This window comes from Phyllostomus hastatus, unplaced genomic scaffold (genome assembly GCF_019186645.2).
Source record: "Phyllostomus hastatus isolate PE091 unplaced genomic scaffold, TTU_PhHast_1.1 phas_scaffold_501, whole genome shotgun sequence".
Classification (NCBI taxonomy): Eukaryota; Metazoa; Chordata; class Mammalia; order Chiroptera; family Phyllostomidae; genus Phyllostomus; species Phyllostomus hastatus.
Genome location: NW_025334033.1, coordinates 1,049,251 through 1,191,460, shown reverse-complemented (window position 1 = coordinate 1,191,460; position 142,210 = coordinate 1,049,251). Strand labels below are relative to the sequence as shown.

General features: G+C 42.0%; 6 protein-coding genes and 2 non-coding genes across 19 annotated transcripts; 1 reads left to right on the top strand and 7 right to left on the bottom strand.

Annotated features, from left to right (window-relative positions):
• Positions 1-4,169: 4,169 nt before the first annotated feature.
• On the bottom strand, positions 4,170-19,506 carry TTC5 (tetratricopeptide repeat domain 5). Of its 2 annotated transcripts, none has more exons than XM_045822884.1 (10): positions 19,430-19,506; positions 15,805-15,937; positions 14,725-14,936; positions 14,234-14,384; positions 12,907-12,998; positions 9,762-9,818; positions 9,095-9,241; positions 8,572-8,786; positions 7,377-7,521; positions 4,170-4,766 (listed from the first exon to the last, which is right to left on the bottom strand). In XM_045822884.1, exons 1-10 carry the CDS (start codon positions 19,478-19,480, stop codon positions 4,647-4,649), a joined length of 1,323 nt encoding a protein of 440 aa, XP_045678840.1. In that variant the 5' UTR covers positions 19,481-19,506; the 3' UTR covers positions 4,170-4,646. The 2 variants fall into 2 exon arrangements, with proteins under 2 accessions (XP_045678840.1, XP_045678841.1); XM_045822885.1 differs by having other exon boundaries at positions 7,377-7,504.
• A 5,715-nt stretch (positions 19,507-25,221) lies between these two features.
• CCNB1IP1 (cyclin B1 interacting protein 1) lies at positions 25,222-50,323 on the bottom strand. Of its 5 annotated transcripts, XM_045821982.1 has the most exons (8): positions 50,265-50,323; positions 41,711-41,791; positions 40,322-40,448; positions 38,674-38,782; positions 34,434-34,601; positions 32,079-32,410; positions 27,652-27,985; positions 25,222-26,119 (listed from the first exon to the last, which is right to left on the bottom strand). In XM_045821982.1, exons 6-8 carry the CDS (start codon positions 32,373-32,375, stop codon positions 25,920-25,922), a joined length of 831 nt encoding a protein of 276 aa, XP_045677938.1. In that variant the 5' UTR covers positions 32,376-32,410; positions 34,434-34,601; positions 38,674-38,782; positions 40,322-40,448; positions 41,711-41,791; positions 50,265-50,323; the 3' UTR covers positions 25,222-25,919. The 5 variants fall into 5 exon arrangements, with proteins under 5 accessions (XP_045677938.1, XP_045677939.1, XP_045677940.1 ...); XM_045821983.1 differs by lacking the exon at positions 34,434-34,601; XM_045821984.1 differs by lacking the exon at positions 38,674-38,782.
• On the bottom strand, positions 39,284-39,430 carry LOC123809060. The gene has a single exon (XR_006783935.1). It is a non-coding gene; the product is annotated as a small nucleolar RNA SNORA79 (small nucleolar RNA).
• Positions 41,447-41,523, bottom strand: LOC123809061. Its single transcript, XR_006783936.1, has one exon. It is a non-coding gene; the product is annotated as a small nucleolar RNA SNORD126 (small nucleolar RNA).
• A 6,341-nt stretch (positions 50,324-56,664) lies between the features above and the next one.
• PARP2 (poly(ADP-ribose) polymerase 2) lies at positions 56,665-69,716 on the top strand. The gene is made up of 16 exons (XM_045822931.1): positions 56,665-56,817; positions 58,270-58,407; positions 58,696-58,766; positions 59,621-59,671; positions 63,970-64,066; positions 64,479-64,554; positions 65,093-65,195; positions 66,261-66,423; positions 66,675-66,813; positions 67,612-67,675; positions 67,756-67,890; positions 68,161-68,288; positions 68,439-68,538; positions 68,890-68,988; positions 69,211-69,335; positions 69,452-69,716. The coding sequence occupies exons 1-16, from the start codon at positions 56,772-56,774 to the stop codon at positions 69,609-69,611; spliced, it is 1,695 nt and encodes a 564-aa protein (XP_045678887.1). The 5' UTR covers positions 56,665-56,771; the 3' UTR covers positions 69,612-69,716.
• An 8,186-nt stretch (positions 69,717-77,902) lies between these two features.
• On the bottom strand, positions 77,903-116,398 carry TEP1 (telomerase associated protein 1). Of its 5 annotated transcripts, XM_045822575.1 has the most exons (56): positions 116,255-116,398; positions 114,351-114,386; positions 113,707-114,260; positions 112,241-112,408; positions 111,840-111,974; positions 110,965-111,126; positions 110,394-110,555; positions 110,006-110,083; positions 108,288-108,412; positions 107,915-108,072; positions 105,171-105,280; positions 104,560-104,650; positions 104,159-104,345; positions 101,832-102,000; positions 101,186-101,344; positions 100,967-101,044; positions 100,058-100,188; positions 99,675-99,734; positions 96,508-96,666; positions 95,667-95,843; positions 95,321-95,441; positions 94,616-94,740; positions 94,228-94,341; positions 94,025-94,142; positions 93,678-93,872; positions 93,374-93,549; positions 93,117-93,273; positions 92,827-93,006; positions 92,274-92,366; positions 91,832-91,964; positions 91,522-91,672; positions 91,144-91,277; positions 90,843-90,931; positions 90,456-90,570; positions 89,774-90,014; positions 89,460-89,583; positions 88,468-88,592; positions 88,245-88,344; positions 87,879-88,034; positions 87,533-87,745; positions 87,133-87,286; positions 86,825-87,037; positions 86,096-86,256; positions 85,745-85,858; positions 84,678-84,785; positions 84,188-84,320; positions 84,019-84,095; positions 83,784-83,916; positions 83,507-83,643; positions 83,227-83,351; positions 81,745-81,894; positions 79,582-79,678; positions 78,858-78,963; positions 78,558-78,751; positions 78,345-78,449; positions 77,903-78,136 (listed from the first exon to the last, which is right to left on the bottom strand). In XM_045822575.1, exons 2-56 carry the CDS (start codon positions 114,361-114,363, stop codon positions 78,014-78,016), a joined length of 7,866 nt encoding a protein of 2,621 aa, XP_045678531.1. In that variant the 5' UTR covers positions 114,364-114,386; positions 116,255-116,398; the 3' UTR covers positions 77,903-78,013. The 5 variants fall into 5 exon arrangements, with proteins under 5 accessions (XP_045678531.1, XP_045678527.1, XP_045678530.1 ...); XM_045822571.1 differs by having other exon boundaries at positions 113,707-114,386; XM_045822574.1 differs by having other exon boundaries at positions 81,745-81,888; positions 113,707-114,386.
• An 8,573-nt stretch (positions 116,399-124,971) lies between these two features.
• LOC123808634 (thymosin beta-4-like) lies at positions 124,972-125,094 on the bottom strand. Its single transcript, XM_045823403.1, has one exon. It carries the CDS (start codon positions 125,083-125,085, stop codon positions 124,972-124,974), a length of 114 nt encoding a protein of 37 aa, XP_045679359.1. The 5' UTR covers positions 125,086-125,094.
• A 529-nt stretch (positions 125,095-125,623) lies between these two features.
• Positions 125,624-134,373, bottom strand: KLHL33 (kelch like family member 33). 3 transcript variants are annotated; one of them, XM_045823217.1, is made up of 5 exons: positions 134,265-134,373; positions 133,164-133,938; positions 128,617-129,541; positions 128,329-128,496; positions 125,624-128,219 (listed from the first exon to the last, which is right to left on the bottom strand). In XM_045823217.1, the coding sequence occupies exons 2-5, from the start codon at positions 133,915-133,917 to the stop codon at positions 127,676-127,678; spliced, it is 2,391 nt and encodes a 796-aa protein (XP_045679173.1). In that variant the 5' UTR covers positions 133,918-133,938; positions 134,265-134,373; the 3' UTR covers positions 125,624-127,675. The 3 variants fall into 3 exon arrangements, with proteins under 3 accessions (XP_045679173.1, XP_045679172.1, XP_045679174.1); XM_045823216.1 differs by lacking the exon at positions 134,265-134,373 and adding an exon at positions 134,085-134,257; XM_045823218.1 differs by lacking the exon at positions 134,265-134,373 and having other exon boundaries at positions 133,132-133,256.
• Positions 134,374-142,210: the final 7,837 nt, after the last annotated feature.

Genomic DNA, 142,210 nt, shown 5'->3' with positions numbered 1-142,210 from the left:
GAAGAAATAAACATTCAACCAGAACAGAAAGAAGAAACAAGAATTCAAAAAAAAAGGATAGTATGAGAAGACTCTGGGACAACTCCTAAAGTGCCAACATCTGAATCATAGGGATACCAGAAGGATAAGAGGGAAGAGCAAAAAATGTGAAAACTTTATCTGCCCTTCCACTCTAAATGATAGCTTTCCTGGATAGAGTAATCTTGGATGTAGATCCTTGCCTTTCATGACTTGGAATACTTCTTTCCAGGCCCTTCTTGCCTGTAAGGTCTCTTTTGAGAAATCAGCTGAAAGTCTTATAGGCACTCCTTTGTAGGTAACTGTCTCCTTTCCTCTTGTTGCTTTTAAGACTCTCTCTTTATCTCTAATCTTGGGTAACTTAATGATGACGTGCCTTGGTATGTTCCTCTGAGTCCAAATTCTTTGGGACTCTCTAATAAGGTCAAGCTAAAGGAGTTCATCATCACCAAACCATTATTACATAAAATGTTAAAGGGACTTATCTAAAAAAAAAGATAAAAAATATGAACAGTCAAATGACAACAAACTCACAACTATCAACAAATGAACCTAAAAACAGAAAAGCAATGAAAACAGAAACTAAGCAAATAACTAGAGCAGGAACAGAATCAGAGAAATGGACATTACATGGAGGGTTTTCAGTGGAGAGGGGAAAGGGAGGAATGGGAAAAGGTGCAGGGAAGAAGCGTCATTGGCAGGCATAAAATATACAGGGAGAGGTAAAAAATGGTATAGGAAACAGAGAACTCAAAGAACTTATATGTACAACCCATGGACATGAACTACGGTGGGGGGAATGCTGAAGGGCTGGGGGTGGAGGGGGGATAAAGGGGGGGAAACTGGGAAAACTGTAATAGCATAACCAATAAAATATACTTAATAAAAAAAAAGAAATGTGAAAACTTATTTGAAAAAGTAACGAAAGAAAACTTCCGTAATTTGGCAAAGGAAGTAGAAATACAAGTCCAGGAAGCACAGAGTCCCAAACAAATTGAACCCAAAGAGGACCATACTAAGACACATCATATTTAAAATACCAAAGGTTAAAGATAAAGACAGAATCTTAAAAACAGCAAGAGAAACACAGAGTTACCTACAAAAGAGTTCCCATAAGACTATCAGCTGAGTTATTTATAATAGCCAAGTGCTAGAAACAGCCTAAGTACCCATCAGTAAATGAGTGGATCAAAAATCTGTGGTACATTTACACAATGGAATACTACGCAGCAGAAGAAAGAACTCCTACCCTTCACAATGGCATGGATGAAACTGGAGAGTATTATGCTAAGTGAAATAAGCCAGGAGGTAAAAGACAAATACCATATGATCTCACCTATAAGTAGAACCTAATCAACAAAACAAATGAGTAAAATAGAACCAGAGACATTGATATAAAGAACAAACTGACAGTGGCCAGAGGGGTAGGAGGAGAGGGATAACAGGGGAAGGGGCAAGCCAAGGAACATAGATAGAGGACTCATGGACACACACAATTGGGGGGGATGGACTGTGGGAGTTGCAGGGGACAGGGCAAGGTAGAACAATGGGAGAAAGGTGGGACAACTGTAAGTGAACAAAAATTTAAAAAAAGACTATCAGCTGATTTCTCAAAAGAAACTTTGCAGGCAAGAAGGGACTAGCAAGAAGTATTCAAAGGCATGAAAAGAAAGGACCTACAACCTAGATTACTCTATCCAGCAAAGCTATCACTTAGAATGGAAGAGTAGACAAAGTGTTTCCCAGACAAGGTAAAGCCTAAAGGAGTTCATCAGCACCAAGCCATTATTACATGAAATGTCAAAGGTAGTTATTTATGAAAAAGATCAGAATTATGAACATTAAAATGACAACTCACAACTATCAACAACTGAATCTTTATAAAAAAATAACAAAACTAAGCAAACAACCAGAACAGATATAGAATCATAGATATGGAGATCATTTGGAAGTTTATCTGGTAGGAGGGGGAAAAGGGAAAATGGCAGAAAGGTACAGGCATTCAGAAGCATAATTGGTAGGTATAAAAATAGACAAGGGGATGTTAAGAATAGTATAGGAAATGGAGAAGCCGAAGAACTTACATGTATCACCCCAGGACATGATCTAAGGGAGTGATTGCTAGAGGGAGTATATATCCCTCTAGAGGGATATCAGGAGCAGGGCAAAGGGGGAAATATTAGGACAACTGTAATAGCATAATCAATAAAATATACTTTTAAAAATAACAAAAGATTAGTATACAGGGATACATAAATAAGTTCTATAAATCAATTGGAATTCCAGCCAGAATGGACAAAAGCACAAAGAATCATTTTTACCATGAGAAAATATTAGTGGCTTGTAAATATATGAAAAGATCCTCTAGCCCATATAAGCAAGAGTAACATAAATTAAGATCATAGGAGGGAGGTATCATTCTAACCTCCTGTATTTGCAACCCCTTAAAAGTAAGACAACATCCAATACAGAGGAGGATGAGGAGCATTGGGAAGACTCATCCACAGGTAAGAGACATAAATTGGTGCAGCCATTTCGGAAATGTTTGGTATTTCTCAATAAAGTTGAGCACCTGTATACTTTATAACCCTGCAATCCCATACTTGTGCCAATATTCTTAAACAATGGTTCTCACATATTAGTGTGCATCGGAATCACTGGGAGGGTTTGTTAAACACAGATTGCTGGACTCTTCCTTAGACTTTCTAATTCAGGGATTGGGGCCTAAAAACCTGCATTTCTAGGAAGTTCCAGGTAATGCTAATGCTCTGAAAATATGCTATAAAGGTAACTCTTGTACTTACACATCAGGACATGTACAAAATATTAATAATGTATTCCCTTGTTAGAAAAATGAAAAACAAAACCCAAATATCCTTTTAACAGTAGGATGCGCATACTGGCATAATCATACACTGAGATATTTTACAGCTATGAAAACAAAGGAGATCATGAAGAGGCAAAGAGGGCTTCCAAGATACCAGGGATGTTCTAGTTTTTAAGCTAGATACACATTTTCACAGGTATTTTAAGTTGTTAAAAAAGAAAACTGTATGTACATATTTTACATGTTCATATATTTCATCACGAAATCATTTAAGTTGTGCTTCTATACCACCTACTGGCCATTTTTCTATAGCCTGGCCCAACACAGACCATGTCATCCCAGGACTTGAGTAAAAAGGGAATAGTTACTGGATCTCATCTCTCTCCTGACCCTAATGGCATACATCCCCCTGCCACACATGCCAGTTGCCTTAAACTACTTCTCAAGATATTGCACCCCCCCCCCCCAAGTTCCTCATCACTCTTGACTGCAGGCCTCGAAATCAACAACCAGAACTGAATACAAGGCTCTGTGATCTGACAGGCAATGTATTAAAAACTACCTCTGGCTACCAGATTCACAGTGTAATCTACATAAAAAGTGTGTTTTTGCAATGGTATCACACTGGTTACTCACACTGACTTTAGCATATCTACTGAAACTTCTAGTGCTTTTTGATATATGTTAAAGATATACCTCATAAAGATGGCTTTTGGACCAAAAGAATGGACTTAATTTTATCCTAGATTCAGCCCTTCTGCCTTCTTTAGATAGGTATGTGCTTATTCTGTCATCCATTATGAGGAGTCCTCTGCATTTTACACTTTATAAACTGAATGAGCCATCAATGATACACAAATCACTTACCAAGAATTGAACAAGATTAAGTTAAAGTCTTCCAAGTTGATCTATATCTAATAATGCACCATTTAGTTATCTATTCTCTCACATATTCCCATTTTCCCACAAATATTAAAAGAAACTATTATAAAGTCTATCACCAGCATCTTAAAAAAAAAGACAAAAACAAGTATCTAGCTCTCTCTGGTCTTTCAGTCTAGCACCACTATTAGAAGAGACATCTTGGACCATGATGACGACCACCCCTAGGGTTGAGAGAATGGGGATGGAAGGAAGCTGGTTCCCAGCAACTTTGTGGAGCTGCCACTCTGCCCTGGGCTGCCTACTGCCAAACTGGATGAGAAATAAACTAGTTTGTATAAAGGGGAAAAAGGCGGTGGGGTACTACTCTAATCAACTAAAGTGATCCTAAAAACCAAGAATCCAAGCCTGGAGAGAATGAAGCAGGCCAGACAACAAGGTATTATTATTTTCCAAACATATTTAATTCTGTTCCAGCCCCAAAGAAGGGGATAAACCTAAATTTTAAAAATAAAAATAAAAGTTGCTCAAAAACCAAGCCATTATAAAATTAAGCCCCCTCCCTTAGCAATAAATACTGAAATGATATATACACATGAGGCTCAGGAAGGAGGCGAGAACAGGAACCCTGGGGACTCAGTCCCATGGCAAGATCCCAACACTTTGACTAGTTCCATGCTCTTTGCCTAACACATAGAAGAGCAATGAAAAACAGGAGTATGTGGCCCCGGAGAGAGCTAGAACCTGTTAAGAGGAAAGAAAAGACACACAGCATCTTTCAGGGCAGAGGAAGAAAAGGTCGTTATCTAACAGTCCCCCATTCCAGGTGAGTCACTGGATGTGGCTGGTCCAGCTGACGAGTGCCCTAGAGCTTATCTTCATGCCTCCACTCCCTCATTCACATGCAGGGTAAGTAAGGTCATTCACACTGTGGCCGTGAGGCCACTGTAGCAGCAGCCTGGCTGCTGGAGCCCTGAGGCTTCCCATTCACCACCAGCAGGAGGGGAGTCTCCACACGAACACTGGCAAAGGAATAGTCCTAGAAAAGACAAACATAAAGAGGTTCATCATATCATAGACCCTAAGATGGAACAACTCCCACATGGGGGTACACCATCTGTGGCTTTCTCCTCCTCTCCCCCGCACCAGCCTTACCTCCATCTCACATTCAACAAAGCTGAGCTAAGAAAGAGGATATACTTTTCCCAAAGTTTTCAATCTTCAGAAGGAAAATCTGGGGCAGATAGAGTGCCCGTAATGTCACTATGAGACAATTCTCGGATTCAAAAAAGACAAGCTCCTGGCACTGCCTAACAAAAGGGTGCTGCCAGCTCTCACAGAACCTGCCCTTCTCACAGTGTTGGTTGACAATTATAACTAGATGCACATAGCAACCAGCCAAGGGGAAATTCTGCAAAACTTTTTTTTAATTAGCTGTTTTTTCTCATTTTCTTTTCACATTTTTTATTTTTTATTATTTTATTTTTTTAGAATTTATTTAATTTTTAGAGAGAGAAGGGAGGGAGAAAGAGAGAGAGAGAGAAACATCAATGTGCGGTTGCTGGGGGCTGTGGCCTGCAACCCAGTCATGTTCCCTGACTGGGAATTGAACCTGCAATGCTTTGGTTCGCAGCCCATGCTCAATCCACTGAGCTATACCAACCACAGCTAAATTCTGCAAAACTCTTAGCCCAAGTGTTTGTAAGGGCCTAAATTAACTTGCCAGCTATAAATTAAAGTTACTTCTCCCCTTATATCAGAGGAAGAAACAGAATGTGTGGTTTAGACATTCTCCTCATAACAGAAAACATCAGCTCCCTTCATCAGTTCAAATATACTTTAAGGTATAAAAGGTGTTTTTAAAAGGTCTTATCCAAAAAGTATTGTCCCACTAGGACTGTGAAAGAGGCTCATTTAAGTCACATCAAAGAGGTAAATTAAAGAGTTCTCATAAATCAATCTTTTAAAATATCCTAACAGTAATATAAGCAAATGATAAAAAAATGGCAATTTATAAAACGAATATAAATAGTTCATAAACATATGATAAAATGTTCAACCTCACCAGTAATCAAGAAACCAAAGTCAAACAACAGTGATACTATATTTTTCATATAAAATCAGCAAATAACATTTCAAAGGTTCCTACACTAAGTTGAGCAGAAATCTACAAGGAAATAATTACTCACATCCACTTTTGGTAATAACTGGTACAACCTTCCACAAAGTTATCTGGCAATATGCATCGAAAAAAATCTCAGAATTCTGCATATCCTTTAGAGCTAGGATTCTACCTCAGAAATTCATTAAGGATGTGATGAATATAAGCAGATATAAAAATATCTATTGTGGTGCTTTTAATAAGAGTAAAAAAAAATAGGAATAAGCCAGGTCAGGGGTCAGCAAATTTGTTCTGTATAGGGCGAAATAATAAGTATTTTAGGCTTTGTGGGTCATATGTTCTGTCACAGAGCCACTCAACTCTGACACTGCTGCAAAAGCAACCACAGACGACAGTAAACAAATGAATGCAACCTTGTTTCAAAACAATTTACTTATAAACACTGACACTTGAATTTCCTGTAATTTTCATGTATCACAAATTATTCTTTTTCTGATTTAAAAGTATAGAAGTCATTCTTATCTTACAGGCTACGCAAAATAGGCAGTTAGCCAGATACGGTCAACGGGCTATACTTTGTCCACTCCTGACCTAAATGGTTAACAAGTGGTTAAATATCTACTCTCAGAGAGTTTTTAGGAGGATTAACTGAGCCAGTGCAGGAAGTAAAACTTAGTGTCTAGCAGTCAGTTAAGTGTCCAAGAAATCTGAATATCATAATTTTCATCAATGTTCGAATTCAGAACAATGTTGTAAAATCCTTAAAAATACATAAAATGTTTACAAATGTCTGCATATACTACTCTATTCATGATTTAAACTATACATACAAATGTGTGTATATGTATTTATGAAAAGGAAAAAGACTGGAGGTATACATATCAAACTGTGACCACTAATAACATCTCAGTAACAATATTTTAGTCCATTTTTTAAATTTATTTTTATTGAGATAATTGACTTATAACATTGTGTAAGTGTAAGGTATACATGTTGATAATTCACATACCGTAATATGATTACCACCTGGTTTTAGCTAACACACACCTCATCACGTCACATAATTATCCTTTCTATTTGTGGTGGGAACAATTAAGATCTAGTCTCTTAGCAACTTTGAAGTTTGTAATACCATTTGGTCTATAATCAATCACTGTGCTGTGCATTAGATCTCTGGGACGTACTTATCTACTACTTGTAAGTCTGCACCCTTAAACAATGCCCCCCCAGTTCCTCCACCCCACACCAACCCCCATTTTATTCTCTGTTTTCTACAAAGTTCGGCTTTTTTAGATTCCACATATAAGTGACATCATGTGGTATTTCCTTATCTGTTAAGTCCATTTTTTTCATCCCTTCTCTTTACCAGTAGTTTCCCTATTTAGTAAAAATTACATATATGTGTGTTTATATATACGCTACCATATACAGACACATAAATGCACTTCTTCACATATTTTTTAAGAGATAAACTTGCACCTATTTCCAGCACCTATAAGTTGAGAGAGAATCCTAGCCACCACTCACCTTTCCTTTGTGCTGAATCCGGTGAAGCCGAAGGCTGGGCTCAGGGATGGCCACAGAGTCTCCAATGAGCACTCCCCAGCTCTGCACCATATTGTACACCATCACTGCATAGCAAGGTCCATCTGAATCTACCAGGCCAAAGGTACTGCCAGGTTAAAATACATTAAGAAAAGAGGAGAAAAAAAAAGGAAAATGGGCAAGAAAGAACAAAAACAGTGGTTTTAAAACACCAGTAAAATAAGTTAAGTGCTTTCTTAGTAACTCATTTTGAAAACCTATGACAGGTACTATTGCCTGCCATGAACATCTGAGTCTTGATTGTTTAGGACATACACACACTGAGACCATTCAACAATTATTAAAAATGAACTAGCTCAAAATGCTGCAACTGAAACATTATTCCTGGTCTGTCAATTTACCTATCACAACCTCCATCAAACTCTCTAACCATAACTTGCAATTTTGTTTAATTCCACAAACTTTTGCTGAACTTTATATGTCAAGCATTGTGAGAACCAATCCAGCTATGAATGAGGTAACAGTCTAGCCGGAGTCAGACAGCTAACCCAACACTTTATACAATACAACTGTGACAGGTGCTAGACCAACTTTTCTCTTGTGCCAAATTCAGTAAAGCAAAGGCTGGGCATGGGAGAAATATCCAAATCAAAAAGCAGGAAAGATTTCCTTGAAAAGAATAAATCTTAAAGGAATAAAAAATAGCTGGGTCAAAACAGGAAAACTAATCTTCAATGTGGGGACAAGAACAGGGACTGGCTGCAAAGGAGAGAGAACTTTCTGGAAGTAAGTGAAGGACTAAGGAATGATGGCACTGATAAAACCCTAATTTTTCAAGAGTTAAAAATTTTCTAAGTGATTATTCCTAATTCATTTCCTCTGCTAGACTAGAAGCACCCTTTACTTGAGTCCTTTACATTTCTCTCTCCCTTTTTTTTTAACTCCCTACAATACATATAGCTGATGCTTCATAAATATTTTTTGAAACAGGGAAAAATGGGTGGTAACAGAATCTACAGAAATTGTTAGACATCACCTGCTCATGAGACAGTCACAGAAGGGAAGCAGAACTCACTAATCTGTGACCACTAATTATGTCTTCAATTGTCAGGGAAAGGCCAGGAAGAGAGAGCAGTAGTTCAAAAAGATAAGAGGAAATTCAGCAAGAGAAACTCACAAGGGGACTTTCTCCTCTGTGGTAAGGCTGAACACTACCTTCCCCAGGACAACTGCACCACTGTTCACACCAGGCTGCAGTGTACTCAGCGGCTTGAGCTCTAGGGTCACCTTCTGCCCAGAGGCTGACTGGTAGCACCCATCACCACAAGGACCTAGATGGGCTGGGCGCAAGTTTCCCAGCATGCTCTGCAACTTTTTGGTCTTCACCTTTCCCTGCAAAGGAAGGGGATAGATATAGATAAGAAGCCAGGAACTAGTCACTCCCCTTGAGAGTGTAGTCCTTCCCTCCCACCTACCCACTTCTTAGGGTCCCTACTGCCAAAGCCTATTCTAATTTGATTGATGTACAGCAGCATAAGACACATGGGGGTGGGGGGGAGGTGGGAGGGGGGGAGGGCTGGGGGGTAGGCTGGGATGGGGGAGAAGGCAGGAAACTGTTCTTGAACAATTTTTGAAAATGTGAAAAAAGTTAATTAATTTTTTAAAAAAGGAAGCAGGATTCAGCCTTTAGACATCTTTACCTTGCTCTCAAGGAGGCTGGTTAATCTATTCAGGAATTCCAGGAGTTGTTGCTCTCGTTGTCGGGGCTCTGGCCAGGCAGGGTCCAGTGCTGCTGCCCGAGAGAAGCCCTCCAGGGCCTCCCCATAATTCTCTTCATATTTATGTAACTGCACAAGAAGTCACCAAAAACCTCCCAATTACAAGTGTATTTAACACAAACTGTGCCGGGGGGGAAGTAAAGGCACAATGGATTAGGACAGTTCTTTTCCTGTCCTACAGTGAACATCCCAAAGAGGTCGTAAATACCTCAGCATCCTGGCCATGGCAATCACAACCCCCAAAATGGAGTCATTTCAAAGAAGCTAATTTCCCAACTCTCAAATAGTTCAGTTGCATATATCAGGTCATTCTACTTTTATATTTACAATGAGAATTTCAGAAAGTCTTCTAAACTGTCCCACCCTGGCCCCCACATACATTCCCTCACCCTCAACCCCTTCTCCTCTCCCTCTAATGGCCCCACCAGATACTGAAGTTAAACTGAGCTAGTTCTTCTTAGAAGTAACTCTACATTTTTCTTGCAGTCTGTACCCCGCCTTTGCCCCTATGAATATTCAGCTATCCTCACAGGCTAAGACCTAGATGTATCAGACTTGCAGACAACCCCCCTCCCCCGACAGGTCTTACCGTGGCCCTGTTCAGATGAAGATCAGGATTGCTGGAAGCGGTCCTGTCAACCTTCTCCTACAGCGGGACAAAAAGATCGCCAATGCATCCTGTCTCAGCCTTAAGGATGGCCATGGCCAGCGTGTCCTAAGCCTCCTCTCCCTGAAAACACTCAAGCTTCTTCCTTGTGAAAACATAACCTATGCCCACAGTAGTTGTTTGTGTGGTATATTACACAGTCCCTGAAAACTCAAGGATGCTAAGGATTTTGTATGTGCATGAAACTTCAACATATCATTATGCTTTATCCATTCAATAGTACAAAGAGAGAAGAAATATGTGAAAGCATTCTTATTTTAAAAAATATTTTAATAAGGAGATGATGGTGTATACATTACAAAAGACTAAGGACAAAATGATGTCTTTATGTGGAACAACAGAAGGCCCCACATAGCAACAGCGATACTGAGAAAGAACAAAGTTGGAGAAATCACTCCACCTAATATCAAACTACACTACAAGGCCATAGTAATTTAAACAGCATGGTGCTGGCATAAAAACAGACACACAGATCAATAGAACAGAATAGAGAGCCCCAAAATAAACCCACACTTTTATAGTCAATTAATATTTGACAGAGGAAGCAAGCGCATACAATGGGATAAAGATAGTTTATTCAATAAATGGTATTGGGAAAATTGGACATATATGTGAAGAAAAATGAAATTATACTGCCTTCTTACACCACACACAAGAATAAATTCCAAATGGATTAAAGACTTAAATATTAGACTCTAAATCATAAAAATCCTAGAAGAAAACATAGGCGATAGAATCTTGGACACTGCTCCTAGCAATATTCTATCTGATATATCTCCCCAGGCAAGGGAAACAAAAGAAAAAATAAACAAATGGGACTACATCAAACTAAAAAGATTTTGCACAGCAAAGGAGACCATCAAAAAAATAAAAAAACAACCACAGAATGGGAGAACATATTCACCAATAAATCTGATACAGAGTTAATATCCAAAATATATAAAGAAGTTACATAATTCAACATCAAAACAAAAAATCCAATTAAAAAATGTGCAAAGGACCTGAACAGACACTTCTCTAAAGAGGATATACACATGGCCAATAGACACATGGAAAGATGTTCGATGTCACTAATCATCAGAGAAATGCAAATTAAACAGCAATGAGGTACCATTTCACACCTGTCAGAATGGCTACCATCTATAAATCAACATGCAAGCGTTGGCAAGGTTGCAAAGAAAAGTGAACGCATTGTTGGTAGGAAAGCAAACTGTGGTGCAACCACTGTGGAAAGCAGTAAGGAGATACCTCAAAAAGTAAAAATGGATCTGCCTCTTGACCCAGAGATCCCACTTCTGGGAATATATCTGAAGGAACCCCAAAACACTGCTTTGAAAGAACATATGCACCCCTTTGTTCATTGCAGCGTTATTTACAATAGCCAAGATATGGGAGCAGCCCAAGTGTCCATCACTAGATGAGTGAATAAAATAACTATGGGACATTTACATAATGAAACACTACTCGGTCATAAAAGAGAAGAAAATTATCCCCTTTGCGACAGCATGAATGGACCTGGAGAATGTTATGTTAAGTGAAATAAGCCAGTCAGAGAAAGACAAATACCATATGGTTTCACTTATATGTGGAATCTAATGAAAAAAACGGAATTAACAAGCAAAACAGAGAAAGACTCATAGATAGCAGCATGACAGGTGTTGGGGGATCTAGGGGGTGGAGGGATTGAGCTAAAAGGAAAAAGGACTCATGGACATGGACAACGGTGTGGTGACTGCAGTGGAGGTGGGGGGAGGAAGGGTATAAGGGGTAAAGCTTAAATGGTAATGGCACAAGCACAATTAAAAAAATTTTTTAAAAGAAAGGAAAAAGAACAGAAATAATGCTGACTTAATGCTTTTCCTCTGGAGCCCAGCTCCACACAGGCAGAATCATGTCTGTACACGCAAGCCCCCTTAACACACACATGGAAAGCCCAGTTCCGATTCTCTAATTTAAAGAGGTGGCCAGAATCCACATGATAGTGCGGACCAATGTGCTATGAAGAAACCGCTGGTGACGTTTATAGCTTATGTTTGTTTTATTTTTTTAAACTCTATTTATTGTTTGGCACACAGCAAAAACACAAACGACATGAACGAATACTGTTTAAATGCTTGGCTCAAATATGTTTTAAAATGCAAGTTTGGGTGAAGAAATTCAGGGTTAAATTTTAGAAGCCAAATACAAAATTTTAAAGGAAGTACAACATACTATTCTTTAAAGTATAAACACTAATCAAATTAAGAAATTAGAGTAAAATATAATCCCTCTGCCTATAAGCTCCCTGACTGAAAAAAGGACAGTTCCTAACCTGCAAATATGAATATAAGGTAACTACATTCTTTATTCTGCCACACAGAGCAAAATGAATAAAAGTAAGTTAAAAAGCAATTCTGTGTCAAGAGAAGCAAGAAAGCAAACGAAGGAAGGTGAATATAAAGCCTAAATAAAAAGTGCTCAGAAGGCCAATGAAAATCTTTTAATAATGAGTAACCAGGCACTCACGGCCTGAAGGAACCCCATGCAAGTGGTTACTGACACAAAAATGGCCTGAAAACCTAAGCAAAGCTTGAGGTCCAGTGAAATAATTCCTAGAAAGTGATGCAGAATGAGTTATATGCTATTTTCTATTCTAGCCTGTGGGAAATCCAGAGCCATAGTATGTAATGATTAATCTGGGGATAGCACCTAATTTATAAGTATTAGTTTTCATTTCTTTTAAAATATGCACACAAATATTAATAAGCATTACTTAGTACAGACTTTTTCCCATTTAAAAAGATGAACATGTTGGCACAGGCTCTGTGATTCGGATACGTGCCTGTAACAGAATCTACACAGCTCAAGTTGCTATCTAGCACTGAGGCACCGCACTGCAAGGGGTTGCTAATACTCGAGTGATAAGAAGTAAGTTACCTCTGTAGACATAGCTTTGCAAAACCACACACATTAGACGCCAGCAAACACTACCATCCTGCTTGCTCAAGAGCCACAAGGAAGACGGAATGGCAATCCTGCTTCTGTTGTTGCCTCTACTCATCTGGCCAGGGCGACCATAAATACTTACTGCTTGGGCATAGGCACTGAGGGCTTGCTGGGAGATCTTAGGGTTCTGGCCAGTATTGAAGTACAGAGAAAGGTAAGCATTCCCCAGAATATCTAAAAGAGAAACACAGGGTTTACATTATGCACATAAGGAGCCTGGAAGTCACCATGCCATCCTAATAAGTAAAGAGCAGAAGTGACTAGAAAAATCACAATTCTTCTTGGATCAGTTACAGAGGGGACGACAGTGGGCAAACCACTGCCCCCAAAACTGGAGGGACAGGCAGGTAAAAATACAGCTTCTCAGAACAGAAACGCACTAGCTGCCACAGGAAACAGTGCTGGGGCATGAAAACCTGAACTGTAATTGATGAATTACTAGAGGCTCAGCATGGACAAGTCTGAGAGTTAAAAACTGCAGGAGTCCCAGTCATAAGGAGGCCCCCACAATATTATGAGATCAACCTCCAGAAGATCAACCAGATCCCCACAGCAAATATCGAAGAGAAAAAAATTCCCTTGTTATTCCAGCAGAAGGATTAAAAATAGGAACATTCTGAAATATGCTCAGGCACTCTGTTCTTAACAAAAGTGAACAAGACCGCCCTCAGGGAACTAGTAAACCAGGACCTAACCATAAAGAAGGGAACTAACCAACTCCACTCCACTCTAGCCATCCTGTCCCACCTACGAGAGGAGAAAAAACCGAAGTAGCGGTGGATTATCTCAGGGCCCAAGTTCAAGAAATGACCTGTTCTGGTCACCCTGAAAAGTCTATTAGAAGGCCTGACACAAACTAGTAATGACACTATATTCAGTGCACGGCACATTCCACTGGGATAAAGAGGCAACCATGGACCTGAAGGAGAAAGCTGAACAGACTATACACAAAAGCCCTACCTTGCTTGTGTGGAACATAAGCCTCCTCTCCTGGATGAAAAGACCCAAGAGTTCCTAGAACAGTGGTTCAACAAAATACCTTTTGGGCTTCTTCAAAACAAAGATGCCTTGCCCTGACCAGTGTGGCTCAGTCGGTTGGGTGTCACCTCACAAAGAAAAAAGTTGCAGGTTTCATTCCTGGTCAGAGCACATGCCTGGGTTGTGTGTTTGGTCCCCAGTTGGGGCACATAGAAGAGGCAATAGATCAATGTTTCTCATAGTGGTGTTTCTTTCCCCTTTTCTCCTTCCCTTCCCTAAAAATAAATACGTAAAAATCTTAAAAAAATGCCTGGCTTTAGAGGCAGACTCTAGTTGGGCTCCAGATGACTCTGGTGTGTAGCTAAAAAGATAATGGCCATAGTCATTAAATGAGCTCTAAGAATGGATTAGAGATTTTTGAGAGCACTCACACCAGGAGCGGCCATCATGGATATCCATCTGCACAGCCAACTTAGCCTGCCGAACACTGTCCATGACATGGCGGGAATGCTCATCGCCAGAGTCAGTCCGCAGCTGGCGAAGCACCATTGACAGATTCTGAAGGGAGACTTTGTTCTTGCACTGCAAATGGAAAAGACATATATACTCAACCTTGCTGGTTCAAGTTCCCCTTTCTAGATCTATTCTATCCCCACCTTCTTCTAAATCCAATTATCACTTTAGTTCTTACTGCCATGTGTATCTTAAACCCACATCTACAAGCACCAACTCGGTGGCTAACTTTTCTTCACTTTTCATTGCCCCTGAACCCGATCCTATCATCTTCCTTCCTCAGTCCCTGACCTTGTTTTCCTCATTCAGTTCTGTTCCCCACCCTTCTTCCCTTCTGATTCTTTTCACCTAGTCCCAACACAGAGCTACCGTGATATTCATATCCCAAAGGGGATAGTGGGAAGCTCACATGGGTGAGGGCTCCTGAGAAGCAGGTATGGGCAGCTGCAACATCCCCTTTCTTCCAGTACACCTCCCCCAGCTGGTTCCAGGCTTCCACCAGCTTGGGCTCCAGCTTCACAGCTTTTGACAGAAGCTCCTCAGCCTTAGGACTATAGTCAGGAGTCACATTCAGTGCCTTTCCAGTCAGCATCAGAACCTGGGCCTTGCCCTGAACAGAACCTAGGAGAATGGGGAAAAGATACAGGAAAGTGAAATAACCCAGGCAGTCTTCCCGATAAGACCAGGACACTTTTTTCTCACAAAAAAAACCCCTGTCAGATCTAGAAATGAAATACTTGAGGAAAATCTTTATGGCCAAACCACTTATTGAAAGCCTACCATAGGCAGAGAACTATGTTAAGAAATGGGGTAACAAAGAAAGCATTACCCCTACCTTTAAGGGGCTTACAATCTAGTGGAGAAGACAAAGCATACATAGAAAATTAGAACAGTGAAAGAGACCATATGCATCTAGCCATGAATGGGCTTTAAAAAGCACAAAAGAAAAAAAGACAAGACCCTCCAAGTAGGAAAATGATGTAAACAAAGATGAAGGCAGAAAACATGTGGCATGTTCATGGGAGAATGCATGATCCACAGAAAATGGAGACCTGAATACTAGGTTAAGGGGTTTGTACTGTAACCACTCAACAGTAGCAATCTTTGACGATACTTGAGCAAAAAGGCAGACAAAAGGATAAAATTAAATGCTTGAAGTAATGATTAAGGAAGATAATGGCCACAGTCATTAAATAAGTTGATTTGGAAATAAAAGAAATTAGAGGCAGAAAGGTCACTTAAGATGATCATTGTAATAGTTCAAGCAACAAGTATGCTCTTTTATCTCATGGCATTTGCTATACTCAAACTTTAGAAAAACTGTTTAGAGGACTGACAGGCTGCCATCCTGCAGAGGGGTCCTGAGAAGAAATACTCTGTTGTACTGTGCTATAGCAGCCACAAAGGGGACAAAAGAGGATACAGAGAGAGAAAAGCTATCACATTTCAGTGATGGGCAGGGGGTTGCACGCTCCGTTGGAACTCGTACCCACTACTTCCTTCATCTGCTGCAGGGTCTTCTCCATCTCCTCCCGCACATCCTGTTGCTTCCTCCCAGCATCCTCGACACTGTGTGTCTCGAAATAGCACTCTCGAAATGAATAGAGCTGATCCACCAGTTCCTAGGAAGCATAAGGATGGTACCATTATGTGGACAGAACACCAGACAAGAAAATCTGAGACTGGCTAGCTATACCAGATCTTTGCCTAAAAATATTGATTCTCTATCTCAACTAGGAATAACACAAGAGGCAGATAGACAGTTCTATCAAAATGCCACAGATCATAAGGGACAATAGCCAGTATCCCAGGCCCACTCTCCCATTGTCCCATGAGAGTCTCTGCACCATGATGATAGTTCTCTCCCTCCCAAACCCAGCAGGGCTTCTAATATAGCTAAGCAATTCACATACCACAGTCAAAAAGTGGGAAACACTTTGCAACTTGAGGTAAGATAAAAGTTATTATGTTAATCCTATCTGATACTGGTTCCCAAAGTATAAAAGTTTTAAATTTACCTTAAAACTGGACTTCTAACAAAAACAATCTTACCCCTGATACTTCCTATGCTACCATCTGTAAATACATGACCTCTGTGACCTTGATAAACACACGAGAGTGGTTTGTTCCCCATGACAGACCAATTTAAGCTTGATAACCTTGGTATTTTTGCAGGATTTTGTTTTGTTAAGTATTTGTGTTTTTAATTTGTTTTGCTTTGTTTTTGTCAAGTCGCCTTCTGGCTCCCTTACATTCTTTCCAAGTAAATGTTCTCTCTTAAATACTTCTCTCTCTGGGTCTCCCTGTGACACCAAAGGTTTCCCATTATCTAGTCTTTCCTGAAATTAGATTTATATATTTCAGGAAATATTCCTGTAACAGAAATATATACCGTATTTTGCCATGTATAATGTGCACCCACATTTTTGTGCCCATTACACACGGGATTATTATACCCATTATCATACCCATGGTATGTGTTCATTATACCCATGCATAATGCGTATCCTTATTTTTCCCTAAGAAATTTGGGCAAAAAAGTGCTTATTATACATGGAAAAATATGGTAATACTATTCCATCAAGTCTTAACTACCTCTACAGCACATCCTAAATCCGTCTACCTGTTTCCATCCCACTGTGACCATCCTGGTCTAAACCATAATCATTACTTGCCTGGACTAATGCAATAACTTCTTCTTACCTGGTCATTCTTCTTCTACTCTCTCCCATTGTCCTCACTGTAGTAAGAGTTAACCCTATAAAAATGCATTTCATATCACAAACCTTCATATAGTTTCCCGCTGTAGACAGAAGATAGAATAAAATCTACCTCCCTGCTATGGCTGAGAATATTGTATGACCTGACCTCCCACTACTCACCCTGCCACAAACTTCACTTTTTACCACTCTCCCTCCTACAAAACTCAAGCTGCATGGGCTTTTATTCAGTTCCTCAAATCCACCAAGCTCAATCCTGCTTTGGGTCTTTACACATGCTGCTCCCTGTGCCTGGACATTCTTTCCCCAGATCTTTGCAGGGCACATTCGTCATCATCATTTAGATCTCAGTTCATATATCAACATCTCAGAGAGGCTTTCCCTGACTACCCAAACTAAAGGACCCCTTTCTCCTGTGTCCACTGTTAAATCATGCTCCTATTTTTCTTCACAGTACTTATCATTTGAAATCCTGTGGCCTATCGTTAACTGTCTATAATCTGTCACCACCACTGGAATGTAAACTCCATGATGGGAGGGACTTAATCTGTTTCGTTGTACCTGAGCACTACAACAGGACTTAGGCCATGACAGGCTTTCATTAAATATGTTAACTGAATGAATTAATGAATCATCCCTGTCCCTACCAAATATTTATGTCCTACATTTGATTTGAAACCCTACCCAAAATGAAGAGAATGGATTAGCACCCTATGCAGTAGTGCTTTTCAAATTTTATTGTGTGTATTTCCAGGACCTGGCCTGCAGAGATTCTCATTTTAGTAGTTTTAGCAAAACTCAAAATCCTGCACTTTAACGGGCACTCTAGATGACTGTAATAAAAATGATCTATAAAATACACTTTGAGAAATATACTTTCATACATCACTTGTACCCTAAGATGTCTATAAGAATGAAATCACAGCTTGCCACCATTCCCATGGATAGCAACATCACTATCCTCTCCTTCTCTATTCCATTCCTGCACCTTCCCACCCACTCTGAGATACTCCAAGCATCCTCTACCTAGCTGCTTAGTGCATCTACCACAAGTGAGCCCAGGAAAACACCATTCTCAGCAAAAATTATAACCACTTTCTTTTTCCCTACAATGAGCATAGATGCAAATTAGGAATTTTAGAGAGGGTCTTATTGTTTATTTTCTTGTTGTATTTGTTAAAGCAAACATACAAGACACTGCTTGGTTTTGTTGTTTTGCTGGAATGAAGATTTTAGTAACTTTTGTCTCATGGCTATATATCTATAGATACTATATAGATATATAGTTAAATTTAAGTAGGTACATGTAAAATTACAAATTAAAAAAAAAAAACCTCACCACCCCCAACCACCTCAGGGATAACCACTATTTAGTATACATTTTCAGGTTTTCATATATATGTGAAATATTATTAGTGTGTATATACATATACACACACACACTAATACACATATATAAATATATACACACTAATATTGCTATATTTCAGCCAGTCACACTAGAAAAATAATTAAGTTAATCCAAGTCTACTGGAAGTGAAATAAAGCTTACATTCTAAAAAGTGTTATTTTAATCTGCTCAAAAAAACAACAAAGTCTCATTAATGTTTAACTTCTGCATTAAAAGTCTTAAGAAGTTACAAGTCTGTCCCAGGTCTAATGTTTAAATTTCAGGCTGTCTTAGAAAACAAAGAACTGAGTTTCTGAGATTTAAGAAAAATCTTGTGTCATTAAAAGAAAGATAAAGAGCCGAGCCAAGGAGTTAGCTCCTACCTACATTGTACAAAACACTAGTCCTAGCCAAAACGGCAGTCAACTGTGGAATGGGTGGAATCTGGTCTCCCCTGCATCAGACCCCAAACTGGGATGCTCAGTATGCAAATCAATCAATTAACTAATTAATTTTTAAAAACTGTTAAGTCCTAAAGGGAATAACTAGGACACATGCGGTGCAAGCCATTACTGTGACTGTTGCCAATTTAAAAGCAGGAGTAAAGAAGAAACGGCCTTTGCGGGTATCAAAACAACCTGTAGTAACAGCTTCTGGAGATCTGCCATAAACATGTGTATGCAATTTGTTATGGGTGAATCGAAGGGGAAGAACTTCATAAGAATGTGCAGGAGTAAAGTTAGGAACAACAAATCCTCCAGCATACAGGGCTGAAATTAGGTCAGGTCCGCAGCAGGAGGTCCCAACACACTGAGGGGCTGCGCCCCTGCCGGGGAGGCTGCCGGGGCAGGCTGCAGCTGCACCTTCTGAAGTTGTTATAGTAACCGCACGGACAAACGCAGGGTCCCTCAGGTGCCAAGGAACTCGCAGATACTGCATAAAGTGGGTTCCCTGCTTCTCCCCGATAACAAAAGAACACACAGGCTTTAACCTATGGCCCCCACCTGCAATTTTAGCAAGATCCGCTCGACGTCTTCCTCTTCATCAGCCATCATTTCCCGGCCACTCTCGCTACTCCGCCCCCAACTTCATAACCAGAGAGTCTCATCCCTACCCTCATCATGGAGCTACAGCGACATCTAGGGCGCCGGAGGCTTACCTGCACCTGAGTAAAGCTGGTTTCCGTGAAAGGGTATTGCTCCAAACCAGCTCAACCCAGTGACTAAAGATCAAAGGAGATGCTCTATAATAATTTGAGTTCATAAAGATGTTTATTTCCCAAATCCTGGAAACAAGATGTTCTCAGTTCAATTGTATGTATATTTTTGTCTCATATTTCCCTACTTACTTATATCAGGATTATAATATTCCCCCAAAAGAAGACAGCTTAAGACAGTGGATGCCTGTGCTACAAGTTTAAAATTTGAAGGAAATGTAGTACAATGGTAAGGAAACTTGTCTGAATATTTTCCAAACTTTACAGTGATTCTCTATGTAACAGGAATTTTATCATTTTGAACACACTATCCTAATAAATCTACTACACTTGGAGCGGTATTATGAAAGCCATCACTAATCCACTAATAGTATATTAAGTACACTAGTAATACTTATTGACAGGAAGTATATATGCAGGTTACATAAGAAACAATGAAAGTCTCTGGAGAGGGAAACAGGGGGACTGAGAGTTGCTGGTGGGCAAAGAAAATTTCACTGGGAACACTTTTGAATGTATATGTATTATGTATATGTATTCGCTACTCAAAAATAAGCATAGCCCTTGTTACAGGGTGCAGCCTAGAGGGGGGACCCCAAATGGGCATTTGAAATGGGGTCCAGAACTTAAGGTGTCCAGGAGATTTTAAGATGTCTCCATCCCCCCAACCCAGGGTGTGGGTTGGGGGAAGGGACAAATGGAGCAGGGCCATGGAGAGCTGTTTTGCATAGCAACAGCCTTGCAGCTACCCTCTGGCGTGGTCATTTAACATATCTATAGCCTTTGGCTGGTTGTATGGATATGTTAAATAGCTGTGATCATCTCTGAGCCAGGGGAATGGAAGTAACTTCCCCATCAACACGTGACTGGGGCAGATCCCCCAAGCTACAGCGCCTGCGTGGGAGCTCGGAGAAGATTGGCTCCAGGACATGGGGCCACACCTGCCCAGACTCAAGATGGCAGCCCAGTAAGGCTAGAAGGATATGAATTCTGGCATGTGAAGCCGAGTGTGGGAGGAGTCGGAAATGAGGTTGCAGAGGAAGATTGGCCGCGGGGATTTAAAACCCAGACTTGGTGGCCATTAGAGAGAGAACCATGCGGCTTTAGCAGAATAGGGAGGACTTCAGCCATTGAGGGAGAACCATGCTGCTTTAGGAAGGAGAGCCATGCGCAGCCCTGAGGAGGTGAACCATGCGCAGCCCAGAGAGAGGAAAACCATGCGGCTTTAGTAGAATAGGGAGGACCTCAGCCATTGAGAGAGGGAGAAGTGTGCTGCTTTAGGAGAGAGAACCACGCGGCTTTGGCAGAGTGGGGACTCTCCCCTTCCCGCAGCCCTGAGAGGGAGAACCACGAGGCCTGGACAAAGTGGGGACCCCCACAGCTTTAGAAGGGGAACCACCACCTGGTTTTAGCAGAGATCCCAGCGACTCAGCCGAGGGTGCAGGGAACCCAGGGAGGTCTCCCAGTCGAGATGGAGGACTAACTAAGAACCAGAGGACTGTATGAGCCATGGACTTCATTTTCCTTTCCTGAGATACGGTACTCTGGACTGGGCAAAGGGAAAAGGAAGGAAGGACTGTGACTGTGTTTGTGGGTGTTTTAAGGGACTTTGGGATTTTTGATAAAGACATTAGGTCACTACTTTAAGTTTGTATAGCATTAAATAAACATTTCCTTTCCTTTTCACGAATCTCTGGCATTGAGAGACGTCTTTCCTCTGGCGGTGGACATAACAGACCCGGGGCCTTCTTTCAATAATAGTATATCGCCTCAGGCCCCCCTTGTTGTGTTCTGTAACACCCTGACCAGTGTGGTTCAGTTGGTTGGGCATTAATTTGCAAAGCAAAAGGTCGCTGGTTTGATTCCCAGTTAGGCACATGAGTGTGTTGCATTTTTGGTCCCCAGTTGGGTTTTTGTGCAAGGGGAAACCAGTAATGTTTCTTTCCTGCATCAGTGTTTCTCTCCTTCTCTCTCTCCCTTTCTTCCCCTCTCTAAAAATCAATAAATAAACTCTTTTTTAAAAAATAAGCATAATCTTTAAGTAAAGAAAACTACTTCCACATAGACTATCTCTGAAAGAGACACAAGACAGCAGTAACTGCTTCCAGAAAGGGGAAGTGAGTGGCTGGGAAACATGTGCCTTTTCTGTGCCTTTTGAATTTATACCATATGAATATATTAAACATTTCAATAATAAGTAACTTTCTTAAAAATAGCATGTAATAGTCCTAACAATGTTTCTCTTTACTTTCTAGTTTTAATTATAGCTTACTTGTACTTCAGACTGATTCTGTGAACTTAAAGGAAGAAACGAAAGTTCAAGAAAGAAATCATGAATGTACATAAAAGATCCTCACACAATTTTCCAACAAAATTTAAAATTGTGTATGGAAGAGAAATACTATGTACTGTAATCTATAAAAATCTGTGTGAATGCTATGAAATAGGGAGGGATGTTTTAAAAGTTTTAAGTCAAGATTTTCCATCCTCTTTCTCAGGCATGTCAACCAATGGTCTTTGGCCCCAGTTCAACATCAACAGGAATCCCCAGTATGGGGTGTGGTGAGGACGGAAACTTTACTCGGTGCAAAACTGTGATAGAGCTCAATTGTGATAGAGCACAGTCATGAAAATAGCACAGTTGTGAGGCAGCCCTGGGGCCAGGCCCCTCTCTGATTAGACATCTCTGCTCTGACCTCACTGGTCATCTACTGCTGGTCTACTACACTGTGCTCTGCGAAGACATCTCTGTGTTTCAGCTCTGATGGAAAAAACAATTGGAGCTAAAGTCTCCAGTCTTCAGTGGAAAGGGAAAGTGAGCTTCAGAGCCCCAGGTGAACTGGACAGAAGTCCCGGCCCTGGTCTGTGCTTGCTCTGTTTGATGCAAATGAGGACTCCAAATTCTTAGTTTGATTGGTTCAAAAGGCATTGTTCTGATTGGTCAAAATGGAGCCATCCTAATTGATCAATGAAGAAACTGATGGGGATATAGCTCTGCAGCTCCAAGGGAACAGGGAAAGCTTCAGGCCTATTGGTTGAAATAGAATTCCAGGAACTCCTTTATAAGGGCTGGCTCAGATGGCAGAGAATCACAGTACAGGCTAGCAGTTCAAGCAGAGGCAGATATTTAAGTGCAGGCTTCTCCCTAAAGTGCAGTTTGTGTGAAAGGTCCGTGAAAAATGGCTGCTAGACTCGGGTTCTTTTTTCTTTTTAATTTGAGCCCAGTTAGTTCTATGATTATGCTGTTACATTTGTCCCAATTTTTCCTCCTTTGCCTCCCTCCACCTGGTAACCTCTTTCCTTCCAGTGATTCCACCCCCTTAGTTCATTCATGTCCATGGGTTGTGAACATAGGTTCTTTGGCTTCTCCATTGCCTATCCTGTTCTTAACATCCCCCAGCTTATTTTATACCTACCAATTATACTTACAAATCCCTGCACCATTTCTCCATTCTCCCCCTTTCCCCTCTCAGTTGATAACCTACCAAATGACCTCCATATCTATGATTCTGTTCCTGTTCTGGTTGTTCACTTGTTTTTTTTGTTGTTGTTTTTATTTTTTTTAAAGATTTTATTTATTTATTTTTAGAGAAAGAAGGGAGGGAGAAAGAGAGGGAGAGAAACATCAATGTGTGGTTGCCTCTCACATGGCCCCCACTGGGGGACTTGGCTCACAACCCAGGCATGTGCCCTGACTGGGAATCGAACCAGCAACCCTCTGGTTCACAGCCCGCACTCAATCCACTGAGCTACACCAGCCAGGGCTGTTGTTGTTTAGATTCAGTTGTTGATAGTTGTGTATTTGTTGCTTTTTTAAGGTTCATGGTTTTGATCTTCTTCTCTTAAATAAGTCCCTTTAACATTTCATGTAATAATGCTTGGTGGTAATATACTCCTTTAGCTTTATCTTGCCTGGGAAGCACTTTATCTGCCCTTCCATTCTAAATGATATCTTGGCTGGATAGAGTAATCTTGGTTGCAGGTCATTGCTTTTCATCACTTTGAATACTTCTTACCAGTCCCTTCTTACCTGCAAAAATTCCTTTGATAAATCAGCTGACAGTCTCATGGAAACTACTTTGTAAGTAATTATATGCTTCTCTCTTGCTGCTTTTAAGATTCTCTATCTTTAACCTTTGGCATTTTAATTACGATGTGTTTTGGTGTGGTCCTCTTTGGGCCCAACTTGTTTGGGACTCTCTGTGCTTCCCTGTACTCATATGTCTTATTTCCTTCACCAAATTAGGGAAGTTTCCATAATTTCTTCAAATAAGTTTTCAATTTCCTTATGTTCCTCTTTTCCTTTTGGCATCCCTGTGATTTGGATGTTGGCAATTTTGGAGATGTCCCAGAGGTTCCTAAGCCTCTCATTTTTTTGAGATCTTGTTTGTTCTTTCTGTTATGGTTGAATGTTTATCTCTTCTTTATGTTCCAAATTGTTGGTCTGAATCCCAGTTTCCTTCCCCTCCCTGCTGATTTCCTGCACATTATTCTTTATCTCACTAGTATAAATTTCATTTCCTCCTTTATTTTTTTACCATACTCAAGCAGTTCTCTGAGCACTCTGATAACCAGTGTTTTGAACTCTGCATCTAATAGATTGGTTATCTCCATTTCATTTAGTTCTTTTTCTTGACTTTTGTTCTTTCATTTGGGCCATATTTCTTTGACTCCTCAACTTAGCAGCCTCCCTGTGTTTGTTTCTGTGTATTAGGTAAAGCTGCTTTTACTCCCTATCTTAGTAGGTGGGTGGAGCCTTAGGTAATTGCCAGGGTGAGGAACCCCCTTCACTGCTTTGTGGCTATATGCAAACAGCTCAGAAAGGGGACACCATCTCTGAGCTTCTGGCGGTTTGCCTGGAGCTCACCCCTTTTCCAGTCATTTCATCCCTTTCCCATGTGTGACTGGTGCCCTTCCAGCTGCTGCCCATGTGGTAAATCCCAGAATGGGTGAGTTTGCATACATTCTAAGACTGTGCTGGCCCTTTAAGCAGTGAAAATAGACTCTTAAACATTGCTTGCTTGCTATTCAATTATGTAAAGCAAGGGTATTCACTGGCCTTTCTACAATAACTAAATATAAAATATCCTCAAATTATTTTAGTAGGACTTTGATACCTAAAAACACTGGGATTTGACATTTAGAATAATTCCATTGTAATTCCTCCCAAACCAATATGAACAGATCCTAAAACTTAAGAATTACAAAAGGCTTACTAGATCATTTAATTCAATCCCCCATTTTACAGATATAGAAACCAAAGCCCAGAAAGTTTAAACTCAAATTTGCAGAACCATAAAAGCCATAATTAGAATCCAGATGTTCTATCTCCCCAACCAGTCTTGCCTCTAATAGAACAAAGTTACAAAAAGTGTCCTTCAAATTTCTTTTATGGCTCTATACTTTGAATAAGTTTTCTGTCAAAAAGATGCTCACTGTTTAATATAGGAGAATAGGGAATAAATCTTTAAAAGAATTTTACTATAATCTCTTGGGATCAATAACATATTGAAAGGTTTCTACAGTGGAAGTACATTCCTAAATAAGTAAACCCAAGATAACAGGTGGCAAAACAATAAAGAAAGAGCAATTTTATTTTTAAATAAAGTCAAAAATCAACTTCACAAAATAACTTTATCAATGTAAACTATTTTTAAGTAGAAATAAGGACTGATCATATGTACATCAAATTGTACTCTCATTCACTGACATAAGCACAAACACTCCATACAAGTTAATACAAAGGCAAATACATAACCATATAGAAATGAATGTATAAACACAAATAACTGCAGACACGCCTTACTATTTCCTGAGGCCAAAATCTTCACATAAATTTACTAGCAAATATAGCAAAATATCAACATAAGTGAATATATATATATAGGCATAAATGCCAAAACCCAAAGTGACATATAGTATATAATATAGGTGCTTTCATGCATATGCATAAACATATAGTTCAGTCAGAAATAGCTCAGACAGAAACATACTGTGATCTACAAAACACCCAATAATATTGTAATCTTTCCACTACTAGCAAAAACGCAAAGGCTCACAATGAAATTGAGTTTAATAAAATGCTCATGCTCTTAAATAACGGAAACAGAAGAAGAAATCAGATTCTAAAGCCATCCTCAGTGCCACTGAGTTTCTTAAAAGTGTGAAGACAACTTTAAAGACTTAATAGCACACAGAGAAGTTGGTGACTCCTATCTAAAACAAAGATTATTTACTAAATGAAGTCACTGAAACTAAACAGGAAAACAATCTGTAAATTAAATTCTTTTTACTTTAAAGGCCCTGCTAGAGGCTTGTTGCTCTAATTCATGACTTGGGGATGCAAAACTAAAAAAGTTGTTGCTGGGTTCGGGTGCTGTGGGAGAACCCACAAAAAATGGTCTGAACTGAAAATCTCCATCTCCACCACCACGATTTTGAACTGGTGTACTGTCCAAAGGAAACTTGGATTTGTTCCCTAGAGGAAAAAAAAAGAGGGGGAAAAACTTAAGCATCTATTTACTTACAGATATTTAGGGCCAAAAGACAAAAGTCATTTAATAAATATTTTAATAGAACTCAACTCATACAAGATGGATAAAATATAAAACTAATGTTGGATCAAGAAAGGACCATCAATGGCCCCCAAACCATCTCCCTGACCACAGGATCTATTATACCTTCTTCTGTGATGCAGTTTCTAATTATAGCCATCACCTCATCACCAAAAGTAATTTGACACAATGAAATATGTTTTTGGCAGAGCTAGAATTTACAATATCACAATTTTATTCATTTGTTATAAAATCTAGTTCAAAGGAATAGAATATATGTGTGTATGTGTGTGTATATAAAATCTTTAGTCCCAGGTTCTTTAACAGTAATTTTTTTAAGATTGCCATAAATACTCCAGAAAATATATGACAACTTGAAAAACTGGCACATACTCATGACCTGAGATCAATTGGAATAGCCTTAAGAAAAATCAGACAATAGATCTGATTAAATAAAGCATTTAACAATTTCCACTGGATCCCTCCTGGGTTTCTACAAGTTTTAAAAGGAACACATAACTAAAGGAGAATGCTGACTATATCTGCTTCAAGCCAAAAATGGTAGTAAGAGGTAAAACTAAAAAGGTAATTGTATACAAAAGAGGAACAAAAAAGAATTGATGAATATGAAAGAAATCAAAATAAATGTGGATAGTGACAAGGAAAAAATAAGAACCTACAATGCCCATATACAATAATACTTGATTCACTGCATCTGCGAAGGCACCTAACAAGCAGAAAAGGGCTACTATCACTTTAGAATTTGCACTTCCAGAGGACACAAATCCTATCTGCATAATCTTTACATCATTGCCTAGAATTATTCCTAGCAACCTGGAACATAAAACATGTTTGATAAATAATTGATGAATGGATGACTAAACAAAAAAATCAACCCAACAACTCACAATAACTTAAGAACTGTGCAATCAGCACTACCCTGTGAAAGCAAGTGAAACATGGCCTTCTTGGTGGATCACAAATGGTTAAAAGTTTGGGCTCTGAAGAGAGCTCTGTGACCTTGACCAATTTATTTTAACTTTCTGTACTTCAGTATTTTTTATCTGTAAAGTAGGGATAATAATAATATCTACCCTATAAAGTTATTTAAATAACACGAATACGTATAGAATTATAACAATACCTAGCGAGCACTTGGTAAAGAATCAAATGGCAGCTAACACTATTATTATTACTACAACTAAATAGCTTTCATTTAGAGTAACAATTTACAACATTTTCTTTTGAAGAGATATACTCTCTCTTCAAACTGAAGCTATAACTTAAACATAAGCAAATACAATAGATAAAGCAATGATGTACAGAACAGACATGGATGAAGAATCCAGAGCCTTTGAAGTCTCCATTGACTACTTGGCACCATGCAGAACACAATGTGAAAAATCACTGATTTAAGGAATAGATGTTAGATAATTAATTACATGTTTTTCCTTACCTAATGGGAAGCCAAAAATACCAGATTGTGAAATCATGGATGGCTCAAGGGTACCTTCCTGGTTAGCAATAGTGATGTTTCGTAGCCTAAGGCTATCATAGAGGCCTTGGAGCTTTTGATACTGACGATTTCGCTCCATAAGTTTCTCAGAGATGTCACTGAACTTTTTCTTATATTCTTCTAGCACTTTCTTCATGGAGGTGACTTCCCCTTTCATAGAGGTCAATTCTACATCCTTGCTTTGTATTTGCTGAGTATATATCTTCTCGATCTGCTTCAGATGGCCCTCAGCCTTGCTGAATTTGTATTCTTGATAGAGACGCTCCTGATGTACCTGTCCCAAGAGAGGGGAAAAAAATGTTTTTAAGGTAATAAAAGTTTTGTATTGTAAAACTTTACACAAATACAAAAAGAAAAAAATGCTTATCCTGGAATATAATTAGTGTTTAGAACTAGGTTAAGAAGCAATCAGGATGTATAATAGGATGATTATTATAGAAAATAATACATTATGTCCCTAAATGCATAGAAAAAAATCTGGAGGAATACTCTGAAACCACTACCATCATACCAACAAAAGAAGTGGGTACTTGTCTAACCTTAGCAATTGACTTATAGTCCAAAAGTTTTTAAGAAACGCAATTCTATGTTTCAAGTATACCATACTGTATATCATACTGTGGAGAACAGATTATAAGGTATCCTCCAATTATTCCTGCCTCTTGGTACTTATTTCCTTCTACCACCTCCGAGAGTGGATGGGACCTGTGACTAAAACACAGAAAAAAAAATGACAAATGTCACTTCATGAGTACATTACGTAAGAATATAAGACGTGTCTTACTAGCATCCTCTTTCTCTTGCTGGCCTTGTGGAAGCATGCAGCCAGCTGGGAAGGCCAACAAGGCAAGTAACTGAGAGCAGCCTCTGGGCAATAGCCAGCAAAATATTGAGATCACAATGAATCCACTCATAGACGTTACACCCTTCACAAAATTAACTCAAAATGGGTCACAGGCCTGAATATAAAATATAGAACTATAAAATTCCTACGTGATAACATACAAGAAAATCTAAATGACCTTGGGTTTGGTGGTGACTTTTTATATACAACATCAAAAGCAGTATCTATGAAAGAACTGGTAAGCTGGACTTTATTAAGACTAAAATTTTCTGCTCTGTGAAAGATAATGTCAAGAAAATAAAAAGACAAGCCACAGACAAATAGAAAATACTTGCAAAAGACTTATCTGGTAAAGGACTGTTACCCAAAATGTACAAAGAATCCTTAAAACTCAACAATAAGAAAACAACCCAATTAAGATGCACAGATGGCAAATAAGAAAATGAAAGATACTACACATCGCATGTCATTAGGGAAATGCAAATTTAAGCATTAAGATACCACTACACACCTACCAAAGTGTCCAAAATCCAGAACAATGACAATAGCAAATGCTTGTAAGGATGTGGAGCCAAAAGAACTCTGTCATTGCTGGTAGGAATGCAAAATGTTATAGCCACTTTGGAAGAGTTTGGCAGTTTCTTGCAAAACTAAACCTACTCTTACCATACAATCCAGTAATCATGTCCCTTGGTATTTACCCAAAGGAGTAGAAAACTTTTGTCCTGTACATAGATGTTTACAGGAGCTTTATTCGTTAATTACCGAAACTTGGAAGTAACCATGATGTCCTTGAGTAAATGAATAAATAAACTGTGATGCGATGGAAAATTATTTAACACTAAAAAGAAATAAACTATCACACCTTAAAGGCCTATTACTAAGTGAAAGGAATCAGTCTGAAAAGGCTACGAACTGTATGATTCCGATTATAATACAGTGTGGAAAAGGCAAAACTATGGAGACAGTAAAAAGATCAGTGCTTGAGGGTAAGAAGGGATGAATAAGTGGTACACAGAGGATTTTTAGGGCAGTGAAACTACTCTGTGTGATACCATCATGGTAAGATACATGTCATTATACATTTGTCCAAACTCGCAGAATGTGTAACACAAAGAGAGAACCCTAACATAAACTATGATCTTTGGGTGATAGTGATATATGTCAATGTAGGCCAGGAAATGTTTGAACCTTCTCAATTTTGCTATGAACCTAAAACCACTTTAAAAATAAAGTCCATTAAAGACAAAAACAACAACTGAGTCCCTCAGTCTAATAGTCCACAAGGAAGCGACTCTTGCCAACAACCACATGAGCCTGGAAATAGATTCTTCCTGAGTCAAGGTTCACAGAGTGCAGCCCCTGTCAGCACTTTGATTACAGCCTTGTGAGACCCTGAGCAGAGTCCAAGCTTGAACTCATGATCCACAGAAACTGAGATAATAAATGCATGTTATTTTAAGCAACTAGGATGTTTTAAGCCACTAAGTTTGTTACATAGCCAAAAATATAGCCAAAGACAACTTACTACACATAGAAACCAATTTTGGCTTATATTTGGATTCACTATCCTTTTAGATATTGACAGAAAGTGAAATATAAATGCTCTCCTTTTTTTTAACCATTTTGAACTTGCCTATTCTATGTAGTTGGATGTAACTCCACCAAGTCTGGATTACCTATCCCTACTATATGGTCTCACAGCACTCTATACTTCCCTTATCATTGTGGACATTAAAAATGTATTGTAAATGTCTGCTGTTTTTTCTTAATGTTTAGCACCACTAAACTGTAGCATCCTTGAAGCTCACGCTTTCTTCATTATTGTATATCCAGCACCTAAGAAGGTACATGAAATATAAATGTTTCAAGGGACTCAAAAAATATGTTGAATGACTAAATAAAAATAAATAAATAAATAAATGAAGTAAAGAAAATTCATTTCTGGCTACCTTACTAACCCATTCACTGGTTTCCTCCATATCTGAAATAATGAAAACAATATCACATGTACATGTTCAACAAATACTAACCCCCAAATAGTAATCTACTTTAATATACAAGGTCTATTCATTCAGTCAACTATTTATTGAGACTTAAGACCAGTAACTATGATTGTAACTGAGGACCCTGTGACATACAGGAATCCAAACCTAACCCAAAGAACTCTCCCAACTAGAGGAGATGAACAAGTATGTAGGTAATTACAATACAGTATTAATAATACAATAAAAGTAACCATAAGATGATACAGGAGTATGTAAGGGAGACATCTTGCCCAAAATAATATAATGAAACTATTTACCTTACAGATGACAAATAAAACCCTTAAGAAGCATTATTATAAATACACATGGAAGACATAAGACCATAAATCAAGGATATGGTTCAAGTTCCCCATTTCTTTCTCCAAGGAAGGTTTTTCTAAGGAGGCACCAAAGGCAGATTTCATAAAAGGAAAGAATTACAGTTGTGAATTTGATGACAAAAATGATGACACACCATTTTAATAACCTAGAAAAAATATGATATAATGCAATCATTAAACTATGATTACATAGAGCCCTGGCTAGTGTGGCTCAGTGGATTAAGCGCCTGCCTCCAGACTGAAAGTTTGCCAGTTTGATTCCCAGGCAGGGCACATGCCTGGGTTGCAAGACAGGTCCCCAGTTTAGGGGCATGCGAGAGGCAACCAATCAATATTTCTCTTGCACATCAATGTTTCACTACCTCTCTTTCTCTCTCCTTTCCTCTCTCTCTAAAAATAAATAAATAAAGTCTTAAAAAAAAGAACAACATTGAAATGCCATGAATTTGATGTTAAGAATGTTCATCATGCCCTGACAGGTGCAGCTCAGTTGGTGGGGCATTGCTCCTTAAAGCAAAAGGTTGCAGGTTTAATTCCTAGTCAGGCCATGTGCCTGGGTTGTGGGTTCAGTCCCTGATTAGGGCACATATGATCAATGTTTCTCTCTCACACAGATGTTCCTCTCTCTCTCTCTCTCTCTCTCCCTCCCTTCCCATTCTTTTAAAAATAAATAAATAATCAATCTTTTTAAAAAATAAAAATGCTCATCACAGCATTTTTTAATAACTTGAAAATAAATTATGATATAATGCAACCATTAAAATTATGATTATAGAAAATTTACTTTAAAAACATTCAATACAATTTTCATAATATGCATAATATATAGTCGACTTCTGGCCACAAAAACAGCATGTGTGGTATTATCCTATTTTTGTAAAGACAAAAATATATATTTATATTTTAAATAAAGAAAAGTAATAATACACAAAATATCAACAATGGTTATCACTGAGTGATGGAATTATGGTTTTTTAATTTTCTTTTGCATTTTCAACAATAAGCATATTAATTTTGAAGAAAACAATTTATTAAAAAGAAAGTTTTCCAGTCATTCATAAAAAATAAATACAAAAACAAGTGAAAAAAAAACACTGGAAATTTCCACATCTGCCTCAAATCACACTCTCCAGAGTAACTAGCCTAAGCACCAACCTGGTATGTCCAGAAGGCCAGTGCTCGGGAGCTAATGTCCAACACAATCTCAGGTCGAAGACCAGCCAGCACCATGGCTTTATATTCCTCTGATGGACTGAGTTCCGTGCGGACAATATCTAGCTTTCCAGAAAGGGTACTGTTGCAGGCAGGGCAGATAGCTGGTGAACGACTAAACTCGCCACTGCCATGCTGATCACAGAAAATGTGAGAGCAGGCAGTGACCCATGCATAACCAGAGAGTTTGATGCGACATTTTCGATAATTACAAAGCAGCATGTCTTCACACAAAGACATAACAGATATTGAGGTCCTAGATTCCAAAATGAGTCCTAATAAGGGGTAAATGAAAACGTCAAATAAATCAAATTGCAGTAAAAATTAAATACATAAACAACCAAAAAAGTTCTAATTTTGTGATAATAATGTATACTTATGTTTTTGCATTATAATTAATATATTATTAATATATTGATTTTAGTCACTCAACCATATTAATAGTGTTCCTTTTTGCAAACCACTATAAAGGTCTTGTCTAAAATTTTAATGAAACAGTCAAAGACATAGGTGATTCCAAATCTTAGTAAAATCAAAAATAATATGTACATGGGGGAAAAAGGTTTAGGAAAGTTTACAAAGAACAAACTAATAAAAACTTAAATTAATGCTTTTTATCATTCTCAATATATAAACAAAAATCCAAATTTATTCTCCATTCATAGTTTGCTAGAATATTTTAGTATTATTTCTCACACTTGGAAGATATAAAAATCCAGGAACTGATTTCAGCCATTCTTCTGTACAAACTATTTTAAGGTTTTTCATATATGCCGATTTCTCAGATTCTTTACCTACAGAGTAGTAGCAACCTGATAGTAGTAAATAGGAACTAACCTAATTCATCCAAATAACTGACCATTATGGACCATCTGTATAAAAGCAGATTTTTAAAAATCATGAGACCAACAATTCACCTGTTAATATAAATACTATTCAACACTATGCTTCTATTTAAAGCATTTGTAAAACTAAATATACTCTTGATAAAGTTACTTTTCAATTATACGGTCTACTCTAATTGGAATTTTAATAATCCACACCAGGCAGCACACACACACCCCCCAATTAGACACCAAGGAAAAAAAAGGTTCAGTTCTCAAATGAAAAATTCTGTCAAGAGTATTGCCTGGGTCACAGGGGTGAACAAGGACGCTGTGACACCTTTACCCCAAATGTCCCCGCACTGTGAGTCTACAACACATATATGGCATCTGCAACCTTATTATGAAACTTATTTTACCTCCAGCAGGGTAATGGGCAAAGGGGAAGCAGAAGAGCTGAGAACAGTTTTGAAGCCGAGATCCTTATCAGGAAGTGCGAGAGGTGCAGCTCATTCCAAATTTCCCACGAGATGAAGGAAAGAACCAATTTAGTGGGCTGTGCAAATTTATGGAGAGCCAAATTTTTGAGGCTTAGATTTACAACATCACTCTGAAATCCTTGGCCAGTTTTCTGAGCTAGTCAGAGGAAATAATTCTAATTACCTACCTAACCTGAGGTGCCCAAAAAACGCGGGAAAACGCGGTGGCCTCCACAACTCCCACCGCAAGAAAGAACTCGTTGCGCCACTACGTAAGAGAGCGCATGCGCAGTCGCCCCGGAGCCTTCTGGGAGGTGGGCACTAGAGTTCCAGCCGCTCAGGATGCTGGGAGTTGCCTGCTGTGCCGCGGTGACTTGGGCTGCGCGTCTACTGGGCATGCCTGTTTCAGAAGCTGTGAGGGCTGGAATCCGACTGAGCCAGGTCTAGGTTTCCCAATTGGGAGACCCAAAGACACTATCATTGAGTGCCCTTTACTGCCCTCCATCTTAAGTGGAGGTAACATTTGATGTCAGTCTCCTGAAGGGCAGAGGCGGCCAGTTAAGAAGCTAACCGAGCTGCCTACGAGTACATGTAGGTGTTTGTCCTGGGAAAAAGTGTGGAGTAGCAACTGGGCAGCACAGGCTTTCTTAGTTTCAGAAAGAAAATTCCCCTAAATTGTGCCACACCTAAAATTGTTCAGCTATCACCTCCGTGTTAAGGTAGACTCCTGCCATTTTATTTTTTGTGCATCTTGAAATGGGCAGCTTTCCAGCTTGTATACAACCTCTATATAGATGTAAACAAAATAGAACATTCCTTGATTGAGAGTCTGCATTACAGCTTTTACACCCCTATATAGATATAAGCAAAATAAAACTTGCCTTGATTAAGAACATTCATTACAGTGCTTGAAATGAAGCAACAGGATCAGGTGCTAACAGCTGTTTTTGAGGTAACCTGCCTGGATCTGCTTGTGATTGTTTGAATGCTGTTACCTGTTACTTTTCCTGATCTGTACTAACTGCGTGATTTCGACTGAGGAGGGGTCCTCCGGAGATAAGCCTTAATGCTGTTTTTTGTAGTCCTCTTTCCGGATGATGTGAGTCCAGTATGAATTTGTAAGATGCAATCCAATGAATCGGCAACATGACGGATACCAAGCCCTGCAAACCGTTTACGGGTCATGAATCTGTAATACTAAACCTTTCTTCTTCAAACAAAAACCCATCCTAATTAAATAACTTTCTACTAGTTTTCTTTTTTTACACTTCCTAAAATGTCTGTCTTCTGAAAATTTAGGGAGGTAACTCAGTTTAGATAGTGGTACAAATTGGATTTAAAAATTTGATGTTCATATGTAAAACATGTAATCCTTAACATCTATTTTGGTTATCTGAGCCTTTTGTGCATTTTCTGGATTTGACTACATTGGTGTAGTCAAATGTACAAATATTAAAATACAAAAGGATACAATGTCATTTAAAGTCATAAAACACAAAGCATCCAAATTTCACCAGCAAAAGCACCTAACTTTGTGATCCTGGCCCAGTTACCTTTGTTTTCAATATCCCCTCCTAGTTCATTAAGATTATTCCACTGATTCCCAAAACCTAGTATCCTCCATACCATTTTCTGTTTCCTCTTTTCCAGCCCATTTGGCCAGAAGCCTGTAGGAGTTTCTCCAGTGCTCTCTCTCCATATATATATGGATATATATGTGTATGTATCCATATATATATGTATATATGTGTGTGTGTGTATAGATACAGATATACACACACACATACATCTATATAAAGGGGCCCTATAGTCTTATAACAGTAGTCTGTAACACCAGGAACTAACCTACTTCTTGTTGGCATGTGTCCTATTCCCTCATAGCATAGATAAACCCTTCCCTACCTTGTTTCTAGAGTGCTCCTAGAGATAAGACCACTGAAATAGTCAAAGCTGAGATACAGAGAGACCCATTCACCAAAGTTTTTAATTTTTTTCATGTGTTTATTGATTTCAGAGAGGAAAAGAGAAACACCAATGCAAGAGAGAAACAGATTGGTTGCCTCCCACACATGCCCTGACTGGTAATTGAACCCGCAAGCTAGGTGTGTGCCCTGACCGGGAATCAAACCCCCCAGACTTTTAGTGTACAGGACAACGCTCCAACCAACTGAGCCACATTAACAAGGACTCATCAAAGTTTTTAAAATATCGACTATTAAATATCAAGCATATCAAAAATGTACGCATGACCATCACTCAGCTTTAATAAACCCAAACCTTTCTCACTTTTGATACATTTTAACGAACACATTACAGATACAATTGAAGGCTTCCCTGTGTATTCCTTAACCACATTTTCTCCAACTACTCAAGAAGTAAAACAAGCCAGATTTGGGTGCTTACCATTCTCATACATGCTTTTACACTGTATGTGTATATGTGTATGCATGTATATGTACATGTATGTATATGTGTACATGTCGATCTTTGTTTTCATGTTCTAAAACAACTAAATTTATCACATAGTACATATTACTTGGCTATTTTAACTTATCATTGTTTTTGAGATGCAGTCAAGTTAATACACATATTCTGTATTCATTCTAACAACCAAATACTAGAAATATACAATTTATTCATTTTCTAATGGACACTGGTTCCCAGTTTTTACAGTTAAAACAATACTAACATGAATTTTCTAGGCATGTCTTCTTGAGCACACATGCCAAGCATTCTTGTAGAAAGTAATACCCAGAGACTGGGTTAGTGTATAAGCATCTTCAAGTAGACTAGTTGTTGCCAAACCATGCTCCAAAGTGTAACTTAAATTTTACTGCCACCAGTGAAAATGAAAGCCCCTTGCTCCAGACCCATCAGCACATGGGTCAGGTTTTCTGTTTTAATTTTTGTTGGAATCCACCCTGCCTGGTCTCAGGAAGCTGTAGCCCCCTGTAACTTAGGCTGAGTGTGAGACCTCCGAACCAGGAGCTACTAAGGAGGCAAAACTTATTTCCCTGGCCTGAACGCTGCAGGTTCTGTGCCTGGCCTCCTATGCTTGATCAATTAGCCAATGACTGGTAAGATTTCCCACGGGGGGGAATTGCCTAAGACACACATGATCACAAGGAGGCCTCAGGGAAGAGACTTGGGGCTGTGGAAATGAAGGGGTGATGGACATCAACCCCTGCCCCCTCGGCTTTGTCAAAGCCTGAGTCCTTGTTCTTAGATGTGAGAAATCCAAGTCTCCTGGCTGCCTTTGTCTTCTGTTGACTCAAATCTGCGGAAATAACAGGGGTAGTGCAGCCCAGACCCGAGTCGGTGGACCCCTGGGGTAATCAGGCCTGGGACATAGAATATGCAATATCCTGTAAGATCTGCTTGCTGGAGGATGTTATTAAATTAGAATATGAAGGCACAGACAGGAAACCAAAACTAGCCTTTTGGGTCCTGTAGTCTTTTCAAATGATAAAACTCCAAACTTTGCCCAGAATCCCAGCAGGAGTTCTGTCAGTACCTTGGAAAGTTACCTATTCCTTTTGATCTTTTCTGCCAGACTGTAATCCACAAACTGAGTGTATTCTTAATAAAAAGCCTTCTCAGGTGGGGGCTTGGTGTGCTCTCCACTAGAGAGAGTGGCCGTTTCATCCCTATTTCCCCACAGGACCCGGTTGTCTCCGTGTATGTTTTTCTCGTGTTTCACCAAGCCATCTGCAGCATTCCCCAGTTACTGCAGGCCAGTGGCTGTGTCAAATTTTTGCCCATCTGATGGCAGTGAAATGGTTATCTCAATGTCGTCTTAATTTGTAACTCTGATTAATAGTGAGATTAAGCATCTTTTCAGGTGAACTCAGGAGTCCTCATCTGTGACTTGCCCATTTACATCCTTTGATTATTTCCTTAATTTATATGGAATCTTTTGTCAGTTATGTGGCACACAAATTTATCACTTTCCTTTTTGTGCTTATGTCTATTCCAATGTCATATCCTTTGTTTTCCTATAGGTTTTAAGTTCTCCTTTTGTTCTTTAATTTTTCTTAACACAAGGAGTCTGGATAAACTGACAGCACAAGTTGTGCTTATATACCACTAATATCATCTAATTACAAGTTATAGTCACCTTTCAAAAATGATATATTTTTAAAATTTCTATTTATTGATTTTAGAGACAGGAATGAGGAGAAAGATGGATTTGTTGTGGTACTTATATTTATGCATTCATTGGTTGATTCTTGTATGTGCCCTGGCCACAGATCAAACCCACAACACTGGCACATTGGAACCAACTGAGCTACCCAGCCAGGGCCTCAAAATGATGTTTTTACCAGAAGCTTGATTTTAATCTTGTATAGATATTCTAAATACATATCGCTATATTATGAGATAATTTTCCTTCCCATTCTTTGAATCTTGGACTGTTAGCATCATCTACTTTAAAACTAATTTGATACTTTTAATGGAAGAATCTTAACCTAAAGAATAGGTTTCATATTCTAACAGAATTTATCAGAGTTGTAAACTATTTGTGTGCTTCCAGTATAAGCATGAGTATTAAATTTCATTCCAAAACACAGTGAGGTATACCAAACTTCCAAAATTTGAACGTGTACTTTATACACTTTGCATGTTAAATATACCTTCATGGATATAAGTGCAGTATATAAGGCAAAAATTTCCTGTACTTTATCTTAGCCAAAACAACTGAGAATATTTCAACACTAAATATAAACCAGAAATAATGACTTTTTAACCATACTTATGTGCAATTTAAACCAATGATAAATATCCATGCAGTAAGGCTATAAAATGTTCATAATAAAAGATTTTCTATTAAATATCACAAAGCTTTTATATATCTATTCCTCACATACATAGGGTGTTTTCACAGCCATTCTTTGTTACCTCTTAAAGGATCAAACATCATAACCAGACATTACGAGTTTTAAGTAGACTCACTAATACCCTGATAGTTTAATTTACCTATCTATACATTTTACATAAGAGTCAAAACTTACATCCCAGTTATTCTATGTAAATGTCTTGCTGAAATCTCATTAAAATGGTTGCCATTTTCCAGGGATTAAAAAAAATAATAAAATCAGTGGAGATTTTGATTGATTTCAAATATTTTTTGAGCATTTATTCTAGGCCAGGTGATAAGGATAAGGAAGTTATCCTGCTTTCATGGAGTTTACAGTCTAGCAAAGAATCTAAGGATGATAAATGAAAATATTTTACTTTTTCCTTTGTTTGCAGCCTTTTATATTTTTTGCAAGTTGATTCTGTAAATGATTCTGATGAGAAGTCAGCTACCCTCTTAATTTGAAGAATCATCTTCATCTTCATACTGCAAAAAAAGAATATTTTTAATATCGCCCTGAATATGTGAATAATCACTCAGTAGAAAACTGAGTAAACCATTCAAAATTTATACATGAGTGACTTCAGTAATTCACTAGAGCTCTTTCTTACATAGCCCTAGATCAGTGCTATTCAAATATTATTGTAATCAAAGTTTTCTCTATAAACTATATCTTCACGTCACCCTGGCTGGTGTGGCACAGTGGATTAGGTACTGGCCTGCAAACCAAGAAGCTCGCCAGTTCAGTTCTCAGTCAGGGCACATGCCTAAGTTGTGGGCCTTGTCCCCAGCTGGGGGCGTGCAAGAGGCAACCCATTGTTTCTCTCGCACATCAATGTTTCTTTTTCCCGTTCCTTCCCCTCTCTCTAAAGATAAATACTGGTAAGTAAATCTTTTAGAAAACCTATATCCTCATGTTTTAAAATTAATTTAGTTTTTTTTAATCACAAGTAAATTTTCTTAATCCAGCATTACCACCTGCTTTGTAACTGTTTGACTCCGCAAAAATCAGAAGGCACTAATGGACAGCCAACCCGTCCCATGGTGCTCTGAGTGAAGACAAGTCAGCTTAGATATATGATGGACTAAAATCCCACTACCTAAGGCTCCAAGCAGTGAGAGGAACAGCCATCAAAGCTTACCTCCAACCATTTTAACAAACATTTTAATAAATGGTCTAAGAAATAGTTTTTCAAAATATCACATGACTCTTACAGGAACCACTTGTTCACATCTAAATTTTTAAAGAGTCAGTCAAGAATGAAAAGAGCCATTAAATATCAACTGATCCAGCTAGATAAACAAAATGAAGAATTAGATGATAAACTAGTGGCAAAAATGATTAACTAAAGAAAATGTTATCTGACCAATTATATAGAGATACACACTATAATCCTTACTACCATATTTGCTTAAATCTAGAATTAAATTAGGCTTTAAGGTAAAAGATAATGAGGAAGAGGCCAATTGGAAGATGCACATAAGCAATAAACAGTCTCCAACATTATGCAGATATAAGAAATTGCCAGGTAGTATAAAATCTAAGATAAATATACACCTGAACACTGATAAAATAGCAAGCATCTTCTGAGCGTTTACCATATGTTTAACAACATTCTAAGCCCCTCACATTTATTATCTAATTTAATCTTCAAATTTAAGAACTATTCCTTCAAGTCAGATGCTAGTATTTTCTTCTTTTATGATATAAAGATAGAAAACTGTACTTGAACAACAATTAAAATAAAATTTAAAAAAAGATATAAAGACACTAAGACACCGAGGTGTTAAGAAACTTGCCAAGGTTACATAGCTGGTTAAGTCATGGAGGACAGATTTGAACCCAGTTTGACTCCAGAACCCATATATAACTACTATACTATGCTACCTCTCAACATCTTTATGTAATTCACTTTTACAAAAATTAAATTTGTAGCACCTTAGCAGAACTAGCCATGTCACAAAGCTGAATTTTCAAAAATTCATATGTGTGTCAACATATCTCAATCTTAACATAAGCCTTACCATAAAAGAAAAATGCAGATGGCATGTTGTATATCCAGGACTTACAGCACCCAAGAGTTTCAAGGCTGGGAAAGAAGTTTCTAGAAAAAAAACTGATATCCAGTTCTGGCCTCCTGAAATTTCATTTCTGTAAAAGACATAGCCAAAAGCTAAAAAAGTATTGCAAGTGCTGATGTTACTTGGCATTATTTGTATTTCCTATATTTCACCCTCATATACACCTCCATTCTCTGCTGAAACATGCAGGCACGGGCTAAAAAAAAAACACAACAAAATAAGCCTGTCCCATATAGGCTGCTTAAAATAACTTTTGAAATCATATAACAATGAATACAATAAAGCTAGCAAATACAGGTTAACAAGGTCACCTACAGGACCCAATTGTAGAGACTATCCCCAGTATTTTGAGTGTACCCTTTCAGATGATTTCTCAAGTAAATAAGTATACACAAAAGTTTAAGCAGAAAAAAGAGTATATGTTTTGTTCTGTAACTTGCTTTTAACTTAATATATTATTAATACTCTTCCATTTCAAGCAATGTAAAACTGTATCATAACTTTTAAGTGACAGGATAATGTTGCATTATATGGTCTTGTCAAATTGATTTAACCAACTCAGGGATTCTTTTAATCTTAGACTAGTGAAATAGTGATTAGTTAAAAACTACCTAGTAGTTGATAGAATTATATCAGTTAACAGTGCTTTTTCTGTACTGTTTAAATTTTTTAAAGGTTTTATTTATTTATTTTTAGAGAGAGGAAGAGAGGGGAAAAGAGAGAGAGAAAAAAAAGGTTATTTCTTGCACGTCCCCAAATGCGGACCTGGCCTGCAACCCAGGCATGTGCCCTGACTAGGAATCGAACCAGCAAATTTTTGGTTCACAGGCCAATACTCAGTCCACTAAACCACACCAGCCAAGGCTGTACCTGTTTGAATTTTTTGATGAAAGACTCTTGACCTTAATTCTGTCTATCTCAAAAAGATATTTTGGTCAAAAGATCAAAGTACAACAAAGTATTACAGCATCAAATTTATAAAGACTTAGGAATTACTTAGGACCATAGGATATATCCCAGTAAGCATTCCAAGAAACAGAACACAGTTCAAGTGTTTTCCCTAGTTTTAGTCTGCTCAGAGCATGTGTTTAATCAGGATGATCAGCTGAAACACGGACTTAACATGCATTTCATCATGGCAAACTGTAAATGACTGGTAAAGGGCAAATCAACACCACTCCTTGTCCCTAATCCAGGACAACCCTGTTAAGGTTAGAACTAAGGCTTTTTCAACTACCAAATTTCAGCCACTAAGAACACTGAGCCCTAGAACTTGCTGGGTGATTAGAAATTCAAATGAGGTAAAAATGAAGATTTTTCTTTCACACTTACTTCTGGTGTCAGATGAATCCATCTTCTAGTGTATCTAGGAACAGAGTTGAACTATAGGATCTATCAACTACCCAGCCTCATCTGTGCAAAATAAAAAAAATTAAAAATACATAAATGTTATGATCACATGACTTGAATGCACACCAGCCTACTCCCCATATAGCCTCAAGGAAAATTGTTAATTCTTTATTTGAATTTCCATTCAGTACTGTAAATGGACCCATCTATTTGCAAAATGTCATCAAATGCCCAAAGTCAGTATTAGATTAGGCCAGAACTTCTACACAAGCTCAGCTTTTTCTATAAATTTAAAAGTTTGGGAAAAACTGTACAATAAGTCCAACCAACTTCTGAAGGGTTGTAACAGTCAACAATCTCACGAGAACAGGTATGCAAAGGGAAGGGGTCATTTGCTGACTGCAGGGCTAAGCAGCCATGGGAACAAACACAGGAAGATGAGGCATCAGTAGCATGGATTACTGCCAGCCTGTGAACTCTACAGGTACGTGACTGCAGAACACAATTAACCAGTCATCAAATTCACAAAAATCCTTTAAAAAGTGTGTGTGTGGAGGGGGGTGGAGGGGAGAAGCTAAGATTCAGACAAATGAGAAAATAATCCAAAATAATCAGTTTTTTCAAAGCATGTTTCAATTTCATTTCAGCCAAAAATTGATTATATTTGACCTTTATTACTGAACTTACCCTCACAATAAACTAAAGAAAACCTTCCCTTGACATAGCAAAACTGAATTCACATCACTTGCAGCCCAAGTTAACCACAAGATGGCAATATAAGAAATTTTAATTTTCTCTTCCAGAGCTTGAGTGTTATCTGAACTTGAAAGTGAAACAGACTGGGCACAAAATTCATCATAGCAGGCCACCTTCAGACTGTTCCCTACTCTTCACTCAATTACTAACTAGAATTTTTTTCTCTTATACTTAATGATCATTTAACTTATTAACTGGGATTTCCAGCAAGATGGAGGCGTAGGTGGATGCACCGTACCTTCGTGAACAACCAAGATTAGAACAACAACAACAATTTAGAGGCAGAATAACACCCAGAAAGTGACAGAGAATTTATCTGAATGGAAGTCGGACAGCCAAGAAATTGAAGTAGACCCTTTCATCCAGACCGGTAGGAGGGACGGAGAGGAGCCGCTGGGCACGGGTCGCAGCACGGGTCGCGGCGTGGAGAACAGAGAGCAGTGGGCGCATAAGGCAACCAGGAGTGTGTAAAGCATCTGGGGCGCACAAGATCGCAGCAGGTGGACCCTGAGTTCACAAGCGGTGGCTGGCAGACCCAGTGAGACTGCGATTGTGGACCAGGGCAAGTGCGCAACCCAGGATCCCAGAGAAGGGACTGAGGTCCCAGGACAACTGAGCTACCACCATTGTTCCCTCCTGCCCCCGCCCCCGCCCCCACATACAACGTCAAAATCTAGCGACTGGGGTGCCCAACCCTGGTGAACACTTAAGGCTCTGCCCCTCACTGTAACAGGAGCAACCAGACCAAAAAAAAAAAAAAAAAAGAGAGAGAGAGAGAGAGAGAGAGAGAGAGACATGTCTCAAACAGAACAGATCAATGCCCCAGGACTTATCCTTTTGAGCGACCAAGAGATAGCCAATCTATCAGATGCACAGTTCAAAACACTGGTGATCAGGAAGCTCACAGAATTGGTTGATTTGGGGCACAAATTAGATGAAAAAATGCAGGTTACCATGAAAGAGATGAAGGAAGATGCATAGAGAACCAATAGTGATGGGAAGGAAACTGGGACTCAAGTCAGTGGAGTGGACCAGAAGGAAGAAAAAAACAACCAAACAGTAAAGAATGGAGAAATAAGAATTCAAAACAATGAGGAGAAGCTTAGGAACCTCCAAGACATCTTTAAACATTCCAACATCCGAATTATAGGGGTACCAGAAGGGGAAGAGGAAAAGCAACAGATTGAACACATATTTGAACAAATAATAAAGGAGAACTTCCCCAGTCTGGCAAAGGAAGTGGACTTCCAGGAAATCCGGGAAGCTCAGAGAGTCCCAAAGAAGTTGGACCCAAGAAGAAACACACCAAGGTACATCATAATTACATTAGCCAAGGTAAAAATGAAGGAGAGAATCCTAGAAGCAGCAAGAGATAAGGGGACAGTAACCTACAAAGGAGTTCCCATCAGTCTGTCAGCTGATTTCTCAAAAGAGACCTTGCAGGCAAGAAGGGGCTGGAAACAAGTATTCCAAGCCATGAAAGACAAGGACCTAAATCCCAGATTACTCTATCCAGCAAAGCTTTCATTTAGAATGGAAGGGCAGATAAAGTGCTTCTCAGATAAGGTCAAGTTAAAGGAGTTCATCATCACCCTTATTTTATGAAATGTTAAAGGGACTTATCTAAGAAAAGAAGATACAGAGAAAACATGTATAGTAAAAGGACAGCAAACTCACAATTATTAACAACCACACCCAAAGCAAAACCAAGAGAAACTAAGCAAACAACCAGAACAGGAACAGAACCACAGAAATGGAGATCACATGGAGGGTTATCAACAGGGGAGTGGGAGGAGGAGAGAGGGGGAAAAGGTACAGAGAATAAGTAGCATAGATTGTAGGTTGAAAATAGATAGGAGGAGGGTAAGAATAGTATGGGAAATGTAGAAGCCAAAGAACTTACACGTATGACACATGGACATGACTAAAGGGGGGATATGGGTGGGAGAGGGTGTACAGGGTGGAGGGGAGTGAAGGGGGGGAAATGAGACAACTGTAATAGCATAATCAATAAAATATATTTTAAAAACTTATTAACTAAAATTACTGCAATTATATTTTTATCATGTCCCTTTTCACTCAACATGTGAAAATCAACATGTCCATGTGGATGGACATGAAAAACTTCAGAACCTCACCTTGACTGGTATGGTTCAGTGGGTTGGGCATTGTCCTATCAATTAAGGTCAAGGCATAGGCCTGGGCTGCGGGCCAGGTCCCCGATGGACAGGCAACCAATCGATGTTTCCTCTCTTTCTCCCTCCCTTCCATTCTCTTTATAAATAAATAAATAAAATATTTTAAAATATAAATTAAAAGGTAAATAAATAAAACTTCATAACCTCAAATGTAATCTAGCTGGAAAAAATAGGACTCATGAAAATTAATGTCCATGGTAAGTACCAAATAAGTGGTGGAGAGACCAAGTGCTGTCAGGAAAGAATCATTGGGCAAGGAAGACTACATGAAGAGAAATGTAGATCTTAAAAATGAGCCTTAAAATTGCACTTATAATACTGTATTATATATTTGAAAGTTGCTGAGAATAGATTTTAAAAGTTCTCATCACAAGAAAAAAAAATGTATTAACTAGGTGTAGTGATGGATCTGAACCAGATTTATTGAGATTATCATTTTGCAATATATACAAATATCAGATCATGTTGTACACCTGAAACTAATATTATATCACTTACTTCTCAATTTTTTAAAATTGCACTGTCCAGTGGGTTATGCCACACACAGCCATGTAAATTAAAATTCAGTTAAAAATAAAATTCTTGCCCTGGCTGGTGTGACTCAGTGGATTGAGTGCCAGCCTGTGAACCAGAGGATTGCCAGTTCGATTCCCAGTCAGTGCACATGCCTGGGTTGCAGGCCAGGTCCCCAGTAGGGGGCACACAAGAGGCAACTACACATTCATGTTTCTCTCCCTCTTTCTCCCCTCCTTCTCTTCTCTCTAAAAATAAATAAAATCTTGTTTTTTTAAGTTTATAAAAATTCTTCAGTCACAGCCATTTTTTAATTGTTTAATATCTGCATTTGGCTAATGGCTACCATATTGGACATTATAAATACAGAACATTTCCATCACAAAAAGTTCTGTGAGACAGTGGTGCCTTAAATGGTAGATATAACTAAAATAAGCTGATAAAACTATAGAAATTGTTTTACTCAAACTTCACAATGACCTTTTCTTATGAAGTTTACACAAACTTCACAAGAAAATTTGAGGCTCAGAGAAGTTAAATAAATTTTCTAATGTCACCAAGATATTAAAGCTAGGATTTAAATCCAGTTCTGTCAAGACTCCCTATTTTCACTTCAACATGACATGAGAAGCAGAGCTACAGAACATGGTTTGCTTTGGAATGCAATAACATACTATAGGTTGGAAAGAAAGTGAGGTGTTGCAAGTACCTCAGAATGCTTTATGTAAAATATTTCAGATCATCAGCATTTGAGATTAACTAAGGGAGTGTAGACAGGAAGCAAGACATGAAGTCAGAGGTTTCTATAGTTTTAATATCTACCTCAAAACTCCATGATCCAAATACATCTTACTGAAGAATAATTATAGGTTTAAAGGTGCAACTTCTCTATTTGTCTCATCTCACAAACAAAACCCAGATTGCAAAGGGGTCTTAGCACATAATGCAAAGCCTAGCACATAAATCCTCATGCCCTTCCCAAATTGTGATGCTCCATGCAGGACTTTAGTCATGCTTCAGCAAGTGTCATTCTACCACATAAGGCCACTTCATGATTACTGAGTATTAGTATAAAGTACCACATTTTGCCATGTGAAACGTGCACGTTTTTGCCCAAATTTTCAAGAGAAAAATAAGGATGCGCATTATACATGGGTAGTACTAATTCCATACCTATGTGAATGTTAATTATTTTATTTATACTTATGTGTTAAAAGTGTAATTCTAGAAAGCAATAATGGTATCCATATGCAAAATACTACCCTAGAACACAATAATTGGCTTTGTTTCTAAATATAAATAAATAAATAAATAAATAAATGGATTAAAAATTAAAACAAAAGGTTTTTTTCCCTGAAAGTTTAGGCCAAAAAACATGGGTACACTTATACACCACAAAATATGGTAAATATTTTGTAAATACCCCATAAATAATCAGTGACACACTCATTTTGTTTTCTGTGGGAAGTGGTTCAAAGTACTGGTGCTTATGGCCAAAGGGTTCATTTTATGTGAACAGATGATTCATAAAAGCCTGATACAAACTAAAAACTGTTAACACTAAATCAACTGATGCTTCTGTTTTATTATATTACCACTCAATTTTACTCAGTGCCTACTGTGTACCTAGCAATTTGGGTTAGTACAGTAACTCAAAGACTCTCCTATCTCTTTTAGATAGATAAGACACATATTCCTGTGACAGAGAACACTTTAAGGCATGAAATCTTGGCCAGAATTGAAGCACTTGCCTTTATGGTCCAATCAGCCTGTAACTATTCCTACTGAGAATGTCCAAATCCAAGCCCAATTGATTTTTTAGGGGTCTGTAGCAGATGTTATACAGAGGCTTTCACAGTGCCGCTTCTGGGCTAGCACACAGAGTGCTGAAGACCCCAGTCTTTCTTCTCTGGTGGATTCCATCTTTAACCTGAAGCAAAGGAAAATACAAAACTTTGTAGAAAAAATATATGCTAAATTGGTTGCTTGGCATAGTTCTCTTTTAGAGATAGGGCACTCTCTTCTATAGGGCACTACTATCAAACAAACTCTGAAGTTTGGTTCCCCAGCTACTGTCTGCTATTTTAGCCAAGAACAGTGATTGCTTTAACCTTTCAGTGCAGGACAAATTTACTCAGAACATATCTGAAATAAAAGTTGAGATCAGAAACATGACTAACCTGTGTAGTTCACCCCAAGAGACCACCATTTTAACCAGTCACATTGCTGGAGTAGCAAATGAAATGCTTTGGGTCAAAACAACAGGAATTAATTTAACTTGAAACCAGGATGCAAGAGGAAGTAAAGCCTTCTATTCTGTTAACTTGATATTTTATCTACTTCAAACTTTGCCTATCTTAGAATATATAAAGCACTTTTCATATATTACCTCATTTTGCAAGGACTATGTCCTCTCCATTTTACAAATAATGTAAGCAATGTTAGAGACTTAATAGCAGGTAACTTAGCTCAGTGGTTAAGATAATGGATTTAAGTTGGACAGAACTGGATTTAAATCTTGGGTCCCCTATATATTTGCTGTGACTTGGGACAAGTTATACAACTTCTCTAAGCTTCAGATACCCTTACTACCAAATGAGGAGGTACCACCTACCTATAATAATTGTTGTGAAGATAAAATGAGGTAAAATATAAAATACTTTAATATGTTTCTATTAAGTGTTCAAGCTCAACCACCTAATGAGTAGAAATGCAAATATTCTGCCTAAAAATTTCACATTTTTCATAACAATCTTGAAGCCAGGAAAGTCACTCATACACTCATAAGGTTTCTTCCAAATCCAAGATTTGGCATCTTTTAAAAAAAAAGAACTTACTTCCTCCTTTCCCTCATTCCCTACTTAATAGTGAAGACACCAATGTATCGTGTGGAAAGTTATTCAACAACAAAATCATTCTTCCACCAGAAAGAAACTAATTTTTCTCCCAATTGGCAAGCTTCCTAACTAAAAACTAGATGTTTCACAAGACATGATCTTAGCCTTCTAAGACTTTAAAAATAACTTTGAAGGAATTCCCAAAAGCTTCCATTTTTTTAATTTTGCATGTTTATATCCCAAAAAACATTTTTTTTTTCTAACAATGTTAAGATATGAGTTTACTCACTTAGCACCCTAATTTCAGGAAGGTATCAGCACACATTTTGCTAAGTAAGCACTGAAAGCGTGCTCCTTCTGCCCTTGTGAATACAAAGACCACATGGTTTCTCTGGTTAATGTTATGGTTCCTTCTCAGCATTAGATGATCCCTTAAACTAAAGTGGGCAAAGAGGTACTCACATAAAAGCCATCAGCACAGTGTTACTTTTAATGGAAAATTCTTTAGTGCTCAATCAAGATATTTATGATGTTGGTTTGTTTCTAGTCATCACTGTGTATACAAAGTAAATATAAGTAACAGGAAGCACTATACACTGAGAGTCCTTACAAATAAGTATTTAGCATCCAGCACAAATAATGCCCCCTTTTTATTACAAAATCATAAGCACATGATTCTGTAAGATAATGATATCACACTCAAGAACACCATATGACATTTTAGGTAAAATGTTCAAATTAAAACTATAAATTATTACACCCATATTATTATCCTACCAGCCACACTGAAAGAGGCCTTACTTCTGCCAGACCCTGTATATCAAAACCTAACTGAAATGTTGTATGTGACAACTGACTTATGTATAAGACTATTCATTTTGGAGGAAATAACAAGACTGTAAACTTAAATGTCCAACAATAAAGATTAAACAAATTATGGTTATATATATACATTAGATGACTATGTAATCATTATAAAGAATGTAGTCGCTCTTTATTTACTCATTTGGAAATCTTAGGCAGAAAAAGTAAGGTACATGGAAGAGTATGTATGTAGAAGAGGAAAGTGTAAGTGCATATATTTGCTTATATCTGCATAAAATAGCTCAGGAAAGATACACAGGAAACTGCTAACACGTATTGGGGAGGGGAATCATCAGGCTTAGCAGACTTCACTTGAATATACTTTGATCTTTTTTGAATTTTGAACCACATGAATATATTGCCTATTCAAAAAGTCACATTAATTTAATAAAGCTTGAAAATGATAAAAATTATGGGAGGCCTATAACTAGCTATTACTACATTCTATATACTAGTTTATGTCTTTCTCATACCTTCTGCCTATAAGGGTAACAAATACAAACATTTTATTTAAACTAACATATATTAAAGAGAGAAATGGAAATCAAGTCAAATTACACTTAAGATCATTCAGCAAAACTATTTATGAGAAAAAAGACATACTAAATAAACGCATCACTTACTTTTAAAAGTTACCTAACATTTATTATATACCAACTAGTGCCTGGCCTTCATATATTTTGATCTTCAAAAGCTGAGCCTTGGAATAGTTCACTGACTCACCAAAGGTCACCGGAATGGTAAACTGAAGCACTAGAATTTGATTTAGCTCTGCACTAAGCTAAGGCCCCTGGCCTTTTTTAGTACATCTTAAGCTTTTTAGGGCATCCTCACATTAAAACTGGTAGCTCCTCTTAGGGCTCACTAAAATCATCTGACTTCAGTGTTTGCTGCTTAGTCTCTCTAAGAAAAGTAGAAGGCTCTGAGCAAAGACAACATCCCCTGCAGCTTCCACAAGCCCAGTAAGGAACTGGGCCCTGAAGACACAGAAAAATTAAAATGTATGGGTCTGAAGTCCTCCCAGGATCTATCCTTTCCCTCGGAGATATCATTCAAAACAGGGCTAGACTAATAACACTACTTTTTCCATCAAGTAAAATGAATCCAAGCAGTACCCAGGAACACATGCACTGTGTTCAAGGAGCCAGGTCTCGGGAAGGAAGGCAGACCCAGTATTGCAGGAGCCCACGTGGGATCAAGCCAGGCAGAACATTTCACTGCCTTCCTCGATGTTCAGCAGCCAAACTTAACTGCCTTATGACTAACGCACACACCCCAGTGCTGGCTTGAGATAAAGGCCTGCCACCAGGACACATGGCTCAAATGGAAGATAAATTCAAAACAGTTAAAAAGTAAGGGCACACTTACCACACCACCACTAACTGGAGAGAGAGAAAGCTGAGACACAGGAAGTGGCTTTAAGAAGTGGCCTCAGAGCCTGATTGGCTAATGAGTAAAAGCAGATTCCCTCCTCCTTTACTTTCAAAGGTATTGAAGTAACCCAACCCCCCTCATTATGTGTTAATGAACCATTGATGCTACCTGCACTGTTTTAGGTTGAACTTTTTAAATCAAGTTTTCTTTTGAGCTAATGTACCTAGCACAAGTGAATACAGCTAACTCGGGCTACTTATATATATTCTTGTTTAGATGGGCCTACTGAAAATAATTTTCATTCCTTTAGGATATCTTCTTATCCTTTGTGACCTCAACATGGTTAATTTATGCAAGGTAATTTAAGCAAGGTTTCATTCTAAACAGTCTAGATCAGTTCAAGTATCATTCAAGTTAATAGGCATAGAGGATAAAACGTGAGTGGTTAAAGGCTTAGCTTTGAAGTAAAATTCAGCTTTATAAAACCTTATTAAACTAACCCTTTTCTTTCTAGTTATTTTTCCACCATTTTTTATCCCTAGCTCAAACCCCTTTGACTTGTCAATTTTTTACAAATTTATTGTTGTCTAAAAGATATAAAAGCTTCCTGCTCTACACACTTCTTTGGGTCTCCATTCTCTTGTGAAGTCTCCCATGTCTGCGCAAAAGTTCAATAAAGTTTATATGCTTTTCTCCTGTTAATCTCTCTTTGTAAGTTTAATATTCAAGCCCAGCCAAGGATCTTAAAGGGGTTGAAGAAAACCGTTTTCTCCCTTACAGTAGCAAATGAAAATTATTTCAAAGTGCTGAACAAGGATATTCTGGGTTGTGTTTCATGTGAATTATGATCATTTCCAGGATACTTTTTAGCTGCACAACCTGGAATAAATTTTTTAAACTCTCTGAGACTCAGTTTTATCCCCTAAATCATGGTGATAGTGAAGCAGGATAGTGAGAAGCTAGGGCAAGTAGAATAAGGGGAACTGAAACAAAATAATTAAACAAGGCCAAACAATTTGGTAATTTAAAGTCCCCTAAAGAATCACAAGGTTTTATCTTCCCTAACCAAGAACACTTAGTTACAGATGGTTTATACATTCCAGACCATCCCGGGGCAGACTGGCCTTGGTCCTGGTCCCTCTTCAATCATGTTCTTTGAAAATAAAACTAACCAAAAATAAATAAATAACCCTGATTCTTTTATACACATTTTGATGAATCAGCATATTGAAGGACACACCTGAAAAGCTAATGTTAAGACCCTGCCCCAAGACTTCCCCTAGAATTTCAACAGGCCAAAGAAAGATAAAAAGCCTGAGCAGCTTGCTCTACCTCCTGGGATCATGCCAACACTGTTCCCTTCACAGGTGTGCATCTCCTAAATTCCCCTATACACTCATTTTGATACAGCAGCATATTAAAAACGCACCTAGAAAGCTGATGAATATTCTGTTAAACCCTCCCTAAGATTCTTGCTTGCAGGAGAAAGATAAAAACCCCCAAAACAAAGACCCAGTGTGGGCTCACTCTAAATAATGCCCATGCCCCTTCTCAGGCATAAACTTTTTACTTTCCTTCTCCTAAACTCTAAGGGTCCACACAAGACTTGCAATCAGGGGAACAGCAGGCAGTGGCAGCTCATCCTGGGCTTACTCCCTGAACCTGCCTCCAAGGCCCCCCTTTTCTCTGACTTCCCAGTGAGCTTACTTCTTTTACTGTAACTTCTATTTCTTAGAAAGCCGAAACAGCCCTGCCTAGGCCCTCTCCTTTTGCTTCTTCTATCTGAAGCCCTTCCTTTGTTTCACTGTCCCTAGCTTTAATAAACATACTCTCAAAGTCACCTGGACTCTGTTGTGAGATCTTTCCTGCATGAAATGAAGAACCCACACACTACCCGTGGGCCAGAGGCAGACCCACTCCAGACCCAGATGCCATGCAGTAACAATAGTCATACCTACTGAGGACCTGTAAGAACTTTAATATCGTAAATTGTGGCCCAAAATTTGGATTTTTGCTGCTTGAGCTTTGAAGTTGATTGCAGAGCATAATGTTGTATTTTTGGGCTCTGAACTGCCCGCAGAGCCAGCAGCCCCCACTCTGTGTTGATTGTAATGTTTGATAAATTGTACACCTTGCATCATTGTTAAATGATACTCCCTGTACTATAACTGTGTGCTCAAAGACAGCCCACAGGCTATCTACAGGCTTGGGCTGCTTTCATTCTATAGGCCTGGGCTGAAATAGGACTTGACAAATGCTTTATTATATATTACCCTTTGTTTTCACCTCACAACCCCACTAGCTTGATCACTGAGTCAGCCAACCATTGAAAGTCCAGCTGCCCCACCAACAGAAAACAAATGATATAAGTTTACAGTCTTGTTTCTCCTAGCAACGCATTTTTTAATCAACAGCTCCTTCCAACTTTTGCCTTTATAAACCAGGTCTATTCCCTCCATTTTGAAAATAGGCTTGGTTCAAACTGAGGGCTATATGTCCCCATTTGCAAATCATTACCTGAGTAAACTCTTCAAATTTCTTTCAAAAGGTAGCTCCAGATTTCTGTTGCACTGTTTCCCTAGCATATATACAAATATATGAGAGTCCAGCATAATGACTAGTCCATAGTACATGCTCAATTCATACTCTCCTTCCTTCTTTGCTCATTACCCACTTTTGTGATTAGCAGAGATGAAAAAAAGTAAATAAATGCTTGCATGAGTTTACTTATACTATTCAATTTGTCTGTACATCATACAACTCTTTTTGGATACAAATAAAGCAATGAAAATCAGGTTTTGCTTCTAAATTTCATGTGGTTACAGATCTACCCTCACCCATAATTTTCTACTTTAGCACTAGGAAGATTATCTTGCAGATTTCCTTTTCCAAAGAGAGGTGCACCAGTGGATCATTTTGGAATCCCAGGATGATTGTAGGGTTCTCTGAAATCATTGTAGGAAAACTACTTTAGTAAAGAGCTTTAAAATACCAAGATAATATATATAGGCAGAGATTCACATACCCCACGTGTTCTAGGTATTGAAAAGGAAAAGCTGCCCAATCTCTAAAGTAGATTCTTGGAGAGAGGAATGAAGAAAAATTGGGTTGCAAATGCTGAAATTAGCTGACTCTGCAGTCCTACAGGGGGTATTAAAAATATGTGAGCCTTGAGTGACTCTAAATGGGACACTTTTGGCCAGGCTTAGCACTGAATAAGGGAGATCATCTGCCCTCAAAGAACCTTGCTGACCTAAGCAAGGATCTACTTGAACAAGATGATGATTACAGCACCATAAGTTAATGCAGCCACACCACGTGACAGTGAGTGAAACAGACTCTGAGTTTGGGATGTATTCAGGAGTCAGGCTGCCCCTCCCCCAACCATAGATCTAAATATTCTTACAATTCAGGGGAAGAGAGAGGTGTGTCCATAGTAAGGTGTTGGCAAACAACAATCTCCTCACCCTCTACACATGCACCCTGAATTTGCGGAATTCATTTTGATTGCATCTATATTCAACAGATGATATAAACATTATATAGCATCACAGATTTAACCCATTATCCCCAATTCTTCATGGCCCCACTATAAACAAAACAAAAAGAGAAAAAGAAAGCAAAACTTCCCCCACCCCACCCTGTGAAAACACCCTTTCAAAAACTTCCCTTCTCATCCCTTTTTCTAATTATCACCTGTGATACCAATTAGCTACTCTGTTCATCTCTACCGGTCCTGCACTTTTCTCTTCACCTCTATTCCACTTCTAGTCTTCCTTAGGGTTCATCCTGTTGCATATAGTCCCTAACCTTGAGATACCTGGGATCAGTTTTAGGTCCCTTTGTTTTAATCACAATCCTTCTTCACCAGGCTTTTTGGCTAACTTTTTTCTATTTCTCTGGGCCTGTAATTCTTTCCCCTTCCCCTCTTATCCCATCAGTACCTATGCTGATAATTCTCTTCTTTCTTCCCCATCCATTAGGCACTGGGAATCTCCTGAAACTTGGCTACTATTTTGCTTTCCAAAAATTGAACAAATATATGATGCAATGCAATATGAGTATTACTGGTAAATCCATGGAAATGGTATATTGTTTTAATGTGCTTTATAAATTTTGATACTCAAAAATTTAAACATTTAATTATAATCACAAATTTGAAAATATCTTATTTTTTTCTAATGATTTAAGCTTTTTAAAAGACATACAAATATAATGATTAAAAGGCCAAGCAGTAAACTCACATTTACTGTATGCTCTACAAATTGTGAATGAAAAAGAGATTATGCAATAAACCTGACAAGTTCAAAGGGGCCATGTGGCAGACCTGGCAAGTTCAGTGACCAAAAGTAACCACACAGGATAATCTGATTAGTTTCCTAACTGGGCAGGTCGTAGCAGGTAGTCACATCCTAGACCAATGGCTTCCTTAGCAAAGGTCAATCTTTACCTTAAGTGAGCTCTGTCTTATGTATCTAGGACAACATACCTTTCAGATATGAGAGTAATTTTCTTCTCCTATCCCTCAAAGTCCCAACTACCAGCATCAGACTCAAGACCACCAGAGCATAGGACCACAGAACGCCTCCTTGTTTTCTTGTTCCCTGCATATCTTCTCTACATGATGCAGATGTTAATTATTATATCCTGTACCCACCAATATAAAAGAAGTATGTGTTTCTCCATTTTGCCTTTTATCCAGTCCTAGAGATTTCCCTGCTATGCTTTCTCCTGTCCCCTTAATCTATCACCAAAGGATTTTGTGCACCTTCTTTATGTCTCCTCCTTTGATTGTAATGTATAAAATGAGCTGGGAAACTGCCGTTCTCCAGAACATCTGAGATCTTGCTCCCTGACATATGTGATCAGTTTGCCTCCAATAAACTCATAAAAATTCTCTACATGTTTGGATGTTTCTTAGGCAACTTGATGATATTGTTTAAATTTTTATCTCTTCTTTTTCCTCTTTCTCTTCTTCTCCCTCTCCCTCATTTTTCTTCTGTTCCTGCTATTTTTCATTATTTTATGTATTATAGGGTTTCAGAAATTTTACTAGAAAAAGTTTTTATACATTTTTGGGACTCACATAAAGAAAATATATTTATTTATAGATTGCTTCAGCCACTTGAGTTACATGATCTTATGTCTTAACTAACTAATTCTTTATCAGGGCATGGGTACTGCTTTCTCAGTCCAATGTGATACAAAGCCAACCAACTGATCATTAGGAAGAATCCCCATTTTAAAGACCTATTTGCTTAATCATGGTTTCATAAATCCCTGCTTTTCATAAATTTTACTTTTTGAATATGAACACTTTCCGTAATTATGTACCTGTATTTTAGCTTGATTGATCCATTTCCCTGTCACTTTAATATGTTGATCTAGGTCAGGGATTTTCAACCTTTTTCACCTCATTACACACACAAACTAATTCCTAAAAGATATCTTTTGCAGAGCTGACAAAAAAAAAATAGGTAAAATTTGGTTCATTCACAGTGGATGGCTATTGCTGTGTTGGCTGTCATCACTTTTTTTTATTTGACAACCTAAAAGAAAATTGGTCAGTTCCCCTGACTAGAGAGTCAGGTATTGATTGCATGTTTTAAAAATTCTTGGGCACACCAGTTGAAAATCACTGATCTAGACTACAGATAATACAGAAATTTGAATAAATCTTAGGACTACCACATTATAATCGGTGATACCACCTAAAATGTTCACTTGTTAGGATATGAAGTCTTGATTTGCATGGTTAACTCTTCTCTTTAGTTATCCTTATTTTGATTAATTTATCAATTTCCTTAATATTTTTCAATGTATTATGACAAACTATACAGGAAAACAGAAAAGTATAACGGATATTTATATGCCTGTTAAGTAGATTTAACAATTCCATATTTTTGGATTCTGTTACCCATAAAGCAAAACGTAAAAGAGGACGGGGGGAGAGTAGTCTGAATTGGGTTATGAGGCCCCCTTGTGGGGTACCTCACCTCAGCCATTGAACTCACTTAGCTGGCCGTGAGTCTGTTCCAAGCTCCGGCTAGGGGGGCATCCGCCAGGCCCTTCCACTGGGGAGAGTCCGTGGCATCTCCTGCCCAGTCTGCCCTCGCGCGAAGGCCCGCTCTCTGGGAACTCACCTCCCCGCAGCTCAGGGAGAGCCCTGTTAGGGCCGCTATTGGCCCTTGTCTCAGACCTTCCCAAGGGACACGTAATAGAGTGACGAAATGCACTCAGTTCGTAGCCCCACCAATGAGCTTCCCTCCGCCCTACGGGAGAGAACTGGCCCGTGTTGTAAAATATATGAGGCCCATTCTTCAAGACCTTTTCTGATTATGGTAACTTCCCATAACACATAGCGACATGCAAATATAGTGGGTGGTGCCTCCACGGTCCTTGCGGACAACGTCTTGCCCGTGAGCGCGCTGGGTATTCCCGCCTTCTGACTCTAGGCGGGGAATCCTAGGAGAGGGTTGTTGACGTTGACATTTGGGCACCATGGCGGCTCAGCGGCGGCGAGGGACTAGCAGCAGTCGGACGCGAGGTTCGGAATTCATTGTTGGGGGACAGAATGCTGGGGGGCGGGAAGTCGGACGCCCCGTACTCTCGCCCCTCCCCTCTCTTACCTTTCCGGTTGCACCCTGACCCGCACTTGGCTGCCAAGCTAGTTTTGGTAATACTAACTTGGTAATACTAGTTTTGTAAATACTTTGCAAGATTTCGGTTTTCAGGGGTTTTGGGATTATTATAGATTATAGCACCTGTAACAACTAACACAGTGCCAGCACTATTGTATACCTTTAATGTCATCCAATTAAACTAATTGTAAGGAACATCATTATTTTAGTGCCACTAAGAAAGGAGAAACCCTTCCAGTTAAAACGTGATTCATTGCTTACATGCCATCCATTGTAAGATGCATCCAGGTTTCAGAGATAGTAAAACGCAAGTCTTAGAATCGATGAGGTATGTATTCTCTATTATTGAATACATGTTCTTAAATGCACAGGTCCATCCTACAGATTCAGTATTATTGTCCTGTGAATTTTACAGTTGGAGCAACTGAGGTATGGAGATGAAATAAGTTCTGCTAGGTTCCACAGCTAAAAGACAGAGCTGGGCTGTAATCTCTACACAAAACTCTAGAGCACTCCACTTAACCATTATCTCATACCAGCATGGGTAGTTTGGGGGGTTTAGGCACACAGGTAAACAAAACAGATAAGCAGGATAGGAGACTCATGCCTCAAGCTATGAACTCACAAGAGCCCTGATGCTTCCATTTTACTTTTTAAAAAACTGATAGTCAATTTATTAAAAAGTTTGATTTAAGTATCTGCAAGGGTGACTTCAACTTTGACTCCTGGCTCAATACTGATGAAAGTAATCTGTTTAACCATCTCTGAAGGGCTATGCAAATCAAAGAGTTGATTGTGGATCCTCGTCTGAAACCAGTCCCTAGTCTTAGAGCCCTCCCCACAGGGAGTTTGTCTTGTAGTGGTTCTCAGAGTTTTGGTAGACATCCAAACTGGTCCTTGGCCTTTGAGATTTCTTTTCCTGTGCACCTCTGATCAAGTCAGCACACACCTTCTCCAAAGATTTTACCTTGCAGCTGGTTGGAGAGAAATTCTTTTTCCATGAATCACCACCTCTGGTTCCACTGGTGTCTTTCTGGTATCTTTAAAAGCCATGGCTGCAACAGGGCCTCTTGATGGACTTGTTCATCCGTTAGAGCCAACAGCCATGAGTCAAGAGCAGGCAGGATGGAGCTCCCATGCAGCTGCAACCCTGTCTTCCTCAAAGAGCCTTTCATTTTATTTTATTTTTTGGCTAGAGTAGCAATTTAGGAAGCAATTACTCATACTGTTATTAAGAGTTGTTATCATTTCTTTGTAAACTTACAAAACCATTCTAAACCATTTCTTTAAAAAGATAGTGTTTTTCCAAAGTAGGATTATATTTACTGTGTACTCATACTTTGTTTTGCTTTCTATAGCATCAAATAAAACTGACAATACAGTTACAGATGACCCTCCTCCTGCCAAGAAAACTCGAAATTGCCAGAGGCATGGGGTGAAAAAGGAGCCTGTGGCTGGAGGAAAGGCTGATAAGGACAGAGCGGAAGACAAGCAAGGTCAGCCTAGTGTGGGAGGCCAGAGAGGACATGGGCCAGCAAGAAAGTCTCTGGAAGGAGTAAGGGTGGAAGATATCTTGTTCATTCAACTCTTTTTTCTTCCTTCTTCAAGCCACAATAACTTTCCATCTTTTGGGCATACCATTTTCTTGGAACCTTCAGTTTCATGATTTGAGACAGACTGAGGCTAGGCAGATGAGGACTGCTTGGGAAGGGCAAAGTTAATTATGACAGGTTTCTAACTTGATTCCCATGCAAGTAGACATATACATGTCTGCCTTTCCTCAGAGTCTGTGAAGACCTTGCTGTTAAAAGGCAAAGCTCCTGTGGACCCGGAGTGCACCTCCAAGGTGGGGAAGGTAAGAGATTCCTGAACCCATTGATTTCTCAGAGACCAGTGTACTGTAGTTGTTGGGATTCTCATCTAGAACCTTGCTAGTATTTGTTTTACAAATCCTTGCCAAAATATTATTAGTGATTAATTTTCTTCAAGGCTAAGAGATGGGAGAGATGGGGTTAGAGGTTCATAATCAGGGTGTTTTTAACATGGTTAACTTCTGGAGCTGTCCTCAGCTTTCCATACTTCATTTTCTTTCTCAATTAGAAACATATCATTATCAAGGAAGAGATAAACTGTGCCCTGGTATGGCATGAGTTACTGATGAATAGGAAAAGGATTTGAAGAATACAAAGGAGCAGGTTTTCTTTTTTCTTTTTTTTTTTTTTCAAGCCATGGTCTTATTTATTTATTTATTTATTTAATCCTCACCAGAGGGCATGCTTATTGATTTTAGAGAGGGGCTAAGAAAGTGAGAGAGAGAGGGAGAGAAACATTGATTGGCTGTCTCTTACTCACACCCTGGACTAGGGACCAAACCTGCAAACCAGGCACACCTCAACTGTGAATTGAACCTGTGACCCTTCAGTTTATGGGAAACGCCCCAACCACTTAAGCCACACCAGCCAAGGCAAGGGCAGGTTTTCTTTAACTGACTTAGAATTATTTGTATTTTTGTAATTACAAAAAGGCAACATGTTTTTTATTATAGGAAGGACAGCTTATGTGTGAAAGAACATACTTTTGCATTTTTTTCCCTGGAAGATGGGTGTTGGTAGTGCTGGAGAATGACACCTTGAAACATAAGAACATTTAGAGCCTCACTTAGGATCTCATCAAGACTATACAAATGTCAGTTTTTTCTTTTCTCTCTAGGCCCATATCTACTCTGAAGGGAGTGATGTGTATGATGTCATGCTAAATCAGGTAAGGAGAGAACCCATTCTATTTATCAGAATTTCTTGTTGGTAATTATTGAATTCTGGAGTCTGTTATAATAGCCACATTTTCCCTAGCACAGTCTATCTAATAGTGGAGTCCTCAATAAGAAGCAGATCTTTTTGGAGATTTCTAGTCTTTTATTGAACCTATGAACTCACTGTTCATATCATTTTGCACATTTTCTGATAGGTTGTTGGTCTTTTTCTAGGCTTCAAGGAACTTTATATAATATGGAGTATAGTCTTTTGTCTGTGACAGTAATTTTCAATGGTTTTCATCTCATGGCACACATAAACTAATTACTAAAATTCTGCGACACACCAAAGAATATATCATATATTTTTGCCGATCTGTAAAAAAATAGGTATTACTTTGATTCATTCACACCAGATGGCTATTGTTGTGTTGTCTTTTGTCATTTTTTTTATTTGACAGTCTAATGGAAAAGAGGTCAGTGTCCCTGACTACTTAGGTATTGCATTATTTTTCCCTTAGGATTTTATTTATTTATTTATTTATTTACTTACTTATTTTATTTTAGACAGAAGGGAAGGGAAGGAGAAAGGGAAACATCAATGTGTGGTTGCTTTTGCTTCTCGAGTGCCCCCCAGCCTGGGGACCTGACCTGGTCTGCAACTTAGGCATGTGCCCTTACTGGAAATCAATCCAGCGACCCTTTGGCTCACAGGCCAGCACTCAATCCACTGAGCCACACCAGCCAGGGCTATTTGTATTTCCTAATATGCTCACTTCTTCACCATAACCCCCATAACCCCCATCCCATCAGGCAACCATCAGACTGCTCTCTGTATCCATGATTCTGTCTGTTGTTTGCTTAGTTTGTTTTTTAGATTCATTTGTTCATAGATACATATTTATTACCATTTTATTGTTCATAGTTTTGATCTTTTTCTTAAATAAGTCTCTTTAACATTTTAATGGTTTAAAATGTTATAAAGGTTTGGTGATGATAAACTCCTTTAGTTTTTTCTTGTCTGTGACGTTCCTTATCTGCCTTTTGGTATCTTTGCTGGGTAGAAAAACCTTGACTATAGGTCCCTGCTTTTCATGACTTTGAATATTTCTTGCCAATCCCTTCTAGCCTGAAAATTTTCTTTTGAGAAATCAGCTGACAGTCTTACAGGAACTCCCTAGTAGGTAATTAACTTCTTTTCTCTTGCTGCTTTTAAGATTCTTTTTCCTTAACCTTTAACATTTTAAATATGATGTGTCTTGGAGTGGGCCTCTTGCACCCATCTTGTTTAGGACTCTCTGTGCTTCCTGGACTTGCATGTCTATTTCCTCTACCAAATTAGGGATTTTTCTTTCATTATTTTTTCAAATAGATTTTTAGTTTCTTGCTCTTTCTCTTCTACTTCTGGCACCCCTATGATGTGAGTGTTGGAATGCATGAAGTTATTTCAGAGGCTGCTTACAGTATCCTCAGTTTTTAAATTCTGTTTTCTTCATGTTGTTCTGATAGGTGGTTTTTTGCTTCCTTATGTTCCAAATCATTAATTTGATTCTTGGCTTCATCTACTCTACTGTTGTTTCCCTGTAAATTGTTTTTTATTTTAATTAGTGTTTCCTTCGATTCTGATTGGATCTTTTTTATTCCTTTGAGGTCCTCACTAAGTTCCTTGAGCATCCTTATAACCAGTGTTTGGAACTCTGCATCTGATAGATTGCTTATCTCCATTTTGCTTAGTTCTTTTTCTGGAGTTTTGATCTGTTCTTCCATTTGGGTCATGTTTCCTTGTCTCCTCATTTTGAAAGCCTCCCCGTGTTTGTTTCTGTGGTTTCTATGTATTAGGTAGAGTCGCTATGACTCCATGTCTTGGTATTGTGGCCTAATGTAGTAGGTGTCCTGTAGGGTCCAGTGGCAGAGCCCCCCTATCACCCAAGCTGGGTACTCAAGGTGTACCCTTTGTGTGGGCTGAGTACACACTTCTCTTGTAGTTGAGTCGTGATTACTGTTGACAGGTTAATGGGAGGGATTTACCCAAGCCAGTCAACTGCAAAGACTGGCTGTGACCACTGACCACCAACCTCCACCCTCTGCGGAGGACCAGCTGTGCAGGGCCAGGGTGGTAGTGCTCCGACATGGTCTGTAGCTATCCCCTGGGTGCATGGGCCCTGGTGTTTCCTGTGTGGCGTAAATAAAGGTCAGTCCCCCACCTGTGTTCTGCCTGAGGCCACCCTACCTGACCTATAAAGCAATGTGAGATGGCTGCTACTTATGCTGGGCTTGTAGATTCCCAGGCAAAGCCAAGCTGTGAATCTAAGCTGGCTGTTGCTAGGGTCAGACTGGGGCCTCTTAGCAAGAGGTATAAGGGCTAGGGACCCACTGAGGCTGGTTGTTGCTTGTTTGATAGGATTTAGGAAGTTGTGAAGCATGAGCCAAGAACAGCCACTCATATAGAAAAGTCACAGTTAACAGTTTGAATTGGCCCATAAGTTGGGTGTGATAGAGTCTCAAGGGATCTCCAGAGTTGGGCAAACAGTGTTGGCCACATTGATAGATTCTCGGGTATGGCATCCTCCTGCCAGCTTTGTGGCTGTGTTGGGGGAGGGCTGAGAAAAGGGACAATGATCTCTGCCTGCCTTTATGTCTGGGAGAAAGCTGTCCTCAGCTCTGACCTTGATGCCAGACCCTTCAGTTCCTCCCCATATGCCACTGGTGCCTTTCAAGTTGCTACCCTGGTGCTGGAGCTCAGAGGGATGAGTCTGAGTATGTCTGTGTGCAGGTTTTTAAGAGGAACTGCTTGAGACTCCAGAAGTTTCTTCCGTCAACTCAATCTCCATTGATTTTTGGAGCCAGAAGTTATGGGGACTTATTTTTCTGTTCCTGAAACCCTGGGCTGGGGGCATGGTATGGGGCTGGGACTCCTCGCTCCCAAGATATCCCTCCCGATTTTCATCTACCACATGTGGATATGGGACCATCCTGTTCTGCGTATCCACCCCTCCTACCAGTCTGGATGGATGTAGTTTCTTTAATTCCGTAGTTGTCAGACTTCCATTCACCTTGATTTCTGACAGTTCTGAGTGATGGTTGTTCTTTATTTTAGTTGTAATTTTGATGTGGTTGTGTGAGGAGGCAAGCTATATTTACCTATTACCTTTTGATTTTCTTTGTGGTATACTTTTTGCCCTTATTGAAGTTTTAAATTTTTATGTTAAATTTGTTAATTTTTTCTTATTAATTAACCTTTTCTTTGTTTATATTTATTATTTTGAATAGATAATACATTGGCCTGGTTAAATTATATATCCTGAATATATATCCTCATATTTGAACTTATTGATTGATCATATATAATTTTAACAGCTACCTAGTGTTCCTTTGTTACTACTTCTTTCACATAATGTATCACAAGCAGATAGAAAAGATCTTAAGGACCCTTCTTTTGTATGTATCCTGACGGGATTAAACCTGCAGTCTTGGTGCATCAGGATAATGCTCTAACCAACTGAGCTACCTGGACAGGGATTAAGGCCCCTTTTTATTCTAACATCCTATCACTTTATAATGTGAACAGGCAGAAGGTAGGAAGGGACAGCTCACTTAAAAAGAGGGCCTGAATAACCAGGACTCGACCTTATAGCTCAAGCTGCTATTCCTATCATGGACTGCTCCCTCTCTTCACTCTGAGTACGTTATTTACCGTATACCTCTTTTAAGATACTAATCACATTCTCTCCGGATGTCTCCAAGTCACGTCACATTAGGTATGGGACCCACGTGGCACTGGTTTCTGCCTGTCCTCTGTCCCTTCCTAACATTGTCCTGCTCTCAGCTCATTGTGAAATTGCTGCCGCTGACAAAACAAAGTTCTAAGTAGAACTATTAAACAGTAAATTGTCTAAACAAACAAGCATCATAGTTACAGACCTCTGAGGCATCAAAATTATTTTCATTTGAAAACTAATTATTGGGAATGGATTGGGAGCTGGAAAAACACTTATGGCCTAAGAAGTATGTATGGAAGGAGCTGAGGCAGGAGAAAAACAGGAGCCATTCAATAGGGGATTTTTGAGGTTGGGTGGAATGTTTCAGGAAGCTGCCAAACTACAGTTTTAATTCCCAGGGATCCAAATTTTAATACAGAAATCCTAATCCTCCCTTAAATCTTTAGTTTTACAGGAATCTAATTGCCTTGCCCCATGCTCTCCTTTTCCTTATAGCAATTACTGGCACTTCTGACCAAGGAAGAGTCATTGGTTTATGCTGCTTCTATTTGCAAACCTCTGTTGTTTTATATTTGTCTCACTCATCATAGACCAATCTCCAGTTCAACAACAATAAGTACTACCTGATTCAGCTGTTAGAAGATGATGCCCAGAGAAACTTCAGTGTTTGGATGAGATGGGGCCGAGGTAATGACTTTTACTATGGATTTTCTGAGTTCTCCTTCAGAAAGCTAGAAGCAAGTTAGTGAGAGTTAAATTTGGTGGAGCGCAGGCTCTGTAACCTGGGAGGGGCTTAAGAATCAAATTATGCTTTCTGTAATTGGGGAATGGCAGGCATTTTCATTAGGAAGTTCCCACTGGAAAAACTATGAGCAGCCTGTTGAGAGTCAGAACTCTTTGTGATTAGTCTGCTAGTGCTGCTCATGAACTATGGCAGTTAGCAGGTAACTAAGCCTCCCTAAGCCTTTCTCCTTTTCCTTCTCCCCATCCTGCCCATTTGTTAGATGCTAAGCATAAACCTTAGACAGCTGGCTTGTTACTATTAGAGAACACTTCTTGGATTAGTGGACCAGACTTATGTGTGGCACTTACTTTGCAGTTGGGAAAATGGGGCAGCACAACTTGGTGGCTTGTTCAGGGGACCTCAACAAGGCCAAGGAAATCTTTCAGAATAAGTGAGTGCTAAGCAATGAGTATAAAAAAATATCATCTTCTTGGATGCATTTTTAAAGCTTTTGTAAATGTGATTTGCACATGTGATATTTATGCAATGTGATATTTAGCACATGACCAACAATTAGGAAATTTGGAGAAAGTGGGATGACACTATACAGTTAGACTTCTAAAACAATACTTTTACCATGGATGGATGAATAACTTTCTGGAGTCTCGAGAAATGTTTCTTTCAGAGAAGGGAATTGGATAGGGATCTTGTGTCTTATATCTCCAATGAGTTCTGTGATGTTCCAGGGCCTTTGGGAAGCCCAACTGTCCTTCCCCCCTTGTGTCCTTTTTTTTTGGTTCCCTTTACCTCCAGAGCTTTACTGCTTATTCAGGGTCCTAATTGAGAATCCAGATTTATGGAAAGTTGATGTATAAAGAGCTATGTTGTGGGAAATAAAATTTGGAGATGCTCTAAGGAAACAATAGTAAGTCTGTCCCTAGTAGTAGACCCTTATTGGTAAGATTTTCTCACTACCTTGTACTCTACAGATTCTTTGACAAAACAAAAAACAATTGGGAGGATCGTGAGAAGTTTGAGAAGGTGCCTGGAAAATATGATATGGTACAAATGGACTATACCACCAATGCTCAGGTAAACTCTGACTGTACGTTTAGGGGAAAAAACGTTTCCTCTTAGCCAGGGTGAAGTCCAGCAGAATGACTTAGGTCAGGTCCTAGACCAGAACAGGCCAGAGCATCTGGAGTCTTGCCATTTCCTACCAAAAAAAAGATTACAGTTCCCTCAGGAGTAACTTTCACTCATCTTTGTAATCTTCTTCAAGGGGCTGTAGAATGAGGATAAATATGCTTTTCTAGTGTGTGTTATTTACTACGGTTCTTATGAAATCTTAGGTCCTGTTTCCAAAAGTTTAATGCTATCAATCAAGAGAGGAGTAATAAACAGTCAAACGGATAAAACTACACTGAAAGTTGTCTTCACTTCTGGTTATACAGGGTGGAGCAAAGCAGGCTGACAGTTGTTCATATGGAAAATAATACAATAATTAGTAAACAATAATATAAGGATAAACTGTTTCGTGTACTCACAACTGTAAACTTACTTTTGCCCCATCCTATATACTACAGTAAAAACAATGTAATCAAACCGAAGTACAAACAGGATGTTGAAAACTGCTGGAGAAATCTTAGTCTTTTTTTTTCTAAGATGTTATTTATTGATTTTTAGAGAGGGGGGAAGGGAAGGATAAAGAGGGAGAAAAACATTAATGTGTGGTTGCCTCTTGCACACCCCCTACTGGGGACCTGGCCCATAACCCAGGCATGTGTCCTGACTGGGAATCAAACCAGTGATCCTTTGGTTCCCAGGCCGGTATTCAATCCACTGAGCCACACCAGCCAGGGCAGAAATCTTAGTCTTTTTAAAATGAGAAGATAAGACACAATAGCTGTCTTACATTCTTAATGATATTGTATCAGGAGGGCTTTTAGCCTTATTCTGAGTGTTTAACTATGGGAGGCAGAATAGGACTAGAAGGTGGAAGTCATATTGAGTACTCTAACTAGGGTAATAATGGGATGGCCTGTGTTCAAGAGGAGTCTGATGTTCACTTGCCAGGGATATTGTAGAGCCAGTCCTTGCAGGGAGCTTAAAAGAGATCCTTTTCAATTTTATTATTTGTTTATTTTTTGGCTATAGAATGAAGAGGAAACAAAAAAAGAAGAATCTCTTAAATCCCCCCTGAAACCAGAGTCACAGCTAGATCTTCGTGTACAGGAGCTGATAAAGTTGATCTGTAATGTCCAGGCCATGGAAGAGATGATGGTAGAAATGAAATACGATACCAAGAAAGCCCCACTTGGTAGGACTTCAGATTTTGTCCTACATACTGTCTTCCTATTTTGTAGTTCCTCTAACAGGATCGTTCATCACCATGATGACTGAAAGCTTGCTGATAGTAATGAAGAAAAAGAGGTTTGGGGTGAGGGGTTGTATGGAGGGAAGAAGAACTATTTTGAAAGCTGAAAGGTGAGAGTCTGTTATGCAGGACAGAAATACAGTTTACAGGATGGAACTTCAGTTGTGCGTGCTGATCTCTTGTTGGGTCTACAGGGAAGCTGACAGTAGCACAAATCAAGGCAGGTTACGAGTCTCTTAAGAAGATTGAGGATTGTATTCGGGCTGGCCAACAAGGACGAGCCCTCGTGGAAGCGTGCAATGAGTTCTACACCAGGATCCCTCATGACTTTGGGTATGGCCTATACTGTTACTTCGCTTTGGTCTTCTACCCAGTTTATCCTTTGCATCACTCCAGCAACTATAATAATCTTCTTTGTCTTTCAATTCTGTATCATCTTGAATTGATATAGAGCCAAAATGATTTATAGATAGCCTAATTAATCAGCTTACAGATATGGAATGCAGTCTCCTGGCCTGATTACAGTCCTATTCTCTGACCAAGTAGAAGTTACTAACTCAAGAGAGAATGGATTTAGCTATCCAACCAACAAGCACCTTCAATCATATCACCCCCTATTTCCTGTCCTTTAAAGGTGACTATAACCACAATAACACCATTTCTGTGAACTCAAATGTTAGGTATATAAATTAATTTATCCTTGTTGATTCTGTATTCTTGTGCTTATTTATTCTATTGCTTTATAGAGCTTTGCAAACTAGAAATAACCCTGAGTGGTCTACTTCTGCTTCTAGACAGGACTATACCAAAACTATTTCTTACTGATGGCAATGTATCTTATTTTTTAAAAAGCATCCCATAAAAAAGAATTTCAACTCTAGTCTCAAATGTCAAAATCTTATAATATAGTTTGTTTTATGCTACTCAGAGTATATACATCATATCTCTGTATGTTTGGAAGTTAAAATCTCTACAGATTTCTCTCTTTCTCTCTTTCTCTCTCTCTCTGTCTCTCTTTCAAGGAAAACCTCCATTTCTCATACCTTTTCTAAAGGACCTATCTTTAGTCTGTTGTTTTCAGTCATGTGCCACACATAAGAGACTTATTATGGGTTATACATCTGTCCTTAGACTCCGTACTCCTCCATTAATACGGACAGAGAAAGAACTATCAGAAAAAGTACAACTACTAGAGGTGAGAGATGCGTGGATGGGGAAGTATTAAATCTCTTGTCCCAGGTTCTTCCCATTTGATTCTATATCTCACCTTGTCAGGCTTTGGGAGACATTGAAATTGCCATTAAGCTGGTGAAGACCGAGCTGCAAAACCCAGAACATCCATTGGACCAACACTATAGAAAACTACACTGTGCCTTGCGCCCTTTAGACCATGAAAGTTATGAGTTCAAAGTAAGACAAAGGATTATTTATTTTCATATCTTTAAGACCTACCCTTCCCCACCCCACTGTTCTCTAGCTACTTCTGGTTAAGAGCAAACTTTTGTATAGGGCAGAATTTCTATTTACTAGAAACTTCAGGAGGTAGAGCTCTTTCTGAGTGCCTTGAGACCATTTGGAAGCAGAAAGGTCTGCCAACTTATACCAGAGGCCCTCAAGTTCTTCAGCTTAGCTTGGTCTTATAGAGTCCACATTGGCAATTTCTTTCATTCTTTTTCACAGGTGATTTCCCAGTACCTGCTGTCTACCCATGCTCCCACACACAGTGACTATACCATGACCTTGCTGGATGTTTTTGAAGTAGAAAAGGAGGGTGAGAAAGAAGCCTTCAGAGAGGACCTTCATAACAGGTCTCAGTTTAGCTTTGGGTTTGCGAAGACATTCCCTTGCCTGAAGTGCAGTTACGGAACTTAAGAAGGATGGCAGAGATAGTTTTTATGCTTATAGCCTATGTTTGCAAGAGAGCAAAAGAGACTACAATAATAATGGCTTTTCCTTAGGATGCTGCTATGGCATGGTTCCAGGCTGAGTAACTGGGTAGGAATCCTGAGCCACGGGCTTCAAATTGCCCCACCTGAGGCTCCCATCACAGGTTATATGGTGAGTAGGAATTGGACCCTGGAAGGAGATATAAGTGAAAAGGATACAATAATTTTCTCAGTCCTTTTTTCTCCCTAGATTATGATTAGCAGTGCCCTTCCCAAGCATTAAACTAGCTCACTTTTTTACTGTGTCCCTCATTATTTAAATCCCTGAATATATCCATTCTTTCCCCCCAGAAAGCAGAGATTCACCAATGCTTCTAGCTTCTCTAGACCAAAACTATGAGGGGAAATGGAAAAGAATCTCTGTTGTGTTTAAGATTAGAGAAACACAGGGTCAGTGGTATGAGCCTCCCTTCTAACGCAATAGGTTAAGCAGCTGACCTTGGTGTTTGTTTATATATTTCAGTTTGGAAAAGGAATCTACTTTGCCGACATGTCTTCCAAGAGTGCCAATTACTGCTTTGCCTCTCGCCTAAAGGATACTGGACTACTGCTCTTGTCAGAGGTAAGGCAGGAGGAACATATCTTTGATCTTTATTTTTTTATTCATATTTTTCCAAAGAAAAGTTTGACTGCCAGAGAACTTAAGAGGGGAGTCAAGTACAATTTCCACTGCATTAGATTCTTCTGCTGTAGGGGAAGAAAGTACTGATGGGACTTTCTGTTGGCTTTAGAACCATCCAATTTTCAGCAGGATGTGGGCATTCAAAGATCTGTTTCTTTGCAGGTAGCTCTAGGTCAGTGTAATGAGCTACTAGAGGCCAATCCAGAGGCAGAAGGATTACTTCAGGGTAAACACAGCACCAAAGGGCTGGGCAAGATGGCTCCCAGTCCCTCGAGCTTCATCACCCTGTAAGTACTCAGAGCTTGCACGACCAGAAAAGTTCTTTCTGCTAGTAGGACTCTAATTTCTCTATTCCAGCTTCTGAACAGAGGCAGATGTTGACATATTCTCCTCCATTTGGCAGGAATGGGAGTACAGTGCCCTTAGGACCAGCACATGACACAGGAATTCTGAATCCAGATGGTTATACCCTCAACTACAATGAATTTATCGTCTATAACTCCAACCAGGTCCGCATGCGATACCTTCTAAAGGTTCGATTTAATTTCCTGCAGCTGTGGTAACATTGATATTAAATAAACCAGAGAAGATATCTTTAAGCAACAAAATAGGCAATGTTGTACTTTTAACTTTCTTGTATTTTATTTAATAAATATATTATAAATCTACCACGGACTTCTTTGGGTTTACTTCTGCAAGCACATCTTTCTTCCGATGTTAGTATGTCTTTATTTTTATTTTTATTTTTTATTGATTTTAGAAAGAGGAAAGAAGAGTGAGGAACATCTGTTTGTTGTTCCACTTATTTATGCATTCACTGGTTGCAGGTTGCATCTTGTATGTGCCCTGATCGGGGATCAAACCTGCAGCCTTAGTGTATTAGGACCACATGCTAACCGACTGAGCTACCTGGCCAGGGCAAAGGTTATTTAAATGGAAATAATGGCCTGTAACTTTTTAGAGACCAGACTACCAATATCTATCAAAATATAAAATGCACACACCCTGCCCTGGCCAGTGTGGCTCATTTGGTTGAGAATCATCCCATAAATTAAAAGGTCATATGTTTGATTCCCAGTCAGGGCACATGCCTGGGTTGCTGGCTCAGTCCCCAGTTGGGGTACAAGAGGCAACTGGTTGATGTTTTTCTCCTTCCTCAATGTTTCTTCCCTTCCCCCCTCTCTAAAATCAATAAGTGTGTCCTTATTCAAAAATTAATTAATTTGCTGGTGTATCTGTCTACACCATGCCCCTCTCCTTTCTTGGAGAATGAATAAAAAGTTTATTCTCTACAAAAAACTTAATTAACTAAAAAATATAAAATGTATACACCCTGTAAAAATTACAGATGTATATGTTTATATAGATGATGTCACTGTAGCATTGTTATATGCAAAAAGATCCATAGATAAGGAACTAGTTAAATATATTCATCCACTGAAAGATTGCTGCTTTTAAAACTAAGTAGACTACACACTTTTCCAAAAAGTAGAAGAGAAGGGAGTACTTTCTAACTCATTTTATAAGGCCATATGAAACCAAAATCAGGTAAAGATATCACAAGAAAAACAAACTATATACCAGTATCTCTTAAGAACATAGGTACAAGCCCTGGCTGGCGTAGCTCAGTGGATTGAGCGCGGGCTGGGAACCAGTGTCCCAGGTTCAATTCCCAGCCAGGGTACATGCCTGGGTTGCAGGCCATAACCCCCAGCAACCGCACATTGATGTTTCTGTCTCTCTCTCTCTCTCTCTCTCTCTCTCTCTCTCTATCTCCCTCCCTTCCCTCTCTAAAAATAAATAAATAAAATCTTAAAAAATTTTTTTAAAGTATACACTTTAAAAAAAAAGAACATAGATGCAAAAAAAAAATTATCAAGCTTAAACCAGCAACCTATAAAAAGATTATACACCATGAGCAAATGAGATCCTGGGAATGCAACGTTGGTTCAACAGGTGAAAATCGACCGATGAAAGACATAACCATCCTATTAGATCCAAAAAAGCATTTGGCAAAATCCAATACCCTTTCATGATAAATATTCAACAAACTCAGAGTGAGGGGAACTTCTTCAACTTAATAAAGGATATCTGTGAAAAACCCACAGCAAGACTGAAAGCTTTCCCCCTAAGATCAGGAACAAGACCAAAAATGCCTGTGCTTAATACTTCATTCAGTGTTTTATGGAGTTCTAGCCATAGTAATTATATAAGAAAAAGAGAATAAAAAGGCATCCAGATTGAAAAGGAAGAGGTAAAACTATATATTTTAAGATTATATAATCTAATATATACAAAAAGCCCTAAAGAATACACATACACAAAAAGAAATTAGAGGTAATAAGTTCAACAAGGTTGCAGGATACAAAATATAGAAAATTCAATTTTCTATACATGCAATGAACTGAAAATGAAATTGAGAAAATAATTCCACTTACAGTAGCATCAAAATATAAAAATAATAAGAAATAGAGTTAACCAGAGAGGTGTAAAACTGGTACACTTAAAACTATAGTACATTGTTGAAAGAAATTGAAGACATAAATAAATGGAAAGACACTGTTCATGGATTAGGAGACTTAATATTATGATAATGCTCCCCAAAGGAATCTATAGATTCCATGAAATTCCTGTCAAAATTCCAGCCTTTTTTGCACAAATGGACAAAAAAACTAAAATTCATATGGAATTACAAAGGGACATGGAATAGCCAAAACAATTTTGAAAAAGAACAAAGTTGGAAGATTCACACTTCTTGATTTCAAAACTTATTACCAATACTATAGTAAGCAAAAGTGTGGTACTAGTGTAAGGATGACATATTAGCCAATAAAAATGAGAATCCAGAAATAAACTCATGCATCTATGATCAACTTATTTTTTTTCTTTTTTTTGTCACAAATGGCAAGATATTAATTCCTTTTAATGGCTGAGTAATAATAGTCCATTGCTATATGCACCACATCTTATTTTTTAATAATGATTTTTTTATTGTTGTTCAAGTAGAATTGTCTTCATTTTCCCCCCACCACACCTTCCACCCCACCCATCCCCACCTACCACCCTCGAACCCACCACCTTTGGCTTTGTCCATGTGTGCTTTATACATGTTCCTTGATGGCACTACCCCTATTTTCCCCCATTATCGCTCTCCCTCTTCCCCTCTGATTACTGTGTGTTCTTAATTTCAGTGTTTCTGGTTATATTTTGCTTGCTTGTTTGTTTTGTCGATTAGGTTCCTCTTATAGGTAACATCATATGGTATTTGTCTTTCACCACCTGGCTTATTTCACTTAGCATAATACTCCCCAGTTTCATCCATGCTGTTGCGAAAGGGTAGGAGCTCCTTTCTTTCTGCTGCATAGTATTCCATTGTGTAAATGTACTATAGGTTTTTGATCCACTCATTTACTGATGGGCACTTAGGTTCCTTCCAGTACTTGGCTATTTGAATTGTGCTGCTATGAATATCGGGGTGCAAAAGTTCCTTTGAATTGATTTTTCAGGATTCTTAGGGTATAATTCGAGCAGTGGAATTGGTGGGTCAAAAGGCAGTTCCATTTTTAGTTTTCTGAGGAAATTCCATACTGTTTTCCACAGTGGCTGCACCAGTCTGCATTCCCACCAACAGTGTACTTGGGTTCACTTTTCTCCACAACCTCGCCAGAGCTTATTGTTTGTTGCTTTGTTTATGATAGCCATTCTGACCAGTGTGAAGTGGTATCTCATTGTGGTTTTAATTTGCATCTCTCTGATGTCTAGTGATGCTGAGCATCCTTTCATATGTCTCTGCACCCTCTGTATGTCCTGGAGAAGTGTCTGTTCACGTCCTTTGTCCATTTTACAATTGGGTTGTTTGTCTTTCTGGAGTGAAGTCATTTGAGTTCTTTTTATATTTTGGAGATCAAACCCTTGTCAGAGGTGTCATTTGCAAATATATTTTCCATACAGTTGGTTCTCTTTTCATTTTGCTGATGTTTTCTTTAGCCATGCACAAGCTTTTATATTTTGATGAAGTCCCATTTGTTTATTCTTTCCTTTATGTCCCTTGCTCTAGGGGATGTATTGGTGAAAAATATTGCTGCATGGAATATCTAAGATTTTCCTGCCTATTTTCTCCTGTAGGACTTTTATGGTGTCACAACTTATATTTAAATCTTTTATCCATGTTGAGTTTATTTTGGTGTATGGTATAAGTTGGTAGTCGAGTTTCACTTTTTTGCATGTAGCTGTTCAGATGTCCCAACACCATGTATTGAAGAGGCTATTTTTACTCAGTTCTATGCTTCTGCCCACTTTGTTGAATATTAATTGACCATAGAGACATAGGTTTATTTCTAGGCTCTCTATTCTGTTCCATTGGTCTATTTTTCTGTTCTTATGCCAGTACCAAACTGTTTTGATTACAGTGGCCTTGTAATATTTGATATTAGTAATATTTGATAATATTTTGTATTATAATACTTGCAATATTTGATAATAGTTTGATATTAGGTATTGTGATCCCTCCTACTTTGTTCTTCTTTCTCAAAGTTGCTGCAGCTTTTTGGGGTCATTTATGGTTCCATATAAATTTTTGAAATGTTTATTCTATATCTGTGAAATATGTCATTGGTATTTTAATAGAGATTGCTTTGAATCTGTATATTGCTTTGGGTAGTATGGACATTTTGATGATGTTAATTCTTCCAATCCATGAACAGGGTATATGCTTCCATTTATTTGTGTCTTCCTTAATTTCTTTCTTCAGTGTTGTGGTTTTCTGAGTACAAGTCTTTTACTTCCTTGGTAATGTTTATTCCTAGTACTTTATTTTTGTTGTTGCTATAGTAAATGGGATTTTTTTTCCCAATTTCTGATTTTGATATTTCATTGTTGGTGAATAAAAATGTCTTCGATTTCTGAATATTGACTTTGTATCCTGCTGTTTGGAGAATCCAGATATAAACCCATGTATCCATGGTCAACTGATTTTCATTAAGGATGCTAGGACTATTAAATGGGGAAAAGAATAGTCTGCTCAATAAATGGTGCTTGGATATCCACATGAAAAGTAATCATTTTGGAATACTACCTCACATACTATGCAAAAATTAACTCAAAACGTGTCAAAGACCTAAATACAAGAGCTAAAACTATAAAATTCTTAGAAAGCACATGGAAATCTTTGTGATCTTGGATTAGGAAATAGTCTCTGAGATACAATACCAGTATCTAAAGTAACCAAAGAAAATAATAAATTAGTTTCCATCATAATTTAAAACTGTTAAACACCAAAGACGCTCTCAAGAAAGTGAAAAGACAATCTAAGAGTGGGAGAAAATACTTGCACATCATAATCTGATGAGGATCTAGTATCCAGAATAGAGAAAGAATTCTTATAATTCAACAATAAAGATAAATAATCTAAATTAAAACCAAATATAGGATTTGAACAGATATTTTCCCAAAGAAGAAATACAAATGCCAATAAGGACATGAAAAGATGCTGAATATCATTAGATATTAGGGAAATGCAAATTAAAACCACAATGAGATACCACTTCACACTGGTCAGAATGGCCATCATAAACAAAACAAAAAACAAGTGTTGGAGAGGTTGGAGAGAGAAGGGAACCCTAGTGCACTGTTGGTGGGATTGCAGACTGGTACAACCACTATGGAAAACAGTATGGAATTTCCTCAGAAAACTAAAAATGGATCTGCCTTTTGACCCACTGATTCCACTGCTAGGATTATATCCTAAGAACACAGAAACACCAATCCAAAAGAACCTATGCACCCCAATGTTCATAGCAGCACAATTTACAATAGCCAAGTACTGGAAGCAACCTAGGTGCCCATCAGTAAATGAATGGATCAAAAAACTATGGTGCACTTACACAATGGAATTCTATGCAGCAGAAAGAAAGAAGGAACTCCTCCCCTTTGCAACAGCATGGATGGAACTGGAGAGCATTACGCTAAGCAAAATAAGCCAGGCGGTAAAAGACAAATAGCATATGATCTCACCTTGAACAGGAACCTAAACAACAAAACAAAGAAACAAGCAAAATATAACCAAAGACACTGAAATAGAGAACGGGCTGACAGTGACCAGAGGGGAGAGGGGAGGGAATTTCAGGGGAATTTCAGGGTAAAAGGGGAAGGGTTTACAGGAACAAGTATAAAGGACACAAGGACAAAAACTGGGGAGAGGATGGAAATGGGAGGGAGGTGGGGTGGCCTGTGTGGGTGGGCTGGGATGGGAGTAAAAGAAAACTGTACTTGAACAACAATTAAAATAAAATTAAAAAAAGAAATAAGTCTTCGCTATTTCAAGATTCTGGGGTTGTTACCATTGTATAACTTCAATATCCTAGTGAGGTTATTATACTGGAGAGAATGACTGATTAGGTATCTAAAATAATATCAGATAGATATATATAAAAACTGAATAATTCAGTACAGATTTCATCTGACCGAAAACATATATACCAATAAGCAATACATTTTTGAGGAAGAATAACAAGGTGATATTTACACTATTGGATAAATAAAAGAACAAAGCAGCACTTACTGAACATGTACCATGTAAGTCTCAGCTACTGTTCTAAGTGTTTTACACAGCTTATTTCATTTAATCTTCCCAATATCCCCACGGAATAGGCACCATCATTATACCTGTTTTATAGATGGGAAAAGGAAGCATGGATTTGGGTAGTTTTGTTCCAGGTCCATGCTAAAAGCTGCTTTGTTACCCTGTCTCTCTAGAATACTGCTTCTCAAAGCATTTGTTATTGAAGGACCAGTTGTTTTCTTTACTTTAATTTCTGATCTTCAGAAACCAATATTTTTGTAAAATATCATTAAAATGAGTTTCTAGTAAAATGAAATAAAAATCATACAAAATACAAGCCTCAATTTTTATTAAATTTGACAGATACAAGATTACTTTTCAAATTCCTTTCAATTTCTAAATACCTATTCACAACTCCTACACTTTCTCATTGTGAATAAATAATTTGTGGACTGGCTCTAGACCAAAAACCAAATTTTGAGTGGCTCTGCTCTAGATTTCAAAAACAGATTGTGCATAGATATATAGAAACATACATATAAAAATTTGGTACATGAGAAAGATGGCTTGTGGATGGGTGGGAGAAGACTGTTCCAATGGCCTATGACCCTACAATCTGGTGACTATAATTGTGGGACATATCCAGGCACTGGGAGACACTGAAATTCTGTTTGATGATAAGGACTCACAAGATACTTAATGTAAAACCTAGAGCCTCTTCCCCTATCTTTGTGACCCTTCCCTTCATCTCCCTTGTGTACATATTTACTTTTTACCTAGAGTCTTTTCTTATCTTCACTCACAGCGACTATACTATGACCTCACTCTACATCTCCAAGATAAGAGAGACAGAGAAGAACCTTCAAGTGGAACCAGCTAACAAGGCTGAGACAACTGAGCAAGTTAGTGTTTGCTTAATTTTCTCCATCTCCATTTCTCCAGTCTCAGCTAGGGGGTTTTTATAGAATTTTTAAGAGCATGGGAGGCAGACATCTAGGGCTTCTTCCCCAGGGCTTGGCCCATGCTTTCCGGGGAGCAAAAGGCCAAAGACCCAAACCAGCGACCTTTAGGATGATGCCATGCCATGGTTCTCTGTAGCATTTCTGGGAAGGACTATGAATCACAAATTTCAAATCGCCTTACCTTAGACTTTTAGTCACAAGGTACTTGTAGAGAAGGTGGTCTAGAAGGTACATTCATAGCCCCTGAATGAGGCACATGAGAAAAGACATGAGCATGACCTATGACTAAGACTTATCAGCTGGCGAGGTTCCCTATGTCTTTATCCTTTGGGTGAGGGAGACCAGGAGGCAGTGGTACAAATAAGGTAAAATCCCTCAGGTGATTTCTCCATGTAAAATCTGGATTCAGGGTGAAGTAAGAATAAAATTCTCCCCCTCGACTCCCCAAATCCTCCAAACTCATTTCTAGAGCAGAGAGCAGTGGTATTTCTCTGAGAGAACCACCAGCCCAGGACAACATCCTGCAATAGCCCTGGCTTATCACATTCAAGTACTTGAATTCTTGGACACAGAAGACCCTTAACCCTTTTTTAACCCTTAGAAAGAAAGGGCCTCAGGTAACTTCTTCTTCCATATGATAGAATTACAGAAAAAAAAGAAGGTTCTAGAACTTTGACTTAAGAGGACCAAAGTCCATGGAAAGTCTGTAAGTAAAAGCCTACCTTTCAACTCGTTTTAACTTTTGTGAACTTTCATTTGGAAGAGATACACTTAAAAAAAATTTTTTTATTGATACACTTTTGTGATCTCTTCCAAAAATGCAAATTACTATACTGACTCATGCTTGCAAGCCAACTGGCGGCTGCTGCTCTGTCAGAGGTGAAAGCCAGAGGTGAAACTAAGTCTGCTTTCAGTGCTCATCTGGGCAGTTAGTTCTGAGTACAGGGGAAGGTGTCTCTAAGAGAAACCTAGTGTTTTCCTACTTCTATCCCCATTCTTTCTAAAGGCCCTGACTAGGGGCACTACTGGCTCACTCTCCCTTCCTTTATCCCTTCTTGACCAAGTAAGAGGTCTCCAGTTCTCCATTCAAATTCAGTGCTGGCCAACATCACTCTCATGCCTCCTCATGGCAGGAGTGGTATCTTTGACTGCTAGGCCCAGCAAGTGACACAAGAATTTTAAAACCTAGTATCAAAGAATATCTACTGAAGATCTGGTTCACTTTCTTGCAGTTCTAGTAAAAATTAATGTTAAATCAGAAAAAAGACCTTATAACATCTATTTTCTTCCCTCTTGGTCCAAATCCACATGAGAACACAAGCAGGACTGCATCTGAGATTTCTTGACACTTTATTGTTATAATTTTATCAAGAAGTCGCCATTGATATCTTTAGGCTTACACCTCTAGCACAAATAGTATCTTTGGCCTGAGGAGTGTGCATCTTCATTCCCAGGACAGAAAGTACACATTGCCCAGTGTGTCTCCCACTGCAAGCTGCAGGGTAGAGTTGGGCCCCAACAAAGGTTCCAGGCAGCTCACAGCCCCTTCACACCGGAACAAGCCCAGCTACAATGGGAACAAAAAACAGGGATCTCCTTACTAACTTGTTTTTCTCTCACATTAATGCATTTTATTTGGAATAGGTTAGTCACACATTTATTTCAAAAAAGACAGAAGAAAGTAAAATTTTGATCTTTTAAAATTTCTTATCCCAAGCTGGCTCTCTTGTGACATCCCTTCAGCCCTCCTTGCACACATGCACACACACACTTACCAGTTGCATACTGGGTCTCTCCCACAGCTTCACATCTCTGTCCTTTGAAGCTGTCACCAGCAACTCCGGCAGTACATGGAGGGCTGTGACAGAGCCCAAGTGAACCTCGGAGAGGAAAGATAAGAGTATGGTGGGCCCTCTTTAGTGGAGAAAGTATCAGGATCAGACCTAGAGCCTCTTCCCCTATCTTTGTGACCTTTCCCTCAAACTCACCTTTCTACACTGCCGTGTCTTTAGCTCTGCGGTTCTTGGCCAGCTATGCATACACGAGTCTTCTTCTGAAGTTTGGGTTTCAGGCATTTGTACTGTTTCCTGCCAGATGTTACCTGTGGTCCATTCTCCTTCAAGGGTACATTTGGCTAGGTTCCAGAGCATCCCATCAGAGCTGGCACATACAAATGAGGATTCTGCCATTTCAAGGGCAAAGTCAGAGCCAGGTCTCAGGCCTTGAAGCATCCACCATCCTCCCCTAAGCCATCTCTGGATTCCTTGGGTCCTCCCACCACCACTCACCAGATTCAGGTTTGGCCTGAGTTACTGATATTAAGGTCCCACTAGGATTCTCTAAGTTCAGAACGAAGTTTAGGTGCTCTTCAAACTCTCCAGATTCCTTTTGCCTCTGTGAAGGGACAGATCATATTGTTTAGCCTACTTGTATCACTTAACCCTCCCAGACAACAGCAACTTTTTTCTCTTCTGGAATGGCTAGGACTTTTCTTTTTTAACTCTAACCCAGATATGTAAAGTAAAATGTGCATTCTCCAAGAATTTTTACACATGTATTCATCCACGAAATAATTGCCTAGATCAAGATGTAGAACATTTCCATCACCCTGGAAAATTACTGTTGCTTGTTCTTAAACTTCACTTAAGTGAAATCATGTCACATGCACTCTTTTGTGGTTCGCTTCTTTCGCCCAACAGAACGTCTTTGAGATATGTCTGTATTCCTCCAGACATGAATACAGTGGTAAGACAAGAGAGACAAAAATGTAATTGAGAAAACACCTAGATTTACAATTTTCTTTAACACTAGAATCCTTCTTTCTATCAATGAATTCTTAGAGGAAAATCCAATACATAATACTCTTAATTATAACTTCTCCAGCTGAATGAAGAGAAGGGGATTTGGAACCAACTGCCTTGCCCTTTCTTTTATCTTCCGTAATTTCCCCAAGGTTTTAAAATATTGGTCTGGACAAATGTGTACTTTAACACACACCCAAACAGGACTTACTAAGACAGAAAGACATCCAGGGGCCATTGGCTGCAGGGCAAACACACCATAGTCCTGATGGGTCGACAACATCATAGGAGAGTTTGTATATGTCTTCCTGGTTTACAAGAAGGAAAGAGACTTTAGAGGACGTCCAGCCAAAATGGAGGCATAGGGCAGATATGATTCACTTCCTCACACAACAAAAAGAAGGAAAACAACAAGTGTAAAAACAAAAAAACAACCAGAACTACCAGAAAATCAAATCCTGTGGAAGTCCAACAACCAAGGAGTTAAAGAAGAAACATCCATCCAGACTGGTAGGAGGGGTGGAGACAGGCAGCCAGAGCAGAAAGGACATGTGGCAAAGCATCAGCTGGGGACCAGGTGGTCCCACATTCGTGTGCAGATAAACTGGGGGGAACAACTAGGGAGTGAGACAGACCACGCAATCCAGGGTTCCAGCATGGGGAAATAAAGCCTCAAAACCTCTGGCTATAAAAACTTGTGGGGATTGTGGCAACAAGAGAAATGCCCAGATTCACAGGAGAGACCACTGGAGGGACCCACAGGGTCCTAGAATGTATGCAAGTCCACCCAATCAGGAATCAGCACCAGAAAGGCCCAATTTGCTTGTGGGCAGTGGAGGAAATGACAGAAAGTGGGACATCAGCCAAGCAAGCTGGCAAGTGGCATTGTCCCCTTTGTGATCCCTCCCCCACAGACAGCACCACAATGCAGCAATAGGGGTTGCCCCACTTGGTGAATACCTAAGGCTCCGCACCTTATAATGTAATAGGTGCTCAGAGACAAAGAAATATGGCCCAAATGAAAGAACAGATAAAGCTCCAGAAAAAATACAACTAAGTGATGAAGAGATAGCCAACCTATCACATGCACAGTTCAAAGCACTGGTAATCAGGATGCTCACTGAAATGGTTGAGTACGGATGCAAAATAAAGGAAGAAATGAAGGTTATACAAAGGGAAATAAAGAAAAATATACAGGGAACCAACAGTGAAGGGAAGGAAACCAGGACTCTAATCAACGATTTGGAGCAGAACAAAGAAATAAACATTCAATCAGACCAGAATGAAGAAACAAGAATTCAAAAAAATGAGGAGAAACTTAGGAACCTCTGGGACAACCTTAAAGATTCCAACATCTGAATCATAGGGGTGCCAGAAGGAGAAGAGGAAGAGCAAGAAATTGAAAACTTATTCGAAAACATAATGAAGGAAAACTTCCCCACATTGGTGAAGGAAAGAGACACACAATTCCAGGAAGCTCAGAGAATCAAAGAACTTGGACCCAAGGAGGACACCACCAAGGCACATCATAATTACATTACCCAAGATTAAAGAGAAGAAGAGAATCTTGAAAGCAGCAAGAGGAAAGGAGTTACCTACAAAGCAGTTCCTATAAGACTATCAGCTGATTTCTCAAAAGAAACCTCACAGGCAAGAAGGGGCTAGAAAGAAGTATTCCAAGTCATGAAAGGCAAGGAACTATGTCCAAGATTACTCCATTCAGCAAAGCTATCATTTAGAATGGAAGGGCAGATAAAGTGCTTCTCAGACAAGGTCAAGTTAAAGGAGTTCATCATTACCAACCTCTTATTACATGAAATGTTAAAGGGACTTATCTTAGAAATAGAAGATGAAAAACTCTGAATAGTAAAATGACAACAAACTCACAGCTATCAACAACTGAAACTAAAAACCAAAAACTAACTAAGCAAACAACTAGAGGAGGAACAAAATCACAGAAATGGAGATCACATGGAGGGTTGTTAGTGGGGAGGGATGGGGAAGAATGGGGGAAAAGAAATAAGAAGCATAAATGGTAGGCACAAAATAGGCAGGGGGAGGTTAAGAATAGTGTAGGAAATGGAGAAGCCAAAGAACTTATATATATGACCCATGAACATGAACTAAGGGTGGTATTGCTGGTGGGAGGTGGGGTGCAGGGCAGAGGGGAATAAAGGGGAGAAAAAAATGGGACAACTGTAATAGCATAATCAATAAAATATACTAAAAAAAAAAGAAGGAAAGAAACTGAACCCAAGAACACCTCTCTGTAAGACCCCAGTGTTAGTTTTCCATCAGACCCAACCTCAGGGTAACTACTAACCTCTCTTTCCTCTTTGTCCAGCCTGAGAGGAAACTCCATTTTGGATCTTACCAGATTTCAGAGGGACCATCCCCTGGCTTCAACTGCAGTAACTGCAAATCCGCATTGGCCAGGATGAGTGAATGACCATCAGGGGCCCGGCCCACACCTGTCAGGAACCCCAAGTCCTCCTGCAGAATTCGGTTCAGGTGAAGACTGTACCTCAAAAAAAAGCACATGGGTAGAGAAAGATCCTACTTTAGTCCACCTCTCTCAGGCCCCTCAGTCCCCCATAAATTCCTCAGGAGTGAAGTAAAAAACAAAATGTATTATCTTACCCACAAATTCTTTCTTCTTCTGATTTTCTTATATCAGTATTCATCATCATCATCCCCTTACTTCCTCAGAATAGGAATCTCTAACATTCTTGTCTTTTCCTTCCCTCCTGACCTCCAACTGATTAAAAAACACTGTGGATCCTATTTGCAACACACACCTAAATCTGTATCTCTCCTTCTCATCCCTACTGTCCAGATTAGGGTCCACATTATATCTTCCCTGACTATAGCAACAGCTATAAAAGTGGTCTCCCTACCTTTAGTATCTCTCTACTACTACCCATCCTCCTACTGCCAGCCAAGTTCTTTTTCTAAAATTCTGATCAATATTCTACTCAAAATTATGAGCACTGTACCCTCTACAGGCCAGCACCTGTTTATCTTTTCAATCTAATTCCCTGCCCCCACCTCCCACTAAGAATCCAAAGACATGGCTATATGTACTCAGAATACACCACACACTCTCATGCCTTTGTGCCTTTTGTTAATGCTGCTTCCTCTTCCTACAACTCCATTCCCTTCTGTTACTGGTCCAGAAAACTCCTACTCATCCTTTAAGCCCAACCTCAAATAGCAACTCTTTGGAAAACTAAATTTCTCCCTTGCTGGTGTGGCTCAATGAATTGAGTGCCAGCCTGCAAACCAAAGGGCCACTGGTATGATTCCCAGTCAGGGCACATGCCTGGGTTGCCGGGCCAGGTCCCTGGTAGTGGGGTTTGTGGAAGGCAACCACACATTGATGTTTCTCTCCCTCTCTTTCTCCCTCCTTTCCCCTCTGTCTAAAAATAAATAAATAAAATCTTAAAAAAAAAGAAAGAAAATTAAATTTCTCAAATTCTGCAGCCCCAGGAATTTTATTTTTATATATACATATATACACATATATACATATATATATTTATTGCAGCATTGATCACTCTGAATATTGTTGACAGTTTACTTATATGCACCCTCCTCTACTGTGAGCTTTCTTAATTAACAAATTAAGTTCACCCTGTCTAGCCCAGAGTTTAGCATAAAGTGGGCACTTAATAATTATTATTTAAGTTGAGACAAGGAGCAGAAAACAGTTTCCCAGGGACTTTTTTCTGCCTAATAACTAACATGGTATTGACCTAGTTCAGAAGTATAGGTGCAGTGATTTTAGTAAAATAAATCCTGGGTGTACGGAGACTACCATTCCTATCACATATTTAACCCAGTTGCTTCATTTTACCTGCAATTTCTGGGTATTGAACCCTTCTGCAGTTCCACTTGCCACTCGCTGACCTTTTCATTAGCACTGACAACAACCAAGGTGTTCACCGAGGACCAGATTAGAGCACTGATGCGGCCTGGAGCCTGGTATATACAACAAGTTCATTTCAATATTTCTGAGAAACCAGGATTAAGCCACTTTCCTCTCCCAGGCATCTATGCAACCTCCAACCCAGGTATGTACCATTAAATACATAATTGGGGCAGAATTTGCAGGATCTGAGGTTGCCCCAGCTCACCTGTACTGTGGCCACTGCCTTAGCTTCCTGCCATAAGGTCAGTTCCCCAGCTTGATTTCCAGACACTGCCACAGAACCGTCTGGAGCCCAGGCCACAGCAGTGATGGCTGCAGGACTCCTGGGTGTATTTGTCTCATCTGGAGAAAAGAGAAGTGATATTCATTAGGAGCTGGACCACTGCTGGGATGCAAGAGGGGATACCAGGCTACCCCTGACCTTCTTGGTCCCAGTTACACAACCTTCCTTCATACTTTACCTCCCTCCATATCTCACTCACCTGCTTCCTTAGGTACCTGCCAGAGCCGTATGGAGTCATCCTCTGAGATGGTCAGTAAGAGGCCTGAGGCCTCTGAAACAGCAGCCGCATTGATTGGGCCACTGTGTCCCAGGAGAGTATGTGTTTGAAACACCTAGGAAGAAAGAATGGAGAAGGGACCACAGGGGGTTGAAACACAGGTTATCCCGCTATACCTTTTCTACCTCTGCCACCCCAGTCCTTTCAGGAAACTCACCAAGAGTGGATGCCACAACCGTGTGGCCCCATCCAGTCCAACAGTCAGCACCAGAAGCTCTGACCCAGGCTGGCCCGCTGATAAGACACAGAGAATAAGTGAGAAGAGGGGGAGAAGCAGGAGCAAAGGAAAGGGGCAACGGGGAAGGGAGGTAGCTGACTATTATCACCTGCACGGGGCTCCAGGGCAGCTGCACAGTGGCTGATGGCTCCTGAGTGAGCAGGGATGCTGGTCAGCTCCACACCCTGATGGTCCCACACTTTCAAGGTTCCATCCCGGCCCACAGACACCACGTGTTCCTCCTGCCCCAGAGCAGAGTCACACTAAGCAAGACATGGGAATTATGACTTCTACCACAAAGGTGTGGGCTGAGCATTAGGGGCTTAAATGATGTTAAAGATTGAGGAGAACTAAAGACATAGAGCCAGGGGGCTCAGGGCTACAATTCTCCCACTAGGTCACAAATCTAAGATGCTGTTTTCATGCTTGCCCTCCCCTCACACCAACCATCAGACTCAACACCCTAACCTTCCTCTAATCCAGGCCCGAGCACCTTAATCTCGATGCTTCTTTGCCTTTGGGATTCGATACCCAATGCATCCAGTCTCCCAGAGCACCCTTTCCTGAGACCCCCAGTGAGCTCTGTATTGCCTTCTCACCACAGCCACTATGGCGCTCACAGCACTCTGATGACCCAGGAACTGACCAAGCTGCTGTCCCAACACTGGGTCCCATAGCCCCACAGAGCCATCACTGGAGCAGGAGACCTGTGGAGTCAGAGGTCAGAGGAGTGGGATTATCAGCATCCCTCCAGCATTTCTGTCTGCTTATAATAGAAAGCAATACATCTTGTGACTAAGAACATGGGCTGTCAGGGGTTCAAATCCTAGCTCTACCATTCCTTTCCTTGTGACCTGGGGCAAGTTCATCTCTCTCAGCTTTAGGTTTCTCATCTATTCAACTGGGATAATGACAATGCACCTATCTGACATGGTTGCTGTGGGGCTGATGCCACTATAGATAAATGATCTAGCACAGCTGCCTGGAATACAATGAGCAATGAATAAATAGTAGCTATTGTCCTTGTTATTAATATAATATGAGTCAACAAACCCAGACAAAGGCTGAAATGTCTGCAATGTCAAGGGAAGATTTGGCTGCCTAGAAGGCAGGGAGAGGACAAACTTTGGCAAGTCTATTCAACTTCCTCTCACTCTTTCCTCATTTCTTTTAGAGAACAACATGGGGACTCTCCATTGGACAACTAGGTTTCATCAACCTCAAGTACATAATGTGAGATTCATTTTTTGCCTTCAAACAAAGAAATAACAGTAGTGCCCTTTACTGCAGGGATGGGGCATCCTAAGCCCTTGGGAGACAGTTTTGTGTTCTTGTCAAGAGCATGAGCTTTCTTATCAAAAAGTTTACTGGCTCAGCTTAATCACTTACATGGCCTTGGAAATGGTCTTTAATCTATCTGAGTTGAATGTCCTTGTAGGTGAAGCACAGTTAAGAGCAGTATCTACTTTACAGGGCATTTTAAAGATTAAATGACACAACATATGTAAAGAGACAATGCCTGGCACACAATAACTGCTAGCTCTTACCATTAGTGTTAGTTATTACCATTATAAATGGGTTAGAAAAGGATGGAAGGTCAGATGGAAGGTGCTGTCCTCCCCCAGGAATCCGCCTGAGCTTTGCATCACTCCTGCTCTCCACTCACCAGTAGGTTGTCTTTGGTCCAGGCACAACCCGTGACCCAGTCACGGTGACAGGCAGGGAAGGAGCAAATCAGAACAGGGGCTGTGGGTGTCCTCACATCCCAGCAGAGGAGACTCTGGATAGTTCCCAAAATATAGAGGAGTCAGGACCATGGGAGGGAGGCAGGAACACCAAGGTCATTACAGACAGAAAGTTTCAAGGAAAGAGGGAGTATCAAGGACGGGAGGGTGGGCAAATCAAGAAAAAGGCCCAGAAAAGCAAAAGGAATTGGGCTGTTGAGGAATCCAGGAACCAGAGGGGCTGGGTACCCAGAGAGAGCAGGGCCTGGGAGTTGCATCCTTCTGCAGCTTACCCGATCCCTGCCCCCAGTGGCCAGGCTGCCTCCATCAGTACTGAAGCTACAGCAGTTTACAGGGCCTGTATGTCCCTGGAGTTCAGTGCCACAGGGAAAATCTTCTGCCTTTTGTGGCAGTGTCAGCAACTGCCTTGGCCACAGCCGTACTGTGAAATCCTCTGCATTGAAAATGAGGAAAAAGCAAAATTCCCTGAGAGAGGAAGCAAGATAGGCCTTGAGGCCAAAGACAAAAGCAATCATGGAGGCTGAGGATTGAGGATATGTCTACAGGCACAGCTCCAGGGGAGGGTAGCAATGAGTCACAGGCTGTACAGGGGCTCTGGACAAGGGTCAGTCATCATTTGAGTCACAGGACAGGATGGCAGGCACTCCCAGCACTGGCTCTGCAGCTGTCCCTCTCCAACTCCCTACCGCACCTCCAGACCTTCCTCTGCCCAAGCTTCCTGCCTAGAGAGGACTGAGGCCACTCTGCATTTTCACTTCCACACTTCTCTCACATCTTGAGGGAAACCCATCCCTTAACACAGAAAAGTCTCCCACTGAGAAGAAACTCAAAGGACTATAAAAATTACAAAGAGGTCCCAGAATCAGGGCTAGGGAACAAGAAGAAACAGTCTAGACTGATTGCACAAGATAAATGCATTTAAAAGGACTTTGACAGTTGTAAAAAAAATTTTGAGTGTGTATTTTCAATGATTCACAGTCCTACCCATGGCCCAGCAGTACCTGAGGCAGAAGCCAAGAGTTCCTGGGAGGTAGCCAGTCCCAGCACAGGCTTCTGGTATCTGGACAGGAGCCAGAGGGACTGAAGGGAGCTTTCCTTGAGTGCCCAGCCCTGCAGGGACCCATCTTCAGCACCACTCACCAACACCTTAGGGCTTAGCCAGGCCAGTGCAGACACTGCCACATCTAGTGCTTGACACTGAGCCCCCTGGGAACCTAGAGAATGAGAGAAAACAAGAGAGAGACAGATACTTGGAAAGGGGGGCCCTCTTTCCAAAGGCTCAAACACCCCATCCTTTCTCCCTTTGTACCTGAAGATATTTTGTAGACCTTGATGCCATCAGCTCGGTAACCAACAGCCACATGATCACCATCTGGGCTGAGAGCCACGGAGAGGGCAGGAGAGAGAGAAAGGGAACCTAGGCACCCCCTGGGCCGACCCAGTGACCCGGACCACACCTGAACCTGAGGGACAATAAAAGGGCCTAAAGATATCCCACTTCTACCCAATTATAGCCACCCTGTTAAAGTCCTCCCTCCAGACACTCTTCTGAGAGATGTCTGTGTGCACACCCACACCCTTCTTCCTGAAGCTCACACCAGCCAAGCTATCTCCACAGTCCCCTCAACAAAGGCCCACCCCCACCCAAAAATTCCCTGTCTTTGCTACTCCCTCGCCATAACCCACCACCAGCCCCCCTGTAACCTGACCTTGCCATCCTCTCCGGCAGTCAGTAACTGGCACCCGGCATGCAGAAAAAGGGCAGAAGCCACAAAGCCATGATGGGCAGGGAAGGCAGCGAGCCGTGCCCCCTCCTGCCAAGCCCACAGCTCCACCATCCTGTCCAGCCGGCCCACAGCCACAACCCGCCCAGGAACATTGAAAGCCAAGGTACGGACAGCAGCTCCGGGAGCTCCCAGTTCCTACCCGGGGAAGTAGAAATGGAAATGTCAGGGCCTGCTCTCAACACATCCCACAGTGACACAGAACATGGATGTCCATCAGTCCCCATCTTCCACTGCTACCCTTCCATGAGCCTCCCCGGGGACCTCTTACCTTGGTGACTTCGAGTCCATCCACATGGAAGAAGTTGACACTGCCAGCCCAGCTACCTATGGCTATTACCTGCCCCTCTGGGTGAAATGCAACACAATTCATGGGCTTAGAAGAGGTGTGCTGGAAGGCCAGCTGCCCTCGGACTGTGTCCCACAGCTGGAAGAGAGAAGAAGAGGAATCAGGTGCTGAAGACAGGTGCCTGGGCTCTTTAGTCCCACGGCTCCAGGGACCATCTTATCCAGTCCCCCGCCCCCAGTAGGAAAGGTTTCCCCAGGCCTAGCAGTCAGCAGCCTATGCCACATTGACAGAACAACCTCCCAGGCCGACTCTGCGCTTGATGGCAACTATGACTTCCACAGTCATTACCTTCAGGCATCCCCCTAGGCACACAGTGGCCAGCAGCCGGTGGTCTGGGCTCAGGCAGCAGCCAGTGATTTGGTACTGGTGAGCCTTGGTCTGGAGCACCCTATCCCAGAGACACAGAGTTAGGCCCCAGGCCCTCTGGCCACAGGCTTCCCCGCATTCCCCTCTCCCTGGGCTTCCCACAAACAGGACAGGCCCTCACTCCAAGACATGAAAGGCCCCTTACCGACAACCATGCTGCAGGTCCCAGAGCTCGAGGAGCCCATCAAAGGCAGCAAGGAAGAGGGCAGTGTCCGAAAGGAATGAACAAGAAGAGACCCCATCACAGCCACTCACCAAAGATTTCTCCTCCTGTGACAGTAAGCGGGGTAGCATGCTCAAAACATTCCCTTGACCTCCCCGTGTCCAGCCACTCCTAGCCCCAACCCAATGGGAGGCCATGGCAAGAAGGGCTGGAATCCCTGGCTCTCTGCATCTCTACATAAGTCTCAAGGTATGGCTCTCTGGCCCCACATTAGGAACATCTGTTAAAAGTCCAAAGCTTTGGGTCCCTCTCCAGACCTAGGCCAAGCTCTGATCTAAGAAGGGGCTTGGGATCCCAGTGGGGCCATACCTTGTCCTCCACTGCAAATTCCATACATATCCCCCAATCACAAAAGACTTTGGGGGGTCTGAGTAGGGAATGAGGTTACATGTATGCATATATATGGGAGGCATGATATGGATAGAAAAATGAGAGACCCACCTTTCCAGCTTTTAAGTACTCTCTGCTGCAATCGTTCCCAGCAATTTACGGGAAACCTTCTCTCCCCATGTCTTTGCTCAGGCTCCTCCTCACTCAAACTAGAAGGCCCTTCTCTGTCCTACCTCCTATGGTCACTGTGCAACTCAGCTCAGATCTATGAGACACGGCTATGTTTTGGTTCCATTTTATCTGCTATGTCTCTTCTTACAACAAAACTAACCACTTGGCAGGCAAAGACAATGTCCTAAGCCCCAAGTTCCCTGCAATGCTTAAAAACAGTGCTTTGAATGAAAGGTATGTGGCAAACATTTGCTGTGTGATTGATTTTTGGCCAAGTCCTTTTGATCTGATGTGAGGGAAGTAAAGTGGCTGAATCAAACACAGTGACAGCAGGGGGGCTTGGCCTGTCTAGGGCCTCAGGACAGGCTGTGACACTTTTCTGAAGCTAAATTGCCCCACCTTGAGTGTCATACCTGCCAGGTTCTCAGGTCCAGCAGGTAAACTGTTCCATTGGCAGTGCCCACAGCAGCTCTTTGCCCACTGGGGGAGAAGGCCACAGCTGTGGGGGATGAGGAAACTGCCAGGGACAGGCTGGAGCTAGAGAAAGAGCAGGAAGAAAGGGAGGAAATGAGGAATGAGGGAAAGGAAGCAAACAAGAATTAATTTTGCATTTCTATGCCTGAGTCCCCCTCTCCACGATCTGATCTCTCCTTTATTCTCCAGTTTCAGAAAGGGCTGCAGCTTGCTCTTTGATGAGCTTACCACAGTCTGGAATTAAGGATTTTACCTTTGCTGGCCCCCCATGGTGTGGGGTTTATTTAGCCATCGTAGCATGCGCTGGAGGTGCCACCGCTGGGACAGCTGGGGTGCCTGGTGGCAAAGAGGTGAGTCTGGAGGTTGGTTGGCTGCCTGCTGGGGCAGGAGCATGGGGTACAGACCCAGAATGGGAGCCTGTTGCTTCAGGAAAGTATGAAATACAGCAATGTCAGCCTCAGGAAGCTTTTGTTCCTCTTCAGGGACTGAGGAAGCTAGGAAGAGATGCAGAGGGTCAATGGAAAGCCAGCCTGGACCCCCATGACCCTCAACACCAAATACAATTACATGTGTATCTGAAATGGTAAGTCTCCCAAGTGTGGCCCTCTGGGGCATCAGGAACATCTATTAAAAGTTCAAATCTCTGGTCCTCACTCCATCCCTTAGGTAACCAGAATCTATGGACCCAGAGCTCTTCAATTTGAACAAGTTTCCCAGGTAATTTTAAGCCCATGAAATAAAGTTTGAGAACCTCTCATCTAAGATGTTTAGGCAAAAGATCTCCTGGGACTCAATTGCTGATCTTCTTGGCATTTCCCACTAGGAATGGAAATTGGATTGTTCTTTCCACTACACCCCCCTCTGACCAGGCTCCCCACAGACACACCCAGGGACTCCATATCTCAAAGAAGATACCACAGAGTAGCTCATCTCACCATAGAGGGCATGGGCTTCCAGAAGCTGAGAGATCAGACCCAGTTCCAGGTGTGCAGCCACCACGTGGAGACTGGTGAGAAACTTTGCAAGAAGGCCATGGTTCCCGCTCTGGAGCTGAGAGGGCCAGAGTGGATTCATTAGGGATGTGAAGAGGCTAGTGAGGAGGGTCAATCTAGTCTTAGCCCCGCCTGTACAGCTGGGACCTAGATCTAAGAGCTGGGACAAAGGATCTGAAAGAGGAGGGCAAGAAAACCAAAAGCAGAAAAGTAAAGGGAGCTTGAGGGGGATAATGGCAATGGTGAGAGAGGTCATCTAGGGAGAGAGGGGTCTCTGAACAGTCAAAGTAGTTGCTTGGGAGAAGGTGCCTGTGGGATGTGAGGACTAACCAGGTGATAAGGCAGGTCTTCCAGAGCCTCAGGAGGGCAACTTCGGAAGGTGCCTGAGGCATCAGGGTCACAGGTCTTCCAGAGCTGAGCTGGAGGTATGGGTCAGAGGAACAAACATTGAGGCGATTTTAGCTCTGACACATTTCCAAAGATTACATCCTTCAGGCTGTAGCAAGCCATCTACCCACTCAGGTGGTAGGCGAGGAGGCCAGCAGATAGATAGGGAGCACCAGTGGGTGGTCCTGGCCTTCGGGCCCAGGGCCCACACTCAGTGCCCTGGGCTAATCTGGGCTGTAGTTACCTGCTATGAGGACGTGCGCTGTGCGCTCCAGCTCCAGCCTCTTCCCATATCGACATTTAACTGCTGTCCTTAGGGGTCCATCAGGGAGGCAGAGCCGGGCACCAGGCCGCTCCAGGGGGCCCTCCCCTAGCAAACTGTCCTCATGTGAGGGAGAAAAGGAAGGAGAACAGAGGGAGGAGGCCCATCAGTGAGCATCTTGACACAGCTGTGGGCTCCCATTCCCATCTTACACTGTGGTAAGTTGAGTGGGAGCCATCCAGGGTCTGGGGAATAGGTGTCAGTGGCTACACAGAGGGAAGGGTGAGGTGAAGAAAAGATCACATGAGGCTCTGGCTCAAAGATGGGAAGACACAGGAGGTCAGCTGGAGTCATCTGTACCTGCGCAGACTCTGGACGAGGTAGGCAAACGGGCCCATAGGGTAGGGGTACCCACTGTGACCAGCAGCCACTGCTTCTTCCCAGGTCTTGGTCCCTCTGGGAAGAAACTGCCATGCACTCAGCACTCCATGGAGCTGATCCACAGTAAGACCTGAAAATGCAAGCTCTCTGAGGCTCTTACCAAACCACACAGTATACCCCCATCCCCAGGACACCTAGTCCCTCCTTGCACTGCTCACAGAGTCCCCCAGTGAACCAAGGTCATCCAACCACTGAGCCCATAGCCTCCCAATTCTCCCCAAGCACTGACCACTGCGTGTGACCTCAAGGGTGGCCAAGGCTTGGGGAAGGACATCAGGGCCATGCTCTTGCTCCAAGGTGCCCAGGATGTGCTGCAGCAGCAAGGGGACAGTGGCAGGCAGAGTCCGGAGTCTCTCAGACACCTGAGAGAGGAGAGAGACAGGCTGCAGTCAGTGCAGGGAGAGGGAGAGGCAGCTTTGGTTGTAGGGAGGGGAGGGGGCAGCAGAAGAAACCATGGGAAAGGATGAAAAGAAAGGAGGGGAAGGGAGAACAGGTGGGAGAAGAGAAAAGCAGGGTTGGGAGTGACGTGAGGATGGGGAATAGGTGATCACAGATGTCAAAAGATAACGGTGGGAGAAGGCGAAAGATGGGAATGAAAGAAGCTAAATGGAGATGGGAGGTAGGATTAGGACTCAGAAGATGAGGAGTCGGGGTTTACATCCTCAACCAACCTGCTCATAGAGTGTGAAGAGCCGCAGGTGATCAGTGACCAAGCGCAGGTAGAGCGGCAGGGCTGACCCCCGCTTCACCAACAGCAGCTGCATCTGATGAGACTCAGAGGACTCAACATGGGTACCAGAGAGCCTGCCCACATCCAGCCCACAACCCCCTGCTTTCCAGTCCAGAACAAAGCCCATTGTAAGGCAGCTCCTCCTCTGAGAACCTCCAGCAGTGGTAAGATCCACGGCATCGCCTAGGGTACAGCCTCCCCTTCCCTATGCTGCTCTGCCCAGCTGGCCTCTTGTGGAATCCAATGTGGCTCAGTCCGCCCCATCCAATAACCACAGCTTCACTCCTCCCCTCACCCAGATGAGCCCTAGAGAGGCCATTAACCAGGGTAAAAGGCTGGGAAATCAGTTATCTTAACAACTTCCCCCTGGCACAGAGTTCCTGAGAAAACAAGAAGCAGCCAGTCTGTGTGGGGCAGCTGGCTGCCTCAGCACCCTGGTCCTCAGAGCTCCCAGACCCACCCCACACACCCACCAGCCCTGGCCTCAATCCAACCTGGTTGTTAAAAGGCGACTCTTCCAGGCGCTTCCCGTACAGAGCAAGCTCCTCTCTCACCAACCGGGCCCGAGCAGATGGTTCCAGAGGCCCCAGGGCCACCACATGGGCACCTTGGTTCTGCTCAAGGGTCTCCCCCAGGCTTGCATCACTAGACACACTCAGCACCAGGTGTACCCCCTGTGATATTTGGACAAAAGATTATGGAAGTAGAAGGAAAAGGAGAGCAAGGTTAGGGAGGCCCCTTTCCTCCATGCTGCATCCCACTCCCACCTCCTTCTCACACTCACCTGGGGAAGGGTCTTTGGGATCCAGTCTGAGATCAGCTGCCCATGCTGGCCCACCAACCTGTCAGCCCCATCGATGATCAGCACCAGGGTCTGGCCAGACTGCAGGGACTGGGCAGCCTTGGGCAGCAGCCTCTGCTGCAGCTCCCAGACCAATCCCCTGTATGTGGAGGGGAAGGACCAAGGTCAGCCAGAGACGGAGATGCAGGGATGGCATCATGCAGTGTCAGCAAGGGAGGGCTAATGGGGAAGATACATACCGGTAGGTATGGGGGAGGGCACGTGGCTCTTGCACTTGGCTATGTAGATAGACACAGAGGCGTCTAAGTAGGGCAAGGGCCAGACCCTGGTCAGGGCGGGCTCCTGAGAAGTGGAAGAAGACTAAAGGGGCCACCTTGGCCCCACTGGGAACCTGCAAAGCTGACACAAGGGATGCCTGTATGGGAAAGAAACAGAAAACAGGGTCACATTTTACATACACGAACTCCCTGGTCCCACATCCTCAGCCCTCCTTAGCCCACATAGCCCTCCATCCCTCTTGCCCAGGCCTCTGAGACTCTGTACCAGGAAAGCAGTCTTGCCCTGTCCCGACTGCCCAGTCACAAGGCTCAGACTCCCTTGGTGCAGCATCAGCTGCTGTACTGTGTCCTGAAGAAGGCGAGGCCGGGCGGGACTTGGTGGGTTCTGCAGCTGCTGAAACGTGGCCTGGACCAAGTCATCATCTGGGATGGACACTGGCTGCTCCAGCTGGGCTCCAGGCTGAGGGCACATGGGGCTGTGACTATATGTCCATCCTCCTCAGGAACCCAGCACTACAAGTTTCAGAGCTCCCACAAAGTTACTTCCCACCCAGGAGTATCCAGAACACCCTACCTCCACTCTACTCCCAGGCCAGCACTGCTCCCACTGACCTGTAGGTAAAGCTTCTGGATCATATTCCACACATCCTGCAGAACCAACTGCCCAAACTCCTCCAGCCCCCCAACATAGGGCCGGCCAGCTGCCACACCCCCCCACTTGCAGGAGTATCTAAGGGCAAAGCAAGCACAAGCAGAGTCAGTGCAGAGATCCCCTCACCACCTCTGTGCAGGGGCTCTCCTCTCCCCCAGCTCACCTGCGACAGGTAACCCCTTTCTGTTTGTTCAGGTAGCTCTTTAGTTCTGAGATCCGACGTACAGCCTCTTCAGACTCAGGAATAAAGTCAGGTTTCCAGGCATCTGGCACGGAGCTGACCACCCAAGAAACCCCAAGAATGCTGCTGGACTCAGGCTCCAGCCTCTCTCCACCCCCAGCCACCAGGCCTGGCTGTGGTTGCCTGAAACTCCTCCAGTGGAAACCTCCCGACTTCAAGGCTAATCTGGTGCTGCAACGGCAAGCCCTCTCAGCCCTGTTTCTCTCTTCTAGCTCCCCTTCCTCTACTCTTGACTATGGGAAGAAAAGACATGCCACTGAGCCTGTCTGGCCTTCTACGGAGATCAAGGCCTGGAGCCCAAAGAAGGTACCTGAGGAAGCTGGAATCCCGGAAGTAGATGAGCCCTTCAGCGGAGGGCTGTAGGCGAAGGCCCCGATTCAGGAACTGCATCACCTCCATCTCTGTCACAGAGCGACCCGAAGGGTACTGCTGGGCCTGAGGGAGAGGGCAGAGAACAGGTGGGGTCCATTCCACCTCACTCTAACCCCTCCCCTGAGACCTGCCAAGACCCCAGAGCTCCTTCCTCTCAGTAATGTTCCTCCTTCCCTCCAGACACCAGCCAATAAACTATAGCAAACAGCTAACATTCACTGAATGCCCATCATGTACTGAGCATTTTTTTACAGATTTCTAATTCTCAAAATAACCCAGCAATGTAGATGTCAGTGTTTCTCTTTGGTATATGGGGGAATTGAGGCCAGATTAGGATAAACTATTTCCCAGAAAGCCACACAAGGACTGAAGGGAGAACAGAACCTAGATCCATCTGATGGCAAAACCTAAACAGACCTGGCCTCTTAATTTCACATCCCTTGGTCACCAAGGGTACTGCTCAAAGGAGTTCCCTCATCTAGGACTTGGCCACTCACAGAACCTTCTGTCTGCATTTCACTTCAAGTCTCAAGGACCTGCTTATACATAATCCCAGGGGTCTTGACAAACCATGGCTTCTCCCCACTCCTGTCCCAACCTTTGCTTCCCCACCCAGACCTTGCTCCAGCCTTGTCTGCCTTACCCAGCGGAAGTGAGGATGGTCAGGGAGGTTGTAGGTGTGGGGAACGTAGCCATAGCGGGAGCCCAGAATCCCCACAAACAGCTGCGAGTTCTCCACCTCCCCGAGGCACACTTCCAGTTGCCTGCAGGCATGGTTATGGAGCATCACATCAGGGAACACAGGCACAAATGGAGAGCCAGGGCCCTGGCTCACAACTGAGCAGCACAAAGGCAGGCTGCTCTTGTTAGCATACTAGGAGCAATCTACTGCTCTCAGCTCTCAGGCAACCTTACAGCCCCAAGACTGCCCACCTTGGTGCCACCACTCCAGTCCTTCACCCAGCCCTTCTTCTCTGTGGTCCCCGCACCTGTTTCTACGGGTCTCCTCCTCAGTGATGCCCCAGCGCAGGTCAATGGCATGAAGGCTAATGCGGTGGGGGGCAGCTCGGGCCTGCAATGCTGGTAGCACAGACCTCAGCAGCAGGTCCCGCTCCCCATGCATGTCCCGGAAAGTGGAGGAAATGAAAAGCCGGATGCTGCGCCACCTGCGGGGCAAGCAGAGTGTTGGGCTCAATCTAGGGATCAGCCCCACAGCCCAATTCCACAGACAAGGCCATGATCACCCTTCAGCACGAGCACGAGCCAGGTACAACAGCCAGCAGGAGGGTGTCCAGGAGGCCTCCAGAGAATAAGCTGTTTGTAACCCCAGCTGCAGAGCCCTAGACATTAAATCCCACTTGCCATTTCCCACGCACCCCTCCTTCGTCAGATAATAATTATGATGCACTTACTATCTGCCCAGGGAAGGCTCATGACAACACTGTCAGATGAACACAATCATTATCTCTGGTTTACTGATCAAGAAACTACAGCTTAAAAAATTAAGAAACTAGCAGCCCAAGATTCAAGGTAATGTTTGGCAAATCCAGGATAAAAAAGTCAGAGCCCATGCTCCTAGGCCCCCTGCTTGAGCCCTGGCTGTATGCTGCCCACCTCACATTCTGACTCCCTTTCCCCAACAGATAAAGGGGCATGCTCACAATCTGACAATTTCCTGTGTTAGAGAGTCCCCTGCCTGAGAAAGCAGAAGCATACTTCGGTGAATAGAGCAAGTAGCACCTGAACAGCCAGAATTTCAGTCCCCTGAGTTTCTTCAGGTTTTGAAGGCAGCCCCATCCAATACACAAAAGCACAGAAACATAGACTGACCCACGTTGGGAAATAGAAGACAAGGGGCTTGGAGTATTCTCTTCCAGTGGCCGGAGTGACAGGGCCCCTGTCTTTCCTGGGGAAGGTGGAATCTTGAATATTTTATCCATTTGGCCCACATGTTCTAGAAGACGGGAGGCCCCACGCTCTGCAATGAACCTGAAATAAATAGCGACCAAAAAAATGAAAGTAGAACACCACAGTCAGAGTCAGTAAAGTTGCCCTGGCCGGTGTAGCTCAGTGGATTGAGTGTGGGGCCTGCAAACCAAAAGGTCACCAGTTTGATTCCTGGTTGGGGCACATGCCTGGGTTGTGTGCCAGGTCCCCAGTGGGGGTATGCAAGAGGCAACCACACACTAATGTTTCTGTCCCTCTCTTTCTCCTTCCCTTGCCCTCTCTCTGAAATTAAATAAATAAAATCTTTTAATAAAAAAATTTAAGTCTTCTAAGGGGACAAGAGACAAGGATATGGATAGGTTAGGTCCCCCAGCACTCCTTAAAAAGAGGATCATAGGCAGTGATTGTAGACTTAAAACAAATGATGGTGTAGAACCCCAGGAATGAATGAAAATAAAAAAACCCAGTTCTAGTCCCTTCTGTTATGCATGGTTATTATAGGCTTTCTACTGGGCCAGGGGAAACTGGGCTGGGCAAAAGTATAAAGATGAAGCCATCCTAGTCAGAGCTGGATCAGTTCTGTACCAGCCTTGAATGCTCCCTGAAGAAGGAAGAACTGCATGAAGCTTACTAATAGGAATTTGGGCAATAGGTGGCATCCAAAGAAAAGGCAGGGAGGAAAACATGTAAATGAGGCTATGCATGGCTAAGCATGGACAAAAAAAACTACAAAGATTTCTGTAAATTTGGCATAAATAACTAACTGTAGCATGTGATTTCTTCTGGATCAAGAATGGAACAAAATACTTCCAGCCAAGATGGAGGTACATATAGATACACTTTGCCTCTTCACACAACCAAAACAAGGACAACAACAAATTTAAAAACAGAAAATAACCAGAACTGCTACAAAATCAAACAGTATAGAAGTCCAACAACCAAGGAGTTAAAGAAGAAACATTCATCCACACTGGTAGGAGGGGCAGACATGGGCAGCCAGGGCCAAAAGGACATACATCAAGGCAGCAGCTGGAGGACCCAGTGGTCCCACATTTGCACGAAGGTAAACTGGAAGGAACAACTGGGTAGCGAGACAAACTGTGCAACCCAGGGTTCTAGCATGGGCAGAAATAAAGCTTTAAAACCTCTGGCTGTAAAAACCTGTAGAGATTGCAGTGGCAGAAGAAACTCCCACCCTCACAGGAGAGTTCTTTGAAGAGACCCATAGGATCCTAGAATGGACACAAACCCACCCACCTGGGAATTAGCACCAGAAGAGCCCAATTTGCTTATGGGTGGGGGGGAAGTGACCAAAAGCCAGCCAAGAACTGAGCAAGCGTCATTGTTTGCTCTCAGACAACCTCCCCCACAAACAGCAACGATGTGGGTTGCTCCACCCTGGAGAATACCTAAGGCTCCGCCCCTTACAACATAACAGGCCCACTGAGACAAAAAATATAGCCCAAATGAAAGAACAGATCAAAGCTCCAAAAATAGAACTAAATGATGAAGAGATAGCCAACCTATCACATGCACAGTTCAAAAAACTGGTAATCAGGCTGTTCACAGAAATAGTTGAGTATGGTTGCAAAATAAAGGAAAAAGTAAAGGCTATATAAAGTGAAATAAAAATAGACAGGGAGCCAACAGTGAAGGGAAGGAAACCAGGACTCTAATCAACGATTTGAAGCAGAACAAAGAAATAAACATTCAACCAGAACAGAATGAAGAAACAAGAATTCAAACAAGTGAGAGAGGCTTAGGAACCTCCAGGACAACTTTAAACATTCCAACATCCGAATCATAGGGGTGCCAGAATGAGAAGAAGAAGAGCAAGAAATGGAAAACTTATTTCAAAAAATAATGAAGAAGAACTTCCCCAATCTGGCAAAGGAAATAGACTCCCAGGAAGTCCAAGAAGCTCTGAGAGTCCCAAAGAACTTGGACCCAAGGAAGCATACACCAAGGTACATCATAATTATATTACCTAAGATTAAAGAGGAGAAAATCTTAAAAGCAACAAGAAAAAAGGGGACAGTTACCTACAAAGGAGTTTCCATAAGACTATCAGCTGATTTCTCAAAAGAAACCTTGCAGGCAAGAAGGGGCTGAAAAGAAGTATTCCAAGTCATGAAAGGCAAGGACCTACATCCAAGATTACTCTATCCAGCAAAGCTATCATTTAGAATGGAAAGGCAGATAAAGTGCTTCCCAGATAAGGTCAAGTTAAAGGAGTTCATCACCATCAAGCCCTTATTATATGAAATGTTAAAGGCACTTATCTAAGAAAAAGAATAACATCAAAAACTCTGAACAGTAAAATGACAACGAACTCACAACTATCAACAACTGAACCTAAAAAATACAAAAACAGATGAAGGAAACAACTAGAACAGGAAAAGAATCAAAGAAATGGAGATCACATGGAAGGTTATCAGCAGGAATGGGAAGGAGGGAGAATGGGGGAAAAAGGTACAGGGAATATGAAGCATAAATGGTAGGTACAAAATAGACAGGGGAAGGCTAAGAATAGTATAGGAAATGTAGAAGCCAAAGAACGTATATGTGTGACCCATGGACATGAACTAAGTGGGCATAAATGCTAAATGGAAGGGGTGTTCAGGGCAGAGGGGAATAAAGGGGAGAAAAAAATGGGACAATTGTAATAGCATAATCAATAAAATATATTTTTTAAAAAATAGAACAAATAGAAATAATGTGACCAACTCTTGAGTTGTTCACTTAAAAGCAAACAGTGCAATATCCCATGTCCCCTTTTCCTCTTTCCCAGTAGATACAATACAAAAATGATGGCTGGAGCAGTCATTTTGTACCATGAAGAGGAAGCAGAATATTTGAAAATGGTGGAACAATAAGGCAAAAGGTGCCTGGGTCTCTGTAACACAGTGTCGCTGTGCTGCCTAGACTGCTATAAAAGAGGAATTCACTATTTTCCTTGAAAAAAAACCTAAATGGAGTAGACACCACAAATATCACCCAAAAATGCTCTAACAAACCCCCAACCTTTCCAGTGCCCAACCTGTACTCACTTCAGTATCCCGTCAGTACAGCCTGAGAGTGTCACTTCATTGGGATTCAAATCTGGTGGTCTGACAAAGGAAGAAGAAGCCACCACCAATCAGAATCAGTGCCAGGAACACAGTCACTGCCCCCTAACACCCTAGGATAGACACCCCACCTCTGTGTTTTTTAACAGGGTTATGTGCCAGCCTGGGGCTAGGGTGGACCCTCACAAAGGGGTACGAGCTAGGCTGAAAACTTCAGAAAAGTTTCTTGCATCTAAAGTGCCTCAGACATAAGAGGCAGAGCTGGGAAGGTGCCTAGCAAGTGGGAGAGTCCCACCTTTAGTAAGGTAGAAATATGGATCACTGTTCTCTGGCACCGGGCAATCAATGTGTGTGAGTGCCCTTACCTGCTCCATGTCCCTCTTAGGAGAACACCGACAAAGAGGCACTTGGAATTCACATGCTGCCAGATAAACTGTTTGGCCTCATTTATCAGTTTGTCATTCATAGCCTCTCCAAAGACCACAACCCTGTCCACCTGTAAGATAAAAGGGGAGGCGCTGAGCCTAAGGAACAAAGGAACAGAAGACAGGCTAAAGAAATCAGGACATCAAGAGCTCTCCAAGAACTGGGGGAATCTGGAGAATTCTGAGCAGTAAGATAACTGCCTCTCCTGAGAGCACTTTGGGCCAGGCAGCCATTGCACCCTGACTGGGGGGGCATCAAAGCAGCGGTGGGGGAAGGGGCAGTGGTGTGCGGGGAGCTGGCTCATTCCGGCTCCCGAGAGCTGACTGCCAAATATTTAGGAATTTTGAGAGCCAGTTGTTAAACATGGCCACTATTAAATATTAAATTGTATGAACTTACAGTTAAATAAATAATGTTAAAAACAAAGGTAATAAATAAAAATTCATCACTTCCTAATTATTTTATTACATCTTACCATTATCTAGTCTTGATCTTACTTACATGCACTTTATCTGTATTGTGGAAAGACTGTACATACAATGGTATAATACTTAGTTTCTCTTCTTAACTCTGAGTTCACTGATATCTTGAAATCAACCATGGAGGGAGTATTTACACCATGGAAATTAATTAACCAAAAAAATCCTACTAACCAACACTTATTTTTCCTAGATTGCTGGTTGTTAAACATTTACCAGCCTAACACTGGTTAGGGGGTTGCATCCAGCAGGGAGTTGATCTGGGCACTGTACATGGTTTAAAATGCCAGCTTGGAGGAATGAGACACATTAGTTGTGGAGGCAAATGTGGGGGAAGGGGGGGTTTCTCATGGACTGGGCAGTACTCACAGGAATCCTCTGGGCAGCCAGAGACAGCAGGTACTTCCCCAAAGTATGCAGTGACCATTCATAATTTCCATTTAATTCCTGAAGGAAAAAGCCTCATGTTAGGTGGCTGCCTGAGAGATCTTCAGAACTGTGCATACCTAAGCCTTTCCTGACTAGGCAGGCTGCTGCCAGGCCTGTGTCCATTCATATATTTTTGCACAGTGCAGGTGGGTGACTGACCTGGACTTGAGCCTGAAGTTCCACTGCAGTCTTCAGGATACCTTCTTCCGCCTTAATCACAGCTGTCTTCACAGTGCTCCAGCCGCAGAGCAAGGCATCCGTGTGCTCTGCCCTTGCAATCATCATTCCAATCAACAGCAACACGTAGTTCAGGGCAGGCTGATTGGACGAACGGCAAGGTGAAATAAGATTCCCTCACTTTCAAATCCACTTTTGTCTATGCAGCCCTGAAGGCCAAACATATCCACTGCTTGGGGAAAGGGACAAAATCCCAAATTAGGAGGGGAGCACTTTCAGCAGCCCTCAGGCAGAGCTGCCAGGAGAGAGGTGGAGAGAGGACAGGATCCCTGCCCAGATTCAGCACTTGGATGTAGGGAGGTAAAAGTGAATATTTGGGTGACAGACATTTAGAGATTATATATCAGCCAAATGTGAAATGTTAGTACTATAACCCATGAACAGGCTTGAGACCCCATTCTAGGAATTACCCCTGGGAACCAAGGTCTGACACTGGGAAGCAATTACAAGTCCTTTGTTTCACTTGCTTGCTTATGCCTGCTTGCTTATGAGAACCAAGTCTGTGAACAGGATATGTCTGAGAAGCCTCAGCATCCTATCAACCCCTCGCTTCTTTTACTTTTTTTACCCCTTGTGGGTTGCTCTTGGGACAGAGATGGTCTGCAGAGGCATCTGTCAGATAGACCAACAGGGTGCGGCCTGGCAGTGGGGGTAGGCTGTGCTTCACAGAGAGGTTCACGGCGGTCTCCAGGGCCTGTCGATACCGAGCCAGCATCTCACCATCATATTTCCACTGTCTGCAGGCAGGAAAACCACAGATAGAAGGACTTAGGGGTTTCTCTGCCATGTTAAGGTAGATGAGAAGATGAGCACTTGCCAGTCAAGTATTGAGTCTTCCCCACCCCCTACCTCCCCACCTTCCACAGCCTTCCTCCATTGCCAGTAGAGAACACTGGGACAGAGCTTCCCTTTGCTGTCATTCTATGGGACTCCCAATCCATTACCGTGGCAAGAGAGAAGTCATCTGTAGACCCACCCTCTGAAATCAGTTGTTACACTTGCTCCATGAGGCAACATTTAACTGCTACAAATTTTAAAATTGTATTTTAAAGAACAAATACAGCTTCCAGTCAATATGGCAACGTAGGCAGACATGACTCGCCTCTTCACACAACCACATCAAAATTACAACTAAAATACAGAACAACCATCACTCAGGAACATCAGAAATTGAGTTGAATGGAAGTCTGACAACTACAGAATTGAAGAAACCACAGACAGTAAGTCAATAGGATGAAAACAATTAAAAGATTAAAAGAGATTTAAGAAACTAAATAACCAAGTACAATGTGTATGTTTGGATCCTGACTTGAATAAAACTGTGAAATAATATTTTTGAGACAAATAAAAATTTTTAATATGGACTAGATTATAAATAATATACCAAGGAATTTTTTTCAGTTTGTTAAGTATATTAATGACATTCTGATTATATAAATGTCTGCTTTAAAAGACACATGAGCCCTGGCCGGATGGCTCAGCTGATTGGAGCATTGGTCCCATACACCAAAATGTCATGGGTTTGATTTCCAGTCAGGGCACATACCTAGGTTGTGGGTTCAGTCCCCAGTTGGGGTGCATATAGGAAGCAACTGATCACTGATCAGTGTTTCTCTCTCACATCAATGCTTCTCTCTATCCTCAGCTGAGGATTTAAAAAAACAGAGAGAGACACGAGAGTGAAATAAATGTATCATATTATTGGACATTTGTTTTTTGAAAACATATTCAAAAAAGGAAAAAGAAAAGAAGAAAAGGATCAAGAAAGGAAATGTGGTAAAATGTAGATAATCATTGAATATGCCTAATAGTTTTATAGGAGTCCATTAAACTGTTCTCATTACTTGTGTACATGTTTAAATTTTTTCATAATATTTTTAATCTTTAGAATTCAGTAGTTATTACCAGTACAATCCAATAAAATTAAATTGCAATTAATAAAATTAAAATTAAATTAAAATTATACACACACGTAATTTAAAATTTTCTAGTAGCCACATTTTAAAAAGTACAAAGAAACAGAAGAAATGAATTTAATATTACATTTAATCTAATACATAAAAATATTTTCATTTCAACATGCAGTTAATACAAAAATTATTAATGAGATCTTTTACATCCTTTTTTCATATGTCCTCAAAATCCAGCACATCTCAGTTCCAACAAGCTACATTTCAAATGCTTAAAAGCCACACACGGCTATGCCCAACAAAGGCACACTGTTTGGACTACAGCCTAAGCTTGACTCTTAATGAATTGTGTTCACTGGTCACTGATTCAGGATATTCCTAGCCAGTGAGTTCTACCAGAAGGTTAAATGATCCCTGCCTTTGCCCTGAATGAAAATAAATAAAGATACTATTGAAGCACCTGAAAGGACAAGGTGCTGGGATTTGGGGAAAGTTTCATGTCTGTGTTTGAGCCTGCTTGATGATAACTATATCTGTGTCAAAAGAAAAAGGAAAGTGAATACATTAGAAAATACGGGTATTTTAATACAGGTATCACAGAGAAGGAAAAGAACGAAAACTGGGTACCAGAGCAGAAGCAAAGAAGACATTAGCATGCATAAAGAGAAAGGAAGATGCTTCACAGACTCACAGAATCCATGGAAACCAATGAAACAATCACAAAGAATAGAGCAGAGGCCCAAACATAAATTTTGTTTCATGATCTCTCTAGAGGACAATGTTAAAGACAAATTTTGTTGTGCAAGAGATGACTGAAGCCAGGGAAGTCTAAGCCATTGAGATGACTGCCAAGCATGTCTTTCCAGAATCAAAGCTGGGATTCTGAGATTATTCCCAAGCCTTGCCAGGGTACCTTTTATTACCTACCCTTTGCTTCCAGATAACACACACACACCCACACACACACACACACACACACACACACCTGGTCCTGTGTGTTTTCAGTTTCTCTCGCTTGAGTTGCTCATACAACACAGGCATCATCATTGCTGCTCGAAGTTTCCGACGATTTAGGTCATCAAGTTCCCTTTTATAGGCCCGCCTCTTCACAATTTTTGAGTTTCTAATCATTATCTGCTTCATCAGTTGTGTGTTGGAAGGAAATGGCAATGCTGTACAGCAACAAATAAGTATTTGAGTCAGGAAATTTCCGTTTCCTCATCTTGCTTTCCCATCAGTGCCAGTCCTGCACCCCAACCCCATCTGACCTCTGCCCACCCTACACCCTGAGACTGGAAGGTAAGATGCTGAAAAATACCAGTGCTGCTGCCTCATCTATTCTCAGACAGAAGAGACAAGCTGGAGTTGGAAGGAGAGAGATAATACCTTTAGCTTTCAGTTGAGCCTCAAGGTAATTGATGGAATCATGGGCATTAAGGAATCTGAATGGAAACTGCCGACTGTGGATTATAGACTTCTGGAAAGCAAGAGAGGGGTCATGAGTATGAGGGGCACTAGGAGCCTCAGTGACCAGGAACTTGACATAATCACTCCAGATTTGTGGGAAGGTAAGGAAAGACAACATGAATATTAGAGAAGAGATACAGAGAAAGGGAGAGAAGATTCAAAAGAAAGGCATTATGTGAGAATATGAGAAGAGGTAAAGAGGGAGAGGAAGTAACAGAAGGAGCTGTCTTTGTTTTATAATAGACCTCCTCTGAAGTCAGTTAAATTACAGAAGTGCCTCCTCCTAGTAAGTCACTGATCTCAGAAAATAAAAAGGAAAGTTCTAACTTCTCAAAGGGTTGGTGAATCCCCAGACCTATCTTCCCCCACCTATCTGTATCTGCACACCTGTTTTCAGCCCACATGGAAATAGCTTGGCAGCCATAACCTTCCCCAGCCACTAGGAAAAGGCTGGCTTTAAAAGCTGCAGCAGCATCTCCACACCCACCTCTAGTGGCTGGGCCACCCAGCTCCCTGTCCCTCACAAATACCGCTTGCTGGAGTCTCTGCAGTACAAGCTCGTGGTGGCGGGCACTGATCCCAACCCGCAGCAGGTTGCACAGATTCCGAAGCATGGCCATGAAGGGAAGCTTGCCATTGTCTGTGGGAGTGGGGCAGAAGGTGAGAAAAGCAAGCAAAGGATGAGTGAGAGGTCAGTGACCAGAGCAAGAAGTTCAGAGGTCATGTAGAAAATTCAAGATAAAGGGAGTGAGGTATTAACATATTATCTATCTGACTCAAAACGTTTTAAATGTCTGCAAAGAAAAAAAACATGGTTGGCCTGAAGTTCAGAGCAAAATTTATACAACACTGTTTATGGGATGGCTGTTTCAGTAAACAACTTATGTTATCATTTTGTCTATTGGCTCCAGCCCTGAGACTGGGGTCAACTAACAAACTATATTCTCTAATCTAGAGTACTGATTTCCAAACTTTTTAGATAGCTAAAAGAGAAATTCCCTAGTGTGAGATTTGTTTAATTCATAAATTGTATACATGTAGTACAATCATTAGTTAATATTTCAAGGCACCATATACACATAAGGAAAGGCTCATTATGATGGTGAGTATAAATCCCTATTTCAAATAGTCATCTTGATATTTTTTAAGTTTTCTGGCAAACTTCTTGTAAGGACTGATTAAATGTTCATTATTTTTCACTATGTACAGGTGAAAAAGACTTACAGTAAAGCACAACTTCACCTCTGTCACTTGCTTATTGTTCACTTGTCCCTGTGATATTACTATTATCTTCAAGTCATAATTTCTGAATAATAACTTTTTAAGGCATGTGTCATTTTTAGAGGGTTAGTTTGGTTAATAATGAATAATAATTCTAAATCCATTTATGATTCAAAGATAAGTTGCAATGTCACGTTACATAGAAACCAAAAAAAGAGGGCTGGGGCACCAACAATGCCCTCATGTTGTGGACTCCTCCTCTTCCTCAATATACCTCAACCCTCATACACGGTACACCATACGGACTAAGTGACTAGTATAGATTTAAAAACTCTTTCTATCTTTTATATAAAGGTAAATATAAGTTGTGTGATATTTTTCCTGGGGAGCCCCACTTTAGAGACCAGGCCAGTCACTCCCAAACCCACATCCCATGCACTAGCCTGCACTCACAAGCAGCTTTCATCAGGAGAATAGAAAAATAAGGTTGTGTACACAGTATGTGATGTGTGCCAACTGATGAACTATTGTATCCTTTGTAAAGTCATAAATTTTTATCAATTGCTGCTATGTATGAAAGGCTTTCTAGATCATTTTGATAAGAACTTAAGTCCAAGATCATATTTATGATACTAGAAAATAAATTGAGTATTTATCCTATAGACTGAGAAATTCACTGATTTTATTCCAAAAAAATTGCTAATAAGTTAATGAACCAGTGGTATCCCAAGAGGGGCTGTATATATAATTACATTTTATCTTATATTTTATACTGATGTTGATATATTTTAATATTATATTTACTTATATTTATTTTCACATATATTTCAAATAATTGTATTTTATATAATTCTCAAAGTACATTAATTTATTAGTATATATACAAAAATTTTTAAAATACAGATTGGGGCAAAAGTAGGTTTACAGTTGTTCATATGGAAAATAATACAATAATAAATAACAATACAAAAATAAACTCTGTTTTGTGTACTCACAACCACAAACCTATTTTGCCCCACCCTATATGTATACATATATTCTGCCATATTCCAAAAATTTTTTGCAATATATGACTAAAAAAAAAACTCTGGAGACCAGTGGGTTGGACTATGGGCATTTGTTTCAACCAAGAAAAATGACAGTTTTCATTTTCAGAGGCAGACAGAGAAAGCGGAGATGATACACACTAGAATCATCTGCACATAAAGGCTGCCATCCAGGCCTCTTTATTCGACTCCACCCAAAGTTGAGTCAATATTGGGGAAAAGATTGTCAGGCACATGTGTGTTTTAATTCCCATGTGATTCTGGCGTGGACACCAGTGACAATCACAATGTGAGAGGAATGCTAAGCAGCTGAGCAATTCAGATGACCCTGAGTATAATCTATAATGACAGTTCACAGAGAAATAAGGTAAAAGCCAACATGGTCTTCTAAAGCTCTAAAATGTGAAGTCTACAAAATTCAAGCAGACAAAAGGTCTAGTTAGATATTTTTCAACAGAAAGAAGTTGACTTTAAATTTTCTAAGATGAAAGAAGTAAAAGAAAACAAAATAGAATAGAAAGAGCCTTCTATAGTTAAAAATAAACAACAAAAAAGAAAACAGAGAAAGAGAAGATTGAAAGTAACCTGTTCCTCCCTGATTTGAAGTTTTTAAAATCAATATGGGCATATTATCTAAAATGTCCATGTCCTAAATATAAATTTCTGTGGAGATTCCACTATGCCATGTGCCAGAAAGTTCCTACCTTATCTGGATGAGTTACACAGATATTGCTACAAGCTCAATCAGAGAGAAGGTACCACTTTTGTCATGTGTTGATAAAGACTTGTATATATCACCTAACTGCGTCTGGAATAACTATCTACCTACAAAGCCAATGTCACTGAAAGCAAGCACCACTGCCCACTTGGGTATAGTCAATGGCAGACCTTGTAAGTCCAATCACCAAGCAACAAAATAACTGCATCATGTATGAAAATCCTCTAGTCCAAAATGGAGAGACATAAATGGGGAAGAACATAAGGTGTGATGGTCAAGGTTACTGTACCAATAAGTTCCTCCCAGACAGAAGCTTTGTTCCCCCGTAAGCTCAGCTCCCGTTCCCATGTCTCTGGCTGAGACAGCTTCATCCGCTTCCCAGCTCTGCTAGAATCCCATGGTCCAGGGAGGCGACTTCGAGAAAAGGCCTGTAGGTTGGATGGGTATCTGGAACAGAGGAGGAAAAGCTTATCATTTCAAAGCCAGCTGAAAATAACTCAGAAAAGGAAAGGTGAGCCAGTCAAAGCTAGTCAGTCATGTTTAAGGCCATGTCTGCCCAAACTAATGTTGTTGGGGAGAGAACTACAGGGATTGGGGCCATGGGTGCTGAAAAGTCACGGAGTTGCCCAAATGGAACGGACGTTCAGGGTGTATCTTCTCACCTGTAGCCCAGCAGAGAGTGCACAAGCTGGGCAGGCTCCTGGATATGCAGGCGCTGTACCAACTTCTTCAGGGTGAACCTTGGTGGCTTCTTTTTCTCTGGCACTGCACTGTAGGTCTTCTCAAACTGTGGAAATGTCCCCAAATCCCACAGGAGCCATTTAATCTGTGATCATGGTCACTTTTTTTAGAAAGCAGAACCTAAGACCATCCTATACCTCTGAGATCATTTCCTTCCCCAAAGTAGATTTGGGCAAATAGTAGGAATGGGGGTAAAACTCTTTAGCAACAAGAACTCTAGTGGCAAGCATAAGCTAGCAGTGTTTTTGGGTCACTGTGTTTTATTTACACAAGACTGAACTATCAATGGTAAAATGGAGTGATTGCCTTGTGAAAAGCAAGATGGGAGAGAACACCTTCTTTTCAGAGGGAGGAAGGAGAAAAGTGGCTCTTATTTAAATCACGGAGACTTGGAGCAGGTAAATGGAGGCATTAGAACAATGCGGGTTGTGAGGAGTTAAAAAACTGAAAGAAGTTGCCCTGACCAGTATGGCTCAGTTGGGCAATGTCCGGGAAAGTGAAAGGTTGCTGGTTTGATACCCGGTGGGGGCACATGCCCAGGTTGCAGGCTGGTCCCCCATCAGAGTACATACAGAAGGTAATCGAGTCGATGTTTCTCTCTTGCATTGATGTTTCTCTCCCTCTCCTTCTCCCCACTCCTCCTCACTCTAAGAATAAATAAATAAAACCTTAAAAGAAAAACTGAAAGAAGTTGCTTTTCAGAATCTTCTGTGGTGGAAGAGCTAAGTTTGGGATGTATTATTAGGATGAAGAGAAAAGATCAGCTGACCAACTGAGAATGTGCCTTCTTATAATGCCTATATTTTCCTAATCTCTATTTTAATGATGATGATGATGATAGCTCACACTTATTCAGTGCCAGGTACTGTTGGCATTGTTAGAAATACCAAAAATATAATAACTGATTCAATCCTCACAAAAACGCAACGAGATAGGTACTACTATTATCTCCATTTACATCTGAGGAAACTGAGGCAAGAAAGGGTAAATCACTGGCCCAAGTCAGGTAGCCCGCAAGTGCTGGTGGTGGTGGGATTCAACCCCAGTCAGAATCCAGATTCTATGCTCTTAAACACTAAGTGCAATGACCTGTTTGTTATTAACGCAAAAAAATTTTTTTGCTTTGTTTTTAACACTTCCTATGGAAGGTAAATATTTCATGTCTTTAACTCATTTATCCAGGTGGATATGCCATGGCGGGGTGGAGAAGTAGCCTTTCCCGGTGCTTTCAAAACCAGATCCTATAATCACAACAGAATTTCCCAGCTAGAAAATTGGCATGTGCCTATCATATCCACAATCAGTATTTCTTTTTTTAATGAAGATTTTATTTATTTATTTATTTTCAGAGAGAGAGAGGAGGGGAGGGAGAAGGAGAGGGAGAGAAACATCGGTGTGTGAGAGAAACATCGATCAGTTGCCCCTTGCAAGCCCCCAACTGGGAAACAGTTCTGCAACCCAGGCATGTGCCCTGACTGGGAATCAAACTCGCGGTTTGCAGGATGATGTTCAACCCACTGAGCCCCACCAGTCAGGGCTCCACTGTTAGTATTTCTAAACCAAATGGAATTACATTTCTAGGTGTTAGTTGAGAAAAGATTGTACATATACATATGGAACCCCAGAACAAGGTACTCACCTTCTCCTGTTCAGTTTTAAGAGGCTGAAGGTACCTTGGAAAATATTGCTTTGTCTCAGAAAATGGACACTCCTCCTTCTGTTGGGACAGGAGAAGCATTCAAAAAGGGAAATGGACAATCCCAATTCCTTGGAGAGATCCATTCCAACAGCCCCAAAGGCCCATCTCTATCAAAAAGGAAGCCGGCTAGGAAAGAGGCAGACCCTGCCCTCTCTGTGCCCTGAGCTCTACCTGGCTCCTTTGCATTTTTCTGACTCTGTTCCTGGTGGTAGGAGCATTTCAGATGCTCAGTGTGGGGTCCCCCAGGGTCAGCATGTTCCTTCATTCCTCCCTTTCCAGAGAAAATGGACCAGGGCAATAAAAGACCAGGGTTGAGACAGGGACTGACCGGAGGGCGAGGGGGTCGGTGGGGGCATCTCTTGGCCCGGTGCTTCCGAGGGTTGTACTTGGCCAGCTGGTACTCATCAAAGTGGGTGAATTTGTCGGTCATAGCAGCACGTAGGCAGGCAGGCAGAGACACCAGCTTGTCCCCCTCTCCTCCAGCCAGGCTCTGTCAGAGAGAGAGGAAACCATCAGGAATGAGACAGATACAAGCCCTCCCAAACAAAACAAGACTCTTCACAGAGTTAAATCAGAATAGGGATTGAGTTCTCAGCCCCAGCTCTAAAATTACAGTTTCTGTGTTATTGGGTCTGTCAGTACACTTCTATGAGTCTCATTTTCTTCATTGTAAATAAAAGGTCCAGAATAAAACCAATTTTTCTCAAGCTGAGGTCCAGCCCTTCTCAGTTTGTATTCTTTCTGTTGGGCAACCCAACTTTGTACAGGGAGATGTTATCCTGTCTGGGCGTCAAGGTAGAGGACAGCAGAGGGGAGCCCAAACTACCTTGAGAATTTTCTCCAGGGATGCAATGAGCAACTCACATGAAGGCAAAAATTCAGAAAAGTGAGTGTCATACCTGGTAGACCTCAGCTACCTGGATCCAATCAGAAGGCAGCTGGACAATGGCACAGAAATATCGTCGCAGGTGGGGGCGGCAGTCTGGCAAGAAGGCAGCAATGGCTAACACTTGGTTGGCCACATCCCGCACGTTCAGCTGCTGCCTGGCGTACAGAGATGCCTAGGGAACAGGGAGGAGAGGGTTGGTAGCTCAGCCACTTCTCCCAGACCTTCAAGCCCTAAACGAATTTATATATTTAATCTACCCGCAAAAAACTTTCCCTGAGCCCTCCATTTGGTCTATAATCTAGACGGTATCTAGTCAATAATCTAGTCAATATCCACCTTCATTTGCAGCATGTCTTCCGGGTCTACTAATCACCTCCCAAGTCAACCAGGCCCTTTCCCTCTTCAGAAGACCTCCCACCACCATCGTCTTCCAAAGACTTACCCTGGATTCAAAGTGCTGATGAAATCTGACATCTTCCAAAGTCTCAGAGAAAACATTTCCCCCCTCTTCTCTACTTTTGAAACAGTCACTTATCTACGATACCATTTGCATTTACATATTTGGAAGTGTTTAGCTAACCCAGCAATTCCATAAGCTCGTTAAGAGCCAGATCATGTTTCATTCTGTTGATATGACCCTCAGGATACTGTGTACTTAGACTGTGTACTTACTAAACAAATGAACACTGGTTATCTCCTTCCCAATCCCACCTTCCCCACTTCTCAGAGAACCAGGCCATAGACTCACCCAGAGATCCTATTCCCTTCCCAAAGTGAAGCTCCTTCCACCCACAACACAAAGCTGGTCACCATCCCCCTCACACACTATAAGCACATTCTCGAGCTCCCAGCTTCCCAGTCCCATCCACTCTCAAGTCACAATACCTTGAGGATAAACTCAGGCTCCAGTGGGGCAAGTTCAGTACAAACTTCCAGTAGGGAAGTCTTTGCCCACTCGACTGCATCTTTCTTGTTTGCATTTGATACCACAGTGGAACACAATAAGTTCATTAGAGCCATCTGGGGATTGAGAAAGAGAGGGAAGGAAGGAGGAAAGAGGTATAAGAACAAACTTAAGCATCCCACAGGCCAACTTACAAAATCAAGGACAGAGAGAATGGACCCCAGATTCAGGAAGATGTTTATTCAACCAAGGGGTTAGAAAAGGGGATTAGAAAGTGCTGGGTAATGCCCCCTCCCTCTGGTTCAGCCTTTGAGCACCACTCCTCCCACCCATGCCCTTCCCTCCACCACCATCAACCTCTTCCCCACTCTGGAACTTTTACCTTCTTTTGCTGAAGAACCTGAACAGTAGGCTCAGACCAAGACCCGGAGTCCCCAGAGGCGAGCTTCAAGGCCAGGTCCTCTACCTCCTCCTCCTCTCCGAAGCTTAGACTATAAATAGGCATTTGAGCCTCTGCCCATTTCTTCTCTTCTGAAGAGGACCAACAACCCTGGGAATAGTGGCAGTTATTAATTACAGACCTTCAAACATAGATATGAAAGCAGCTCCCCGGGACAGGAAGCATCTGCATCTAACTTCTAGCACCTGAACTCCTCTCCCTTCGCACCCAGCACCGATCTGTCCTGTGTGATATAGGGATTTCTCACTGTCACACATGCCACCTTTCTGGACCTAACCTTCTGAGCCTTTGCTCAAGTGTTTTGTGATCCCCCTGCTTTCATCTCTTTACTGACGTCACGGCCTAAAAGCCTGGGGCACCCCCTACAACACACTTCCTTTGATGCTATTAAAGTATTTTGGAGTCAAAAGAAAAAGGGCCACATCCCAGGTCAATCCCCCAGCAACCTTGGGCTGCTTACCCTCTGAACCTCAGCTTCCTCTTCTCATTCCCTACCACCTGCCTGATGGGCTGTTAGATTAAGTGGGTTAATGCATGTATGACTCTTCACACATTGCAAAACCCTAAAGAAATGTAAGATGGCAGTAATTGTAATCCTGACAATGACTCTGTGAGGTAGATTTTCAATTATCTCATGTTAAAGATGAGGAAATTAGCCCTGTGTGGTTCAGTGGATTGAGTGCTGGCCTGTGAACCAAAGGGCATCTGCTTAGGTTGCCTACTGTGTGCAAGAGGCAACCAGTCAATGTATCTCACACATCAATGTTTCTCTGTTTCTCCCTCCCTCCCCCTCTCTCTACAAATAAATAAATAATATCTTTTTTTAAAAGACAAGGAAATTAAAGCCTCAAAAGGTGAATAGTTTTGCCCAAGGTTAGGCTTTTGATTGACAAGATAGGGCTCAGATTAGTCTTTCCCTCAGTCCAGGTCTGGAGGCTATACAGAGGAATGTGTGATTATATACTGATTCTTACCTGTATACTAAATGTGCTCATATATACCCATACAAGTAAACATGTGCTTGTACAGACAGTGAGAGGTGACTGGGCCAGGGTATAGCAGATATGTCTCATGCCTGATATAAGACCTCAAAAGCACTTGATTGGTTATGCTACTGCAACATCTTGATGGCTCCCTTCCTGAGCAGAGGTGTTCTAAGGACAGGGCCTGTTTTTGTTCTATTGTCCAGAATGTCTGAACTAGGTATGTAATGAGAGTAATGATGCAAATGAAGACAGCCCTGGGCTAAAGGGAACCTCAGGAAGAGGTTTTGAGGAGAAGAGCTACACAGCACAGAGCTACACAGACAGACACTGGGGCACTGAAAGCTAGGGACTAAAGAATCCAACAGGCAGGGCTGCAGTCAAGACAATGCCTGGAGCCATTACCAAAACTGTTTCCTGAGCTCTCTCTGTGGCAGAGATGGATTCCAGGGCCTGGGGGCAGGTCAGAAGGCCTTGTCCCTCGGAGAGACACTGAGCCCTCCAGGTTGGAGGCTCAGAGAGCAGGTGGTTGTTGGTGTTCAGGCTGCACTGATCAGCTTGAGCCAGTTGAGATATCTGGAGATGCTGGAGCAAGTGGCTGGCAGACATAGTGCTCTTTAGAGTGGGTAGTGTAGCCAGGCACCGGTTCTCCAAGGAGAGGATGTCCGGGTGGGCAGACACATGCCCATGTGGTTTCTCCATGGTCTTCAGGTCAGGAAGTGTGGCCAGGCACTGGTTCTCCAAGGAGAGGATGTCTGGGTGGGCAGACACATGCCCATGTGGTTTCTCCATGGTCTTCAGGTCAAGAAATGTGGCCAGGCACCGGTTCTCCAAGGAGAGGATGTCCAGGTGGGCAGACACATGCTCATGTGGTTTCTCCATGGTCTTCAGGTCAGGAAGTGTGGCCAGGCACCGGTTCTCCAAGGAGAGGATGTCCAGGTGGGCAGACACATGCCCATGTGGTTTTTCCATGGTCTTCAGGTCAGGAAGTGTGGCCAGGCACCGGTTCTCCAAGGAGAGGATGTCCAGGTGGGCAGACACATGCCCATGAAGTTTCTCCATGGCTGGAGCCCAACCAGTATATCCTAGAATGAGAGAAAGACAGGTGATGAACACCTGGCTGCAATGGGAGTATATCTTTCCTATAGCCTTCCTGGTAATGCCAGTGACCTGCAGGCAGAGAACAACTGATATTTTTTTCCAGGCCTGGGTTCATTATAAGGATGTATTCAGGGAGTATTCTACAGAAAGAATACAGGGAGTATTCTAAAGGAGAAGAGTAGTGAAAGGTAAGGAAGAAGCTTAAGGGCAGGGAAGTTGTTTTTTGTTGTTTTTTTCTTTTTAAAAGGACGTGTCTTTTGATGATTGGGTAAAGGAGCCCCCCAGGGCAGTGGTGTGGTCTCAACTTAGTTCAAAGACAACATTTGTAACCTGGACTCTGGATTCTTAGCTCCAGAAAAACATTTTGATCAGGCTGTCCATGTTCACCACCCCAACTTCCTTGCCTCCCACTCACTTCAACCAACTACATGGGATTTTGTCCCCACTACTCCTATCCTCTTAGGTAACTAATGAAATTCTTGTTACACAAGAACAGACACAGCTGGGAACTTATTTTACTTCAACTCTCAAGTACAATATGATACTCTTGATCGTTCACTCATTGAAACTCTTTTCCTTTGGTTTCCATGGTGCTACTTTCCTGGTTTTCCTTTTTTAGTTTATTTAGTTCATTAGATTCCACATGTAAGTGAAATGGTATGGTATTTGTCTTTCTCTGATTGGCTTATTTCACTTAGCCTAACACCCTCTAGGTTCATCCACGCCCTGATTTTTCTCTTACAGCTCTGACCACATCTCCTTGGGGGTTCCTTCTCACGGTACCGAGCCCAGCCATTCCTTGAATGTTAATGTTCCTTAGAATTCTAATCATTCTGTATACTCTCCCAACATGATCTCACCTAGTCTGTGGCTCCAAATAATATTTCTATGCTGACAACTCACAAATTTACTCCTTGAGCTTATGGACAGGAATGCAGTATATGTCCAAGGAGATCTGAATGGATTGACAATCCAGGACCAGAAAGGACAATGGATAGCTCACTGGACAACAGTGTGGGCAGATTACACCAAGAATGATGACCTTTGAGCCCTGTATACTTCTTTCATATCTTTGTACTATATAAGCCCCCAGGGAAAGGAGTGGGGAAATCTCAGAATTAACTCAAGATTTTTTTTAAAGTCTCAAAAAAAAAATTAAGTTAACAGAAAAATACACTTAAATATTTTTCAGACCCTGGAATTTGTGAATGGACATTCAGCTGTGAAGAACAAATGAAAAGTCCTCACCCCCCCATCTCTAGTTCTATTCTCCAGGGATAAATTGTATATGAATAGTTTCAGACACTTTCTAGGCATGTACAAATATATGTATATGCCTCCTCCCTCTTTTTTTTTCTTTGCTTTACACAAAGAGGATCATACTTTAGACACTATTCTGCACTCTACATCTCGGAGATCTTGTTGTGTTAATACATTAATACCCACCTCACTTTTACAAAAGTTGGCTGTATGCTATTCTATCCTGTTTAAGCACAGCGCGGGATTCTGTTATTACAAACAGATTCTGCTCATACCACTTTGGGACATCTACTCTCTCCTTCCAAGGAGCTCACAGCAAGGATGTAAGGGAGACTGATTCTCTCCAACTTGGTCTCTTCCTCCCAGTTCTGCGTCCTTCTACGCCCTGCCTCTTCCCTTCCCGGCTGGCTTTCTCATCTGGCCTTCTCACTGTCCCTTTTACACGCACACACTCCCCTCCCGGACAGACACACGCGCACACACACACCCTGTCCTGGAGCTGCGGAGAGGAGCCGAGCAGACGCATCCCACTGGCGTCCGCCCCACGGTACCGAGCCCAGCGCCCCAGACCCCGGAAGCGGGCGGCTTCTACCTGCGTTCTCACCCTCCCCGGAGCGAGCCAGCCGGGACTGGAGAGGCTGGCTGCCCTACCCCAACGCGGGGCTTGCGGGGCTTGCGGGGCTTGTAGGTTCTCGGCAACAGGAAGCAGCAGACCCGCTCTCCGCCCAGCAAGTCGGAAGAGGGGGAGCCGGGAGCGGGAGGAGGAGCCCGGCGGGGCGCGGTGAGCGCACGGCGCGGGCGGAGACCCGGCTGGAGCTGGCCGCAGCTGGGGGTTGCAAGGCCGGATCCGGGCGCCGCCCACTGAGACCGCAGAAGCCCGGCAGGAGGTGCCAATGCTCGGAGGGCACGAAGCCTCTTCTCAGGCCTGAGTTTGGTAACCCAAACCCCACTTTTTCCTCTTCCTGGACCTTCTTTCTCCTGTCTGTCAGGCTCCCCTTTCTACCAAGGGCCTCTCTTTTCTAAATTTCCTCTCCTTTCTCCTGTTGTATCTTCGAACACTGTCTTGAAAAAGATTTTTATATATTCCCTGCCTGTCAGGACACCTTTTTGCTTAGGGTCAAAAGTACTTGGACTCTTAGCTCATCCAAAATTTACTTTGTGAAAATAGAAATAAAAGGAGACGGAATATGGTGTTATTATGGCAGGGTGGAGTCAGAGCAACCCGTGTGCATCTAGGGGAGATGCGTGGATCACAAAGAATCTATTTGGAGCCGTTCTGAATGGCTAATGTGAGCCGTTTCCCAGAAGGTGTGACCAGGCTCAGGACAGAGACCAACGACCTACCGGTAGGATGGTAGTGCTAGTGTTCTTTTATAAAGAGCTGCGCCAAATAGATAGTAGCAGAAGAAATATGCTTACCTCGTGTAAAATAGATTATCTGTCATCTGGGAAATATCCCTTTACTCAGGAAAATGTCCCTTTGGTTAACGAGGTACCCTTCATTCCCTGGTAACAGCTAAGCTTCAGCTCAGCATTGGGACCATCCAATTCATTCAGCCAGATTCCACCTTCCTTCTTAGATGTCTCCTTTACTTATCCACCCCATCAGTCTCAATACGCCCTTTTTATACCAAGTATTTATGTACCATTATCCTCCTGAACTAAAATTCATAAGTAATGTAATTTACCTATATACACAACTTTTTCAAGTAACAAAATAGCCTAAAGAGATAGAAGGGAAGGTAAAAGGGACATGGTTTATTACAAACTACTATGTGTATAATGTTTTGACATTATACAGGACACAGTGTGGTGCTCAGAGGCATGCATCTCTATGGATAATTGTCTTAAAAGCACCATGAATAGAGTTACTTATGTGCCATGATTTTCCAAAAATTATCAATACTTTTTGGCAGGTTTTCTAACAAAACAAAATATGATCATCCCATGATATTCATGGTGGTTGCAGCTCTGGAAAGTTCAGTATATATTAAACAATGCCTAAAATGCCTTGTGTTTTTATTTAAAATTCTTAGAGCCTAATTACAGTGGATTTTGGGCTACATGTGTGACTGGCAAGTCATTCAGGGTTGTCAGAGATGCAGGAATGTCCCGCATTGTGTGGGACAGTTGCTGAGAGCATAGCAATCTCAGACCCTGTCCCTGTTCTGGGAGCCCCCCCAACCCACCCCATCCCCCAAAAACAGCTTCCACAAATTTCTGAACCACCCCCTAAGGGGCAGTAGCCCTTGGAGGTCTGTCTGTAGAGGAAGAGGAGGAGTTTGAGTGGGAACACAACACCTAGAACACCTGAAAGAAGAGGCTGTGCAAGGCAACTGGAGGAGGGGCATATCGATGAGAAGGAGATAAGAAGAGAGGGGGGTCTACTTAGGACTTTACTTCCAAAGTCCTAAATCTGTAAAGCCACTCTTGAGGTGAAGCAGCTTTTCTTCAGATTACTATCATTGATTCAATCAGGGAGTTTTGTCAAATAACTATACCAGGGTTGAGGAGACATTCTGTTTCTCACTGGAGTAACTCTCCTGGAGCTTATTTTTCTTACTTGCAAGTTCTTAAATTCACTTTCTCCTTCATACACAGCTCACACCCCAAATTGTTGATCAGTAGCATTGAGCTGCAATGTCTAATTGGTGAGTGTAGTGTCCAGACTGGTTCTTTCTGGGGCCAGGGATGCCATCCCCTCAGCCCATAGAAGCCCCTTTATTGAGGGCCCTACTGCCCATTAAAATTGCTCTCCTCTTTTAATTGCACATTTCTTATCCTCCCCCACTTTGATTCAACAAACATCTGTTAAGCACCTATCAGGTGGGAAGGATAGTGGGTAAATGTATAAAACATGCCTCTTTCTGAAGCCTTCATGGTGTCACAAAGAAGACAGACATATGCAGAAGTCACAAAAATGCATGGTGGCATACAAGAAGTGCTATATTCCACTAAAGTACAAAATACAGGGTTATGTGAGGGAAGGATATTGACCAACTTCCTGGAGGGATAAACTTTGAACTGGGATGGGCAGGCTTCTGATAAGAAGTGGAGAGGAGAGTGAGAGCCTGGGGAATATAAAGGCTAATAGTTCTACCAGGATTTTTTTCCCCCTTTGTGAATAATTACCTTTAGATTCATAGCTTATGTTTCTGTTCAGTCTAACCACTGCCAACTTCAGAACTTTGCACAAGCTGTGATACATGGACAAGTACTTAGTCAGTAGTACTTGACATCTCAAAGGAGCCCTTCTGTGTCATCAGAAAGCCCCAGAAGCCAATTAGCACATTATGTAAACTTCAAGGCCATCTCCCTTCTGATTCTTCTGACTCAAAACAACCCTGCATTTTGTCTCTGGCCTGCTGACATTTCCTAATATCTCCCTTCACCTTCCTCCAAGGGTTGTGTTCCCTTGTGAGCCCTCCTTCCCTGACTAGTCTTCCTTACCAGATGTGGTCGATTAAAGGAAGCCACATAGTCTTTGCTTCTCTTCCCATTGAAAAGTGGAGTCTGATTTTTCATTTCTTGAATCCAGACTGACCTAGAGACTTGCTTAACCAATATACTGGCAGAAGTGACATTCTGGGACTTCCAAGGCTAGGTCAAAGGAAACTTCTTGGACTTTCCACTCAGGTTTCCAGAATACTCCCTCTGGGAGCCCTGAAGCGCCAAGTAAGTCCAACTACCCTTAGATTGCTTTGCTGAAGAGGCCACATATAGGTGCTTCAGTTAGTCTTGGCTTTCTAGCCACCCCCACCAGGGCACCTGACAGGTGAACAATGCTGTCTTGGGCCCTTCAGACCAGCCCATCTATACCAGTTTAGTACAACCAAGTAATTTCCATCAATGGACATGGAACAAAAGAATCATTTAGCTGAAGCCTGCCTAATTTAAGTGAAAACAATGATGCATAAGATCATGAGAGATATAATAAAATGATTGTTATTTTAAGTCATGAAACTTGGGGCAGTTTGTTATGCAGCATTAGATAACTGGCACAACAGACCTGCAACATTGCACACTAGTTTACACCAGTAGATTACCTTGTTGTCATCCTACTCTCCTTAAACTTTTCAAGTCACCTAATCCCTAACACACGGGGACTGTGTGATAGTTCCATGTGTCGGAATTGCTTGTTTTGGGAGGTAGGTTAGCTGAGTTAGATGCCAACTTATGTGTCAAATATATTTGGACAAGGAGACTTGTATCCATGGAATTGGTTATACTCCCTCATCATTCATTCAAGGAGTATTTGTTAATTGGTATTGTCAAATTAATTAACATCCGAACCAACCCCTAGGATGTATGCAGTGAAGTCACATGTGCCTAACAGCTGTACAGCCCCAGGTTAGGATCAACAAGTACAAAGAAACACTGTGGTGGCATATAAGGCTCAATACTCCCTCCCACCCTGATTTCCTAGTTATCTGGTTTTTGTACTCAGAGATATGGCCCTATTACTCAGCCCACAGAGGTATTGGGAAGAGGTTCGGACACAAGACAATGAACATATTTAATATATTGTTCTCATATATTCTTCTGTGTTTTACATAAAGTTTTAATATTAGCCTCCATGCCCTCTTGGGACATTTGCTAAAGGGAATTTGTACTTAATAACCACGAAGGTCTAAAACTCAGTCAACAGGTAACTTCAGCACTTGCTCCTTGCATATTAGCAAACATGTGTTTGTACCCGACAAAGTGGTCAGAGGCCATTTGGGGTGGCAACATTGTAGATTTGTAGCCACAATAGAAATGTATCCAAATTAACTGCCAAAGTTCCTATGGCCAGGCACTGTAGCCAACCTCCTTATCAGACCCCTAGCCTCTGGGCTCCCTTTCTTAAGCACACTCTGGGTGCTGCTGCGAGACCTGCTGGGACCTATGCAGTCATTTAGGTGATGAGGGGCTGGTATTGTTGCTTCAGGTTTTGGCCAATACATCAAGAGAAAGTGAATCTACCTGGTCTATAGTGGATGGACTAGAACACACATTTCCATCAGATAATCTCTTAGCACTGCCTCTTGTGAGGACCTGAGAAGAGGAGTTTCATGGTGTGGACTAGTGAGCCTAGGCTCTAAACAGCCCCTGAAGAATCCTGCCCATGGCACGCTAGACACATTTTAGCAGTTGGAGACAAATAGCTATTACCACTTTACTAAGTGCTCATTCGTTTTTCACTGGACAGTTAGTCCAAACGGTTCAAATGACTTTCCCAGGTTGGACAGCTGGTCTCTTGATTCCCAGTCCAGTGCTTGGCCACAGTAGCATCCACTCCCTTTGACATTTTTTTAAAATGTTATTGCCTATATAAGGACACTATCAAAATGGGTTCTTGCCCCAGAAGTCTTTTTCATGAACATATCAAAGAGTATGTCAGCAGTTCACAAGTCCTGGAAGACAGGGCCTGCCTGAGGAGTGCTGCCCTGTGTCGAAGAGTAGACATAATAGGAACCTGATCAGGACACCTGATATCACATAGGATTTGAGTGCTGCTTCTTGGGTAGACAGAGCATTTCCAAGTAAACTTTGTACATAAAAATAGTGGACTTGGGGGAACATTTTAATGGCTGGTAGGAATAATGAAACAAAATATGTGGATTAAGAGAGCCCCAGGAGGACTGGAATACTTGGGCACTATGTTAGAGTAATCTAAAACAGGGGTGGAGATGGCATACTACAGTTTAGTAATTAAGCATGCACTCTGGAGTTCAGCAGATATGTGTTAAAACCTTGCTCTGCTATTGATGAGTTGTGAAATGCTAGGCTGCAGAAGAAAATAAGATAGATAATCTCATAAACCCTGAACAGAGCAAGAGACTGCTGATGTTGATATAGAAAAGAGGCCAGTCACGACCCTTCATTTGAAAAGTTTCACCTTTGCCCTGGCTGGTGCAGCTCAGCGGACTGAGTGCCGGCCTGCGAACCAAATGGTTTGATTCCCAAATTGCTGGTTGGATTCCTGGTCAGGGCATGTGCCTGGGTTGCAGGCCAAGTCCCCAGTAGGAAGCAGTTGACAGGAAACCACACACTGATGTTTCTCTCCTTCTCTATCTCCCTCCCTTCCCCTCCTAAAAATAAATAAATAAAATCTTAAAAGAAAAGTTTCACCTTCCCCCTCATACCCTGACCAGTGTGACTGGTGTGTGTCTCAGTGGGTTGGGCATCATCCTGCAAAGCAAAGGGTCACCAGTTCAGTTCCCATTAGGGGCACATGATTGGATTGCAGGCCAGGTCCTAGGTTGGGGGCATGTAAAAGGTGACCAGTGGATGTTTTTCTCCCTCTCTGTCTCCCTCCCTTCCCATCTTTCTAAACAAAGTGGGGGAAAGAAAAGTTTCACCTCATATATCATATTCATAACAATCCTTGGCTCACACATTCTAGTAAAGAAAACTATTGGCAGGAGGGACCCCTTACTCTGGCTGAGCTTCTTTGAAGTTCACAGCTAGTATGTTATAGCAGTTGGATGTCAGACTCCTCAAGACCATGTTTCTAAGCTTCCAATGCCATTTATACCCTTTAATTGTTCCTACTAGTATGAGTGTCATGAATTAAGGCTACCACCTCCATACAGATGGATCTACACTGGAGAGGTGGCATAATTAAAAAAAAAAAAATTTTAAGTAGGCTCTGAAATCCTTCTACCTGAGTTTAAATGCATGCTCAACATTTACAAAATTCATGACCTTGGGTGAGTAAATTCATTCTTCTAAGCTTCAATTTCCTTATCTGTAAAATGGGGATAATAATAGCACTCACTTTTATAGGTTGTATTGGCATTTAAATAAGATAATGTCTATAAAGCACTCAGCATACTGCCTGGCACATAGCAAGCATTTAAACAATATGAGCTATAACCTATTAAAAAAAAGCAGTTCTTTTGATAGAGTGGGCTTTCATTAGTGAGAGTTTGCTTGAAAAGTATGTATAGGGCTCGGCTTGCCTATGGTGATGAGTCAAGCTGCTGTATAGTTAGAAGACCACTGGCTTCTTAAAAGCTCTGGCCACAGCTGGAGTCCAGCTGAACCCAGGCCCCTATCTGAGGAGCAATGTGAGGCTAGAGTAGCTGGGGATATACCTTGTAAGCCTCTGTGTGGCCCTCCTGGTCTCAGGAGCCTGTCACCATGGCACACTGGCCACCGTGCTTGGCATCATCTAGCTTGCTGACCTAAAGGATGTGGCCTGGGAACTTGACTTACAGACTACCAGGACACAGTTTTCCAAATGTGTCTAGAGGTGCTTAGACTATCCCAAGCTCTGGGCTCATGACTACCGTCATACTATAATGTTTATAGTACAGGTATTATCCCTATTTTGGGGATTAATATACTGGTATTCAAAGTGATTAAGGGACTTACTCACCATTACCCAAATTATTGAACCCAAATTATTGATTCTAATTCAACATACATTTTCAAGCTATATGTACTTTTTTCATTATTCTAATCAGAAATATGGATTATTTTATCTGGAGTCACCAGTGATAATAATAATACCATGAGCTTTTGGCTCTCAGAGAAAAAAAAACTGTAATCTCGCCACTAATAATATATATTACATGTATTCATGAAAATACGTAGTTGTGTGTATGTGTGTATATGGTTGTATTACCAGGAATTTTGATAAATTCACACTTTTCCACCTAAGACCCCTTGATTTCAAGGGCTTGCCAGGATTTGAAATTTAGTCTGTAGCCCTGAAAGAGTAATTGTGACTGTCCTGCCCATAGAGCTCACCTGTGAGGTTTGTCCCAGTCAGCCTCTTGGTCCTTATGTACAGTTACGTGACCTGGAGAATGCACTCATGAAAAGCCTCCCTCTTCATTATTCAGACTGCCACACGCCTTGGCTTCCTATGCTGTATAAGGAAGGGTTCAAAATACATGGACTCCAAAATCTCTGCATTCCACGATTCTATTAAATCTTTCTGTGCAGTTTTTTACTCTTCTGGTAGGACACTGTTGCTTCCACAGCTCAGATGGTCTGTCTGGGTACATAACGGTAGTTGGTTTTGCAGCCAGTAGGACTTTCATGTGACTTTTTTTACCCTCAGGGTTTTTTTTCACTTTTACACGTTTTCTGCTGTCAGTTTTCCAGGTGTCCAGGACATAATACATACAGTGAATCTGACAGAAAATTTTGGGAGACAAGTTAGGTTTCTGTTTCAGTAGTTCAGAATTACATGATGAGTCAAGGGAAGAAAAAGATAAGGGGAGAAGAAACTCAAAATGATTACAAAGATTCATGTCTAGGAAAAAGGGGAAATGATAGCACCAACAAAGCCTAGTGAGTTTGAACTGATGATAGCCGTATGTCCAAGTGGAAGTGAGAGCTGCTGAAAAAAGTTAGCCTTAGAACCCAGGCAAGTCATTAAGCCTTGAGACAGAGGAGAGGTGAGCTTTCTGAAGAGGAGCATGTAAGGCAAGGTAAAAGAAGAACAAGGACAACCCAGAATTAGACATATGAGTCAAAGGGTCATTACAGTCCAACATACTTATGGTACTAAACGTTAACCTGTAAACCCAATCTATCCAGTTCCTGGGTCAATCTTGGAACACGGGAGCAATAACCAAAAGTCTACCCTCACCCACAAAGGAATCTGAAGGAAGAGTGTGGAGGAGCCAGAATGAGAGAATCTAAAACACCTTGGCTCATTATCTCATTTAACAAAGATAAGAATTCTGGGTCTATACACACTCACCAAACTGTAGCAAAATCCCTGGGTTGCCATGATTTCCCAGTCTGTATGAATGGTTTCTGCCTCAATTTCTGACTCTCACTGTACTTCCTTTCTGGGCTCAAAATCCTACCTTGAATCTCAGTGCACTTGCTTAGGGCCCTAATAGGACTATGTCAGGTCCCTCTCAATCAAAAGTGAACCACTGACCAGGGTCCTTTTTTAAATTTTTTTCATGTTTTAAAACTTTTTATTTGCATATTTTAAAATTGTACATTCCAAAAATTAAAATCAGTTTAACAGAAAATAGCATTCTGATTAAACTGTATTTTACAGTCTGCAGGACACCTTGGACCAGCTTGGTTTTTACTCAAGGTTCCACTGTTGTCCCACCCAGCTTCTTCCTCCACCAACATGCAAGTTCTTTTCCTTTCCTGCCAACCAGAGAGGCAGATGGGAGCGGCAGGTATGGGCCTATACTGTCAATAGTTCTCCGATGTGAAAAGGGCAGCACAGTCATTTAAACTGACCCAACCTCTTTGCATCCTATAAAGTTAAACAGCTAAAAGAAGTGAAATAAGAAGGAATGCTTGTGGAATGTATAGTGCATATAGGCGGTGCGGGCCCCATTATGATTCACCTGCTCGCTTCTCCTGTTCAATCATTTCTTTGGAAGGCAATGGATTTTTCTCTTGCATTTCTGCCTTCAATTTTGATTTATTGAATTTCTTAGTCTCAGCCATATCAAGTTTGTCAGATGTAGTTGTGGAGGAAGTGGAGTGAGGTGCGGTGAACTAGAGTAGTCCGATTTTGCTCAGTGACTGCCCCTGAGTCAACCAGGGTCCTTTTTCAGATCAGAGACCTCCTCTTCTCTTCTCACTCCATCCTCAACTTAAAACTAAGTAACAAAAGCCTCTACCACAAACTGCTCCCATCACACCCTTGGCTGTTAGCTCCACCTGGGATGGAGCCATGCTCTCTTGGACATTATGATTTGGCTTTCTGTCACCTCCTTGGATTGGAGAAGTAAGAGAAGGCTGAGGACAGTGTGCTACTTCTGGAGCCAGGGGAGGAGAAATTTTTAGAGTAAGAGCCAGTTTTCAAGCCAGTCAATTCCCACAGAAAGATGGAGAATGAGAATGGCCTTAGAACATTTGATTTGGTGGGAAGTAGGTCACAGTAACAATGAGAGAGGATGGCTTCAATTGTATGATGGAGATAGAAGTCAAATTACAAGGAATTTTAAGTGCTTTTTATAATAAAGAAACTTAGACAAGAAGATTCAATCATGGGGAAACTTTTATTTAAGCCCATTTATGTGTACAGATCATAAAAGAAAGTGTTCACAGTTCACTCTAAAGACTCAGTCCTTATAGTTTCTTGATGCTTCCAATTTCTTTCTTCCCTGCCTTCTTCAATCTTTCTTATTTTCTCTTATATACCTTACTTACCCCTCCTCATTTTCAACTATGTTCCAAACCAGAATTAGGGAAAAAAAACCTTAGGGAAATAATGACACAAAAAATATTTTTCCAAGTACCTCTGGGGCCAGTATGAAGAAAGGTACAAGGGAGGTTCCTTCATCTCACCCTTAAGAGTGTGAGAACCTTAATAAACAATGATAGAAGATTGATCTACGTAAAGAATTTGCCTTTCTTTGCCCTAAGCTGCTCAAGGGTCAGAAATGTAGATACCAGGCAAAGGTTTAGGGTAACTGGGGAGGGAGGGCATATACAATCATTAAGTGAAAGCCATTGTCTTCAGAAAAGCCTCCAGAAAGGCGAGTAGGTTGGCCAGAGCAGCAGAATTCTCTGAAGAACCACTGGAATTTTGACTTCCCCTTTGCTATGGAGACACAGGGCACTACGTTCCCCATTTGCTTCCTTTCTCTGACAGGAATGCCTTCCTCCTTCTCTGACTGGTGAGTCAGATAGCCTTCAAGATCCAGTACACCCATCTGATGATAATGATGTCTTCCATAACAGGAGCCTTCTCTGGGCACAGTTTACTCTGCCACTTCCATCCTCTGGGCTCTCATAGCGCTAGGTACAGTACAATATGTATGAGAGGTAGGAGGTATGAGGCAGTTTACGAGTTGTAAAGCACTTCTAAGTTCACTGAAAAAACTTATATTTGTTTACAAGTCTGTCTGCTGGTCAGGAGTTGTCTGGCTTTTATATCTTTAATGTCTCATATAGTGCCTGGCACACAGTAAGAAATTAGTAAGTGTGAGGGAGAAAGGAGGAGAGAAAAGAAAGAAAAAAAAAAGGAAGAGCAGGGTGGAGGAAGGGAGAGAGAAAGCATCTGACTCAGTGTTCCCTGGCCAAGAAAAAGGGAAATTGATTCAGAAAAGCCTGGAGGAAAGGCACAGAAAGGAGGAAAACTAACTTTCCAGGTCTTCTCTGCCTCTCACTCTTCTTCCTACCACTTCTTCCCACAAGCTCACACAGCTGTCCTCTTCACTCCTAATCCCTCAATTCACCCCACAGGGAAAGAAAGAAGCCAGGCAGGCTTCTGACTTCTCCCACCCCATCCCCTCAAACCTCGTATCATCCCTCTTCCACCACGGCGCCTCCCCACTTTGGCTCTGTCCTCCTCATCTTCCCCACAGGCAGCACTCCCACCTCATCATCCTGGCGTCTTAGGCCCCTGTGCTGTGCCAGGTCCAGGTGGGGACTAGGGCCTCAGACTGAAAACCAAGAGGCTCTTAGGGGCATCCTATGGTGTCTGGGCTGATGAAACACTAGTCTGGACCTACAAGTTACCTGAGAAAGAATATTGTCAAGAGCATTCAGGTGTCCAAGGGACTGGAGGGTAGAGAGCAGCAAAGCCTGGGAAAAGGAAGGGCTCAACAATTACATTCCTCCCTTCTGACTCCTCGGACTCATTCACAGATGGTCTTTCCATGTTTTTCTCCTTGATTCATGGGTCAGAATCATCATTTGTCCAGCTCTCTTCTCATGGCCCCTATACCTTGGCTACTGGAGCTGCTTAACTTGTCTTCCTAGTTAGATGTACTTTTCCCACTAAGAACAGTACCAGGGCCCCTAAATCTTATAGAGTTGCTCCTGGGTCTCCTCTCCTTGTCTAACTATTGAGCTGCTCCCTTTTCTCAATGCCCTTTCGCCAGGAATTCTGGAGCCATCTTTTCTTCCATGGAGATCATATATTCATATATTCAAAAGCAGTTTGAGTTGTAAAGCATTGTACTAAAATAAAATATGTACTATCATGAATAAAGCCTTCTCTTCCTCCTCACTCCCCATCATCTCTGTCCTTTCTCATGATGTGTCTTCTCCTTTCCTCCCCCATCCACTGCTGCTGCTCTCCACCTCACCCAGCAGGTTTGGTTTGGTGCCCTAAAGCTACGTGCTGCACAGTGGGCCGTGTCAGGATGCAGGCAGGCATCTCAGCCCGAGGCCTTGGCAGAGTTCCCAGGCAGAGCCATCGGCCCAGGCCAGGACTATAAGCATGGACAAGGTAAGAGAGGGCATAAGTAAGGTGGCTGTAGCCCCCCAGCACCAGGAGTTCCCCCTGCAGCACGGCACCTGCAGCTCCCACATGTGGGGAGGGCAGGGGTGCCAAGTGAGTCCAACTATCAGTCTTTGGTTCGTAGGCCTCAAAGCTCAGCAGGTCGCCAGTCTCACCTAGCCCACCTGCAACATATAACCGCCCACCCAGAGCAGCCATGACATGGCCAGCTCGAGGTATGCCCATAGGGCTTAGAAGTGTCCCTGGCTTCTCAAGTTTGGGATCATACTGCAGCAATGAGGCCAGGTATTGGCCAGCCCCATTGCAGCCACCGCTCATGTACAATCGGCCCTCCAAAATAGCTGCTGCATGGGCAAAGCGTGGTGCTGGAAGTGCAGGTGCTGGCCTAAGGGAGAACAAGGCACATGATCAGGCAACAGTCATCCTCAATTCTCCTCTTCCAAGTCCCCTAGTCTTTTCCTGATGCCTAGAACCACATCCCCTTCCCTGCTTACCTCCAGACATTGAGCTCGGGGTTATAGGTCTCCACAGAGTTTAGGACAACACCATGGGCTCGTCCACCCAGGGCATAAAGTAGTCCATCCAGTGCCACCAGAGGGAAAAAACTCCGAGCCTGGTACAAAGGTGCCACCTCCTCCCAGTTCTCTTGACTGGGGTCCCACCTGTATACAGTGTGAGAAGAGATGGGAAGAGTGACTTTGGGAGTCTGTGGTTGGCTGGGCCAGCAATTTCCCTCAGCTGCCCACCTTGGGGATCTACCTCTCTTGTTGGAGGGTGCATACCTGAGAGTGGAAGCCAAGGTGTTGAAGTCGCTGTAGTAATCCTGTCCCCCACACACATAGATTTCATTTCCTGCTAGGCTCGCAGCCCCATGCCGGAAGCGCCCTGGGGCAGGTAGGGCAGGCAGCTGCCCCCACTCCACATTCCGAACCAGTCCAATGCCGCAGCGGAAGGCCCGGGCCCACCACACTCCTCGGGAAGGCTGTGTTCCAGACAAGTCTGATTTGAGCCTGTCTCCTCCGATCACCACCAAAGCCTGGTCAGGTTCCCTCCGCCTCTCTCTACCTGGAACCTCAGATTCCACTATCAATTGACGCAGCAAGTCCTGGGAAAGGGGTGGAGGCAGCCCTGCTGCCTGTACTTTCCGAAGCTCTCTGGTGGACATACGGCCAAAGCGGACACATTGAAGCAGGACCTTGGCCTCTGACTCCTGCGTCTCAGGGTTGGCAGCTAGCCAACACCGGGCAGCCACAAAGGCCTCAAATTCCTCTTGCACGTGTAGCTCATCGTTATCCAGGAGTTTGGCCAGGCAAGCAGCTGGTAAAGAAGGGAAAGTGGGGCACAAAGCTACAGCAGGCAGGTGAGTGAGCAGGTATTGATGAGCTTTGCTCCAGAGCCTCTCTAGTCCAGGGGCTTCAGCCATGGGGAAGAGGGCCAGGCAACGGGCAGGGCTGAGGCTCCGTCCCAAAGCTCTCTGGCACAGAGCCAGACAGGAAGAACTCTGGTACTGCAGAGCAGCCTGGGCAGCTCTCAGTAGTCCTGGCCATCTTGCCTGCACAACCCCAGAGTAGGCAAAAGAGACGAGGAGTCGCAGGTCCTGGGCAGAGATGGTTTGCAGAGACACCTCTGTGCCCTGGGATTCCCTCATCCCACTCAGGAGCATGGCTCCAAAGAACTCGCTGCCACAGGCCAGGGCTGCTCGGTGCACTGAAAGAGGGAGAAGAAGCAGAGGGGTATCCAAAGTTTTGCAAACTGCAAGGCACTATCCCAACTTCACAGCCCCAACTTTGAACCAAGCACCCAAGGCCACAGGCCAAACTGTGGTGTGCATCAGAATACCATGAGGTGCTTGTTGAAATGAAGATTTCAGGAACCCACCCTTGGAGATGCTGATTCAGTATGTCAGAATGGAGTTCTTAGGATTTTATAATTTAACATTCTCAAGTATGCTGCATAACTCTCATGTTAGTGGCTTGAAGACACTTTGATAAAATTTCTTTAGTCTTTTTGATCAAGGTCAATTAGAAAAAGAGTCTAGTTGGGTCAAGTTGAGAAGATGCTATAGACTACATTTGCTAAAAGGGTACACAAAATAGACCCTGGCCAGGTAGCTCAATTGGTTAGAGCATCATCCCAATAAGCCAAGGGTGCAGGTTCAATCCTCCATCAGGGCACAAGCAAGAATTAACCAACAAATGCACAGGTGGGTAGAACAACATATTGATATTTCTCTCTCTCTCTTTTATGTCTCTCTCTCCCTCCCTCTCTCTGTAAAATCAATAAATTGAAAAAGAGAGGGCACAAAATGGACTGCAAAGACCAATGTGCAACTTATAAAGGTCTCTCTATATTGTGCACAGACTAAAATTCTTTCTTTTACAATTGTAAGAGCCACCAACATCAGCCATTCTGTTAGTCATAACACTTAACTGAGAAAGTGTTATGACACTTAGGAATGGTTATGTGCCAACTTACTCAGACTGCCATCTCCTCTTGCCCAAGATTTAGTGCTTAAGATTTCCCATGTGTTCCAGCTTTCCTCTGCACACCCCCACTTGGCATCTTGGTATAGTTTATGGAATCAGGATATTTTAAACTGGAAACCTTCAAAATCATCTAGTTCAATTAGTCTTTTCAAGACAAAAAAACTGCATCCTAGAAAAAAGAAGTGATTTATTTTCTACTGAAGTGGCTTCACCACCCACTGTCACTGATGTCAGGCTGCTCTGAGCACACTTGTGTACTGATACCCTGCTTATTTGCATGACCCTCAGGACACTGTAACCGTCTTGTTAACAAAAGCTGCTCAACAGCAAGCTCCCATATGCTTCCTAACGTAACTCAACTTGAGGTGCTTGGCATCACCTACGGAGTACTTTGACCAAAATATTTAATCTAAATCTAATCAAGACTTTAGCTCTAAATTCAAGTTTATAGGAAATTGAGAGGCTAACAGAACAAGTTAAATGAAACCATCCAAGGAAAGGCATACAAACCTAGAAAATGGGGTATTCTATAGGGTAACTAATCTTATTTCTTCTATAAATCAAGTCATAAAGAAGAGCAAGAGGACTGTACAACAGTAAAGGAATCTTAAGAGATATACATCTGAGAATGGCACAGTCCTTGATTGGCTCCTGGGTTGAGCAAACCAGTTCTAAAAGACATTTTTTGGACAAACGGGAAAATTTCAATGTGGACTAGGTGATAGCAAGGAATTATTGTTAATTTTGTTAGATTAGATAAAGATATTGTGGTGATATGAGAAAAATGTCCTCTTTTAAAGAAAAACACACCCAAGTATTTTGAATAAGTGAAATGTCACAGATTTAAAAATAAATTAAAATGTTAATTGTTAAGTGTGGGTGATGGGTGTTTGGGTTTTCTTCTTAATATTCTCTTCACTTTACTTTGTGTTTGAAATGCTTCATAACAAAATAAGAGGGGAATGCTGTTGTAAGTCCCCTCAGGCAGGTGACACAGAGCCAAGCTCCTAGTGGGGCTTATGAGCCTCAGGCTGCTTTGACCAATTATGGCACGTTTGCCTCTCTCCAAGGGGAGGTGACGTTGATATGGCTTTCCATTGCCTTTTTTAAGCAGCACACAGTGGCTCCCCAGGTGGTAAACATCAATGACAGTTTTCAAATATAATATATTGCCTGGGAAAATCTGCCTTCCCTGAGGCAGATACACCATCTCGTTTTCTATACCATAAGTTAGCTTCTAGCTCAGAGCCAACTGTGAGAGAGTACGCAACCATCTGTCTTCCTCCTCTTATTCATCATCAGTCTCTAGAATTTTAAACGGTGAGTTCCCTTAAGTTGGAATGTGTCTTAGAAAAGTGAAAAGTGTTTGAATTTTAAACCCTAGGAGGAATTTTATAACTCTAAAATTTACATTCCCCTTCCATTGACTCCATCTAGCGTGATCAGAAATGATAACAAACACATTAGAGATTTGCTGTGAACTGAAGGTTTGTGTCCCAGCCCCAAAACTTATATGTTGAAGCCCTAATCCTCAATGTGATGCTATATGTAGGTGGGGGCCTTTGGGAGGCAATTAGGTATGAGAGAACAACCCATCTCTGTTTCTCTCTCTCCACCACCCCCCATGTGAAAACGCAGTGAGAAAGTGGCTCTCTGCAAACAGTAAAAGGGTCCTAACCAGAACCTGACTATATTACAATCCTGATCTTGGACTTCCAGTCTCCAGAACTGTATGAAATAAATTTATGTTGTTAAACTACCCAATCAATGAGGGTTTTTGTTGTTGTTGTTATTGTTGTCATAGCAACCCAAACTAAACAGGATGCTTTTCCTCCTGGGTGTCCCAGAAGCACTTTGGGTCCCAGTCATTCCTCTAATAAGCAGTAGCTATGTAAGTGATTTTGGTCACGTCTTAAAGTCTGATTTCTTTATCAATGAAATATAAGAACTGAACTAGATAATCTCTAAACTAATCCCTTTTATTTCAAGTATTTATGTGTCTGCATTCCAATTCCTTTTGCCAGTTCCCACATACCTTTGGTTTGGCTGCATGGGAGGCAATGTGTGGCCTAGTGAGAGTAGGCCGGGCTAGTGGCTATAGACTTGTATCCTGGGTCTCATCGGTTAACATCTCTTAGTTTAATGTTCTTTGTCCGCACCTAGGAATAATGGTACCCACCTCACCACTTTTCAATGAGAATTAAAAGCAATGGCATATGTAACAATTCATGATACCCAGTACCTCACTAAATAAAGTTAGTAGAATCTGAATTCAGCTTCTTCAACCCTCCTTAGCTTTCCTGATGATGAACAGAATTAACTTTAAAGTGCCATGGCCTGGAAGCCTTAAGATTCTGGCACAACAGTACCAGACCTTGCTCATTAGCTGTGGGACCACACAGCCATGCTGTCAAGCACACTTAGGTGAAAGGATGTACTGAGTTTTTCCACCATGTCCCACTGCCTTTTCCTGTGTCCTAAATAGATTGATGCCAAGAAGAGCCCTTGGTTAGTCCCTGTATGAGTCCATCACTTTCTGCTTGTCCTACTGGTATGGGCTGCGCTTTGGCTCCAGCCAGCTGGCTGCTAGTCCTTGGTACTGGGCCCAGGAAAAGCCACAGCACGGAGAGTCAGATTAAATTTATCAGGGCTCCTAGGAAAACAACTCAACTGCGCATGCCCCACTCTCAATAGCTGAGTGGGGGCACCAAAGGCCCCCGGGGAAATTCGGCCTGCAGCAGGAATCAAAACCACTGTGGTAGGGATCGAACCACCTGCTGCTTGCACACACTGTTTGGGTAGCATTTGCACCTGCAGTAATGTAATGTCCCACAGACCCTCACCCCGCAGCCGGCAGCCGTCTGCCTCCAGCTCCAGGTCACACCCGACGCCCTCTTGGTATAAAAGTTCAATGCTGCGCAGGTTCTCCCTCAGCTGCTCTGCCTGGCTGGGCTGTATTTCGTCGTCCTGGGCGCTTCCAGCCCTCTCGAATTTCCACTGGGCCGCAGCCCTCACCCGAGGCGCCCCCAAGGCGTCTGCGGCCGCGAGCACGTCCTCCAGCGGGGCGGGACTCGGCAGCGCTCCCTCGTAGGCAAAGGTCAGCACGGCCTCCCAGGCGCGGGGGGCCACGTCGAGGCTGAAGGGGCGTCGCGGACCCGTGCCGCCCAGCAGCCTGCCTCGAAAGAGGCTGCTAACCGCGGCCAGGATCACCCGATGCACCCCGTATGCTCTCCCCCCGACTGACACCTCTTCGTCCAGCAGCAGCCTCTGCTCCCGCAGCCGCCGTGCCTCCGCGAAAAACTGGCCCGGGTGCTCCTCGCTGCACAGCCCCTCCGGCTCCTCCGCGGCGTCCTCCGCGGCCTCGTCCTCCCCCTCCTCCTCCAGGGACAGGGCTGGAGAGGGAAGGTTCCCTGGGGCCGGGGGCCGGGGGCCAGGTCCTCCCAGAGGAAAGGGGGGCAAACCGGGGTCCTCGTCCGGGGACCGAGGCCAGGAGCCGTTTCTCAGGCCGGGTGAAGGGGAGTCAAGGCGGTCCTTCGGGATCGGAAGGGAGACGTGCCCCGGGTCCGAGCGACGGTGTTCGGGGTCCGAGACGCTCATGGCCCAGGTTCGGGGGGATTGCTGCAGGTGACGGAGGAAAGAGAGGAGGGGGTCAGAGCTTAATCCAGAGAGGTCGGAGGAACCCCTGCGTCCGGCCCAGCCGCTTGTTGTCAGTCTCTCTCCCTGCTTCAAACTGTTCCAACCACCGCCTACCCACCCCCTCGCACCTTCCCCGCACTCCGCACTCCACTCCGACGCTCAAGCAGCCGGTCTATACCGCGCAGCTCTGGGTTTCACGAGGTGCCGCGAAGGGAGCAAGAAGCGTGTGGAAAGATCCAGTAGCCGCGGCCGTCCATCTCGTCCCCAGACCAGTACCCACCCTCCCGAGGCCCCAGCGCTCCACTTGCCCTCTAACTTGAGCTTGCTCTGCTTCGGGCCACATCTCCCTCAGCAGCCGCAGCCGCTAATTATAGCTGGCGCTGGCAGGCTTGGGCCTGGGCTCCAGCCCAAGATGACCTCCTACCCCTTCCACCTGTAGGTCACGTCCTGCTGCTGAGCGAGGCAAATTCGGATGCCAAGGAGGATGCGGGGCTCGGACGGAGTGAGCCAGGACAGAATGCTACATTTACCCGACTGTGCTGGGGGTGGGGGGGAGACGAAGTCTGGGCTGCATAGACCCGCGGAAACGTGGGGTGAGAGGGGTAAAGCTGTTTGGGGTCATGCCTGGGCTTTGACTGTTGATTTTCCTCGCACAATAGAGCTGGGACCCTGGACGGAAGAGCGCTGGTGTAAAACGCAATGGTAACCTGCTGTGTCCCTCCAGGGTGGAGTGAGTGAGGGGGCAGGTGGACTGGGCTGGCATCCTAGTTGACCAACCCTGATTAGGGGTTTCCTCCACGTCCCGGGGCAGTCTAGGTGATGAGACAGCGGAACCCAACCTTGTGTCTTCATGAGATAGAGAGGACTCTACCCCTCACCTTCAGGATGAGGACCAGACAGTTGGGAACATGGGTTTGATCTTTGCTGCTGGGGGACCAGAGTCCTGGCCTAGATGGGCTAGGGGCGCTTTAGAATTGTCTGTTTGAGGCAGGGCACCAACATTCACTCCCTCTGCCCAGGACAACACCCCCTTCTCATCCTGAGAACTCTAAATCCATGCAGTTGCGGGTATCCTCGTAAAGAAGGAGTTTAGAGAAGCGGGCAGTGATCAGCTTTCCCTCCCTTCTACTTCAGAGGCAGGTCAGGCCAAGGGCTGCTGGGGCTGGCTTCCCTGGCCAATAACATGAAGGCTGAATAGTTCACCTAACAAACTGATTTAACCAGGGTGTTAAGCAAAATTGTTCCTTGAGAATCAGGTGAGACGGGTGGTGTTCCTGTGCGGGAGGGTGAGGAACATGGGTTGCTTTGGTCACAGCATCCTCTCCAGCTTTCAGAGATGTCCCTGCCCTCCACTTGAGAGTTGAGTATCCTCACCGATCAGGGGCTGCACTCCACAAAATGGTTTGACAGAGAAAAGCAGCCAATGGTTGTCCTGGCCAGAGAAATGGGTGATAGTGACCAGCCTGTGTACCCTCTCCCCCAGTTCAGTCGTTTCATGGCCTCTTCCCAGTGAGGAGAGGCCAGCACACCTTGAGCCCACTCCTAGGAAGAGGGGAAACCAGCAGGTGGAAATATATCAGAAGTCAGTCTCTGCTGCCTCCCCACCTCCACAAGGATGCTGGACCCCACTCTGAGTTCCTTGTCAACTCCTTGGTATGGGGAGTGCAGCAGCTGCCCTGCCACATGCCCACAGCAAACACCAGAAGTTTAAAACCCTCTTGGATAAAATTGGACAAATCCCTGTCATTTGGGCCATCATCTACCCTCCTGTAAAGCCCTGGGACTAACATGCCCCACACTCACAGCACCTCCAGATCTATAGTCTTCTTCCTGGTTGTTGATGTGCCAATGTCTTGGCATCTCAGCCTCATCTGTGCTGTCTCAGTCAGGGGCTAGCCTGGCTTCCACCCCTGCAGAGGAACCCCACACCAAGCGACACTCCCAAGAGGATGGGAGAATTTGGGGCCAGGCCTGGCAAAGCCCAAGTGCACTTCTGCTGGGTCATGGGAGTCATAGCTCAGGGTTCCTAAAGGCTGAGGATCTAGGCAGGGCAGAGAGAACTTCGCTCCAGAATTCTCAGAGGATATCTCTTGGGAGGGAGGAGAGGGCTGAGGGAGACTTCAGTTTCTCCTTCACCATCCTGCTCCACCAGATCTGCTACATGCTCAATATCCAGGGTGTCATCCTCTACTTGTGGCTGATTTGGATCACTGCTCAGGTGGGCATAGGTATGAGCTCCAGGCTCTGCTGGGCAAAAGGAAGGGATTCCAGAACTCAGCATGAGTGAATTAAAGGGGCCTTATTCCCATCTCAACCCCAGAGCTCACAATGGCTCATTATCCTATTCTTGGCTTCTGTCACTATCACCAACCTGTCTATCTCAGCCATGTCCACCAATGGCAAAGTCAAGGCTGATGAGTCTGTTACCACTGTTATTGCAGGGCCCCCAGTCTTGTAAGGAATTACTGAAACCACGGACTGGCTCCTGATCAGGTGACACATACTTCCTCATTCCATAGAGCTTGGATTCTGGGCTTGACAGTTCCATCGGGATCATATTCACTTTAACCAACACAGTAGCCGTGGCTTTGCACACAGTGGGCTTTGTGGACACCCTTTTGTACCTGCTCGGTATACTGCCTCTCTTGGTGTGCCCTTTTCTCAGGCCAGCTAACCACCCAGCCTGCACTTTTTGTGACTCCATCCTAGACAATTTACTTTAAGAATTAGATGCAGGCATCAAATCACTCAGTTAAGTCTCCGTGCCCTGCTGCCTCTGTGTTCTACCCTTCTAGGAGCACAGGGTGCAGCTGTGGTAAAGGGATCTCAGAAATGAGTTGTGGGTGTGGTGACTGTGACTGTTTTTCTGGGCATGGGGGTCTAAGGCAGGCACCAGCAACTGAGGTAAGGGATGAGGAGGCTGAGGAGATGGCTGTGAGAACTGACGGATCAGGGAAGGGCCAAATGTGGGGAAGGGTTTGTGTGTGTGTGTGTGTGTGTGTGTGTAGCTGGCAGAGCAGATTTCCAGGGACCCAGAGCAGAAACCAGATGGTTTTCCTGGGAGAAACACCAAGTGTCTGTTCTTCAAGGGGACAGTAAAGGGGATTCATTCTGAGGGTCTCTTGGGATGAGCACTAGGTAAAAGTGCAAGATGAGAAATTCTGTTTCTTGTTCCCAGATATTTACAGTCTTGAGATTCACCCCACTGGATTGGGAAGGGACACTGTGGTGTAAGGCAAGAAGGAAAAAAACTCCATTTAGCCACATTCTTTTATGGAAGAAACTGGTGGAACAGGCAACTAGAGGATTGGAGAGGAGAATGAAGATGAGACAGCAGGTGGAGTAGAACGAGTAGTACCCCTTCCTTTCCACTCACATTTCCCTCTCTCTCTCTCTCTCTCTTTAGTGACTCATGGTATTCCAGGTTCAAATTATCTTCTTCAGTGTCCTCCTCCTCTCTTTTATCAGCTACCAGTTTGGGACATTGCTCCCCACAAACCCCAGCAGACAAGCCACTGACTGTTTTGAGTACCTAGATGAGATTATGGGAGGACGACTGAGAAATGACTAATGCATTGAAGGGAATGAATGGCTCAAAATATCACCTCCCCTTGGAGCAGGGGACCTCATTCGTCTAAACCTCCTCAGAAAAGACCGCTTGACTTCTGATTCCGTATGTCATTTGTAAATTGACCATCAAAGCACTCAGAGTGTCCTATTAAGTCCCTGGGCTGCCTAGTTTGCAAAATTCTCTTACTCTTCCCAGTCTCACCTAAGTTACTGATACTAACATGTCATCTGGCTAAACGTCTGCAAGATTCATTTCCTACAGTCATTTCTAAGCCCAGGCTATGATCTGGGGACCAGAGCCTTATGCAGGTCAGCCTGAAAAACTATCACTTCTTATCACCCTGTGCCCAAAGTACTCTATCTCCTTCTTTCCTCATTGCTCTCCCTTCAGGTCACAATTTGGGGCCCGCTGAAGACCACTGTACTGGACTTGGAATATAAGCACAACTGCAGGAAGTGCTGATATTTGCTGTGGAGGATTATGTTGGCATAATATAATAAGTGGAGGGCAGAGGGGGTACGGAGGTGAAGATGGTCAGAAACCAGGGGAAGAGAAATGTAATCATGGTGAAACCCTGTTTCCTCCAGCTGCACAGCAGAACCTATGTCCATAGGAAGGGGAGCTCCCTTCTCTTCAGCTCTTGTTCTTAATCTCTTTTTTTCCCCATAAGAACTTTGACTACAATTATGATGTCTGCCTCTTAAGGATGTCATGAGGGTTAAGCCTGGCTATCCCTAGATGGGTCAAAGAGAAGGATAAGGTGTAAAGGTACAGAAGTTGGCTGTCAGCCCTGGATGGTGTTGCTCAGTGGTTTGAGTGCCCGCCTGCAAACCAAGGGTCGCCAATTCGATTCCCAGTCAGGGCACATGCCTGGGTTGCAGGACAGGACCCCAGGAGGGGATGCATGAGAGACAACCACACAATGATCTTTCTCTTTCTCTCTCCCTCCCTTCTGTTCTCTAAAAATAAATAAATAAAATCTTAAAAAAAAAAGAAATTGGCTTTCAAAGATAGTCACAGGAGGTAAGTGAAATTATTTAGTTACCAACAGTTGAATCAGGTACTACAATGTGAGAAAAAATGAATTTTGCTTTGAAGATCCTGTTAAGTTCTCCTGAAAGCCTAGGGAGGTGGGGGGTGGGGGGATCTTTAGTTATCTCCTAAATAAATTCAGGTGGCAGAAATGTAAATGAAGAGATACAAAATAGCAGGATAAGGGTGAGATGGAGTGCGATCAGGAAGGGTTATGGCCCAACTCCAGAGCAGGGTTATAGAACTATTTCAGTTTTAATAATAGCCCACATCTAACTAGCATATGCTTGGGATGTCCTCACTGACTGCGTGCGCTCAACCAAGGATGCAATAAGACAGCGTTCTTTTGTGTTATACCCTACCAATCCCAGTAAACCCAAGGCTTTTGGATACTACAGGAATGGATTCTCAGAAGGGAGAGGAGACCATTTCTAAAACAGGTCCTATTTTAGGGGAAATAGGTTTGGGGAATGTGGGATAGAAGAGCAAGGCACCCAGTAAAGTGACTTGTGCAGCATACTCTCTGCTCCTTGCTAAATCTGGGGTTTCCTTTCTCCGCAGGCAAAAGGCTTTTGAAGACTAGGTGGCCTTATACTGGCTGCAGAAATCACCACTAAAGGGAGACTGGAATCTACCTCTATCAACACTCTGGCTCCTTTAGGCTGTATCTCTGAGCAGGACCTGTGGACAAACCAAAAGCAGGTATATAGGAACAGGGCCAGCAAGTGGGGCAATTGTCGCAGAGTAGGGACTGGCAATAACACCTTGTCCTCTGTGCTTGCCCTTCCCAGCCATGTAGTTGGAGGGGCACGTGTGTCTTTATGAAGCCCTATGGCAATGTTCCCTTAGGATCCTGCCCTCAGTCATGAGAGTCTAGGAAAACTCCAAACTACAGGGCATAGATACCAGGGGTAGGGCTAGTCCAATGGCTAGGTAAACTGAGGAACAGGTTCCATTCCTCACACTGCCTACCATAACAGCAGTCTATCTGCAATCTCAGTCAGCCTGCCCAGGGCCCTGACATCCCCCTTTGTCTGCATTCTTGTAAATCACCAGGACATGCTGAACGTGTAAGAGATTAAAACTCTGCTAGGAGGAGGAGTCCACAATTTAGGAGTCAGAAAGCTATGATTTTAGTCTCTTGGCTCCACGAACTTTGAGGTTATTCTTGAGAGTTCTGAAGCAAGAACCAAAACTTTGCTAAGGTAATAAGGCCCCTGCTACAGTGCCAGAGAAGGTCCTCCCTTCAAGTTCCATTCCACCCTAAAATTTTAATAAAAACTTACAAATAAATTCCCAAGGCAAATGTGTAATAACTCACTTGATTTCCAATTATAAAATTAACTGCCCATGCCTAGAGAGGCAGAGATCATTCCTGTTCTCAAATATATTCAAGGAGAGGAATTTATCTTCTTTATATTTGTATCCCAAACACTATCATCAATTCAAAAGTTCTGATTTTTTAAAAAAGATTTTATTTATTTATTTTTAGAGAGAGGAAGAGAAACATCAATCGGTTGCTTCTTGCACAGCCCAACTGGGGACTGAACCCACAGCCCAGGCATGTGCCCTGATTGGGAAACAAACCAGTGACCTTTCACTTTGTGGGATGATGCCCAGCCCACTGAGCCACACAAGTCAGGGCCAAAAATTTCTGATTTTAAACTTCACTGTCTAAGTGCACTTTGAACTCATTTACGTGTCTTTTCTTTGTAAATGAAAAAGTGTTTATCACTATTTTCTACTTAGTGGGTAATCAGAAACTTAACCTTTTTTCTGAAGCTCATTAACATCCCAATTTTTTTTGACCCAAGTCTTACTTCATAGATCTTTGATTGACTGTTTGGTGTACTTCCCCATCAACTTATTCATCACTCAGCAAATACTAATTGAATGGCCACTCTAAGTCCTACGAGATAATACAGCAATGAATGAAATAAGAATAAACCCCCTCCTCTCAGAGTTTATATTCTTTTTTACAATTTACTTTACAGTTATAGTTGATGTACAATATTACATTAGTTTCAAGTGCACAACATACTATACTTTATGAAGTGAGCATCCCCAGAGTTTATATTCTAATGGGAGGAGACAATGATCATTAAGTAAAACTTAGATTAGAAGGTGGTAAGTGCTATGATGAGAAATAAAACAAAAGAAAGAGCAAGAAAGTATTGGAGGAGCACAATTTTAAGTAGGGTTGTCAGGAAGCCCTCACCAAAAAGTTGAGCAAAGACATAGTGACTATGATGGAGTAAGCTACACCCGGAAGAAGAGCTTTCCAGGCAGGAGCAATGAATGTAAAGACCTCAAGGGGCTGGCACACCTTCAGTGCTAAGGAAAACAAAAAGGCCAACGTTGCTGGAGCACAGTGAACCAGGTGAGCAGCAGGAAAAGAGGTCAAGCAGTAAGTGGGGGTGGGACAGCTCCTGGTGGATCTCACAGAGCTGTAAAGGACTCCTGTTTTTACTCTAATACAGGAAAATATGGAGGGTTTTGAGTGCAAGAATGATGTAAGCAGACTTCCATGTTAACACTGTTCCCTCTGGTTGCTGTGCTGAAAACTGACTGTAAGTGGGCAATGGTAGAGCACACAGAACATCCACTGCAATAATTCTGTCTTGGTCTAGGGTAGGCGCAGGGGAAGTGGAAAGAAATGGATTCTGGATACATTCTCAAGGTAAAGTAACATGATTTGAGAAATTAGAGAAGACGAAAGAGAGGTGTCAGAGATAATACCAAGGTGCTATGACATGAACGCTTAATGGGATGGAGTTGCCATTGACTGAAATAGGAAAGACAGCACAGTTATGTTGGAGAGAAAATAAGCTCAACTTCAATATGTTAAATTTGAGATACCATCCAAGTCAAGATGCCAACGGGCATCTAGCTATTCAGGACAGAAGTCTAGTTTGGAGCTAAAAAATTGGGAGTCATCACATTAAAATGGTTTTAATGTATTAAGAGTGAATGAAATCACTGCAGATATGTGTGTAAAAAAGTGGTCCAAGGACTGAACTCTAGACAGTTCATAGGTTGTAGAGAGCAAGGAGAAACCAGCAAATGAGACTAAAAGAGAGTAGTTAGTGAGCTAGGAGGCAAACCAGAGCATATGCCCTAAAGCCAAGTAAAGAAAATGTTTGTTTTTTTTGTGGGGGGTGGGGCACAAACGCTGCTGACAGCCTATGTAAAATGAAGCAGCATGTGCCATTAGATTCAGCTTTGTGCAAGTCACTGGTGACCGTGATAGGAATAGTCTGGGACGAGTGAACTAAGTAGGGGATTGCTGACAACTTTTAAGATATTTAGCTGTAAAATGGGGCAGAAAAATGGGAAGCAATTGCAAGTGGCAATGGTGCCTAGGGGGTTCATTTGTAAGAAGAGAAAAAGGATAGTATTTTTGTGTGCTGACAGGAAGATCTAGGAAAGAAAGGGAAATACTAACTACAGAAAAGGAGAATAATTAAGAGATGCCCTTAAAAGCCAGAGATGGGGTCTACTGCTCAAATATTTGGAGAGAAGCATGCATGGTTTGTTTATGGCAGGGTTTCTCAACCTTGCCAGCAATGACATTTTAGCCCAGGTAATTCTGTTGTGGGGAGCTGTTTTGTGCATTGTAGGATATTTTGCAGCATCTTTGGCCACTGCCCA

What these genes read in the sequence shown, in the direction of transcription:
- TTC5 (XM_045822884.1), bottom strand. Translation starts at nt 19,480, where the DNA reads ATGATGGCTGATGAAGAGGAAGACGTCGAGCGGATCTTGCTAAAATTG. An exon ending in TCAGTGCCTATGCCCAAGCA is followed by an intron (nt 9,819 to 12,906) that starts GTAAGTATTTAT and finishes GTCCCGCTGTAG; the next exon opens with GAGAAGGTTGACAGGACCGC. An exon ending in CCAGCCTCCTTGAGAGCAAG is followed by an intron (nt 8,787 to 9,094) that starts GTAAAGATGTCT and finishes CTTCCTTTGCAG; the next exon opens with GGAAAGGTGAAGACCAAAAA.
- CCNB1IP1 (XM_045821982.1), bottom strand. Translation starts at nt 32,375, where the DNA reads ATGTCTTTGTGTGAAGACATGCTGCTTTGTAATTATCGAAAATGTCGC. An exon ending in TGGCCTTCTGGACATACCAG is followed by an intron (nt 27,986 to 32,078) that starts GTTGGTGCTTAG and finishes CTCTTGGGACAG; the next exon opens with GTACATCAGGAGCGTCTCTA. An exon ending in TATTTTTGGCTTCCCATTAG is followed by an intron (nt 26,120 to 27,651) that starts GTAAGGAAAAAC and finishes TTTTTCCTCTAG; the next exon opens with GGAACAAATCCAAGTTTCCT.
- PARP2 (XM_045822931.1), top strand. Translation starts at nt 56,772, where the DNA reads ATGGCGGCTCAGCGGCGGCGAGGGACTAGCAGCAGTCGGACGCGAG. An exon ending in ATGATGTCATGCTAAATCAG is followed by an intron (nt 59,672 to 63,969) that starts GTAAGGAGAGAA and finishes CACTCATCATAG; the next exon opens with ACCAATCTCCAGTTCAACAA. An exon ending in AAAAAGTACAACTACTAGAG is followed by an intron (nt 67,676 to 67,755) that starts GTGAGAGATGCG and finishes TCACCTTGTCAG; the next exon opens with GCTTTGGGAGACATTGAAAT.
- TEP1 (XM_045822571.1), bottom strand. Translation starts at nt 114,363, where the DNA reads ATGGAGAAACTTCATGGGCATGTGTCTGCCCACCTGGACATCCTCTCC. An exon ending in CACTCTCTGCTGGGCTACAG is followed by an intron (nt 108,073 to 108,287) that starts GTGAGAAGATAC and finishes CCTCTGTTCCAG; the next exon opens with ATACCCATCCAACCTACAGG. An exon ending in GCCCTCCCCCATACCTACCG is followed by an intron (nt 93,274 to 93,373) that starts GTATGTATCTTC and finishes CTCCACATACAG; the next exon opens with GGGATTGGTCTGGGAGCTGC.
- LOC123808634 (XM_045823403.1), bottom strand. Translation starts at nt 125,085, where the DNA reads ATGGCTGAGACTAAGAAATTCAATAAATCAAAATTGAAGGCAGAAATG.
- KLHL33 (XM_045823217.1), bottom strand. Translation starts at nt 133,917, where the DNA reads ATGAGCGTCTCGGACCCCGAACACCGTCGCTCGGACCCGGGGCACGTC. An exon ending in AGACGGCTGCCGGCTGCGGG is followed by an intron (nt 129,542 to 133,163) that starts GTGAGGGTCTGT and finishes TCCCTCTTTCAG; the next exon opens with TGCACCGAGCAGCCCTGGCC. An exon ending in ACCTTGGCTTCCACTCTCAG is followed by an intron (nt 128,497 to 128,616) that starts GTATGCACCCTC and finishes CACTGTATACAG; the next exon opens with GTGGGACCCCAGTCAAGAGA.